The sequence below is a fragment of the Mustela nigripes genome, chromosome X (assembly GCF_022355385.1).
Source record: "Mustela nigripes isolate SB6536 chromosome X, MUSNIG.SB6536, whole genome shotgun sequence".
In the NCBI taxonomy this organism is placed as follows: Eukaryota; Metazoa; Chordata; class Mammalia; order Carnivora; family Mustelidae; genus Mustela; species Mustela nigripes.
In genome coordinates this window covers 16,226,826-16,359,474 of record NC_081575.1, presented here as the reverse complement: position 1 = coordinate 16,359,474, position 132,649 = coordinate 16,226,826, and the positions used below count along the sequence as shown (strand labels likewise).

The window sequence follows — 132,649 nt, the reverse complement described above, 5'->3', positions numbered from 1 at the left end:
CACACACACACACACACACACACACACACACACACACACTTTCCTTGTGATTAGCTTGCTGGGCTTCTGGGTGGGGGCCAGGGGAGAGTCCGGGAAGTGTGTGCGCACTAATGGGCCCTGCGACCTGACTGGGAGCACCGCCAATTCCCAACAGTATAACGGTGAGCTCCTCTACCCTTCTCCCTGACTGGGACTGGCGTAGGGAGAGGATAGGGCATCTCTAATCATACCTAGGCCCCCGAAGAAGCCAGTTGGGTCTCTGGGAAACAAGGCAGGGTGGGGAGGAGGGGGGACAGTCTACCCTACTCCTTCATCTGGTCCCCTTTGATTGGGCTTCAAATCAAATTAGTTCATTAGCTGAAGGCAGACGCTTACAGTCTTTGAATGAACTGATTTGGGAGTGAGCATGTATAAAGAGACAACTCAATAACATAAACAAGGAAAGGAGAGGGAGGCTGATACAATCATAGAAGGAGGAAAAGAATCTCTGGGGACTTACTGACTTCTCAGAACTGCTGGCTAGCCTCAGACCAGTGGACTGGACTTCCTTTCTAACCCTGAGAGCCATCGGGGCTTCTTGGCCACATCTTTGCGGGAAGAAATAAACATATAAAAAATATGAAGGGAAAATTTAAGCTGAGGGGGGTGCAAGTAGTGACAGCAAGACAGAGAGGGGTGAGAAAAAAGAAAATAAGAAAAGGGAAAGGTCAATTATTGTTGGAAGGTAGAGTGCTAACGGCAACATCTGCAGGCCCTTAGCTTCTAGAAGCACTGGAGCTCTGGGGTGCCTGAAGCTGGCTTCAGAGAGAAGTGCTTTCCCAGCACATGGTATGTGACTATTTGGAAGCCATCAGCGGTTCTCCTGATGACAAGACACAAGGCAGGCAATTCTCAGCAATTTTCTTCCCACAAATGCACCCATCCACGATTCCTGACATAACCACACTGTTCGTGGGGATTCCCAGGAAAAAATGGCTGTTTCCAAGCCAACCAGGCAAATGCCAGGTGTTCACCCACCCCTGCCCCTGCTCCCAGAACCTAGGTACCAAGAGAGAATGGCTTTTGTCTTCTCCTCCACTATCCCTGAGAAGTACAAACCACCCGGGGTGACCAGATAGCTCATGGAGCAAAGGCTCAAACGTTCTCTGGGAAAGTCCCACCCTAATCCCTTTCCCACTGACCTTTCCAAAATTCATTTGGCTTTGCTTTGGGCTCCACAAGTTATGAAAGTTAGCTTCCAGGGGAGCTAGAGATGAGGCATTCCCAACGTGGGATTTAGATCTCTGTTAATTTCCACCCAACTGCCAGAGTATAGTTTGGGGGCTGTTTCTCCCTCATATTTAGACAATGATGCAAAACCTGTTGATTTGTTTAGACACAATTGTCCCTTCACCGGACAGCTGGTATTCAGCAGAATGGAATAATTAGGAGATTCAAACGAAATAATTATGTGGGAAAATACGGTTGGAGTCAAACATGCCTGTAATCTATCTATACGGAGGATTCGTGTCTAAAATGTGCATAAAACTGTCATTCTAGATTCTGTTGCCTTGTTATCCTGAAGTAAAACAATACTTTATCGATGAGAGATGTTTCGTATCAAGCTGTTAAAGACAAACACGATTTTTTAAGAATCGTGGGAACAGTGACATGAAACATTCAGTTTATTTTCATCTCTTCCTGGGGAAACTGAAGTTCCTGGTGAAACGACTTTATGAGGCAATGGCTTCATTACACTAAATGCCTTTTAAAAAATAACACAGTGGGGTGGGAGTGGGGGGTGGTGGGAGCCACCTTGTTAAATTGCTTTTTTGAACTTTGAGCTGCCTTCAGCTTTCCCCATCGCTCAGAGTCCAAAAGATGGGACTCTGCTGCGATGTACACTTCTTGGAAGGAAAGTTGCACATGTAAGATTATTTACTAGGCACACATCAGTCCTCTGCCCACACAAGTGGTTTGCTTCTTGCCTCCCCCATGACTGGGGCCACTGAGCTCTCTTTCATTTGTGTGATCTGACAAAGGCAGTGTGGTGTGACTCCGGCCCAGCACCTGGATGGGGGACTAAGCCAGAATGACAAGCTGGAAAATTACTATCTGCCCAATTCAGAAGGTCTGGATCTGTGGGAAAGAGTGAACTTGGACTTGGGTGGATTTGGGATTATTTGGGTTTTATTTAAGTAAGGTATCTGGTCTTGATCTCAAAAACTCGACCCAGCTTTAAAAATGTTGTAACTCCTTGACACCATCCACCACAGCTGAACATAAGCATACAACCTAGGACTAATTCTGCTCCTGGTATACTCAACAGAAATGCATGCCTACATACTCCAAGACACAGGTACAGAAATATTCCTAATAGCCCACACTGATAGTAACTCAAAGTTCCATCAAACGTAGAATGTCTAGACTGTGACGAAGTCATCAGATGGAATGCCATCTGGCAATGAGAATGAATGGTCTACAGCTATAAGCACACATGTATATAAATCTCACATGGGTGACATTGAGCAAGAGAAGCCAGATACAAAAGAGCGCACTTGTATGATTTCATTTATGTGAAGTTCAAATGCAGGCCAAGCTAGTCAATGCTGGGAGAGGTCAGGACTGTGGTTAGCCTTGACAGGCAGTGGTTGGGAGAGATGAGAGGTGTGGCAAGTTGTACCGTGGCCCCCAAAAGACATATCCACATTCCAGAACTTGTGAATGTGAAATTCTTTGGGGGAAGAAGAGGGGTCTTTGCAGATGTAATCAAATGAAGGATCTTGAGATGAGATCATCCCAGATTATCTGGGTGAGCCCTCAGGGACCAGTATCCTTGTGAGAGATGGAAGAGGAGACACACAGAGGGATAAGAAGAAGGTCCTGTGAAGACAGAGGCAGAGATTCATAGTGACATGGCCTTGAACCAGGGAAGGTCTGGAATTGCCAGAGGTGGAGGAGGTGAAGAAGAACACTTCCCTAGAGCCCCCAGAAGGAGCAGGGCCCTGCTGCCATCTTGATTTCAGACCCCTGGCTTCTAGAGCTGGGAGAGAAACATTTCTGTTGTTGTAAGCCATTGCATTTGGGGTGATTTGTTACCGCAGCCCTAGGAAACTCATACAAGATAGGCGCTCTCTTTCTTGAATTGGGTACTGATTATGTGGATAAGTTCATTTTGTAAAAATTCATCAAGTCTTACACTAACCATCTGTGTACTTTCTTACGTGTATAGTATACTTCAATAAAACATTTGTTTAAAACAATCCATGATTTGATAACCCAGTTTCCAGCTGCCCACCATTTTGAGTAAAGACAGGCTGGCTTCCTGAGGTTCCACCAAATCAAAAAGTATGCCCCAAATGAATGTACACCCCTCGTCTTTCCTTCCACTGCAGCATGGTGAAGGGAACTTTGGAAGACAGGAGGTCAGAAGCAAGCAGCAAAACGTCCATTTTCATATTTCCCTCTTTGAAGTTGGCAGCATGAGAGTTAAGCGATAACAGATCTCCAGGAAAGCAACTGTCTAGAGGTTCTGGGTAATGATATAGTGACCAAGACCTTACTGTTGCTCAGAGTGGATCAGCTGTAAACCTTTTGTGATCAACAAGAAGCAGCAGGCAAACCATCACTCCACCTCACGAGATAATTTTGCAGTGTGTGGGAGGAGCATGGCAGAGGGTTCCTGCATTTTTACCAGCGACATTTAAAGATGGTTTCCTCTGTCTCGAAAAACAAACAGAAAACACGCTTGGCAGTGTACCCTTGATAAACCAGCCAGAGGTTGCAGATTTTTTTCCAAAAGAATAAGATGTCTCTAAAATGAGCATGTTTTCCATTTTCCACTCTCTCCAACCCCAGGCAGAGGATTCTGAACGTGCACTCCCCTCGCACTGGCTTTGAAGAAGTCAGTCCTTGCCAGGACTATGGACTCAAGACAAAAGCCAAGTGCAGATGGAAGGGACTGTGGAGAGTGGGCCCAAATCCCCTCAGCAGGGATTAGTGAGGAACAAAGCTGGCAGGGTGGGGATTTCAAACAGTCCCAGGTGCAGAGAGGCATGGGGCAGGGGATGGGGCACTGGGGAAGGGCCTTTTTCCATCCTCTTGGAAGTCAGCTCTCAGGCATGTCTGCTTAAAGGGGGCCACTGCTGCCTAAATCCAGCTATCAAACTCCAGTTCAAGGAGACCTTGTGACTGAAGGTGGCAGACAGGCCTCCTGTTTCCTCCATGATGGAGCAGCCTCTGCCCCATGAGCCCTGCCCAAGCACCGAGAACCCAAGACTGTGGCCCCATGGTCTGGGGCATGCGGAATGAAGTAAAGACAACAGTCGTCTTCCTCCAATTCCGAGAGGGGTTTTGGAGTCCATGGTAGTAGGGATAAGCAAAGTTTTGGCAGTGGTTTTGGTGCTAACTTCTTTAAAGTGCCAAATCAGGCTTAACTGATGACTTCTCAGGGAGCCTGGGCAGCTCAGTCTTGATTTCAGCTCAGGTCATGGTCTCAGGGTCGTGAGATCAAGCCCTTCATTGGGATCCACACTCAGCAGGGAATCTGCTTAAGATTCTCCCTCTCCCAGGGCACCTGGGTGGCTCAGTGGGTTAAGCCTCTTCCTTTGGCTCAGGTCATGATCCCAGGGTCCTGGGATCGAGCCCCACATCAGGCTCTCTGCTCAGCGGGGAGCCTCCTTCCCCCTCTCTCTCTGCCTGCCTCTCTGCCTACTTGTGATCTCTGTCTGTCAAATAAATAAAATCTTTATAAAATAAAAAGATTCTCCCTCTCCCTCTGTCCCTCCCCCTGCTTTCTCTCTCTCTCTCTCTCAAAATAAATAAATCTTTTTTTTTTTTTTTAAATGGATGACCTAAGTTCCCTCCTGCACTGGAATCCTCAAATGTGTGTGGTTTGTTCCGTGTGGAAGCTTTGTGTCTCGCCTTTTCAAGTGTGAGCTCCAAGGATGGCTAGCGCCAGGCCCTCTGTTTCTGTTGTCACCTTCGAGCTGCTGCCATTTCCATGCAGCTGTTAATGCAAAGAAAACAAGAGAAAGAGAGAACAAAGAAAAGTGAAGACAGAAGTGAATGCCACATGTTCCATACTAGGACACTATGGGATGGCCACAACAGTGACCTCTTCAGCAAGAAGAAAAACTTCACTCCAGTATGTGAGAGGAGAAAATGAGATCTTAGGGAGCTAAAAGAAGAAAACGCCCACCCAGAAGACATGAAACAAAAGGCAATGCTTATGAGACCAAATAATAAGTAACTGATTTGAAAAGAAGTCAAAACCAAAATCTAACACTGTAGGTTAACTATACAGGGATTAAAAAAAAGATTCTAGGGGCACTCAGGTGGCTCAGTCAGTTAAGCAGCCAACCCTTGATCTCAGTTCAGGTCTTGATCTCACAGTCATGAGTTCAAGCCCCACACTGGGCTCCAAAATATTTTTAATAAAAAAAATTAGGTAATGTGAAATTCTGAGCCTTGACTGTAACCTATATCCCGTGATTTTTTCCTAATTCAGTTTTGTCTGTATGGCATTCCAGCCAAATGTTCTAACCAAAAGCCCCTGAGGGAAGGCTGAACATGAGACAATAGTTCATAATTCAATTCCATCAGCATTTACTGAATGCTTACTACATGCTCAACATTCTGCTTGGTGCTGTGGGGAACATGTAGAAAGCAGACAACACGGGCGATGCCTGCAAGAAGTTTGTTTGCCATTTTGTTGGGAGAGAGAACTTCCAAACATGGAAAAATCCAAATGATTAAGTGGGAAAGTAGAGGCACAGAGAACCAAAAGAAGCATACTTCAGTGCAAAGAGGTAGGGTCCAGGTGAGAACGGGCAATTTAACACCACAAGAATGCCACAGATAGTAAGGAGAGGTCCACAGGATACAAATAAGGTAGACACCTGGGCTGCAGGGGTTCAGGGCCAGCCAATGGCACACACTGAAACTGACATGAGTGCAAAAAGTGTCCAGAGTTGGTGCTATGAAGACAACTGGTTCCAAATCAACAAGGGGCTGGGAATGGCTTCTAAACTCTCAACCACAAGGCATCAATTTGAAAGGCTAACTGATGTGAAATCGGTCATCTTGATGTGGTAGTGAGAAAAGTCTTTGGTAACTGAATGTGAATACTGCATAAGAAGACCTAGATGGGAAGAAGTTGTTGGTACGCGTGTGGCACTATTTACAGAAGCAGACCTAAGTTCTTTGGACCATCACAAAGGTGGATTTTGGATCAAAATAGAGGAGACCACCTAAGTGCTACTCTTCCCTCCTCCCTTGGTTATGAGTCCTTAAAAAGCAGTGGTTCCTTCAGAGTCTGCCCAGGGGACCCTGTGGTCCATGTGGCCTTGGGGACTTACCTCACTTCTCCGAGCCTCAGTTTCCTCAAATAGGAATAATCATAATAATATCTCCCCACACTGAATTCTGATGAGTAATCAATTGGGTGATACGTGTGGAGTGCTTAGCACAGAATCTGCCACACAGCACAAGCTCAGTAGAAGTTTGCTATTGGGATGCCTGGGTGGCTCAATCAGTTAAGCCTCTGCCTTTGGCTCAGGTCATGATCTCAGGGTCCTGGGATCGAGACCTGCATCGGGCTCTCCACTCAGCGAGGAGCCTGCTTCTCCCCCTACTTGTACTCTCTCTGTCAAACAAATAAAATCTTTAAAAAAAAGAGAGAGAGAGAGAGTTTGGGTTTTGGACTTAGATTAGAATCTAAATCCTGTGCTCTGCCATTTACTACATCACTTTAGGCAAATCAGACTGTTTATTGTTGTTGTTGTTAGCCATTGTGCCTATAGTTACTACTAACTTGGTTTCCCGGGTACCTTAATACTGGACAAGGAAGTTAGGGGACACAAGTACTCCAGGCAACAGAAAAGCCAACCTTCCATTGTCAATGAACAAATGGGTCTTCTGAGTTAGTCTCCTCTGAGTCTAGCTGGTGTGTATCAGTCCCCCAGCATCTCCATGGATGATCTGGGAGTTCCTGTCTCAGCGACCAGCCAGCCTCTCTTGTCACATCTGCGCCCCAGAATGAGAAAGGTTTTGGCTCCCAGGGCTGGAAGTCCAGAGCGAAGTGTGACTGCTGTGGCCGCAGCTCCTCCCCCGACCCCCTGGCCCCGGCCACTCTCCTCCCTGAGTTGCCTCTGTCCTCCAGCTCAAGTGAGACCCCACAGCACTTTCAGACCTCACACCCACCCATGACAGCAGCTTAGAGGGAGAGTGACCTCTTAGCACCAAGGAAACTCTCCTCAGAAGCCCACGGCAAATGTTCCTTCCTCTCTCGTTGATACGAACTGGGTCACGTGCCCATTCCCACAGAAATCCTCGTAGCCAGGTAGACCTGAGACATCCGGGGCACGGACTTAGCGAGACTGGCTTAGACTAATGAGGCTCTGCCCAGTGAAGCTGGAAGCAATCCCCCAAACTCCACTTGTGTTAAACAATGATGTTAAAAATTGATAATAGGATATCGACCCGCAATGGCCACCATCTTAAGCATAGGATATCCGTGCTCCCTAATGCTAGAGATAATGAAAAATAACCCTACCACCAGTAACTGGCCACTCCCTGAAAGCTAGCCGAAGTTAAGGTCTACCGCAGTGACCTCTTTGGAACTATAGTCATATCCGGAGTAACAGGAATGTCACTGCCTGGAAAAACAGGGTCCTTTTCTAAAATGGGCTTTCCCTTCTGGCCAGACTGCTTGGTCCATAATGACAGTTGATAGGATCTCTGGGAGAGGTTTCCTTGGCCTTTTGTTTGAATGTTGTGTCCCCTTTATGATTCTATACATGAAGAGGAAACCAGCCCTTTCCAGGTTTGTCAGGGCCCTGATTAATGCCTCAGTAGCAAGCACGACCCAAGCCACAGTGAGCCTGGTTCCTTCCTTTCCCAGAAGGAAGCTAACATGGCTTTCCCTTTGTTTGAAGGTGCTGGGTTAAAAAACACCAGAGGGAGGTAGGAGGCCCTAAAATCAGTTTCCCTCCTCACCTCTCTACTGTATATGTTTAATTTAAAATGAATCAGCCCAGGGACGCCTGGGTGGCTTAGTTGGTTAAGCATCTGCCTTCAGCTCCGGTCATGGTCCTGGGGCCTTGGGACCGAGTCCCGCATCAGGCTCCCTACTTCTCCCTCAGCCAGCTGCTCCCCCTGCTTGTGCTCTCTCGCCAAGTAAATAAATAAAATCTTTTTTAAAAATTTAAAAATAAAATGAATCAGCCTGTGAAACTACCATCCGTCCAAGCCAAGGCCAAAGACTCCCTACGCTGACACGGACGAGGCCAGACTACTTGCAGAGCTCGGCATGAGCCCCTGTCCTGGAAGGTATACAGCCGCAGGCCTGGGCCACAAACTCCCATCCCATCATCGGCCTCCTCCTTGACCCGGTTTGAATTTGTCAGAACTCCCACCCCTCTTGCAGAACGGTTTCGTTTGCTTGCCTGACCTCTGCCTGGTCTCCCCAGGGCAGGTTGCTTTGTTCTCCCTCAGCTGGCCAAGCTGGCTGGCTGCCTAATGGTCCCAAGAGATGGAAAGGCACCCTTTACCTCTCTCTGGTTTGGGGCCATTTTTACTGCCTCTCTGGAGTTACCATCAAGGACTTTAAAAACATCTTGGTAAATGCAGATGTAGAGGCTAGATAGGATTGTGGTCACCTTGGCCTTCATTTTCCTCGCTGCTTGCAGAGTAGGAAAATTCAGTGCTGTTTTTGGACTTGACCCAACACCTTTTCTGTCCAGAAAGTCAATAACTCACTCTTGGAGTGACTTGTTTGGCTCTGCTGGCTATGTCACGTATCATATATTATAGATGATCTATCAGAGTCATTGGCAAAGCTAAGCAATGCCCAAACTCCACTCCTAGATCCCAGCACCGACTGCCAGAGGTAACCATACAGTAACATTAGAGAGACGTGGTGGGCTGTTAAACCCATCTGCGTGATTTGAGGTGAAAGTGTAGACTTCCAAGTTTCTTGGATTAGTATCAGTAGAATTTCTTTTGGACTCTAAATACCTCAAAAGATCATATTTTCTACGTTACTTGGAATCTGTTTTCACCTCAAGTGAATATTGTATACAGAACACTGTGCTCAACGTTCAAGGGGCTACTACCCAGGTTTTAGGAAGGGATACACGGCATGTGCTGTGGAAAAATGATAAATAATCCAATGTAGTACAGGCTGAGTCAAAAGGAATGGTATAGAGCAGACCACAGACGCACACGGAGGACTTTATCCTTAGTTGATGTATAACCACTTAAACTCATTTCTAAGCACTGCCCTTAGGCCTTTTCAATCGGGACAATGACATACTCTGGGAGAGGTGGGGTGGAACACCGCTGACCACCTAGAGTTAAATGAAACCTCATTAACCCATTGCCAGCCTGCACCCAGAGGGTCCTGTGCAGTTGCTGGCTTCCTGTGGCTAACATTGGTCTCTCCAGGAGGCCAAAAAAGTGTCTGCCAGGTGGCGGGCACCTCACCTTGCATTCTACTGGGGAAGGGAAGATAAAGAAACGTGGAAGAAGCTGGGAAGACCGGTGACCTGACCTCCCTGGGAAATACCCCGCTATATTTCGAGCCGCCTGGTTACTCAGCTTAATGATTTTAAAAGAAGACATTATGTTGTTCAGTGGCCTGTAGTGAAGGTTGCACTCTGCCAGGGAAGAAAAAATAAATGTCTGTGGGAGTGGGGAAATAGTAGGGACCTCCTTAGGAAATTCTCTGCTGATCACTTAGCTTATTAATTTTTAAGAGACATTCTGAGAGTCTGCAGTCAGGAAATGTGCTGCAGGGGGGAAGAAGCTATTTAGCAGAGAAGGGAAGACCATCAGCCCCTGGGAACCCACCAGGAGCATTCACAAGGATGAAGACACAAGCGTCCCATTTTCTACCTCTTTACACTTTTCCAAGCACTTTCCCGTGTACTACCACAAAAGCATAGAATTTGCCCCACCTCAGAGTGGGACTTTAGGACTTATCCATGACTTTATGGAATTACCCAGTATGGCCTCCAGCCCCAGGCAAGTTGTCACCTACAAAATCCTTCTCGTAAGAAGCACTCCACGGAAGCCAGCTTAGCACCTTGCAGCAGCTCTATCTTGGAGAAAAACCAGCTGAGGGCCTAGAGAGTTCCAGAACAAGATGATACAGTCAATTCATGACAAAACTGGCCTTTGACAGGGGAGTCCCAGTTCTTTCCAAGCTATCACGTTTATCTTTATCTTTTATCTTTATATCTTATAAAGATATCTCTGTATAAAGATATATGTATATATGTATATGTATATGTATATACATATATATATGTATATATCTTTATACAGAGATATCTTTATAAGATATAAAGATATTTTATCTTTAAGGGGATAGATTCTAGTCAATCTTCTGGTCCTTACTATATAACTTGGTACCGAATTGTTCGCTCATTGCTTTAGAAGCTCCAGATCAGTTAACCCAACTAGAGCACAAGATCCCTGGAGATGAGACCATAACTCCTACTGCCTTTAAAGCTCTATCCTCTCCCCACCTCACCACTAATGTTAGGAGTCCCTGGAAGATATTTAACAAATGCCTAAAATGAGTGGATTAACATTTGACAATTTCTGAGTTACTCCTATTATATCTTAAAGGTATGTCAGATTCTATTTTCCACAGTTATTCCCTCATCTTTGGAAATTTTACTTGGTTATAGAGATTAAGGCTACTTAGGCAGGTTAAAATACTCTGGTATCAGGGCTTACATAGGGGGAATGTCTTGAGAAAGGCAGATCACCTTTCTCAATGGATTAAATAACTGACAATTACCTAGATCTGATATTGGCAAGTTGAGGATCCAAAATCTTTATTTCCCTTAAAAGCCCTGGCTTACTCTGTTCTAAAGAACAGAGTAATTGTATTGCCCTTTTCTGGCCAATGGAACATTTTAAATAAGACATGCTGTGCTCATATTATACCTTAATGTGAGAGAAAGAGTTCTAATCAGGGTTATTTGTCATGGGCTTTTGACATAAACTAGTGTCTTCCAAGAGTGTTAGACCATAGTAAAGATAAGAATCAAAGACAAAAATCAATTACACAGAAATATCCATAGGACTGACTACTTAGCCAAAACATGCACTTTTTTAACATGGAGGCTTAAGTGGGTAGAAGAATAAATGAAACAAGATGGGATTGGGAGGGAGACAAAACATAAGTGACTCTTAATCTCACAACAAACTGAGGGTTGCCGGGGGGAGGGGGTTTGGGAGAAGGGGGTGGGATTATGGACATTGGGGAGGGTATGTGATTTGGTGAGTGCTGTGAAGTGTGTAAACCTGGTGATTCACAGACCTGTACCCCTGGGGATAAAAATATATGTTTATAAAAAATAAAAAATTAAAAAAAAAAAATAAAAAAAATAAAAATAAAAAACGAAAAAAAAAAAAAAAAAAAATTTGGGGCTTGGTAAGATATTTCTATTTAAAAAACAACAACAACAACAACAACAAGATTTGGGGCACCTGGCTGGCTCAGTTGGTGGAGCATGCAACTCTTGATCTTGGCCTTGTAAATTCAAGCCCCACACTGGGTGTAGAGATTACATAATTTTTTTTTTTTAAATCTTTAAGGCCACCTGGGTGGCTCAGTGGGTTAATCCTCTGCCTTCAGCAGGGAGCCTGCTTCCTTTCCTCTCTCTGCCTGCCTCTCTGCCTACTTGTGATCTCTGTCTGTCAAATAAATAAATAAAATCTTTAAAAATAAAAAAAAATAAAAAAATAAAATAAAATAAATCTTTAAAAACAGCAAGATTTTAAACTGCTGTCTATACCTAGACTTAAGAAAAAAAAAAAAAAACCCTCTCTTTAGTTCGTAATTCTTTTGATATTGTTGACATACAGAAAAACCCTAGCTGGTCAGTTTCCATTCTTCTCTGCTCATTCTTTTAATTCTCCTTTCCCACAAACAGAATCTATATTGCAATAAGCATCTCCCGCTACTGCCACCCAAGGAATCTGGAAAGTGTGTTAGTTAAGTAGCTATGAGTTTTTACAGTGCTGTAATTTTTATAGCTATAGTGGAGCCTCCTGTCACCACCACTCCTATACCAGAGATGGGTTAGCTACCCCCAAAAGTCTTTTAAGAGGAGAACAAGGGACAGAATCTGGCAGATTTACCCTAATCAAACACCCCCTAGGCAGAAGGGGCCCAACCTGTCTGGTGAGATTCTTTCAAACACATTTTATACTGTCCAGGCTCAAATTCACCAGGGGAGAAAGAAACCAACACTGAAATTTACCAGGAAACTTTTAAGGTAGAGTAATAGAACTACTAAGATACACTTAAACATAACTTTCTAAGCTTAAACTGCATAATAATCTTTTCCAGATCCTTTTAGTTGACGTCTTAGTCCAAGAAAAACCTTATATGGACTTGCGCACATTTAGCCTGGTGCAAATTTGGCCCCTATCAAGCCCCTTAGACTTGGCCCCGCACAAATCCATGCTGTCAACAGCAGCCTGGCTCCACCATGGTCACGTTGGTCCTTACAACACCTTACCCTATGAACATTCCAGTCTTTCTCCTCAGGCCCCCAAGGCCTCTACCTCCCAACTCCCCATTCTTAATAGATGAGCTTGTCAAAGGTTGCTGAATGAACCTGAAGCTGAGGGTCTGAACTCTTTTAGTGACTGGAGGTGTGAGAGATCTCCCACTTCAGATGAAGACTCTTTTTTCCTCAAGACTCTCGAAGTTATCCCTCCCTCTCTGCTTTAGAGTTAGTTCATCCATTCCCACCTTCCTCCTTCCACATTTCTCCTCTCCCTCTACACTTGCACTGTCCTATCTGGCTAGGCTAGGACATGTGTACTAGAACATGTGGCTATTTGAATGTAAACGAATTAAAATTAAATAAAATTTAAAAGTCAACTTTACTATTGCCTCAGCCACATTTCAAGTGCTCAGCAGCCACTCGTGGCTAGTGGCCACTGTATGGGGCAGCAAAGATACAGAACATTTCCATCACTGCAGAAAGTTCTATGGGATAGCAATGATCAGTAGGATCCTCCGGTTCATTACCTAGCCTCAATGGTGACAACGACCTTACAAATGACCATCCTACCCTTGTAGCTAGCAGACTCTAAATGTCTCCACCATTTTTTTGGTCAGTCATCACCCTCTTAAAATGTCTTCTCTCTAACCTGTTCCTCCCACCTCGGGTCCCTGGCACAGCACCACTGCTGAGGTGCTGGTCAGATGAAACCATGAGCTTCCCTCCTTGATCATCCACTCCAGGGTCTTTGCTATGCCTCCCTCCTGTCCCCAAAGCCCCGTCCTCCATTCTTTCTGCCAGCCCTCCTCTAACAAGCTCGTCTCCCGTTGCTCACCTTTAACTAGCTGCTCTATGAAAACGGGATTCAATCTCATGGCTCAAGATGCTAATTTCTCACCTACATGCCTGGCATGAAGAGTCAGGGACTGAAGGGGCAGAAACAAAGACATGGGATGGCTCTGGCCAAAGGAATTTTGCCTATATAGTAATCCTGCTGTAGTCTTTCTTCTGGCTAGTTTCAAAGTCTCAAGAAGGCACAGTTCTTTTTCTTTTGGATTTCTTCTCCCTCCTTTAGGAGGGCGGGGACGCATTATTAGTACACTCCACACTGCCACTACATAGTGAACTACACAATAGTTGTAGATCAAAACGGAAAAGCAGGCACTCGTGCTAAGGTAACACAATGCGGCAAGCCTGAAGTCAAGGAAACAGACAGGACAACACCTCCATCCCTTCTGGAAAGGAATGCATAAAGTGCACTCTAACCTTTAACAGCATATGATATCTATAATTAACATGAAGGGATGTCAGAACTTGTTTTCTCCCTTTGGCTTTTGTTTTTTTTTTTTTTCCTTCTTCCAGCAGACACATTGCTCTGTTGATCAGAAAGCTAAGAAAGCAAGCAGGTAGAAATCTACAGCTCATTCAGCTAAAGGAAGATTAAAATAATAGACCACACAGGGCATGGTGCTGGAGTTGGTCACACTTAGGGACAACTACATCCTGACCAATGTTCCTCTCCAGCCCCCACAACTCAGCCTTATTGAGGTATATACAGTTGACCCTTGAACCACTGGATTTGAACTCTGTGCCTCTACTTATATGTGGATTTTTTTTTTACCGTACAGTACTGTAAATGTATTTTCTCTTCCTTATGATTTTTAAAAATACATTTTATTTTAAAAAATATTTTATTCACTTATTTTGACAGAGAGAGAGCATGCAAGCAGGGAGGGAGGAGAGAGAGAAGCAGGCTCCCTCCTGAGCTGGGAGTCTGATGCAGGGGCTCGATCCCAGACCTTGGGATCATGACCTGAGCTGGAGACAGACACTTAACGATTGAGCCACCCAAGCACTCCTTTCTTATGATTTTCCTTTTTTTTTTAAATTTATTTGACAGACAGAGATCACAAGTAGGCAGGGAGGCAGGCAGAGAGAGAAGGGGGGTAAAGCAGGCTCCCCGCCGAGTAGAGAGCCCTATGCAGGGCTTGATCCCAGGACCCTGGGACCATGACCTGAGCCAAAGGCAGAGGCTTTAACACACTGAGCCACCCAGGCGTCCCTCCTTATGATTTTCTTAATAGCGTTTTGTTTTCACTAGCTTACTTCATTGTAAGAATACAGCATATAAGACACACAGTGTACAAAATACGTGTTCATTGACTTTATGTTATCAGTAAGGCTTCTGGTTAACAGTAGGCTGTTAGTCTTTGAGTTTTGGGGAATCAAAAGTTATACATGGATATTTTTAAAGATTTATTTATTTATTTAGAGAGTGCATGTGCATGAAGTGGGGGGAGGGGCAGAAGGCAGTAGGAGAGAAGGAGACTCTCCACTGAGTGTGGAGCCCAAGCCGGGGCTGGATCTCACAACCCTGAGATCAAGACCTGAACGGAAACCAAGAGCCGGGCACTCAACTGACTGAACCACCCAAGCGCCCCTGTCAAAAGTTACACAAGGATTTTTGACTGCACGGGAGTAGGGGGTCAGTGTTCCTAACTCCCATGTTGTTCAAGGGCCAACTATAGCTAACAAATAAAATGGCAATGCATTTAAAGTGTACAACATGACGATTTGCTATATGTATACAATACACAAATATACAAATATACATTTGCTCTGTGTATAAAATCAAGTTAATAAGCGTATCCATTACCTTACCTAGTTACTTTTTAAAAAAATTAAATTTATTGATTTTCAGCATAACAGTATTCATTGTTTTTGCACCACACCCAGTGCTCATGCAATCTGTGCCCTCTCTAACACCCACCACCTGGTACCCCAACCTCCCACACCCAGTGCTCATGCAATCTGTGCCCTCTCTAATACCCACCACCTGGTACCCCAACCTCCCACCTCCCGCCCCTTCAAACCCCTCAGATTGTTTTTCAGGTTACTTTTTTTTTTTTTTTTGGTAAAAATGCTTAAGATCGACTCTCTCCGCAAATTTCAAGTACCCAACACAGTATTATTAACTATAGTCACCATACTGTATATTAGATCCTCAGAATCTATTCATCTTATGACTGGAAGTTTGTACCCTTCGACCAACATCTTCCCACTTCCCCCACCCTCCAGCCCCTGGCAACCGCCATTCTACTCTGTTTCTATGAGTTTGACTTTTTTTTTCAGATTCCACACATAAGTGATGCCATACAGTATCCGCCTTGCCCTGTCTCCTGACCAGTGTTCCTGAAATGTAAATTCAACACCCCAAATCCACGAGTGATGCTAAGGACCCACGGAAACCAAAGAAATTTACACCAGACGGATATGGATAGTCCCAAAACTCTGTGATCTTTGACAGCTACAAGGTCAAAGACGGTTTTTCACAGTGATGTGTACGAAGTTTGCTTATAAAAGAAAAACAAATTTAAAAGTGGGCATTCAGTTATATACAAGGTAATCAAAGTGGCAAAAGTAATCTCTAAAGTGAGCATTTACTAGACAATTTGGGTTAAAATTATATAAAAGGCAGATTGTTTGGGCCAGTATATCTGCTTTTCTTGCACTTGAAGAAAATTTATAGATGAAGAAACTGCTTTTTTAAAAAAAAAAAGAAAGAAAGAAAGAAAGAAAAAGGAAAGCCTCCTTTCCCACAGACTTCTGCCAAACAGATTCTGTTGCTAGGTAAACATAAGCTACCAACAATTTATGTACCAATATGTATAGCAAATTGTAGCTGAGAGGAAGCTCGCTGGCTTATGAAACAGATGGTAGATTTGTGTCATGGCCCAAGAAAGAACAGGGCTTTGCCACGATGAGCCATTGCAAGTCTCCCTGACAATTTCCTTGACTAATAAACACTCTGATTTTTTATGCTGTGAAGCTGGAGGAGCGTGGAATCATGTAGAAAAGAAGGGAGTAGGAAGGAATAGCAAAGATGATACTGAGAGTTGGAATTACTGGTTTTAAACTTTGTGTTTAAATATACAGTAACAGCAGTATAACCAACACAGCTCGTAATATATCCCTCAGACTTGCCGTGCAAGTTGAAGTCAAATTTCATTCGCCCAACTACCTCAACTCCTCTAGCACTGTAACAAATTTAAGAAAGCCTGGTCAGGCAATCAGGGGCAGAACAAGAGGCTATAATCTTCCGTGAGAGAATGCAGCCATGCTTATGAAGATTTTGCAAAAAGAAATTTCAGCAACTTAAGCCCTTGCTTGCAGCTCATTTTCTCATCCAAACTAAACTGGTGCTTGTGTAATAAGCAATTGGTTCACAACTGGACTTCAACTGTCCACCATATCCTGGAACAAACTGTTGAACCACACTCAGATCCACACTGACATCTGCAGGTAACTGACACAGGACTTCTGTGAATTGATTTCTAGACAAAGATTCTCAATCATTCATCGCAGTAGTGTGTAAACCCACAAAACCTAAATACCCTGGAAGACTGTTTCTTTTAAAAAAATACTCACAAAGTTTAAGCCTTTTCAGAGACTAAAGTATTGTAACTAGAGCCTGAACTCAATTACGCAGAGAAAACCCACGAACACAGAGCTATGTCTACCTGGTGTATTTAGGGTGACTTTTTATTTTCACTTTAGAATGTTCTATTTTCCAGTGCTTTTTATGTATTCTCCAACGACCATATAGCACTTTTATAGGAAGTTATCACTACCCCAATTTTTACCTCCAATGCTTCCTTGTCCCAATCTGTATTCACATTCATCAAAGCCTTAAAACAAAACAAGCCCGCAGAGCGCTGTTTTACTAAGCAGTGTGCTTATTTATAAAGGCTCTCAAAATTCCTAAATACACACAAAGAGATCTATAGCACACTCAAACTGCTCTGTTCTAATACAAGTGATTTTTTTTTCTACAGGACCTTTCAACTGAGCAAAATGTCCAAGTCGCATTTATTGGATCAATCTCTAATTATAATATTAGGGAAAACAGGATCAACTACCAAGAGGCTCCTTGTACAATAACTGTCTGGAGGAAAGCCTGTTTTTCTGGGCTTGAAAAAAAATCAAGTGACTCATTCAAAGTCTGAGGTAAAAATCAACATTTGAAGAAAGCCGTATTCTATGCGTTAAAAAATTAAGTGTAATAGAAAAACATACTTACAGTTGTGCTACAGAGCAAATGTTTATTGATGTATTTATTTTGGGGTGCCTGGGATGCATTTGCTTGAAGACCCGGAGCTATGGTTGTTAGAGTTCCCAAGTGAACTCACAAAAGGAAAGCTCAAATACTGTGGGTTTACAACAAAACCGTAGGAGGCGATTTCAGCAATGAGATCAAACAAATGTAAAAATCTTCTTAGCAATAAACTAGTCCTCAGTTTTCTTGTTTGGATGCGTGAGAAAATAATTCTAGAAAGATAAGCAAGCAGGACTTTTTCCAGCACTTTTCATTGTTGGTCCCTAATTCCCCTTTAAAACTCGCACTTCTACTTATTTTTTATTTTATGCTGATGGGCCTTGCCTAACCTTCTACTTTAGGTAAAAAATGGGTGAGAGTTGGAACTCGGGGAGAAAAATTAGGAGAGAGATTTTGCAATAAAATTCACATAGGCACCCAAAAAAGAGACTGGGGAGAGGGAACTAAAGGAACTGTGGATGTTGCCTCCACTTGACTCACCCAGTCATTCATTCAACTATGAAGTGGCAGGACCCAAGCAGTTCATTCATTCAACTATTCAGCCCTCTCCCCAAAGGCGCCACACGGTCAAGTTGACTGCATATTCTCAAAATCGTATGTGCATCTCTCCCTAATATGTGTGAAGTGGAGTATCTTTTCACATGTTTAAAGATCATTTGTTTATTCTGTGATTTGTGAATTCATGTTTCTACACATTTTCCTTTCGGTATTTTCAGCCTTGGACCCTCCTGTGGAATTCAAGAGCTTTTTATGTATTGGGGATATTAGCCTTTCATGTAGGATATGGTAGAAGTATTTTTCTCCAAGCTTTGTCATCTTGCTTTTGACTTTGCTTATGTTTCTTGCCGTGCAAAAGTTACTTTCATTTTTATGCAGTTGTCATTTTCCATCTTTTTTTATTACATCTGGATTTGGAGTCAAATGCAGAAAGCCTTTCCCCATACCCGGGTTTTCTTCAAGCACTTGCATGGCTTTATTTTTTACACTTAGATCCATTTGAAGTTTACTCCAGTGTACAGTATAAGGTGTGCAGCCAAATTATCTAATTTTTGTGGTTATCCAGTTATCCCAATAACATTTATTAAAATGTCCATCTTTGCCCCAGTGATTTGCTTATTATCGTATATTTAAAATAATTATATATTTATTTATATATAAGAATATAACAATATATAATATTTTATATTTATTATATATTATTATATAATATTTAAAATTTATTATATATTAAATTTTCATTTATACCTGGGTTTACTTCTGGACTTTCTGCTTTATTCCATTGACCTGTCTGTTCATGCACCAGTACAATAATGGTAACAAGTTATAACACACTGAATAATAATTTAACAAAGCAATTTGAAGTGATATGCAAAAAGAAAGGGGGCAGCTTTCTTTAACAGAATGGTAGCTAATAAATGACAGAATTAGGAAAACATCATTTTGCAGCCACCATTAAAAACTGATTCAGGAGGGCGCCTGGGTGGCTCAGTGGGTTAAAGCCTCTGCCTTCGGCTCAGGTCATGATCTCAGGGTCCTGGGATCGAGTCCCGCATCGGGCTCTCTTCTCAGCAGGGAGCCTGCTTCCCTTCCTCTCTCTCTGCCTGCCTCTCTGCCTACTTGTGATCTGCCAAATAAGTAAATCTTTTTAAAAAATTAATAAAAAATAAAAACAACTGATTCAGATAAGCATCACTAATGAGTGCTAAAACTATCCGGTGAAAGTATTTGGGGAATAGGACACATACAGAGTCACACCTAGTTTTTACTGTCAATTCATTAAGTACAAAGGGTAAAGAGTAACTTTCCAGTGGAAGAATCTGGAGAACACTACTTTCACCAAGTGATCAAACTTGGCATCACCAATGGGACAACTGATGTCACCTACCTCCCGATATGATACAACGGGAATCACCTACACGGTATTCTTGCCAAAAATGTTTAATGATTCACTGAATCTAATCATAAGGAAAGGAAACAATCTAAAAAATCCAAATTACAAGACATTATGTAAAATATTGGGCCCAGGCTCTTCAAAATAAATACTTCATGAAAGATGGAAAAAGTAGGGGACTGTTCTGTAAAAAAAGAAAACTAAAGGGGTGTCTGGCTGGCTCAGGCAGTACAGCATGTGGACTCTTGATCTCGGGGCTGTGAGTTTGAGCCCTACGTTGGGTATAGAGATTACTTCAAAAAAAAATTCAAAATCTTTAAAAATCAAAAAAGAAAACTAAAGAGATAGGACAAGTAGATAAATTTGCATGACCTTTGATCCTGAATTTTGGATGCTCTATTCAAAAAAGAAAAAAGCTCTGCGGCAGCACTTGGGTGGCTCAATAGGTTGGGCATCTGCCTTTGCCTCAGGTCATGATCCCAGAGTCCTGGGATCAAGCCCGGGATCAGGCTCTTTGCTCCGCAAGGGTGTCTGCTTCTCCCTCTCCCTCTGCAGCTCACCCTGCTTGTGCTCTCTCTCTGTCTCTCTCAAATATATAAATAAATTCTAAAAAAAGAAAAAAGAAAAGAAAAGCTCTATAGGAGATTATTGGGGCAATTTGAGAAATGTGAATATGGACTATGAATTAAATAAAACTATCTTATCGATGTTAAGTTTCTTGGGTGTGCTAATAAAATTGTGATTACATAGGCAAACACCTCTGTGTCTCTGTGAGACCATTCTAGACCCACTGATCGCCTCCCAGCTTGCCCATAAACTCATGAGAAAAAATGAACAACTATGGTTATAAGGCACTAAGCTTTGGGGGTGGTGGGGAGAAGGGGAGAACACACAGTCATAGCTCATACAATGATATCGTCTGTGTGAAACTTTGGGAAAATGAAAATACTGATGCATTTGTTTGCATAACTCTCTGTAAGGAAACACAGGAAACTGAAAATACGACCGTCTGGAGGAAGATTAACTAGGGTGGCTCCCATGAAAATGGGAGGGACACATTTCACTGTCTACTCTTCTGTACCTATGGAATTTTGAAATATGTGACTTTATTTCCAATAAATGAATAAATAAATGAATAAAATCCGTTTCTTTACTCAAATCTTTTTAGAACCCTTAAATCATCTCTAGTGGGTAATGGGAACTCTCATACCTTATAGGAGAAATTATAAATTGGTACAATCTTGGGGGGGGGTGGAGGTGTGGTTTTAAGCAGCTCCTATAAAATATGTAAATGCATATGCAATGCACAGACTGTCTCTGGGAAAAAAAACCACCGGAAGCTGGTAACACTGGATGCGTCTGAGGAAGGACCTTATGGAACTGGGGGTCAAGAGTAAAAGGAAGACGGACTTTTTTCTATATGCCCTTTTTACTACTTGAATTTTTTACACTTAACTTGTATTACCTTTTCAAAAGGAAAATAATGAGTAAAGTGCACATACCCTTTGACCCAACAATTTATCACTTCTAAAAATCTCTCCTGCAGAAATACTTACAGAAGCAAAAATTAATGTATATTACTACTTATGTATACTAATAAATTATAAAGAGCCTAAATGACCATCAAGTAAGGATTCGTTAAATAAATTATGGAATGTTTGTACAAGGAAGTAATATACAGTTGCTAAAAATGAACCCATAAACCATCACCCAGGTCAACATAGAACATTCCAGAACTCCCAAAGTACTCCCTAATGCCTACTTTGGCCATTCACCCCTATGAATTATCACAAACTGAATAAACCCAGCATAAAGGTCAGCATAGAACATTCAGAACTTTTGAAGCACCCCCTAATGCCAATTTCAGCCATTTAACACTCTATGAATTATCACAAACCAAACAAACCCATTTAATAAATCACCCAGGTCACAGAAAATTCCAGAACTCCTGAAGCGCCCCCTAATGTCCACTTCTAGCCATTCATGCTCTATGAATTACCACACACTGAATAAACACTTGTAACCATCACCAATGTCACAAAGAACATTCTAGCACATTCCACAGAACATCCAGTTTGTGCTAATTCATCAAGCAGTACACTCTTTTGTATATATGCTATAATTCAATAAAAATCTCTAAAATATGCCTGCATATCTATTATAAATATGTTTGCATATTATCTAAAGGCTAATTAAGTATACAAATCAAAGTACTACACTATAGATGAGAAAGCTGTGCAGGGAGGAGTTTATTTACTTTGATTCTAGAAGGTCTGAAATCTTTATAGTGAGCTTTTTTCTTCATAACTGATTATTTCAAGATGAAAAACTAATGAAGAAAAATACATACAAAAAAAAAGAAACTAATTTTAAGTACAGCTACGAGACATTAGTTTTGTCCTTGAGGACAAACCATACACCATCAGGATTATAAATCCTAGAATTCTTGACCCACCACCTGCAACAGCCAGCGTCCCCCTTCCCACCACCCCTAGCCCATAGATCCTGAGGGAATTAAATGCCTAAAGAACCGATTCAAAGAAACACTTTACCAGCCTAGGCTTTTACCTCAAACTTCGATGTAGTCACTAGATAACTAAAAATACAGACTAAAAATTTTATAGACCAAAAATTCCTTTTGCCTGAGACACCTGGGTGGCTCAGTTGGTTAAGCGTCTGCCTTCGGCTCAGGTCATGATCTCAGCATCTCGAGATCAAGTCCCACAACGGGCTCCTTGCTCGGCAAGGAGCCTGCTTCTCCCTCTGCCTGCCACTCCCCTGCATGTGCTCGCTTGTGTGCACTCTCTCTCTGACAAATAAATAAAATCATTCATAAATAAATAAAATCATTCATAAATAAATAAATAAATAAATGTTCCTTTTGCCCAAAGCAGACAGGCTTCAGTGACTCAGACTAGAAACTTCTTTCTTTGAGGCTGACCTTCTGACCTTAGCTTTAGAGCCCTAAACACTCTTTCAGTCAGAAGAGAGGTAAGGAAAGAAACTGAAGAAAAACCACATGTAGGGAAGGCAAGAAACCTTTTAGGGTAACTGAACAGTCCTAGTTTGCCCGGGACTTTCCTTGTTTTAGCACTGAAAGTCCCCCGGAAACACCTCAGTTCCAAGCAAACCAGATCTCAAGTCCTCTTTAGGCTCCTTTCCCCCTGAACCCCAACCAAGTTCCCCCTTGACCTTGAATGTGCCAGAGGGGTTTCTTCTCCTCAGAAGCTAAAGGAGAGGTACCAGACTTCTTTTACCACATTTCACAGGAGAAAAGCAGAATCAGAATCCCAGAGAGGATTCAGAAGACACCCAAGAAGAGCATTCCACACAGATTCAACAGCTTTTAACCTCGTCATACCATCAGCTCCACACACCATTGCGACCCAATGCTTTCCCTGGATCTAAATTCTGATTCAGATTTTACTTTGAAGAGAAGGGGCCATATCTAGGGATCACTCCTATCAACTCACTTTTTGTTATGTTCATTGCTTAAATACACATTATTTTAAAATATTGTTTGCTAAATCTATGCCCCCAGAAAACTTCACATCACTGTCATCAATGGAAAACCAGTCCCACATGCCACAAACAGAAAGTACATATTAGGTATAACTTAGAAATATTACCTAAAGGTGGTACTTCTTGACGCAGACTCCTCGAGCGAGTTTTCCTCAGCAATGTCTGGAAGAAGCCTGAAGCTCCTCCTAGAGGCCGGTGTGTGGTTAACACTTTCTCAGGGATTTCTTCCAGCTCCTTCTGCAGATGAGAGTGATTTTCTTTTAGCTCCCCCTATTGGTTAGAGTGTGGGGCTACTGTTCAACCAAATTTTATTGAGTGACTGCTATGTTTTGGATACAGTGCTAGCCGCCAAGGCTACAGAGCTTTGAGAAAATGGGGAGCGATTTGGGGTTATAATTGAGCAAGGGTTGGAAGAGAAGGGAAAGAGGAAACTAGGATATTTAAGCCCAAACTGTGCTGCTTGTCTAACCTTCCTCTGCGCCCCCCTCCCTTGATTTAAGCCACAGCAACTTGACTTTTATCCCTTCCACTTCACCAAAAGCACACTCACGAAAGTCTCTAGGAGACCTCATTGTCAGGCCCAATGGGAAGTTCTTGGTCCTCATCTTAAGTGACCGTGGAGACGACTCTCCTTAGCTCCACCGAGAATGTTGGCTTGTTTCTCCAGGTTTTTCTCCTACCTCTCTTGCCGCCCCATCTCTCCTTCAGCCTGTCTCTTAGCTGTTGTGCTTGTCAGGACTTTGTCCTTAATCCTCACCCCCATTAATCTTACAGCTTCCACCTCCTAAAAGACCACATGTGGCCCCCGTTTCTCTCTCCGGCCTCCTTTTCTTCTATTAGCAAATTACTTCTCTCTGGGTGATGAATTCACCTGTGTACCATTTCCTTCCACCAGACCCCCACCAGCACCCTGGGTTTGTTCTCCCAGATTCAGCTTCCGGGTTACCTCTTTGAGCAAGCATTCCAGAAGCACAGCCCGGGTTATGTCAGGTGCTCTCCTTCCGTGTTCCCCCGCTTCACCCAACACCAGAGTGTCGACTGCTTGGTCTAGTTCTGTTTATTGCACCAGGTTGGTCCACTTGAAGGCATGAACGTAATCTGCATTTAGTTCCCAGCACAGGGCTAAGTATTTGTCAAATTGATGAATACATGAAATCCCTGAGCTGTGAACCTTTCAACACAGAGGAAGAGGATCTGGAGAGGGGTGGGTAGACGGGATGGGTATGTGGCCCTTCTTCCCTTTCCCTTCTGCAGAGGCAGCCGGGGCTGGTGGGACTGGAAGGACATTGGGGGCGGCGCAAGGAGATGGATGCGGCCAAGGAGGCAGCCAGGGGGCCGGGTCAGAAATTGGTTACATCCAGGGGAGATGAGCAGTCATACTGAGGATAGAGGGGACCAGGGCTGTCCCTATCAGAGAATGGAGTTACAAATATGGATAGGGTGGGCACTGGAAGGAACCCTGTGGCATTGAACTGGAATTGGAGGTACCAGTTTAAACTCATTTGTAATAGATGAACAGGTGTGTGTGTGTGTGTGTGTGTGTGTGTGTGTGTACACATTTACATAGATTTTCTCTATGCTGAGAAAGCCTTTAAACCATGATGCCCTGGTAGGAATGATTATACTTGGTGTAGGTGTAGTGCCTATACCCTGGCTTTGAAACACCATTTTCCATTAAAGCAATCGGGGCTCCTTAGAGAAATGTCAGATCCCAAGGCTGGGGCAAGGAAAGTATGAATCTGGGACATCTTAAGCCAGGTTGTGAAACACTGCTCACCCCCCCCCCCCGAGGTTTGTCAAAAGGACACAGGAGCCAGCTTGGAGGGGCTCTCAACTGTCCAAATCTGAGATGTGAATATCAAAATAATGAAAATGATTTTTTTAAAGACTTTATTTAGAGAGAGAGAGTGCACACATGCGTGAGTGGGAAGAGACGGAGAATCTCAAGTGGACTGTGCAGACAGCAGAGCCCGAAACAGGGCTCCATCTCAAGACCCTGAGATCGTGACCTGAGCCAAAATCAAGAGTCAGACGTTTAACCATATGTACCACCCAGGTGCCCCAATAATGAAAATGATTTAAAACCCAAGGACTAAAATAGGAGTTCATGAGTCCACACTGATGCAAATAAATGGTGAAGGGAAATTCCTTTTTTACAGCAGAATGCCAACTAGTAAATGTAGAAAGAATAATAGAATGAGGGTCACAATTAGGTGGTCATCCTACTACTATCAGGCATGGAAGATCAATGGATCCTAAAACTAGCGAAAGTTTGAGGACACAGGATACTTAATACACTGTCAAAGTATCCCCGCACAAAGTATTTTATTAATTTCAAAGGAAAAACACTAACTGTACAGGTACTGGCAGACACCACCTTACCTGAAGGATCAGGGTTACCATCACCAGTAATTGGACAGTGGCATCACATGCCCCCCACGGTAATATACAGAATGCAGCATCGCTCCTGTGGCATTTCTGCCCAGAATACATAACCTGAATTTACTGACTAGGAAACATGAGTGAAACCTAAATTGAGGGACATTTTCAAAACTGGCCAGAACTTTTCAAAAAATATGAAAATCACAGAAGGAAAGGCTGGGAGACTTCCAGATTGTGGGAGATCAAAGACCCGCTGTAACAATGAAGTGTAACCCATAATCCGGGGTCAGATTTTTTTTTCTTTTTGCTAAAATAGCATTATTGGGACTACAAGCAACATCTGAATGGAATCTCTAAATTAGATGGGAGTTTTGTATCAAAGGTAATTTCCTGATTTTGACAGTTGTAATATGGTTGTGTAGAATGTCCTAAATAGTCTTGAGAGAATGTATTGAAGCAGGGAAGGGTAATCGGGTATCGTTTTGGTAACTTCTCCGATGGTTCAGAAGAAATATGTGAATATTTAAGGACTTACACATACGGCGGAGCGGGGGGAGAGAATGATAAAACAAATGTGGGGAAATGTTAACAATCAGGGAACCTGGTGTAGGATGCACAGGGACTCCTCGTGCATTCCTTGCCACCTTTCTGTAAGTGTGAAATATCCCAGTTCATGTTTCTAATATACTGAAAAGAAAACTGAGTGTTTAGAACCTGAGTCATGCAGAAAGGCTTTTATTTTTTAACCTGTCAACCCCCTACCTTATTCATAAGACTAAATTGTTTTGACACAATTTTTTTCTTTTTTAAAAAAAAAAAAAAAAAGAAAAAATACTTGAAAATAAGTAAGAAATATATGTGGCCTTGGCAAAAACTGTCTAAATTGTCCAATTCTACAAAATGCTCGTGAAAGTCTGACAGATTACGTGGAGAGGTTTCTTTTTGTTTTGGGAGACAGCCCAATCTTCAATGCGGCTATTCTTCTGAGCTCCTGGTATCATTTTACTCCAAACTTGACTGCAATTAGACACAGAGCGTGGGATACTGGGACACGGAGGCAGAAAATAATTATTAGTAAGGATAAAAGAGATAGACTTGAAAAACTTGTATCGAATTTTATGCATGTGTACACATTTTATTAAATTTGCATTCTAAGATATACACAAGGTCAGCATTTCACAAAACTTCCTATTATTTATTCCAAAAGCAGTTATCATGAAACAGAGTATGATTATATAAGTTAGTCAAGCAAAAAGAGCATCTGTAGGATTTTTTTATGATATCATCTCTTGTACTTGCTTTCAAATAGAAGCCTGAAATATGATATATTAGAATAGGAAGAGAAAATTTTACTTTATAATAATGACCACTTTTCAAATATTAGACTTCATATAAAAATAAAGGGGTACTGTCAACAAAGCTCATCTGAAGGCTAGCATCTCTCTTTTATTTTTTCCAAAACAATCCCTGCATAAACTTAACTTTCTAGTCAATTTGAACAATAAAAACGAACCCCGGGTTCAACGATGAAGTGACTCATCTCGTCTCCTAGTTCTCACACTACTGTTAATGACTACAATTTCCTGTCCCAATTCTCACCCACCACTGGATCTCAAGAAGAAATTGAAATACCATCACATTCCGAAGGTTGTTTCTTACGAGACCTAAATTAGAGCCAAAAAAAAATCATGGCCAAAAGTATCCCTTTAAGGCAAAGAAGACAGTAGTGCGAAAGTGGATGATTAGCCTGTAAAAGAGAAAACCATTTCTCGGCATTATATGGGCAGAAACATTTGAATGTGGTTCTTTCAGAAACAGGACAGACATACTGGATACCATCGAAGTAATTCTTTAAAAATGGCACGCTAGGGAACACGCTTCATAGTATGTACATTGATGTTGGGCTTGAAAGCTGAGGGACCTTGCACGGGTGAAAGCAATACGAGAAATCAAGCCGTTAATGGCCATTGGGGCGGTTAGTACAGTTTAGAATCAACGCCACCTCGGATGCCGGAGCAGAACTACTCACTGCAAAGCTAAGTGATGCTCTTCTTGTAAGTCAAAGCGGATCGCTTTCCCCTCAAGCCATACGGTAGGACTATTCTGTGAGCCCCCTCAAAGTGCATCATCTTCCTTCAAAATTCAAGAATCTTTGCCTTCAAAGGACACAGGGGCAGTAGTTTCCATTTCTTACATTCATTTCAAAAGTGGAATATTGTGATCCTAGCAGGCAAATTTGCATATTAAACACAGACAATCCAACCACGATGTCTGAACATTAAAAAGCAACCAAGCACAACAGACATTTTTACACAGTTTTAAATAATAAATAATACAACGATAGATTACACTCGGTTTGTTTTTTTTTAAATAGCTCTATCAGGATTTTCCTTTTAAAAATTAAATAACTTACGGTACCTCGGACTTACTATCATGTACACTGTTCACAGCTCAAACAGCTCCATTAAAAGCAGAATGCACAGTAACATCGACTTTTTTTCAGCTCCTAAAAGCTTCCTCACAGATATTAAATTGCCCTTACTAGGAGGCAGCATCGACAAGAACTGGATTTGGACTCTGGTGGCAACATGATTAACCCAGAGTCAGCGGCAGCACACACTCACCACGCGACAAAACCAACAAATCCAAGGACAGAAAAATAATCAGAAAAAAAAAAGCAGCAATCAAAACAGTATGTGGCAATCAGACACATTAAAGCCCCCTTTTTACCCTACCTTAAGACATCCATCTTTACAGCACAACACTGTACCCCAAGGCACCTCAGGCCTCGTAATACCACCCGAGACAAGCTGTCACGCCCCATGCATGCTTTTCTACACAGTGCTTTGGGTGTAAATAACATTATTCATTCATTTGTAGATGCTCCACACATCTGGTCAAGGCAGGGATTTCTTCTCCTTGATAACACCACCTAGAAACATCAACAATATTTTATATATTCCTTCGGGCAACAGGTTTGGGGAGAAAAATATCAACTGTGGTGGCTAAGGCATAAGAACCTGTGGAGAGTCATCCAGGCATCCTGTCAAGTCCATTTACATTCTCAGCACTAAAATCAATCCTCACGTCATACACTCCACCAGCAAAGAAGCGATATGGGTAGTAATGAGAGCGACTACGGGTTTCTTCCCCTCTGTGAGAAATGGCAGGTAAGCAGCTCAAACAGGAAAAGGAAACAAAATGATGTACTTAGAGCTGATGCAGAAAAATAAAAATTTAATATAATCGAAAGCAGTCCATCTATTATTGTGAAATAAAGAGATCTGAATCTATGTAGTCAACAGAACAAAACAAAACAGGAACCAAAAAAAAACAAAAACAAAAAAACAAACCCAAATCTCTCAAGCAAGAGAATTTCTGATCAACTTTAGCTGTCGTGTTGCTGCTGGGAAAAAGAACCACTGTTGAAAATACACATCAGTGCTTTCCTTAAACGTATAGGCTCTATATTAGGTGCGCTTTGAGGCACCGAGGAATATGTATATATACACATATATATGTATATATATACTGGGCAATCAAAAATGAGTATTGGAGATTTAGTTACTAGATCCAAAATGAGATCAGCAAAAAAGGACATACGTAAGGTCACTACACTCGTAAAATTGAACTTTTAGAGAAGAGAGATGCCACACAGAATGGCATCGGAATGGTTTTTTTTTGTGGTTTTTTTTTTTTTTTTAGCCTGTCACACTTTAATCCTCATTATGGATCAAAGTTCTCTGTCTTCCTCACTGCAAGTTTTACGTAAGGAACGGCAGTTAAGAATGCTGAATCAGAAATGGGTAAGTCACTTGGGTGAGAGATCATCTGTGAAGATGAATGGAGAGCATGGATTGGAGCATGCTACTGGAAACTCTGTGGTTGTTCTGCCTTTAGCCAATGAGTCTGAGGATAAGCCACTGCTGCTACTACTGCCATCCAAAATATCTGAACTGAGGACAAAGCAAAAATAATTATAAGCAGATGCATCTATCAGGATAAAGGTAAACATAACATGCAACGACATAGTTCCAAGAACTCACACATCGGTAAGAGCATTTTTAAATAATAAAAAGCATAAGCGACAGCAATGACCTACACAAGGTGCTACATTCAGATACCTGCAAAAACAAGGTCACAGATATCCAGAGGGCATTCTGTACCACTTTGGTGCTCTCTTGGAGGCACCAGAATGTCCAACACAGAGTAAGCATTCCTTGACGTGTCAAGATTTTGGTGAGGGAGTTCCCTTACCTTCAGCTCAAAAGATCGCTATCCTTAGATTTCTCTTCTTCCCTTCCCATCAGCCTTCGAGTAAGAGGACTGGTTACTCACTGAGGCACCCTGGACCATCTGAAGTACTCTAGTACGTTCCCTGCTTCGTGGCTCCTCTACCCCAGAACACAGTCCTTCAACCACTCTAGATCCGACTGCTTCCCCCTTCGCACCCCCTTCCCAAGATGCCTTCAAGTGAAACACTTCTCTTTTCTGATTTCTCCCTCCACCATTTGTCTTTTATATTCCTCTCATCTGATGAACTTCTGACACTGTTTCCTTTTCTCTTGCTGTTAGAATCTACAAGTATCTCTACAAGCCTCCTTCAGTTACTATCCAGTTAGACTGCTAGAAGGAATGTTCTAGAGCCACGGGCCCAATACCCTCACCCTCCACTTGCCTCTACTCCCATCCTTTCATGAAAACTCCCGATCTGGGCACCAGAGCCTCTAGGATCCAGCCCAGGGACTCCTTACCCACCCAGCCTAGGCTCTCATGGCTGCCAACCATCCATCTGGCCCGCTTCGTCATAAACCCAGCTTAATGCTTCAGTAGTCACCATTTCACACCAGGCTGCCTTTCTGGCTCTGAGTCCCATCAGTCCAACATGTAAGTCCTATGCTCTATATATCTGGCCTGAATGCACTCCCTCACTTATTCTAATATTTACCGAGTATCTGCCAAGGGCAGGAAGTATGCTAGATCTTAGAAATATGACGGCGTCTAAGACAGACATGGTCCTGGCCCTCATGGAACTTACGAAGTACAGTCCGGAAGACAGACATTTAAGGAACCATGCTGATACGTGTGTAATTTGGGATCAAAGCAGCACAGGCAAGATACAAAGGGCTCTGCGAATGTGTGGCATGAGTAATCTGATCCAACGTGGAGGGACTGGGAGGAACATGTTCCCCAAAAGTGATACTTGAGCTGCTCATCTGAAAGCTGAGTAGGTATTAACTAGGTCTGGTTTGGGAGGAAGCAAGGGTGGTTTTAGGAGCCGAAAGAGGGCTAGTGCGGTTGTTAAGTAGAGAGAGCGAGGACACGGTGAGAGACAAAGCCGAAGAGGTCGTCGGGTGGTTTTAGGATTTACAGAGACACACTTTTTAATTTTGAAAAGGGAAGCAAGCACAGAATTGGAAAAGGAATCATGAATCAGGAAATATGGGTTCTAGCTGAAGTCTGGTCACTAGCTCTTCTACAAAAGCCGACCCTGGTCTAATATGCTCTGAGGCTAAATATTAGCTTCACTTTTAATATGATCAACTTTTATAGATCTCCAGGTTAATACATTCCTGGTGTTAAGCAACCCACGGCACAAAGTTTCTGGGCCCTGTACCCTCCCCCCAACCTCAAAGACATGTAATGCTTTCCCCCAACGTCTCTGTTATTTTTTCTATTGCCTGTGGATTGTTTTTAGGCAGAGACAGAAAACAAATAAACTCTGGAAAAGTAAACATAAAAAGGGAAACAGTATGGTCCACGGTACTCCCATTTACGCTCACTGCTGTGAAATGCATCATTAATAACAGCACTTTTAAGTAAGAAGTTCGGAAAATTTAGCTGGCACTGCTGTTTTTCAACCCACTGGTAAAATAGGTCTAAAATATGAATTATTCAAACTACTGAAAGAAAGTTACACAGATAATCTAAGGCATTGGAAAATCAAAAGACCTTTATATTTGCCTTTGGAACATATGTGATTTTTCCTCCTGCAGCACTTTGCCTAGACTAATATTAAAATGAATTTACTTTCCTAAAGCACATATTGGCTAGGCAGCCGAAGGACACGCTCTGTGCTACTTGGCAAGAAGAAACAGGCCTTGATTAAAATTTGGCCACCGAGCAGATAATATGAATATAAATAAAGACTTTCTTATTCCAACCACCAGCCTTATGGTGAGCCCTGGGTTAAAAGATTCCGTTTGTAACAAGACCTGCTTGCTTAGGTGAATCCTGTATTCACTCAAAAACACAAACATGGCTCATGAGGAGAAACCTCTCATCCAGCACAGTTGATTACCTTAAGAGAAATAAGCTAACAGGGAAATTCCAAGACGTTACTGGGAAAAAAAGAATACAAATCTGAACATTTCGTTTCATATATTCCTTTTCAGGGATTTTTTCTCTATTATTAAATATGAACATATGAAAAATTATGTTCATTAATAGTAAAATAGCATACTTAAATTTAGCCTCCAGCATAATTTAGATTCAGAACTTGGTAAACCGTTAACCAGGTATTTTCTCTGAACTAAGGTCTAGTTTCTATTCTAATAAATCTGACACTACTACACTTGATCATGGAAGCAGAGACTACAGGTCACAGATTACCCACTGTCAGTAAATCTGTGCAGAGCAAGACTTCTGTGATTTTTTTTAATTCGCAGAGAGATGCCTGAATAAAAGTGACTTTCACAGCGTTCATTACTAAACCTTCTGTCAGGCCTTCTAAAAGCAACAAAGAATGGTCCAATTCAAGTTTATCTTTTTCCTTTCCTAGCTGAAACTCTGATGGAGGTATTAATGGACCTCAGACTAATGACTGAAAGCCAGACAATGCAATGAAAGCAAAGGACCTAGACAGTTCAAGCTGGACACAGGAGTACAAGCATCAAAAAATGAACTAATTCAGGGCACTGGGGTGGTTCAGTGGGTTAAGCCTCTGCCTTCAGCTCAGGTCATGATCCCAGGGTCCATATTGGACTGTCTGCTCAGCAGGGAGCCTGCTTCCCTCTCTCTCTGCCTGCTACTCTGCCTACTTATAACCTCTCTCTCTGTCAAATAAATAAGTAAAATCTTTAAAAATAATAAAATAAATAAAATTAAATTTAAAAAAAAGGTGATTTTAACACCTAACTCACATCAATGGAGAAAATCATCTAAGCAGAAGTTCAGCAAGGAAACATTGGCTTTGAATGACAGTGGACTAGATGGACTTAACAGATATATTCAGAGAATTTCATCCTAAAGCAGAAGAATACACATTCTTTTCAAGTGCATGTAGAGGAAAAAAAAATAAAAATAAAAAATAAAAAAATATATTTTTTTAAATAAACTAATTCTAATTCATTCTGGCTTCTGAGTATACATAATGATACAATATCTGAACCACACAACCAAAAATACTTATGACTATTAAGGTAGTGTCCTCGGTCTAAAAAAAGTAAGAGGGAAAGTATAAGAGAATTATTAAAACCTTCAAATGATAAACAACAAAATCAGGATGTCCAGTGTAACTGATGCTATTACTCATTTGGCGGAGTCACTTTGTGCCTTGTGCAGTCAATAAACTGAGTTCTATCCGACTAAGGACAGGCAGGAAAATGTACTCCCAATTCATCATAGCCCTATCAACCCCCACATAGATTCTGGTACTACCCCTTGCTGTGGGTTAAAGTGGTTCACAGGGTAGGTTTTCTGGTCTCTACGATCTTATCTTAGAAAGATCCAACATTATATTTCTGCATAACTTCTAAGTTTTTAAGATCACATATTTAAATATAATCACTTCCATAGTCACCTTGGGGATAGTTTCTCTGTTTTTAAAGATTTTGTTTATTTGGCAGGTAGAGATCTCAAGTAGGCAGAGAGAGAGAGAGAGAGGGAGGAGGAAGCAGGCTCCCCGCTGAGCAGAGAGCTCCATGCGGGGCTCGATCCCAGTAACCCAGGATCATGACCTGAGCGGAAGGCAGAGGCCCCAACCCACTGAGCCACCCAGGCACCCCGGGGATAGGAGTTTTAAGTACCAGCACAGATGTCTAAGCTGCTCACTTAAACACAATCAAGAGATTAAATAAATCATGATTAAATCTCATTCTTTGTACACCTCACATATTCCTGATTAAGTTTTCTTGCCGTGACACATATACCACTAAAAATAATGTGAAAATCACTAAGTGAAACCCAGTGAAAAATTTTAAAATATAAAGGTTAAGTCAGCAGTCACACTAACACTGACGCACTGGGCAAGAATCTCATGGGAGAACTTTTCCTTTCCTGTCTGATTAACAGACTATCACTGAATCTTCCCTATGTGGCTAGTGGCCCTAAAAACAGATAATCTTGTTCCCATAAGAACGAGGAACAGAACAAGAGTCCCCAGCACACAAAAGGAATCAAAGCACCACGGACTAGTGAACTACCAAGCTACAATCAAATTCTTGAGGTTCGGAAGAACTAAATGCAGAATGACATAATTCCTGCCTTGTGGTTGACAACGTTCCCTGGATTTGCTTGGCAAAGATTTCAGAGATTTCATCTAGTAAAAAAATATGGTATCAAGAGCGGGCCTACTATTCCTTTGGGCAGCAGTCACCACATTGGACACAAACCCTACATAGGTCTCTACTCAAACTTCACACTTATTTTACACTTCAAAGATGTCAGATATTATTTTTTAAAAGATTTCATTTATTTGATAGAGAGAGAGCATGCACAAGCAGGGGGAGCAGTAGGTAGAGGGGGGGAGGAGAGAGAACCAGGCTTCCTTCTGAGCGAGGAGCCCAATGTGGGGCTCAATCCCAGGACCCTGGGATCATGACCTGAGCCAAAGGCAGATGCTTAACCCACTGAGCCACCCAGGAGGCCCAAGATGTCAGATTTTAATGACTGTTATCTAACATATGAAGTTTAACTTCAAGTTTTAAAAACCCATCTTTCCTTTGTGGGGTGGGAAAGGGGGCCAAACGAAGACAACTGAAATGATGAGATGAGATGCCATCTAGTAATGATCAACCCGGTACCTTTTCTGCTCCCTAAAATGTATAAAAATGGTTTCCTTCGTTATCACATAGATTGGCTATCCTTGACAACAGAAACCAGAACACAGGTAGTATCTGTCTCTCTCCCCATTTCTAACAATACTGATCAATGAAAGAAAGTCTGATCAATGGAACTGCATTATAGAGATAGGAAAAAAAGGTTTTGCAAAAGCAGCATCCAATTTTTACAAATAACGAATAACTCCTGTTCAAAATCTCTTCACTGCAAACATAAAGGTCAGCAATATTAGGATACAAGGTGCCCCAAAAGTCAGAGCAATCTTGAGCTTTAATATCCTCAGGAGTCCAAATGCTACAAACTTACTGAAAATACCTTTTAAAGTTCAATTGCTTAAATATCTTTTACACTTAGTTTTGTGAATTTGGACAATAAACTTCAACCTATTACTTGAGCCACACGTTGGCTTGTTACTGCTCTGACTAGCCATGAAAGAAGTGAATCTTTCCAGTGTGAGGCAATGCTTTTTGTCTTTATGGATCAAAAATGCCCTTAATCACCAATGTCGATGTCTCCAGTGCTCTCATAGTTAGTGACGGTTCTAAGGAGAAAGAATGGGAGGGGTGGCAACAGAAACAGGACCCTCACCATAGCCACCATCGTTGACAACTTAGGTTTTGCTATTCAGAGGAATAAACATCTGGACAAGGGGTGAGGACCCTTGGTAAGTCCCAAACCCTTTGCTTTCCTTCCTTCTTTATTGTTTTATGGCATCCTGTACAGTCTATGAGAATATTTTTTCTTAAATCGCCTCACCCTCTGTGTTTTCAGCTTGGCGAAATGCTTCCTTATCTTCTCCCTAACTTGGTTACTTGGTTAGCAACTGGGTAAGCAAAGCTATTTATACTGTCATGTGCCTATATTAAAACACACTTTACCATAAAAGTGATAGACAGTTTCCACTAAGTGTAGAGTTTCATCCAATAGTCCTCTTGACAAGCTTCAGAAGTTTTCTCTTTGCAATCATCTACATACCTGGAAAGGCTCTCTATCCCAAAATTAGCACACTGAGCTACCAAGGACAGACATAGATGACAGAGGAGGGACTGTGGGGCTGAAAATAGCTAGAACAATCTAAAAGGCATCTGTTCCAAGGTTAGAACAGTACTGATCAACGAGTCTAATAAACTAGAAGAATCTGTGACTTCTTGGTCAACTACAAGTGCAAGTTATCTTACACAAAACAATAGATATGTGATCTGGAAAGGAAGAAACACTAATCCTTATACCTTGTAAGTGGCGTGCACAATTCCTCTATTTAGAGGACACCATCCTTACATTTCCAAAGTGAATGCACTTTGGGGCTCTTAAAAAAGATCCTCAGCTATAAAACTCAGGCAACAAAAAGTACCGAAAGGCACTACACAGTTGTGTCTAGAACACACACGCTCAGTGAATTGATTGGAAACAGGTGCCGAGGGGCACGAGGGTGGCTTGGTTGGTTAAGTATCTGCCTTCGGCTCAGGTCATGATCCCAGGGTCCTGGGATCGAGCCCCACCTCGGGCTCCCTGCCTCTCCCTCTGCCACCCACCCCCACCCAGCTTGTGTTCTCTCACTCGCGCTCTCTCAAATAAATAAATGAAATCTTTAAAAAAATTTTCTTAAAAAGAAGTAAATACTGAAAGAATTCAAAGTATTACCTGGCCACTGCCACTATCCCTTCCCCTTCCTTCCAATGTATGTCAGCATTCAAGTACTCGACTTCAGGTACATGAAAAGATATTAACTTCTGCACCGAAACATTGAAGGGCCTTAAGTTAGATGAGTATGGCTGAAAAAAATATTATGTGACTAGACCACAGGAATCAGGAAGTGTTTTTATACTAACACTTCTTTTTATACTAAAAGACAAAACCTGGGTAGGACTGTGACAGAACACCCCCCAAATTTCAAAAACACTTTATAACGCTATAGAAAACGCCATGCTTCAGAGGATGCTGGTGTTCCCTGCTAAGTCAAAGGATATAATACAAAATGCAGGCAGAGCAGCTACAATCAATGCACATTATCCACACCAACCCGGACACTCTTTCTCGCGCCATCCAGCTGTTGCCACGCTCCCACACCATTACCACCTACTGAGAGAGGCTGACCTAACAGCAGCTAGGGAGGAAAGGGAAGGTGCCAGAAACATACACACACTTCTGAAGGAGTACTCAATGACTTTCAAATGATCTGCTTTGTTTCACATTCTCTGTACCTCCCTGGAGCTTTCCCCTCTATAGAGCATGAATAAAAAGCCAAATGTTATTCCAAATGATCCCAACATACTTCGGATGTGGCTCTTTTTTAATAGATCATCCCCTAACATCCTTCGGATTTGATTTCATTTTTTACCATGAACTGAGATCAGACAGTTGTGCAGCCTCTGGAGACAGCATGCTGGTAGTGCCTTGGAAGAGCCTCTTGGGCTGGCTTTCTGTCTCCATTTCACCTACAACAGAAGAGATGAATACTACCGTAAAACAACTTTACAAATACAGGCACGGGGCAAAAATGGGATGATCTTTGTTCAACTAAAGCTCAGAACGCTTCGTCAAGCCATTACTTCGAAGCTGTTTTTCCACAGGCTTTAAAGTGGAAGAAATAATACTTCCATATAACCTCAACCAAAAAGTAAGCGGCCCTTTAAAAAAAAAACACACACCCCTTATTTAGCATGGTATGGATATAGTCCTGTTCTTTAACCGAAGAGCAGAACCAGAACACGGACTGTATCAGGCAAAATGAATCAAGGCTTACCCCAGCAGAAATAAAGAACCATCCCCAAACAGCTGAAGCTCACAGTGAATAATGATTTATCCCAGGCAACTAGCAAAGACTACTGATTTTATATTATTTTAATATATTGGAGTATTTCCTGAGTCAAAGTCAAATGGATTAAAAAGTATGTAGTCTAACGGTGTATAAATTAAAGGTTGCTTTAGACTACTTAGGGAAAATGAACACTTTAAAAAGTGACTTTGAATGCCCATCTGTAATTGAAAGCAATCATTAATCCTTTCAGGAAATTGGTGTTGTACTGGCAACACCTCACTCTAACAGACTATCTCAAAATATCTTCAAGGTAGCAGAAAAACTTTGCATTAATCGGAATAACATTTTGCTACCAGGAGTGCAAAGACTAAAAACCCTCAGTTAAGACAAAAAAAGCCCCTTTTCAAATAAGCTATGATTTAAAACACACAAATACCTTAGTTTTGAGGCTCTTTATCTGAGCTTTAAAATGAATATTAAATAAAACTTAATTCTTGGGCCTAACTATATGTTCCAATGGGAAATTAGTAACTGTGAATTTACAGCCATACAAGATTCTTCTCATGGAAAAAGATCAAGCAAGAACAAATGTAACATTTATTTTTTTCCCTCATATTATCAATTAATTCATATTATCTTTCTTCTGGAGCTACTTTGGAAATTACCAACTCCGGAAAAGTTGTATTTTTATTTGCTTCTGCCATGCTTTAATATGGAGCTTTTAAAAGCTACTGCCAGACTTTCGACACCCCATTAGCAAAAGACTTTAGCCCCTTTTATCAAAGAATTCCCCCATCTGCTGGTATATTTTGGAATAGCTTTGAAACTAAATAACCATACTAATTCCAACTTCCTGCAATGAATCAAAAATTAATAATAACAATAATAATGGCTTTACTTGTAAATAATTGTAAATTATTTAAATAATTTGTTGTAAATAATTCCTTGCAGCATTAAGGTAAAAGACTACCAGGTTATAAAAAAATTTATTCACTAAATGCAAACATCATCACCATATCAAAACCTACTTTCCAGAAAAAGTGTGATATCTGAAATATCACACTTTTTGACTCTGTGCATGGTGCTATTGGTGGAAAGTTTCCACCAAAGCTCCAAGTACCTGTTTACCCAGTATTAGGAGTGGGACTGTTTTCCTGGCCCCAAAGGTGATCTGCACAAAGAAACTACTTGCTGAGTTGCTTTTTCAAAATTATGGTTAAAACTCTTCTTTAAAATGACACCCAACACTTGGAATCATACGGGTATAGCCCCAGGAAGGATGACTCAACCTTTCCTTATTTTTTGCGCCTTTTTAAAACAGACTCCATAAGGGACCCTCAAATGTATCTGAAACTAGCATCGAGTGAGAGTGCCCTGTGGTTTAAAATAAGGTAATTAAGAGCACGCCATCGTATCAAAAACCCTATGGACTAGAATATGAGGCAGTTTCTCTCTGTGAGGCATAATTTGGTGATGGCTTTATATCTGAATATGCAGCGTGTTCAGAGACCTATTTACCAGGACATAAGCATGTACTTCTGCAATGTATTAACTTGCATCTACTTTCTATTCAGATCACTGAGAGGCAAAAATTTCTGGAATATATATTGGTAATATGAATATATGAATAAGATTCAGTTATAAGTACAAAAAACATAGACAGTATCAGATAACTCATTTACAAAATTTAGAATTCATAAAGCATATGTTGGGAAGAATATTTCCCATTTCTTTAGAAAAAAGGACTCATGCCTTGAGCTAACTTCAGACAAATTCTAGTTTGTCATTCAAGCTCAACTAGGTTTAGTATCAGAAGTGTGACACTTGCCTTTTCTTTTCAGAGGACCAAGAACACTGGGCCTGATGCACTTGACTGGACTCTGACTCCTCCTGCTTCAAAGAATAAACAAACAGGATGTGAAGTGCTTCTAAGATGCAAGATAAATGTTAGCGCCCACCAAATAAATCAATGAAATTGACAGTCATCTAGAAAACGGTGGAAAATGCCCGTGTTGAAAGTTGACGAACTGAAATGCCAAAACGTGATCTGAGCTGGCCTACAGCAATCGGAGACAACGTGGCATTTCAAGCTATTTTAAAAAATCATTCTATAAGACAAGGTATCTACAACAGTTTTTTTTTTTTTTAAAGATAAACCTTATTAAAAAGGTATTTTGAGGGGCGCTTGGGTGGCTCAGTGGTTTAAGCCTCTGCTTTCAGCTCGGGTCATGGTTCCAGGGTCCTGGGATCAAGCCCCGCCATTGGGCTCTCTGCTCAGGCAGGAGCCTGCTTCCCCCTCTCTCTGCCTACTTGTGATCTCTCTCTCTCTCTCTCTGTCAAATAAATAAATAAAATCTTTAAAAAATATATATATATATATTTTTAAAAAGGTATTTTGATTTTACTGGTCTACAATCTTATATTTTTTTCCTTATCCTTATAAAGGATATGTTATTGGGTGTGTGTGGGTGGGTGTTTGTGTGGGTGGGTGTGTGCCTGGAAAAATGTCACTGGTAGAATATAGGTGACAGGTAGTATGCGGATGCTCATTTGGTTCCATTTTGTTGTCTGTTCGATAATTTCCATAAGAAAACGTTGGGGAAAAAGTGCATCAGGAGAGACAAGCTTTTGCAAAGCAGGTTCACTTACCTGGTGAAGCGTCTTGGACTAGGAACAGGGCTCGGGGGCAGCCCGCTGCTGCTCACAAACATTTGTAAGGATGGTGAAAAACATTGCTAGAAAAAACACATTTCATATTAACATAGCTTTAGTGCTCCAGCTTTCAAAAGGTTCTCAAGATAACAGAAACAACATCCTTAGAATTACTTAGCTGTCTGTCTATATGCACACGAGCGCGCACACACACACACACACACACACACACGAGAGAGAGAGAGACAGAGAGAATATACACATGTATTGACAGACCATTTTTTTTTTCCAAATTACTATCGCAGACTTTCAATCATTTTCCTTCTCATCATCGGATTCTTTACACATGAGGTGGGGTGTGTGTGTATGCATGCATGTGTGTGTGTTTGTGTGTGTGTGTGTTTTAGAGAGTTAACAGCTTAGTGTGTGAAAGAGAGTTAACATCTTCTCAACGAGCCGACCTTTCCAAATCCTCTAGTGGGCGATGGTGCTGGAGACACCGGGGTGAAGTCAATTCTTTTAGGAGAATATAGTTTCTCCGGCTTCTCAAAATCGCTGTCACTCTGTAAACACACAAGTGTTACTTCCTCATAATTCACAATCCAGCACATCACAGCTCTTTACTACTCAAACACACCTACGTTTTTAGAATAGAAATGTACAGATTCTAAAAGTCGCACTCTCATGTTCTGGTGGAAATGGAGAGATCAGAAATGAACACAAATTTGGAAACAGGGTGGGGGGAACAGAAGGGTACCAAAAAAATGAATGAAGCCAATGAACAACATAAAGGTTTCCAGGAAAAACAACAACAACAACAACAAGCAAACATGGGATTAACTTTACCAGGCTCAAGCTCTCATCCCATGACTGGCTTATCTGCATTGCTGTCTGCACTTCCCTAAAACAAACAGAAATGAAAGGCCATTCAGTGCTCAGACATATATACAAGACATACATCAAGCTAGACCATGTTCTCATGGAGCACTAACCGTTCGTGTGCAGTTTCCCTGTTCATCATATCCATGCCTTCCTCCTGCGAAGACAAACACATGCTGAAAACACAGTATTTATGCACATCCACATGGTTCTCCACCTCGAAGAAAATCTTAAAAGACTTTTCTGCCTTCTTTGCCATCATCACAGCGCAGCAGAACATTCTAAGATTGTCTCCCCTGCCGCATCTCTGTTTCACCTGCACACTCAGAAGAATTTCCAGCTGCCTGTGGCTATTCATGTTTAATGGCCCAATCTTCAGAATGAAAATAAAAGCGAAGTGGACAATTCAGACTACTGTAGCTCTGAGCTAGGAAGGAAAATTTACCCTTTTGATCTGATGCAGCCTGCTGCTAGGAACACGGTTAGGCGAGGACGACAGCAACTGGAAGGGAAAAGTAAACATTTACTATTTTCTGAAGCACAGAGCAGCAGTCTGCTGTCAGTCCTGGTGTCCAACCTCCTCCCAGATAAGATTTCATACTCTTCTCAGAGATGTAGCTCTTTAGATCACTGAACATTAGCACACTAGAGGCAGGACATTCAGTCTTTGGGAAGTACACCAGGTGTCCAACCTCAAAGCACCATCTGTCACTAGACAGGCACTGACTTTAACACTTTTCCCAAATGAATGCAGGGCTGTGTACATTTATGTGAGAAAAAAAAAAAAAGATTCCAGGCCTTGGAAATATCCATTACCCCACTTATCTAAAATAAGGAACTAGGTAAGAAGGGAAAGGAAAAAAAACCTGATTTTAGTCATTTTAACACCAAAGTACCAATGGTACATGTCTTCACAGGCTCAGAAGCCCAGTATAATATTCTGTCTATGATTAGGGTCGATCGAAAACATTTTAAAGCTGCCATAAGATTTTGCTTGTGTGATCTAAATCAATCCTAAAATTTGGTCATCACCGCTATCACCGCAAACCCTACTTACTAGTTAAGAAAAATCAGTGTGGAAGGCAATGTGTATTTTTCAGATATCTTCTGCTTTCCCTTAGATCATTGCTTTTTTGACAACACAAAACTAAAATGATTTGGGGGAGGGGGCCCAAATTATGGTCCCGCAAAATAATCACAATCTAATCACAAGATGAAAGGTACAATTCCTCTCAACAGCTTTTACAGGGCTCTAACAGCCATAATGTAAACAACTGCTACTTAGCCCCTAATTAAATCCAAATAAACCTGTAGTGCCGTAAAACCAAATAAGACACCAGCCCTGTTACAAGAGGCCCTATCCGATTAAAACGCCTAAAAATCCTAAAGTGGTGAGTCGTACAAAATGGTGATAAACTGCTCCAAGTTTTTTAAGCAAAAGCGAAGTCAGGTGAAAAAAAAAGTTTTTTTAAAGGTATACACTGAAACAGGATTTTACCTCAAAGGATATCTCTTCAGTACCCTCCCCTTCCTCTTACTTTTTCCTCTCCTAGGCTCTGAAAATAAAAAAAAAACTTTACGAATAAAGTCCTCTTAAATAAAAGGGTTTTTTTTCCCCCACTAGAAAACAAATATATGTTTACAGGTAAGTTCTTAATGAAGGCCATTTGAGAAACACGAAGCAGGGCGCCCGGGGGCGCAGGCAGTGACGCAGCTGACTCTTGATTTCAGCTCAGGTCATTATCTTGGGGTCCTGGGATGGAGCCCTGAGTTAGGCTCCGTGCTCAGCCGGGCATCTGCTTGTGATTCTCTCTCTCCCTCTGCCCCGACCCCTCCCCCGACTGGTGCCCACTCTCCCTCGCTCTCACAAATAAATAAATCTTTCCCCCCAAAAAAAGGAAAGAAAGAAAAACACTAAGCTACTAGGCAAGTAAATAAGAGAGGAAAGACTAAGAGAATACCACAGAAGAGAGCACAGATGTTTCTGTCAGAGAACAAAAGAAACCCCGAAGGCCGCGAAATCTGCAGGAAAGCCAAAGATTGCAAAAAGCTGATGGCAGATAAAGTCAGAAGTAGAGATGCTGCATCTATATGACGTCCAACTTGTCAACGTACACAGAACTGGAAAGAAGACCCAAAGGGGAAGAACAATGCTGTGGCTAGTACTAGAAACAAGTGTTAATGCACAGGCTGAGAAAAAAGCCAAGTGCTTCAAGGATAGGATGCTGGTTAATGGCATTAAGTACAGCAAAGAGCTTAAGTGGGGTGATAAAGGAGGCCCCTGCCACCAGCATCACGTGGGCACTGGTGACTTTCGTAAGAACAGGGTTTGTTGTTTTTTTCTTTTTTTAAGATTTTATTTAGAGAGAACGAGAGCAGGAGGAGGAGCAGAGGGAGAGGGACAAGCCAACTCTGCATTGAGCACAGAGCCCAACATGGGGCTCGATCCCAGGCCCCTAAGATCATGACCTGAGCTAAAATCAAGAGTCGGACACTTAACTGACTGAGCCGTAGGCACCCTACAAGAACAGGTTCTTTAAAAAATATTTTACTTATTTGTGATAGAGCGAGAGCAAGAGAGGGAGCTGAGTGGGCGGGGGGTGAGCATAGGGAGAGGGAGAAACGGGCTCTTCACTGTGCAGGGAGCCTGATGTGGGGCTCGACCCCAGGACCCTGAGATCGTGACCTGAGCCAAAGGCAGAGGCTTAACCCACTGAGCCACCCAGGAGCCCCTGAGAACAGTTTTTTAATAGTGTGGTGATAGAGGTAGTGCAATCACAAATTGGCTGAGTGGTTGGCAAGAAACTAAGAGACGAGGAATGAGAGGAAGTGTGCTGTGGATTAAGCTCTGGGAAAGCTCAGAGGGGTGGAAGGAAAACAGGGAAAGAGAGACCTATGAAGGAAGACAACTTGTGTTCCAGATACTAGATATGTGAGTCAGAAGAAAGTGGGAGCAAAAAAGCCAGGGAGGAAGGGACTAGAGGGTAGACAAGAGCCTGAGCAAAGTGACAGGAGACTCAGAAAATCTAGGAACCATTAGGAAAAAGTGCCCCATGTGAAGGTAAAGACGTTTTCAGGAGAAGAAAGCTGACATGTATACGAGATGGCCATCTGCACACTCTGTAAACAGGGAAGGGTCATCTGCCCAAAGTGAAAGGTGTAGGAAGCTTGCAGAATTTTGTTCAAAGTTTGAATATTGCTTTGGAGAACAGCATGGAGCAAGTGGCACCTGGAACCCAAAATGCCCAGGAAGAATTTATCTCCTGGCCCTTCAAATGACCAATTCCTTGAAATTTCCCTACTCGTCGTATACAGGCAACACCTTTCCCCTGGTCACTAAGAAGTAAAGGTTCAGTCCCCTGGAGTTCTCCTTCTCCCTGCATTTATACGTAATCCGTTGTCAAATCATGAAGAAACGATCTCTGCACATCTTCATGTACCAGTCCCCTCCCTTCCACTTCGCTCCACACCTTGCTTTTGGCAGGTTAATACAAGACACAGGGAAGTGTATTAAGATTTATAGAGGGGGGGCCCGGGTGGCTCAGTGGGTTAAGTGTCTGCCTTCAGCTCAGGCCATGATCTCAGGGTCACGGGATCAAGTCCCAAGTCGGGCTCCCTGCTCAGCAGGGCGCTGGCTTCTCCCTCTCTCCCCTCTGCCTGCCACTCCCCTTCCTCATGTGCTCTCTGTCAAATAAATAAATAAAATATTTTTTAAAAGATTTATAGAGGACACTCTGATATAACATGTAAGGTGTAATCAGTGACAACAGAAGTACCCAGAAGGTGCTGCGGAAGGCTTCCTGAAACAGGAAGCTCAAAAGGAAAAGGGGATGGAGGGAAAAGCACGTAAGCATCACCACAGAGCAGTGAATCAACATGGCTCCTCCAGCAAACCTAGGGACTGTAGTGCCGCCCAAGAAAAAGATATTTGTTGCGGGGGGAAAAATGAGCCTAGACAGAGTGGATAAGAATCTTTGCGTTTTAGAAAAGAGAAAAAGTCAAGTATAAAGAGGCAAATTCATTTTCCCTTCTTTGCTCTACTACTGAGATCAGGAACACAGCTGGGTAACAAGTAGAAACATTTTTCATAAACATAGCAAAATTAAATTCTATTTTCCAGCATCCTCAGGGAAGGTGACATGAATCAAACCTCCAGATCGCTAACATTTTCCCCTTTAAGTATGTTTAGCCACTTCGGCTGGAAATCTTTCTGGAAAGCATTGTAATCCCCCCCCCTTTCTTAAACAGATTTTGCCAAACAGAATGGCCCTGGCGTGTCTCTATTCTAATCCCGGCCCTGCCGCTTCCCAATTATGTGATTCTAAGCAAGTCGCTTCTATCGGCTGAGTCTTAGCTGCTGCCTCTTTGAACTGGGAAAAACATCTTTTGTCCTGCCTACTTCATGTGGGTTGCTATGAGAATGACAAGTGTGTAAGGACTCTGTAACATGTAGAATACCACATAAGCATAGGTGGTACTACTATAATTTAAGCAAAGGTTAATGACCTGGGTATCTTTAAGAACATCAAGTATTTTACAGTTCTATGCCGGCGAGGTCCTCAGGGTCTATTAACGGGCTCTCAGCCCTTGTACTAAGCCACGGACTAATTTTTTAAAAGCCTCTCTCTGCTTTTCAGTTTTTCCCTCTCCTCCCCTGCTAGCAGCTATTAGTATACCTTAAACCCGAATGTACCTCTTCTGATTTGCTGCTTCTCCACACTACCGAGTTGGAAGCTTATTATAATTGTGCATAAATTTTAGATGATTCAGAGGTCAGAGAGGCTCCCTATAAATGACGAACCTTTGTGCACAGACTATGGAAATCAAGCACAGCCATTCACAGGTCTGTTTGCTTACATCTCAGATGTCTTCCAGAGCGCTGCAGCTACTGGCTAAGTGGGGTCCGCATGTGAAGTGCTACTACATAAAAAACCTCATCATAATTTCTCCCAATGCGACCGGCTAATAAGATGATCCCTGACAGCTCTGGCTATATAAAACAGTCACTATTAGCAACTCTACCGGGAATATAAATACAGGCATTATAAAGGAGCGCTTACTTTGGGTAAATAACATTGTCCAACAGCTATGTGCCAGAAATAAACACTCTGCTACTGTCTAAATGATTTTACTTCCTAGGACAAATAAAGACCACTTTTTCAGCTATATTTAGAAGTCAATCCTGATTTACCTCATAACCATGATGCAAGCAGTGACAAAAAAAAAAAAAAAAATGAATAGTTTTTTTTTTTTTTTTTTTTTAAATACAAAGTCCCACAGCCAGGAAAAAACTTTAACCAGATCTCTTTTTGGCACCGAAAGCTGACAATGGCCACTCATGAGCGAAGGAGGTAAGATAATTTTTTTTTTCTTTTGTGAACAATGGTGCATAGCGCATCGTCTTGAGAACGAGAGACTACATTGGAAAGTGTTTTCCCCAACCCATACCACGAAAAATACTTACTTCTATACTTACCAGGCTATGACGGCTCATGATCGTTGTACTATTCCTCCGAGTTCTAAAGGTATAAGGTTGAAAAACCTGGGAAAGGTCACTAAAAAAATAAAAATTAAATTAATAAGGTCTTCTCGTTTAAGGGAACTGCCAAGCCTCTAGTCAACAATGAAATCTTCCATGCTCCTCATTGCGTAGTGAATAAATACCTCACCAGCCTCTTCAGAGCTTCGGTGGTGGTGTGCTGTGGAGGACAGGTTTGCCCAGATACTGATCTCCTCAGTGGTTGGGGGGCAGCTGAGAGGTATGGGGCGGAGCTCCAGACTGGTTGCCTCCAGCTGCTTCTGGTCAGAACACACGCCCCCAAACCGGTTCCCACCAGACAGGGGCAGCCTCATCTGTTTACCCCAGAAGACCTAAACATATTACTGCTTTCTGTGCGTGCCATGAGGGCGAGAAGGGCTGAAGAGCCCTGTTCCACAGCACATCTCCCACTGTTGCCCTAAATATGTGCTCTGCCCGTGAGCCTGCTGTGCCATTAGATAAATATGCCTGGAGTTTTGCTCCCGTTGCCTCTTCTGCCTCCAGTGTCCTCCCTCCCACCACCATCCGTCCAAATCCTTCCTCTCCTCGAGCCCTCATTTCAACGCAACCCGCTCCATGAGGCCTCTCTTCAATCCACAAACTGAATGCAAGCATTCCCTCCTTTGAGTCCAAAGAGCACAATGGGAAATGAGATGCTTCTTGAGACACTCACTTTACCTTTTATTAAAGAAAAGCGTGCCTGTGTCTTAAACTCTGTGGTGGAGGCCTTTTGTTCCTCTTTGTATAACGTCCCTGCAGTGCCTAGCAGAGTGCCATGCCCGTGATAAGAGGTCAAAAAAGATTTTCAGGACTGAACTGAATTGGACTTCAAGGGCCCACTGAGATCACCTAATTCAGTTCTCCTAAGTTTCAAATGAGAAAACACTCAGAAAGGCTAAGTGAGTCACTCCTGATCACAGGGAGAAATATTGGGACTAGGTCTAGTCTCCTCACCCCTTCTTCTGTCACATCATGCTACCCTGCAAGTAATTATTTGATTTCTGATTCAAAAAAATAGTGTGTTATTTCTACAACAGTCTAAGCGCAGGTCAGCAGGATCACCCTAGTCCCTAGCAATTGCTTGCTTACCAGATTTTTAAAAAACGCCCAAAGACCGATTTATGCCTACAGAATCAAAAATAAATGCAGAGCTGAAGACAGCATTAGGAAAGCAGTCACTCCATCATTCCCTCAGTTTCAAAATTTAATAAAAGAAAATGAGTTCATTCCATTTCCCCCCAAAATACAGATATTATAATCAGTTTGATAGACAAGAATTACCTATTTCTTTGCTTTCACTGTGCTTAAGTAATGATTTTGGCTAATTCTACTCCCATCCCCTTTTTTGGACTAATTCCATTTCTACAGGGTCTCGCAAATTAGCTCTCTACTAAGATGAATTATCTACTTATAAGAGGGAAATGTAATAGGCTCAGGAGGTTTTCCAACCTAACCTTCACTATCCTAAGATTCTACCTTAAAATAGACCCTCTGGTGACTTAAAACAAAAATATAAGACCTTACCACTAAAATTCAAGGGGTAATTCTTTCCATTGTTTTCTAAAACCTGTTATTTTCACTGACCTAAGCTACACAACACCCTTCCTTTTTTTAATTCACTGGAATGCATTTCTGGCAGTTTTAGAATCTGAAAACATTATGACAAATGCAAATCACTTAATGTGCCATGAACACACTACTTGATTACAAGTTATTAGATAAATTGTGATTTATTAAAGTAAATGCTCTGTTAATGCCAGGGTTCCTAAACTAAGCTTAGAAATAGCAGCTCTTAGAGACAGGTGTCAAGTTGCAAGTCTAGTTCCAGGGGCTTCAGTCTGACATTCAGTGGTGTAAATTAGGCAGGGCAAGCAACCTGTTAGAACAGCCAGAAGCTTCTTGTAGATCCTTTCAGAGTGGGCCAACAGAGCTCCAGGTAAAGAGGGCCCCATTTTTCCCACAGTTCCCAGAGTTTGGGGTCAAACTTTCACTCCACCTTGGGACCCAAGTGGCTGTCAAGCAAACAAGTCCCCACCCCCTCAGTTTAGAAAGCCCAAACGAGCGCCAACTCTCACTTTAGGCAAGGAAGCTTGCTTGCACGAGGTCGAGGAGCCCCTGAACCCAGTACTTCACCGTCCCCAACCCGCCTCACCTGAGCCCATGGATCAGGGGAGCGCTGCTGGATCTCCTCAGGGTGCCCCCATCAGATGTATCGGGCTCAAAGTCCAGCTCCATTTTCTCCTGAGCCATGTCGGAGACTTGCAGGCAGGCACAGCGGACAGGGCTCAGCTCCTGGTGCTTAGCTATGGACTCCCAAGACTCTCACTGCAGGACTGAGCTGCTGGGGACTGGCAGCTGGGGGCGGGGGCTAAGGGGCGGAGGCTTGGGGGCGGGGGCTGGGGCGGAGAAAAGCAGGAGAGGAGGAGGAGGGAACGAGGATGAGGATGAGGAAGGGAGGATGATAGTGAGTGAGGGGCGGAGGAAGGGGAGGTGGTAGTGGTGGTGGTGGACGATGACAGATTAAAGGAAGAGGATGGAGGAAAGAGAGGGATGGAAGGAAAAGAACAAGAGGCAGGAAAAGCGGATAGATGGAAAACAGAGAGGGTAAAAGGAGGGCAGGATCGGGAAAGGAATAAGATGGGGGTAAGGAGGAGGACCGAGGGGGAGGAGGAGGGCAGGGTGGAGGGAAAAGAGGAACACGAGGGAGGGAAAGAAAAAGACGGGGTGCGGGGAAGAGGAGAGAGGAAGGAGAAGGAAGCGGACAGAGGGAGAAGAGGAGGGGGAGGAAACTAGGCAGCGGCGGAACTCATGTTGCTATCTTTCGGCCGACGACCTCAAGCGGGGCCGGGCTACAAACACCGCGGCTGCCCGGGCAGCCCTAGCACCGAAAAGCTGACAGTCGGGCAGGGCCCGGCCGGGTGGCCTCGACGGCTCCAGCTCCCCATGCTCGGGGACCCGGTCCAGCCCCCCATGCTCTGGGACCCGGTCCCGGAGGCTCCTTAGCCCTGTGAGGGGTGCTTCTCCCCTCCCTACCCCCCCTCCCCGCCTGGAGGACAGGTGGGGGGTTCGGCCCCTCAGCCGCCGCCGCGGTGCCTCCTCTTCCTCTCTTGGGTTCTAATGGCCCGGAGGAACCCCTTGGGGCCAAGACCAAAATCTACAACCTGCCGCCTCTTCCGCCTCCCACGCTTCAGAAGCGGGAACCTCCGCGGGGCCAGGTCTTCCGCGTCCGGGCACCCATCGGGTCCTGCGCACGCGCCCGGCGGCCGCGCCAATGAGCCCGCGGGCACGGAGCATGCGTGGGAGCCCCGCCCAGCAAACCTCCTCCAAAGGGGAGGAGCGTTTCCAGGGGGCCCGGCGCCTTCCTCTCTGGCATTGGCCGGGGGACCCTGGCGCCCGATTTTGAAAAGAACCAATAGTTTGGAGACCTGGAGCATCTTCTTTCAGAGGAGTTTGGGCCGATATTCACGGGAAATAGAAACTTGTGGTATCCAGGAGGTTTTTTTCAGTGCCAATTTGTTTGCTCTGAACTCTGATCTCCGCCCGTTTCTTAAATCCCTTGATTTTGTTGGTCTTTAGAGGTGCTGATTTCTTTTTCAGATAATCCATTTGGATGCACTAGACCAAAGGAAATGAAAAAACAAAAGCAATGGTGTAAAAATAAAGAGACTCTAATGAGAGTTCATATAACGAGTGGCAAGCACTCATCTCCAGTTTACAAGCACTGTTAGCTTCAACAATATTAGGAAACGTCCTGAAGAACAAGGAACAGAGCCATTTTTTTTTTCCTTTCCAGGATTTACGGAGACCCTAACAATAGCCATTCAGTATGTGTGAGGCCTGGAATTAAATTTATTTTATTTAACAAACACCCACATAGCAGTTACTGTGTGCTAGGCTCCATTCTAAGAGCTTTAGAAATATAATCTTCACTACTTGAATGGCCCTGGGATAAAGATGGTATTATATTGTGTTAATCATACATACGGAGAAATGTAGAAAATTTAATAGTTATAGAATTGGTTTCAAAATTTAACAAAAAGAGTTTTTCCTGCCTCTTCAACTTAGTTGTCCCGTATTAAACTTGCCAAGCCTAATCATTTTATTCTTCGGTGTTAATATTTGCTGCCTATAATACAGAGTTTTTAAGAGTTTTTGGATCGTTTCCTTTAGATTGCCTATATTTTTCTGTCAACTGAATTAGAAAAGCAAGCGGTGTTTTGATCAATCTATGTAGCTCTTTTTATCTCAAGATCTCAGCAACCTCCTCATCTGCTCAAAAAAATGTAGTACATTCTATTGTTCACAATAGCTAGTAAATAATCATCTGTTGCCCACATGCAGAGTTCCTAACTCTGAAGAGTCAAACAATTTAGTAGAATCCCTAACTTACAGGAGTGCCTAGGTAGCTCAGTTGGTTAAGCACCTGCCTTTGGCTCAGGTCCTGATCCCAGGGTCCTGAAATCAAGCCCTGCATCGCATCAGGCTCCCTGCTCATCTGGGAGTCTTCTTCCCCCTCTCTCTCTGCCCCTCTCCCCTACTCATGCTCTCTCTCATGTATGTTCTCTCTCAAATAAATAAATTAAATCTTTAAAAAAATAATCCCTAACTCTTGGGAAGCTTAACAATTAGGAGAAACTCAAGGACATGTGAGAAGATGGATGCTATTTTGGCCATTATTTCCAGATTCTATTCATATCATTCTTGCCTACCTAGTTTCTTTTACCCTTCATGTAAATCATTGGGAGGTTTGGGGTATTTGTGTTTTGTGGGCTTGGGTTCAACTTGTCTTTGACTTGCTCTTATGATAACTAAAGGTTAACCAGTTGCTTAAAAGTTGCCATGACCACTGACAAACTAAACAACAGATTATGACATATTTGTGGGACACCTTTCATAAGTAAGAGGCCTGGTGCAAATGTCAGCAGACTGGGACAAGCAAAGACAGGAGCAGCATAAGCAGCAAAGTATAGATCTAAGTAAACCAGCCACCTAAGATCATGGAATATTGCTATGGAACAGCAGGAAATGATCATGACACAGAGCTCGGTTAGTATAATAATGCATGAAGAGAGAGGGGGAGAAGTAAAAATAATTTCTTTAAATGTTGTTTGCCACTGTAGTATATAGAATTGTTTTTCCAGTACTTGTTCCTTTAGACATTCTAATTTGTATACATACTACGGATTCCTGGCATTCGGCTACACTTTAGTTAGAGAATTCCTCCTCTTTGATAATAGCTGAATACTTCTTGCCATCTCAAGCATGTAGGCATTTCATATTATGACCTCTTTTCTTGAAAGTCTCTCCGTTGCTATTTCCTTGTCATTTTATTATCTATTTTCTTAGTGTTCTTGTACTTAGATTTTTAAAAATTAATATTTGTGATGCATAGGCATGATGAGATTGTCTATCCGTTCAAAATATATCCATTAAACCTTATTACTTGCCACGAATATTAACAAACTCTTTGAAAAGTAAAATGAGCAGTAGAATGGAGGGAAGATTTACTTGTTTTCTGGTGGACCCACCATTTTTCTGCTATTCAGTTTGGCTTTGACCTCTGTTCTGTATTTTACCACAGCCTTCTACCTTCACCCTGCCTTTACTCAGCTTTAACTGTCATCTTTTGTAACTTTTCCAGGTACCCTGGGAACTTTAACAGATCAGATCTTTGTATCAGCTCAGATTCTACTGCTACCTAATTACATGCCATTAATCTCTCTAGAATTTTATCAGCTGTGAAACAGAAATGACTTGCCTGCTTTACACAATAGCTGTGAATGTCAGGTTATTTAAACCTGCGTTTATTCATAAATTAATCTAATAAATATTTATCAAAGTGTTTATGAGTACAGAAATAGTATCCAGAGAAATATCCAGAGGCACCTCATCTGTTTTTTCACTTAAACAGGAGGGCAGGGGAAACTTGGCTTTGCTGCTTAGCAGTTATAACTTGGGTAACCCTTCTGGGCTTCAGTTTCCTCCTTTGCAAAACAGGCATTGTGATGGTGACCACCTCACAGAGTTACTGTAAGAATTAAATGTAATCACATATTTAAAGTGCTTAGGACAGTGCCTGGCATATAATTAAGTGTATGAAAAATGGTAGCTATTGTTAACCTGTCTTACATCAGGAAAGGAGACTCCAAATCGTCCTCATGTCTAGAATTTAGATAACCCAATTCTGCCTAATATAATTAAGCTTTTCTTATCCTATTCTCAGAATGAATGAGGAATGATTATGATCATTCATGTCATAACTTGTCTTGAACTGTTTCAAGATAATCCCATTATTTTAAGTTCACCACTGATTAGCTGAGCAGGGTTCATGATTGAACCAATTGAGATAAATATGTGAAGACATTTTTTAAACTGCAAAGTGCTATACCACGTAATGATTACTTTAATTAATAACTCTCATTTCAGTAGTTACACTTGCCTTCTGTGCCAGTCTTCCAAATGGTTCCTTTTTAAAAGGTATGGTTTTACAAAATTATTAGCATGCAGTTCAGATTTCAGTACTCATTGTGGCTCACTAACTGGTGGTGAAAAATTCTAAAAGAGCAATTCTTACAATGTTTGAGCCATGACAGCATTATTAAATGGAAACCCTGATTTGGACGGTACTAAATTCTGAGTTATTTGTTTTAAGTAAATAAGCTTCTCTAACTCAAAGCATGTTCTTAGATGAATAGCTTTGAGAAGCTAAATTTTAGTTAGTGTAAAAATACACTTACGATTATGGTTTAAAACCAGACAATGAGATCACATGTAAAACAATGATTCGTCCGCACAATTGGTTCAATCGGGTTGGCGCCCTACCGGGGCACTTTAGGAGCAGGTGGCAGGGCTTGGGTTGGATTGCTTTTTCTCCCCAGACGTAGAGCATTTTTAAAATGACAATTGTGTAGTGTTGGCTATAACAGAATGGAAAAATTCGTCATGGGAGTTCACAAGCTTATCGGCCTCAGTTACAAGAGGATAATGGGCCAATCAAAACTGGGTAGACTGAGTATTAGACATAGCGCAGGAAGGACAGCGCTCCCATACAGCTTACTCCTCCCCACCCTTTCTTCCCTGAATAACGGTCAGTGAAATGATCCCAGGATTCACACTGCAGCAGAGGAACAACCACGGTGAATCTCCACTAGGAATAAAGAGAAGACTGGGCTTGGGGTAAAAAGGCGGCGCCTAAGACTGCGCGTGCGCCCCGGGTGAGGCCGACAAAGGCGCCCTCATTGACTCTCATTGCTTGCGTAATAAGCATGCGTCAGCGGACCGGGCACGGGGCGCAGGCGCAGTGGGGCGGCACCCGACGGATTCTCTAAGGCGACAGGTTGTAGTTTTTGTTTTGGCCAGAAAGCCTTACTTGGGGTTTCCTCTGCTGAGAGAAATAAAGAACGATTCGCGGGGGTGACTAAGATAAATTCCTCATTTTCATTATGGACTTTGAGGTGGAGGATCTTCTCAGCGTTAGGGACCCCGAGGTTGGGGGGTAGGAGGTTCTGAGCCAGTCCTGCCCCCTACTTTGTGCCCACTGGTATTAGGGATGGTAGGTAGGACTGCAAAAATGAGCGCCTCACACGTCTAAGAGGTTCCTCCTTTCTTCTCTTTTCCGCCCTTTCCTGTCTGTCCACAACTCCTCACCCAGCTGACTTGTCCTTGTGTGAATGGGAGCCAGAAAACCTTGAGAACTTCCAACCAAGCAGTGGTTTCTTCCTCGACGCGGACATGGCACAAGAGAAAATGGAACTAGACTTGGAGCTGCTGTCGAGTTCAGCCACCAAAGATGACATGCTGAGAAGATCCAACAGCGCCCCTTTGATCAGTGGGCTTGGGTGAGCAAGCAGGGGGTGGGTGGCAGGAGGTGGGGAAAGAGACTTCAGATAAAGCATTCCCATGCGTTTCTCCCTCGGGGTTCTACAGGTATCTCTCTTGTTCCTGCTCGCCGGAGATCTCACCCTCAGCTTTGGGGGGAGTGGGATGGGCTGGCTGAAGGGAGAGCGCACACCTACCCTGAGGCTGACACACATGTGAACCTGGACGTCCTCTTCTGACAGTCCACCAGGACCCAAAAGCAGCAACCTATTGGTGTGGAGCACCACTTTTCTAACTTCACCCCACCTCTTACCCACTCCTTTGAAGAAGCTGAGCATTCCCTACCCTCGCCTCGAGATCTTCTGTGATGACTGTAATTTTCTGTCATTCTCTCAGCTGCTTTGTCACCTCTGACCTTCACCTCCAGCAAATGAAAATGGTTGACAAGCGAAAAAGCTTGGACTTTTTTTTTTAGCTTGGACCTGTTTTACACCCAGTTTTTATTTGAACAAAAAGTTTAGGTACCACAGAAACTTGATCTCCTAAATTTTGCATTCTCAATGGCCAATACTGCCCCCAACTTGGTTCTTGGGGATATGTGAAAAAAAAAATCTTGCTCTTTTTATGTATGAGCCACAGCTATAAATACAAAAATATCGTGAAAATTTTCAAGAGGGAGTAATGGGGCGGGGGTGGTGTCAAAAACAGCTCCTTAGAATGCTGATAATGAAAAGCGTAAGATTTAGAAACACCATTCTAACTGATGGTTAACGATTTCCTGCACATACCCAAAAGTCTGGCATGACATGTGCTTATAATTTCTTAAAACAGAATTTGAAAGTAAGATTTTGGATCACACATCGCAGTATCATAAAGTTTTATCAGTATTGTAAAAGTGTTTGAAAAATTCACTCAATCCCTGTGTTAGTAACTTTGCTCCTCCCTTTTCTAGCATCTTTCTAATTGATAGGTACAAATCACAACTGTCAGAAGTGAACTTGGATACCAGACCTACCCTCCTTATTTAACATATGAGGAAACTGAGGCCCATAAGTCTCTAAAATGACAAGTAACAGAGTCAGTACAAGGAACCTGTACCTCCTGATTCCTAAGCTAGTGATTTGTCCACTACTAATCAGCTTCTAAGCTTTTTAAAAAAGATTTGTTTATTTTAGAGAGAGTGCAAGTTTGGGGGGAGGAGCAGAGGGAGAAGGAGAGAGAAACTCAAGCAGATTCTGTGCTGAGCATGGAGCCCAACACAGGGCTTGATCCCATGACCTGAGCCGAAACCAAGAGTCAGACGCTTAACAAACGGCCACCCAGGTGCTTGTCAGCTTCTAAGCTTACTAACTAACCAAATGCAGCTTTCTGGTCATTTGAGATAAAGAAGAATATACTGTATAAAAGGAAAAGCAAAGTAAGATTAAGCAAAAAAAAAAAAATACATGATATTTTAAAATAGAGAAATAAAGGGGCCACAGCTGTGCATGTTGGGCTGAAAACAAGAACATTCTATAAATCCAGGATTGACTCTAATCCTGTTGTATGAAAACATGAATTGTTATGAACCTGCTCTGCTAGAAGAAAGTACTTGGGGGAGAATGTTGGTTTTATTGGAAGCCTTTATGAAATGAAAAAAAAAAAAAGCTGCAAACAAGAAACAGAATGATGGCAGTTATCCCTTCATGCTTTGTTTTGTTCTGCAAAGGACTTAAATTTTTAAAAATCATATTAGAGCATAGTTACAGTGTCAAATTATGTAGCTTCCGCTCCTGATGGATGAAGCAAAATTGGCACAGAAAGGTAAGAGGCAATTGCATATATACCTAGTTAGTAGGAGTTCAAGGTCAAGAAACTGCAAGGTGGACCAGTTGTCAAAAGGAGGTAGCATAAAGATGATACATGACATGCCTGAGGTCAGGGAACTTGGCCAAATGATCTCCTGAGGGCAGATTTTGTGCGGTTGTGGCCAGTTTAGGGTGTGGTCAGGGAAGCAAGAACAATCTAGAGTAGAATCACACACTGTCTCATCTCGGTTGAATTCATGTTCACCGCCATTCCTTCCGGTTACTTAGGCACATTGCTCACTTCCCTCACTTTCACTTAACAGAGCCTCCGGTACTTGTTGCTTTGTTTCTTTCACTGCTCACTAAATAATTGTTGCACTTCTTTCAAGTAATTTTCCAGTTTTGCTTCATGCTTCCTGTATATACATACAATCTCTCGTGCCAGAATTTGGAGAATTTGTTCCTTAAATATTAACTCTTTAATACAAGTATTGCTGTTTTTAAAGAAGTTCTTGCACTGTTTTGTGTACATCTTGTATTAATAAAAATAACCAATGTCAAAAGTTTTGAACCTCTTGGTTCTTTATCCTCTTTAGCCCTCTACTTACCTGACTTCACTACTGGTGTCAATAACTTTGTTTAAAGGTAGTAGGTTTGTTTTTTGTCTCGTTTCTCTGGCTCTTAGGAGGATTAGAGCAAGTTCTAGGATTTCTGCCAGTGTCTTCCTCCCTCCATAAATACCTCTAGCCTGACCCTGCATTTACTGTTTGAAAGTGAAACAACTACGTGTGGGTCGAATCCATCCTGCAACTTGATTTTGTAAATAAAGTTTTACTGGAACATGGCCTTGCCCATTTGCTTCTTATTGTCCAGGGCCACTTTCCCACTATAGTGACAGACTTTAGTAGTTGGCACAGAGACTGGATATCCAACAAAGCCTCAAATATTTACTATCTGGCCCTTTGCAGAAGTTTGCTGACCATCTGTTTTATTAAATTCTTACAAACCTGGAAAGAGAATAGTGGCCATAGAGAATGGTTGCTTTGTCAATATAACTGACATAAACATATTACAGTTTAGATATTTAGAGCTGCTTATTGATCATTTGATGTGGAGCCTTGAACATGTGTCTAGTTATAGTGCCTTCACTTTTTCTAAGCTGTAGCACTTAACTCAGTTGTAGATATCACTAGGATTTTAGGAATTCATGTTGAATGACACCTACCAATTGAAATATATACTTCATCAATGATTTTTTTCAGTTATAGTCCTGTTAAAATCGACAGACAAAATTTTAGTGGAGAATATAATTGTGCCAGCCTTAAGAATTCCCCCCACAACATACAAAAAAATGGAAATATGTAACTCATTAGTGTCCCTCCAGCTTTCTTATAAATGACTGCTAGAATCCATTCCTGTTCTTATAGGAGAAAATGACTGGAAAATGAAGTAAAACTTAGACCCATATATACACCTATGTGCTCATAAAATACTGAATAACTGCCTGTTACATACAAATGACCGTGCTGCAAAGTTGTATCTCGACTCAGTAAGCTTTTAACTTAGTAGGGCAAATAAGTAATCAAAGGACTTAAATATATGATAGAGTAAGATCTAGGCTTAGGGACAGAAAGAAAGTGCTAGGGAGATTCGAAGAACGGAGTGAGAAATGACAGCAGGATTGGTGAGAAATAAGGAGAATGTTCTTGGAGAAGAAGCATGAGATGGGTGCTGAAGGATTGATAGGAGGCAGATGGGGAGAAGGGAGCTAGATAGCTCAGACAGCATTCCGAGTGTATGGAATAAGCTTGCAGACAGAAAAACAGATGTATTCCAGAGAGCTGGTCAACTCTGCCTGGATCACTAGCTCCCAGACATTCATCTGCTGACCAGTGCTGACCCCGAGTGAATTTTTCACCACCTATATTTTTTTTTTAAAGTTAAGAGCAGAGTACTTAAATATGTTGTGATATAATTGGCCAATTGTCCTTTCCTGGGCAGGACTGTACTTTATCCTGAGATTGTCAGTTATAATTTTTTTAATACCAAATTGTCCTTTCATAAATGAAACAATGGTGTTGGTAGATGGTAGGATTTTTGTTTTAATGACCTTACTGGCAAAAGAAAGATAGTTAGCAACTCTATGTTTGTGCCAAGATTTTGTTTTGAAATTTTTCTAGTCCACGAAATCCAAAAGTCTAGAGCTAAATGGTGGTGGGCTTTGGATGTTGTAGTAAAGAATGGAACTCAGCTCATGATAAAGATTTACTGAAAGTTGTGAGCAGGTAGATTGCCATAGGGACAAAACCGAGATGAAGGGACAAATCAGACTATTGCAGAGTCTGTAGGAAAGTAAAAAGGCTTGGAATTGGTTTTTGGCAAGGAGCCTGTAAAGGATAAGATGGCTGTAAGAGGGGCACCTGGGTGGCTCAGTCATTAATCGTCTGCCTTCCACTCAGGTCATGATCCCAGGGTCCTGAGATGAGCCCTGAGTTGGGCTCCCTGCTCAGCGGGAAACCTGCTTTTCCCTCTCCCACTCCCGCTGCTTGTGTTCCCTCTCTGGCTGTCTCTCTGTGTCAAATAAATAAAATCTAATAAATAATAAAAATATGAATAATAAATAAATATATTAAAAATAAAATAAATAAAAAGATAGCTATAAGAGAGACCTAGCACCTGATTGGATATGGCAAAAAAAAAAAAAAAAAAGGAAGTGTTAACACTGTCTTCTTACCGTCATCAGGGAAACCTGGATGAAAACTACATGGGAACTCTGTATTTTTGCAATGTCTTGTGTATCTTAAACTCCTTCAAAATAAAAAGTTAAAACAAAAACAAGACATAAAAAGGAAAAGACTTCTTCAGGGTCCCAAACTCAAATAGGGCCGAGGCACCATCAGAAGCTGAGGAAGACCAGACTCTGCTTCAGCAGGCGACAGTTGCTTAGCTCCCGTCTGTTGTTGCCATGTGGGAATGTGGCCCAGTGTGGACACAGCTTGCAAATTCTCAACAGAAGCTAGAAATCTGGAATCTGGATTATCTGTGGGAAACCTCTCAGCATTTCGAGTGTGTGCAATGAACTTAAAAACATTTTAATACCGAAGAGATCAAACAAAACATATCTGTAAAAATCTCCGTTCTGGTGACCCCTGCTGCTGATTATCCCTCTTGTTCATATGAAAACTTCAGAGTTGAGAGGGAATTGGGACTGCACATTGTAGCTTCAATCATAAATTTAAATCAGTTACAGGTTTATACAGAAAATGATGCATTTCCAAGGTTACGATAAATTATACTTCTTCTTGGTAGCATGATTAGCGGTAAAGTGGCATGCTTGAGAATTCCTTTCCTTACACGGAGATTTGTTTAGGCTCAGCCAACTAAGGCTTTGTGTGTGCACGTGTGTGCATGCATGCGCGTTCTAATTTCTCCATCTGCACAGCTGTCTCCACAAAGAATCCATTTACATTAACGGCATTGCTGTTTAAGTATTTGAAATCTTATTTCTTAAAAAAAATTTTTTTGTAATGGATTTCAAATGCTTTCTTTTTCTTTGTAGTGATAACTCACAGGTGTTCCAAGCTGACATGGTAACTCCAAGAAATGACCCAACGCTTATGACACAACATTGTCTGGTAAGAAAATGCTTGTAGCAGCTTCACTGGCCAAGACTTGTGCTACTGGTCTTAACTAGTGGTCCTCATACTTGAGGATGCACCTGGAAGGCTTGTTAAAACAGACTGCTGGCCCTCGACCCCAGAGTTTCTGGTTCTGGGGGTCTGGGGCGGGGCCTGAGAATTTGCATTTCCAACAAGTTCCCAGTTTGAGCAACAGGGATCTAAACGTCACTGAAAGAAAAATAAATATGTTAACTACAGTTATGATTACTTTGCTGCAGCTGTGGCAGAATTAACTTTTAAATCCCATCTGGATTTAACATTGAGATTTGTTATTATGTATAAGACCATCTGGCTTCCAATTTTTAAAAGAACATTCTAATTTTGAGAGGAAAATTTGCAAGCTCTCCTAAGAGTAGTTTTTAGGCTTTTACTTCAACTTTTATCTCTCATTTATCTTGAATTGAAAATAAGGTTTGTTTTTCATGGTGTTATAATGTAATCTCTAAATTATAGCTCTTATCTACTAATTATCTTGTAAACATACGAAATATGCTTGTAGATCAGTAAACCAAAACGAACAAATGATTCACTATGTGAATCTTCTTATTAATGTGAAATTCATTTAAGATACAGCTAAGTATTTTGAAGTGTACGATTCAGGGGCATTTAGCGCATTTACAATGTTCAGTGACCACCCCTCTTTTCTTTCAAAAAGCAGACATCCTGGAGTGCCTGGGTGGCTTGGTCTGTTGAGCATCCGATCCTTGATTTTGGCTCAGGTCATGATCTCAGGGTCGTGAGATCCAGCCCCATGTCGCTCTGTGCTGGGCATGGAGCCTGCTTGAACTTCTCTCTCTGTCCTTCCCTCATCCTCCCCTCAAAAAAAGAAAAAAAAAAAAAGAACACATCCTTGTCTTGTTCCCTAGGTGGAAAGATTTCAGTCTTTTAACTTTGCGTATGATATTAGCTATAGGTTTTGTCAAATGCCCTTTATTGTGTTAGGGAAATACCTTTCCATTCCTACTTACTATTTTTATCATGAAAGCTTGTTGAATTGTTTCAAATACTTTCTGCATCTGTCGAGATGATAATGTGTTATTTTCCCCTCTGCTCTGTTAATATGATGCATTACATTGATTTTCTTATTTTGAACCACCTTTGCATTCCTGAGATCAATCCCACTTGGTTCTGTTGTATAATCCTTTTAATATACTGTTAGATTGGGCTTGCCATTATTTTGTTGAGAATTTTTCCATATGTATTCATAAGGGACATTTGTCCATAGTTTTCTTTTCTTATAATATCTTTGCTGGCTTTGGTATCAGGGTAATGCTGATCTCATAGAATGTGTTAGGAAATGTTCCTCTTCTGTTTTTGGAAGAGTTTGAGTAGGATTGGTATTGATTCTTCTTCAAATGTTTGGTGAAATTCACCAGTGAAGCCATATACGGCCCTAGACTTTTCTTTGTTGGGGGCATTTTGAAACAAATTCTATCTCTGTACTTGTTTACAGATCTGTTGAAAAATCTCCTTTCTCTTAAGTCATTTTGGTAATTTGTGTGTTTTTTTAGGAGTTTGTCCATTTCTTCTAAATTATCTAATTTGTTGACATATAATTGTTCATAGATTTCTCTTACATGAATTTTTAGTGAAATATTATAGCTTGACCCATTTTAAAATATTGCCTCCTAATCTCGAAACTGGATATTTTCCAGGGTGCCTGGGTGGTGTAGTCAGTTAAGCATCTGACTCGGTTTCAGCTCATGTTGCGATCTTATGGATGGTGAGATTGAGCCCCACGCTAGGCTCTGTGCTCAGCATGGAGTCAGCTTGAAACTTTCTCTGCCTCTCTCTCTGCCCCTCCTCCACACTCACACATGCCCTCCTTCTCTCTCTAAAATAAATAAACCTTTTAAAATTTTATTTAAAAAAGAAACTGGATATTTTCTTCTTTGTAGAATGGTATCCAATATTATTTCCACAAAGGCAATATTATTCTGGGAAAAAGTTAGAATTGTTCATTAAACAGATTTTCCTTCTATTTACTTATTCATTTACTCATTCATTTAATGGTATTTATTGAGCACTTGCTTGTCTATCAAAGACCTCCATACCTAGTCATTCTTCTTTTCTACTCAGCCAATTCAACAATTTTTTTAAAGCAATCTCCTATGTATTGGGCCCTAATCTAGTTGCCAGAGAGATCTAACCTAGTATGAGAGGCATAGGTAGGAAATGACCTCCCTTAGTTGAGATCTTACTGATATGTAGGAGTTCACTAGCTTGGGATGTGGGTCATAGGGACAGACAAGATATTTTTAAAAAGTTGGCATGTGTGAAGGCCTAGAAACAGAAGAGAGTATAGTACATTGAGAATAGAGTGTGTAGAGAATTTCAAAGAAGTGCATTCTAGCCAGTGTGGAAGTAGAGATGAAGTGGTGAGAGATGAGACTGGAGATGGGGATTAGTATAAGATCTTGTAGGGCCTTCCAAGTCATGCTAAAGATTTTTCGCTTTGTCCTCCTAAGGTCAATACAATGCCATTGAAGAGTTCCAAGTCTGTGATTGACATGACCGCATTTTCATCTTCAAAAGATTATTCTGGCTGCAAAGGGGTAAGTAGATTGGAACTGGGCAAAAGGAGATAGGAGATGATCGCAGAGGAGGCAAGTACAGTGACCCAGGCTATTGTTATGGCCGTGGACATGGAGAAGAGTGGGAGATTCATGAGATATTTGAAAGGTAGAATCAATTGCTGGTAGACTGGATGGAGGGTGGGCCGTGGTGGTGGCGAAGATGACTACTAGGCCTCTGACTTGGGCAACTGATGGGTCTGGCGAGGCCACAGAAGAGGGGTAACTTTGCCAAAAGAGTGGATTTAGAGGGGAAGATAAATTTAGTGTTGGACATGTTCAGTTTGAAGTTCTCTGAGATCTCTAGGTAGACATGTTAGTTATACTAGTTTGAAGTTCAGAATAACGGTCTGGGCTAGAGACATACATTTAGGCATCATCAGTAGATCCTTATTTAAAGCTATGGGAATGAATAATATGATTTATGGAGAGAGTAAAAAAGGAAAAAAAAAGAGGCTACAGGAAATGGCTTTAGAGATCACTAGTAATACCATGAAAATACAAGGAAAATGTTAAGTCGTATGCTATCAAGTGGTCAAACATGATAAAAACCGAAATATGTCCCTTGAGTTACCCAAATGGAGATTACTAATGAATTTCTTATATTCAAAAACAAGTTCTTTGGAGAGAGGGGTGGGGTGAGATGAAGCCGGATTGGATTGGGCTGAAGAATGCCTGAGAAGTGGGGGCCTCTAAGTGGCGTCATACAGACCAGCTTGGTTATTCACTTGCACATTACCCTTTCTATGCCTTAATTTCCTCTTCTGCAAGATGGGAATGTGAGTACATTAATCAGTGCAAAATATCTCAAAAAAACTGGAAGAAAAAGAGAAAATATGAAGAGCACATAGCACAACAGTGTGAATATACTTGACACCACTGCACTGGTGCATTTAAACATGGTTAACATGGTACATTTTATGTTATGTGTATCTTACGATAGTCTAGAGAAAAAAAAAATGCAGGACGCCTGGGTGGCTCAGTTGGTTGAGCATCTGCCTTCAACTCGGGTCGTAATGCCGGGGTCCTGGGATCAAGCCCAGCATTGAGCTCCCTCCTTATCAGAGTGCCTCCTTCTCCCTCTCCCTCTTCCTGCTCATATGCTCTCGCTCTTACAAAAAAAAATTTAAAAATGCTTACAGCATATAAAAAATCAGCATAAGGCACTCAGCACTGTATTGACACATACTAAGTACTCAATAAGTACTAGATGTTTAATTAGCAATAGTACATATAGAGCGCAAACATGTACCTGACAATTTTTTAAATGCATAATTTTCCTTAGGAATTCTAGGCTCTTAATTGGCATAAGGTTCAATTTAATATAAGACATGTTTCAAAAAAACCATCTTGCAGAACGGTTGTGTTTGGCAGAACTGATGTCATTCACACTGACTTGATGATGGGAGTTTCAAGATTTAATGGTTTAGCTTGCTGTAACAGTGTAATGCATAAGCTTTTTTTTCTTTTAAAGATTTCATTTATTTATTTCACAGTGAGAGACACAGCAAGTGAGGGACACAAACAGGGAGAGTGGGAGAGGGAGAGCAGGCTTCTCGCCTAGCAGGGAGCCTGATGCAGGGCTCGATCCCAGGACCCTGGGATCACAACCTGAGCCAAAGGCAGAAGCTTAATTACTGAGCCACCCAGGCACCCCTTAGGCTTTTATTTTGTTTGAAATATCACTTCGTTATTATTCTAAGACTTACGTAGGTTGTTACTTGCTTTCGGGATAAATAAGTTGAATTGTCTGTGAGAATGACATGGTAATTAGAGTGCTTTCAGCAGAAGTAACAAAATCCCGATATATCCCATTACAAAATAGAAATTGTTTTGGAAAAAATGCACATACGGTTGAGTAATAACATGAATCCTAAGTGTAAGGGTGCTTTCCCCATACTAGACTGTCCTTAAAATTGGTGCCGCAGGAACCCAGAGTTCATAGAGACAGCAAGTAGAATGGTGGTTGCCAGAGGCTGGGACTGGGGGTGGTATGAGAGTGATTTAATGGGTATAGGATTTTGGTTTTGCAAGATGAAAAGAGTTCTGGAGATTGGTTGCACGGCAGTATGAATATACTTAACACTACTGAACTGTACACTTAAGATGGTTAATATGGCAAATTTTATGTGTATTTTATCACAATTTTTCTTAAAAATCAGGACTGCTTTTCGTGTATTTCAATATGGGTAAAAGTGTTTTAGAAAAAAAAAATGCAGTGGTAGAGGTCATTGAAGAACCACGGGAGCCATTTAACATGCAGATAAAGATGCACATTTCCAGTCCTTGTAAAAATCTGCTCTCTCACAATTATTTTCTTAATTAAGCTCCAGTAGTTCCCTCCACACTCTCAAAAAATCACTCCACCTCACTTCTGATGAGCAGAAACCCAAAGTCCTCTTCTGACCGTAGGGACCGTGCCTTCCCCTGACTATCCCTTCTCTGTGTTTCCTAAGAACTCCAGGGTTGGTGTGCCTGTTCCCCACTCTTCCACTAGGAGTTCTCTTCCTGGCACCTCTGTTGAATTTGGGGCAGCCACATCTCTTCTCCATCTCCACCCCCTCCTACTCCAAGAAAAGCAGGAGAAATGTTTCTTCTTCCTAGCAGAAATGATTGTGCTCTTCTTGAACACTTTATCCCTTTTAATTTTATGGCTACCGATATTTATCTGATTAGGTTTTGCTTTTCATGTGGCAACTACAAACTAAACTTAATTTACAGCCCACCCAGTAGTAAGTGTGTGATACATTCCTGGCCCTGCTTTATGCTCCATCCCGCTGGCCTACATTCAGTTCATGTTCAGGGTCAGTCATTGCAGGAACTAGACAGAGGCATTGAGAAACATAGCGTACAGCTCCTGTTCTGGATTTGCTAAGTGCTTTAGCTCTAGTAAGTACAGAAGGAATGGGTTAAAAATAGCAAACATAGTAAAGTTAAACTTGTTTTCAAAGAATTTAAGGTCTTTACAGTATTAGTTTTCTGTGGTTTCTCCTTTAAATGGAACTAAGCTTGATCTTTCCCTTCTTAATTCCTTCGGTGAGGATAATGCTTGGGAATCTGCTTCACCCAGCGCACTCCCCAATGCCCCCCACTCCTCCCTAGCCCCATGCCCTCCTTCCTTGGTGCGGTTTCTCTTGCTTCCTCCCAAGAACTCCTCTCCGCTCCTAGAGTGTGATAAACAGGCGCAATGAGAATTTTACATAAAAGACACCAGTGAGGTTTATTGATGTCTCAGAAGTGCTTTCTTTCTATTTTAATACTTGATTTCATGTAGAAAAACTATCTAGGGATGCCTCAGTCAGTTAAGCGTCTGCCTTTGGCTCAGGTCGTGACTCCAGGGTCTTGGGATCAAGTTCTGCATCCGGCCTCTTGCTCAGCCGGGAGCCTGCTTCTCTCTCTGCCTCTGCCTGCTGCTCCTCCTGCTTGTGCGGTCTCTGTCTCTCTGACAAATAAAGAAATAAAATCTTCAAAAAATATATTTTAAAAAGTTATCTAAGGTAATTCCCTTGCAAACACCACCTGTAGTGCTTAACCTGTGGGAGATTGTCTTCCAGAAACCTTCTTTTCTCCAACGAATTTTCCATGTTATTCCTAAAAAATCAGCCAAGTTCAATATTTAATCTACATTTTATGGCTTATGAGTCTATAGCTCAAGTTCAAATCCTACCCTCCCCAGACATTTCACACTACATTCCTGTTGATCTCATCAATTTTAGTCAGGCAGTCCTCTCAGGATTTCCTAGATAACATTTTTTAAAAATAATTTTTAAAAATTTTTTATAAACATATAATGTATTATTAGCCCCAGGGGTACAGGTCTGTGAATCGCCAGGTTTACAGACTTCACAGCACTCATCATAGCACATACCCTCCCCCATGTCCGTAACCCCACCACCCTCTCCCTACCCCCCTCCCCCTGGCCACCCTCAGTTTGTTTTGTGAGATTAAGAGTCTCTTATGGTTTGTCTCCCTCCAGATCCCATCTTGCTTCATTTATTCTTTTCCTACCCCACAACCCCCCCATGTTGCATCTGCACTTCCTCATATCAGGGAGATCATATGATAGTTGTCTTTCTCCGATTGACTTATTTCGCTAAGCATAATACCCTTTAGTTCCATCCACGTTGTCACAAATGACAAGATTTCATTTCTTTTGATGGCTGCATAGTATTTCATTTTATGTATGTGTGTGTGTGTATGTATATATATATACCACTTCTTCTTTATCCATTCATCTGTTGATGGACATCTAGGTTCTTTCCATAGTTTGGTTATTGTGGACATTGCTGCTATAAACATTAGGGTGCATGTGCCCCTTTGGATCACTACATTTGTATCTTTAGGGTAAATACCCAATAGTGCAATTGCTGGGTCATAGGGTAGTTCTATTTTCAACTTTTTGAGGAGCCTCCATGCTGTTTTCCAGAGTGGTTGCACCAGCTTGCATTCCCACCAACAGTGTAGGAGGGGTCCCCTTTCTCTGAATCCTTGCCATCATCTGTCATTTCCTGACTTGTTAATTTTAGCCATTCTGACTGGTGTGAGGTGGTATCTCATTGTGGTTTTGATTTGTATTTCCCTGATGCCGAGTGATGTGGAGCACTTTTTCATGTGTCTGTTGGCCATCTGGATGTCTTCTTTGCAGAAATGTCTGTTCATGTCCTCTGCTTCTTTCTTGATTGGATTATTTGTTCTTTGGGTGTTGAGTTTGCTAAGCTATTTATAGATTTTGGATACTAGCCCTTTATCTGATATGTCATTTGCAAATATCTTCTCCCATTCTGTCATTTGTCTTTTGGTTTTGTTTACTGTTTCCTTTGCTGTGCAAAAGCTTTTGATCTTGATGAATTCCCAGTAGTTCATTTTTGCCCTTGCTTCCCTTGCCTTTGGTGATGTTCCTAGGAAGAAGTTGCTATGGCTTAGGTCAAAGAGGTTGCTGCATGTGGTCTCCTCAAGGATTTTGATGGATTCCTGTCTCACATTGAGGTCCTTTGTCCATTTTGAGTCTGTTTTTGTGTGTGGTGTAAGGAAATGGTCCAGTTTCATTTTTCTGCATGTGGCTGTCCAATTTTCCCAACACCATTTGTTGAAGAAGCTGTCTTTTTTCCATTGGACATTCTTTCCTGCTTTGTCGAAGATTAGTTGACCATAGAGTTGAGGGTCTATTTCTGGGTTCTCTATTCTGTTCCATTGATCTATGTGTCTGTTTTTGTGCCAGTACCATACTGTCTTGATGATGACAGCTTTGTAATAGACCTTGAAGTCCAGAATTGTGATGCCACCAACTTTGGCTTTCTTTTTCAATATTCTTTTGGCTATTCGAGGTCTTTTCTGGTTCCATATAAATTTTAAGATTATTTGTTCCATTTCTTTGAAAAAAAATGGATGGGATTTTGATAGGGATTTCATTAAATGTGTAGATGGCTTTTGGTAGCATAGACATTTTCACAATATTTGTTCTTCCAATCCATGAGCATGGAACATTTTTCCATTTCTTTGTGTCTTCCTCAATTTCCTTTGTGAGTACTTTATAGTTTTCTGGGTATAGATTCTATGCCTCTTTGGTTAGGTTTATTCTAGGTATCCTATGGGTTTGGGTGTTATTGTAAATGGGATTGACTCCTTAATTTCTCCTTCTTCTGTCTTGTTGTTGGTGTAAAGAAATGCAACTGATTTCTGTGCATTGATTTTATATCCTGACACTTTACTGAATTCCTATACAAGTTCTAGCAGATTTGGAGTGGAGTCAAGATAACGTTTTCCAATAGGAAATTCTAAAACTTTACCTAAAACTAACCAGTTCCTTCCCATCCCTTAGATTTCAATTAAAGATAATCTCTTCCAGGAAGTCTTTCATAGTTAGTTTGGGACAGTTTGCCACACCATGCAATTCTCTTCTTTTGTTTTTTATAACATGTCATCATGATATAGCTAAAGTACCATCATTTCTTTTTATAGAGCATATGTATATATTGAAGTTCAGGTTAGCATGTCTTTGCAATTAGAATGTTTCACATTTTATATGGTGAACTTCTGGGTTTGAATGATAACATCATGAGCATCAGTAGCATGACTTAGATTTATTAAAATTCTGTGTGTTTGAAAGATGTGAGTGTGTGTGTGTGTGTGTGTGTGTATTTGATTTTTTTTTTCCAGGGAAAACCTATATTTTTCAGATTTGGTGCATGTCACTGTATAACAGCTTCTCAGTGATCAATGCTAATAAAGGGAAGCATTGGGGGAAATATCCCAAACTGTGGATAAATCACAATATTTTCTACTTGCTTTGGAAAATAGATTATTTTTATTAGCATGCTTTAAGAATGGCTGTACAATTTTTTTTAATTAGTAATAATATCTAATGTTGGAGAGGTAGAAGAAAATTGATATTCTCATACACTGCTAGAAAGTAGATTTGTGGGGCACCTGGGTGGCTCAGTGGGTTAAACCTCTGCCTTCGGCTCAGGTCATGATCCCAGCGTCCTGGGATTGAGCCCCGCATCGATTGGGCTCTCTGCTCAGTGGGGAGCCTGCTTCTGCCTCTCTCTCTGCCTGCCTCTCTGCCTCCTTGTGACCTCTCTCTCTCTCTCTCTGTCAAATAAATAAATGAATAAATCTTTAAAAAAAAAAGGAAAGAAAGTAAATTTGTATAAGCTTTCTGGAATGCGATTTGGCAATGCATATCAATAGCACTGTGACTCAGAAATTCCATCTCTGTGAATTTCTCCTAAAGAACTCATTAAGGATATGTGCAAAGATTAGCTTTAAAGTTGTTATCATAGTGGGTGCCTGGGTGGCTCAGTGGGTTAAGCCGCTGCCTTCGGCTCAGGTCATGATCTCAGGTTCCTGGGATCGAGTCCCACATCGGGCTCTCTGCTCAGCAGGGAGCCTGCTTCCCTCTCTCTCTCTCTCTCTCTCTCTGCCTGCCTCTCCGACTACTTGTGATTTCTCTCTGTCAAATAAATAAATAAATAAATCTTAAAAAAAAAAGTTGTTATCATAGTATTATGAGTGAGCAAAAAAATGTGGCAACAATATGAATGGTTAGGGATAGATGAAGTGAATGAGCTTTCATTATCCGTGTTTGAATCCAGTTCTGGTAACTACTAGCTCTATGCACTTGAATAAGTTGCCTAATTTCTCTGGCCCCCAGTTTTCTAATCTTTAAAGTGGGGATAATAGGGACGCCTGAGTGGCTCAGTCGGTTAAGCTGCTGAAGTTGGTTCAGGCCATGATCCCAGGGTCCTGGGATCGAGTTCTGCATTGGGCTCCCTACTCAGCAGGGAACCTGCTTCTCCTTCTCCCTCTGCCTGCCACTCTGCCTGCTGTGTGTGCGCACTCTCTCTCTCTCTCTGACAAATAAATAAATAAATAAAATCTTTTTTAAAAATAAAATAAAATGGGGACAATAATAATGGCTACATCATGGGGTTGTGAGAATTGAGTGAGATAAGATATGCTGGGCACATAATTAATGCATGCTTCTTACTATGGTACATTCAGATGATATAATATTCAGCCTTGAAAAATGATGTTGCAGGTGGGGTGCCTGGCTGACTCAGTCGATAGAGCATGTGACTCTTAATCTCAGGGTCATGAGTTCAAGCCCCACATTTGGTGTAGAGCTTACTTATAATAAAATATAAAAAAATCAAAATAAAAATGGTGTTGCAGGTAAATTTTAACATGGAGCGATATGTGGAATGTATGAAGTTATTTTTGTTTTGTTTCTACAGTAAAAATTCAGTTTATTTATCTGCTTATAACACAATACACAGGAAGCAAAGTGTTTCACATCATAGATTTCACTTTTAACTCCTTGAACTGTCATTTCTTTTGCTAAAAGGAGAGACTAGTGGGGAAAGCCAGGCAATGCCTAGGCAAGTAAAATAAAGTTGGGTTGAGGGGCAATGCTGATGCCATCCTCACAGGGATGGACACAAGGGGCTGTTTGTAGCAAGCTGATTTTCTAGAACTGGTGGCTGGAGGCACAGAAGCACCACTCGGACACTCACACTTTGTTCCGCTCTGCCCCCAGGCACAGCCACACCTGGTCGTTGCCCTTACTGTCTTCCTGGATGTGATAGTGCAGGGACATGCCATACTTTCTCTTGAATTCAGACCTAATTTTCAACATGTCCCCTTCCTTCTCTGTGGGTGACCGTGATTCTAATCAGGACCTTATCATGACCCCTCTTACCCTTCTTGGAATCACACATTCAGTCATCAAAATAGAACAGCTTGTTCTGAATACACTGGACCAGGTTCAGAAAAGCATTTTCCAGGTCTCTTTGACCTCTTCCTTGATCATAAGGGCTGTAGCTCTTGTACTTTTCAGATTCTTTCTGGATGTGATGCATACTCGCTTGGTCAAGATGCCGATTGCCTTGGGAACATCAGTTCTTTCCTCTTCACTCCAGCATTAGAGATCATAGGCATCTAGGGTCAAATAGTTTATAATCAAAGACAGAGCCATCCTCTGCTCTTCTGCTCTTCGCAAGGATAACCATCAGCTTGCAGAAGTCACCAGATGTGTTGGAAACAGTGTCCTTCTCCAGATCAGTCTTGTACATTTCCTTATAAACTGTTAATTTCCTCTAGCATCTAATTGGCCCTGGAGCAGATGATCTCAGTAAGGGAACTCTCCTCAGTCCTCAGCATGTTCATCAGCGAGGCTTTCAGCTTGGAAGCTGCATACTGAGCAGGTGTTTTTTTCAGTAGGCCCCAAATCACCTTCTCCATGTGGCCAGGCATCTAGGCAAGGCTGAGTTCAATGCTGATGCAGATTCCTTTTTGATCCTTGTCTGGTAGGTGAAGGCAATATCCTGTTTATCCTCATTACTGTGGTTGGTCAGTATGTTGATGACAGTTACCTCATCCACACTTTTAGCATTGATACCATTTCAGTGTTCAAAGCATTACACTTGATTTCAAAGTTGGTGTATGTTTTGACTGACCTGTATGTATTTGGGGGTATAGAGTGGTCACCCTGTCAGCGGAGTGTGAACAGTGGACATTTTGGAAGATGCTGGCCCATAAGTTGAAAGCTGCTAGCATCCCAAGATGCAGAGCCAGAATGTATTAAAATATAAAGGAAAAAAAAATACCCAAACTGCAGGATAGAATGTGTGGGAGGATCCAGGTCTGGAAAAGGAAACACTGAAATATTTACTATGGCCATCTCTGGATGGTGGGTGCTGCTGTTTTTTTCCCCATTCATTATGTTCTATACTGGGCGTGTATTGCTTTATAATGAGAAAAAAGTAAGTCAGTTTCCATTGGGAAAAAAGATCAGGATGAATAGGTGGGACTCAGAGGGTTCTTAGGGCAGTGGCACTATTCAGTATGATACTGTAATGATGGATATGGGTCATTATACATATGTCCAGACCTAAAGAATGTATAACATGAAGAGTGAACTCCAGTGTAAACTATGAACTTTGGGTAGTAATGATGTATCAATGTAGGTTCATCTATCATAATAATTTACCACTTTTGTTCAGCTTTTAATAGTGGGAGAGGCTCTGCTTATGTGGGAGTTGAAGAAATCTTTGTACCTGCCACTCAATTTTGCTGTGAACATAAAACTGATCTAAAAAATAGAGTCTGTTAAAAGTAAATTAGTTAAAAGATTGGATGGGAAAAAGAATAAAGAATGCTGGCTAGCAAGGAGTAGATATCTAAGTCTTGTAAAGCTACCATATATAATTCTAGTTGTTGTTTATATGTCGTTAAACATTGAATTCTAGAAATATTTGATGATGGTGGTGATAATGGTGGTAGCCATAGTAATAGTTACCATTAGTTACCAATAGTTACCATTGACTGAGCATGTACTCTGTGCCAGGTGCTGTGTGAAGCATATTACATGCATTATCACCATTATCATATTTCATACAAGGCAACGCTTGAAAGAGAAACTTTTTACATCGTTCATAGCACTGTTCCATAGAGCAACAAATCATATGTCCAATATAAACCTTTTATGCAAGTTTTATGGAGGAGTTTGCTGACTTTTCTGATAAAGGTCAACTAGTAGCCTTATTGATTTGAATTAGGAATTTTCTTTTTTTAAACTGTATTTTTTTTTTGAAAGAGAGAGAGAGAGAGCAAGCAGGGAGAGCTGCAGTGGCAGAGGGAGAGAGAATCCTAAGCAGGCTCCCCACTCAGCACAAAGCTTGATGTGGAAACCGATCTCACAACCCTAAGATCGTGACCTGAGCCAAAATCAATAGTTTGATTCTTAACCAGCTGGACCACCCAGGTGCTCCAAATTAGGAATTTTCTTGAAATGTCAACCCTGGGACATGATTAGTACAGGCTAGTCTGAATGTCTGGCCAGTTAGCAGTCATTAGCTGTCTGATGACCTCCTTCTTCATACCCGTCCTCTGGATAGAGCCTGAACCAGGCTCAGGGCTTATGAGTATGTGTGTCTCTTCCAAAGTTAAATAGACCATGCTGTTAGGTGTAATCTGCTTATCTGTGTCTACCAAAGTAGATCATTTTGCCACAATTCAGTTGTTTGGCTTTTTTTTTTTTTTAGTGTGGCATTCAAGGGTGAAGACCCTGTTGGCCTCAGAATCTTCTGTCCCTCTAGAAACACCTCGCATTGCACTCACACAGGACTAACAACCTTTCCTAAAACATGTTTCCTAGAACATGCCTAGCACTTTCCCTTTTCTCTTGCTTATGCTGTCAAACTCTTTGCCCTATGAGGCCCAACTCACACCACCACCTTGTGCCTTACCTGTCTCCCATCTCCCATTCCCTTCATCATTAACTCTCATGTCTGGACTGTAAGATGTCTATGGGTAATAACTATGGCTTACTTTTCTTTTAATTTCTCCTTCCCCTCTGAGTAGAAAAACAGTTTCTTAAATATAATAAGAGCCCAATAAATATTGAAATACTTAAGAGTTAGCCCTTTGTTATGATAAAGTAATTATGGCTCATTGTCTAATATAGTTTAAATGTAGTGAATTTTCAGTGACCCTTATATGAATTTTCCATTATTACTTCTATAACCTTGGCTGTTTCCCCCACCTTATAGCAAATGATTAGAAAAAACAAACTGGTTTTAATACTGTCTTAAGCAAAATGTAACTAGTGAAAGATTTAAAATCTAATAAAAATTCACACTAGCTAGTTCATAAAAATACTTAATTTTATGTAAAAAATACATAAAAATATATCCAACACACCTTTTTGAACACTCATCTTCTCCCCACACACAACCTCATTCTTCTTTTTTTTTTTAAAAGATTTTATTTATTTATTTGACAGAGAGAGATCACAAGTAGATGGAGAGGCAGGCAGAGAGAGAGAGAGAGGGAAGCAGGCTCCCTGCTGAGCAGAGAGCCCGATGTGGGACTCGATCCCAGGACCCTGAGATCATGACCTGAGCCGAAGGTAGCGGCTTAACCCACTGAGCCACCCAGGCGCCCCCAAACTCATTCTTCTTACTGCCTTTCCAGTCTACCTCAGACCAATCGTGAGCTCTTTTCACTCTTTCATTCATTTTTTTAAAGATTTTATTTATCTATTTTTTTATGTTTTAGAGAGAGAGCATGTGTGAGTGCAGTGTGGGAGGGGCAGAGGGAGAGAGAGAATCTTAAGCAGGCTCCGTGCTCAGCTAGGAGCCCCCCTCAGGGCTCAATCCCACGACCTGAGATCATGACCGGAGCCAAAATCAAGAGTTGAACACTCAACTGACTGAGCCACCCAGGCGCCCCTAAGGATTTTATTTTTAAGTAATCTCTACTCCCAACATGGGGCTTGAACTCACAACCCAGAGATTAAGGGTCATGTGCTCTACTGACTGAGCCAGCCAGGCACCCCTCTTTACACTTTCTCATCATTTCTCCTGTCTACCTCCTCTTTATCCTGCTCTTTTTCATTCTGACTCTCATTATCTCTTCCCTGGCCTTTGACCCTGCTTCTAGTCCCTCTTCCCTCCATCCTCAGTTTGTTCTGTATATGTTGCTAGGGTTGCCTTTCTAAATCAGATTTGATCTTGTTTAAAATACTTTTGAATTGGGGCGCCCGGGTGGCTCAGTCATTAAGTGCCTGCCTTTGGCTCAGGTCATGATCCTGGGATCCTGGGATTGAGCCCTGCATGGGGGTTCCTGCTCAGTGCAGAGCCTATTTCTCCCTCTTCCACTCCCCCTGCTTGTGTTCCCTGTTTCGCTGATGTCTCTCTCTCTCTCTCTGTCAAATAAGTAAATAAAATTTTTAAAAATAAAATAGTTCTGAGTTTTAAGAACTCAGAAGGATCTATGCTTTATGTTTCCTATTGGGCTCAAAAGGCTAAAATCCAAAATCCATAATCTGGTTTCAGCTGAATTTCCCCAAATTTGCCCTATCCTTTCATGCCCTATCATGTACCAAATTTCAGCCACCCTGAATCTCTCTGTTCCCCAAACATGCCTCTACCTGAGCATCTCTTCCCACTCCCTGAAATAACCTGCTACCTCTTCCCTGTCTGTCGAATTCCTACCCTCCTTTGTGAAGCCTTCCCCAGGAACCCCAGATGGAGATACAGCCTCTGTTCCTTGACTTCACACAAATCATAACTAGTTCTAACACTGACCTATGGTCTAATTTGCCCTACCTACACTTTAAATTTCTCAAGGACAGGAAAATGTTTTATTTCTCTTTAGATCTTCAAGGTCTAGCACAGTGGTTTGCCTCATTAAATATTTCTGAATGCACAACTCATTGTGTTCTTAAGATATAATGTAAAAGTAAGATATGCTAGATTCATTATCTGGCATTTCAAGAACTAACCAGGATACAGGTAGAATGGATAAATGAATTCTAAAGGTACTTTTCAAGACTCATTTTCACACTTAGCTTTAAATCTGTCCATTCTTTCATTCCCCTCTTGCGTGGGTCCTCATAAGCTTTGCGATAAGACGGAACAGGAGAAAGTAATCTAGATGACAAGTATCTGAACAAGCAAGAGAAAATGTACTGAGCTACTTGGAAGTGACCGCCTTAAGTCATTTTATATTATGAAAGTATGGTTTCTTCAGCTAGGTTCTAAGATATGTGATGGGGTTGCTTTGTTTGTTTGTTGCAAGGTAAATCTGGCAAGAAAAAAATGAAGTGGTTTTAAGATCCAGTGCCTTGAGAAAGGGAAAAGTAGAGATAAACAAAATGTTCTGTTGATGTTCTGCCCAGTACCTTTTATGTTAACAGTTATTTTGTTCTGTACACACACACACACATATATACACACACATACACACATACATCTACATACCTACATATATGTATATATATACACACACATACTTTTGGCTAGTATAATTTTCAGTCAAGAGTCAATTGGATCTTTTAATATTTAATTTTAAACCTAACTTATACTGTTGCTAACGTGCATTAGACATTCAGACATTTTAGGTGGTGATTCAACATTGACTTAATTAATGTTTAGAAATAATTAATCAGAAACATTAGAGCCAGCTCAACTTCTATTTATTCTTCTATTGATGTATGATTAACATTCAGTGTTATGTTAGCTTCAGGTATTGACTTTTATATTTTAAATTTCAGCTTTTACCACCTTCTCCCATCCCCATCCATGCTTCCTTTGGTCGCCTTCATCAAATCAAACAGGTAAGAAGACTTTCAAAACTGATAGCTGTTCAGTAAAAAGAAAACTATTTTTCCTTAAAAAAATACCTATGGGAAAAAATACTTATGGTTCCGTAATTCTAAATGAGGTCACAAATGATTCTAATTCCAGGAACGGTTCCTCTAAAATAAAAACAACTAAGAAGTCCTGTATTTCTTTGGGTTATTACCTATTTTAATAAACTGATAGTTTCCAGAAAGATGATATATTCTTCTGCCTCAGATCTGGCCTCTTTCAGAGATCACAAAGAAAAAAAGATTATTAATTTTTAGGTTCATAATGACCATAATTATCATTTTTTCTAAAAACCATCAGGTGAAATTTTTTTGATGGATGAAATGGCCTTTATGTTACCATTTTGTGTAATTGCTTAGTGATCTGAGTTCAGGGACACATTGTACCTTACTGGCTTATGTTTTGTGCAGGCCTGTATGTGTGCGTGCGTGCGTGTGTGTGTGTGTGTTTAAAAGCAAATGCCTAATACACAGTTAAACCTTTTAATTATCCAAAGATTAGCCACAGAACTCAAAAGATCGAATCGCCACTCTGCCACAGGTGGTAGGATTTTTCTGACCCAACTACAAACAGACTTTTGTTCAAGGGGGGCTTAACTGTTACGAAGCACTTATTGTTCACTTAGCGCTAAAATACGTATTTTACATCTGTGCTCTCATTTTATCTCACAACGTAAGATCAGAAATTAACAACAGGAGAAATTTCATAAATTACCCAATGTTTAGAGTTAGTGAATGTCAGAGCCAGATTTAGCCCTAAATTACTGGATTCCTTTCCAGCTACCCTTTCCCTACTTCAGTGGCACAAAAGCCATAGTATCTCATGAGCCTGGGGCTTAGGACTCCAGCTCCTGCTTTCTTTCCCTCTTTCCCTTTCCCACCATGGCTTCCCTAAATTCTAGCCTGTCATCCAGGAGCAAACAAGTATGGTAAAAAGATCCTTTTGCTTTTTAGTAGATAAACGTTCTTTAACTGTCTTTGAGAATAGGAAGCTCTTTTAGATGTTCTTAATGAAAGAACCTTAAGTTAGTAGGTAGGATGACCTCTGGTTTATCTGTGCAATTTGTTTTGTTGCTTCCCCTAAATGAGATCAATACTTAAAAATTGATTGCATGTTGGTATTTGATTATAAAGCTTGAAATCAAGATAAATTTTTGAAAATTGGTTACATGTTGCCATTTGGTTATGAAGCTTGAAACCAAGAAAATTTTAACTGGTCAGTAAATTATAAAGCAATCTATCTCCATAGTGACATAATATATGTTACAAACATTTTATTTATTTTTTTTAAGATTTTATTTATTTATTTGACAGAGAGAAATCACAAGTAGATGGAGAGGCAGGCAGAGAGAGAGAGAGAGAGGGAAGCAGGCTCCCTGCTGAGCAGAGAGCCCGATGCGGGACTCGATCCCAGGACCCTGAGATCATGACCTGAGCCGAAGGCAGCGGCTTAACCCACTGAGCCACCCAGGCGCCCTGTTACAAACATTTTAAATGAAACACAAGTAGAATGTGAATTAAATGGGAAAACAGAAATAATATTGGCTTTCAATCTGGGTACTGATTGAATGGAAAACCAAAACTTATTTTTAGCAGCTTAATGGTCTGATAGATATCTTAAATTGCGTATTTCTTTATATGCATTCTTTTTTTTTTTTTTTTTTTTTTTTTGAGATTGAGAGAGGGAGCACATGAACACAGGGGTGAGGGGCAGAGGAAGAAGGAGAACAAGAGTCCCAAGTAGGCCCCATGAGGCCCCATGCCCAGGGCAGAGCCCAACATAGGGCTCAATTTCATGACCCTGAGATCATGACCCGAGCTGAAATCAAGAGACAGACACTTAACAGACTGAGCCACGCAGGCGCCCCCTCTTTATATGCATTCTTTAACCGTGATTTCTTTTTAGCTATTGAACTTATTAACCTTTTGGGGAAGAGGATGCCTGAAAGTAAATCCCTGATCTCTTTTTACCCACAAACACTCAGTATGAATCTCTGAGAAGGACTTTTTTCCTTACATAATCACCATGCCATCCTTATAGCTAGCAAAATTAAGTTATTCTTTAATGTCGTCTAATAAGCAGTCCATGTTAAAATTCTCACTATTCTTTAAAATGTCTTTTTTACTGATTGAAACATGTTCCAACCATGATCTCTCAGATCTCTGGTTTTTTTTTTTTTTTAAGATTTTGTTTATTTATTAGAGAGAGAGAGAGAGAGAGCACAAGGCAGGAAAGGGCCAGAGGGAGAAACCAACTCCCCACTAAGTGGGGAACCTAATGTGGGGCTCAATCCCAGGACCCTGAGATCATGACCTGAGCTATATGCAGATGCTTAACTCACTGAGCCACCCAGGAGCTCTCTTTTACTTAAAACATTCCTTTCCCCTCCTGTTTTTTGTTCTGCGCCACTTACTTATTGAAGAAGCGAGGCCATTTGTCCTGTAGACTGCCCCACATTCTGATTCTGCTTCCATGTGGTGTTTAATAGGCTCTTTTGTTCCCTGCATTTGCTATAAACTGAGTTGATTACATTTTCTTTTACTTTTAAATAAACACACATGCAAGTCAGTATTAGGTTTTGGGTTAGCATTTAAGTCAGTGTATGATTTAGGTTGCCCCTTTCCTAGCAGGCAGTTAGTGGATAATTTCTTCTCAACTGGGGCTGGTAGCTGTTTTTAGGTTTTAGGGAGCTTGAGAAAATGAAGTTGGAAGTTATTTTTGCCCCCCCCAACTTTATTGATATGTAATTGACATATAACATTGTCTAAGTGTAAGGTGCACAACATGATGATTTATGTATATATTGTGAGGTAGTGACCATGGAAATTAATTCTCTAAACACATAGTACTTTGCTAAGTGTTCAGGAACTGTTCTTTTTATGTAATTTTCCTTTCCTAGTAATAATCAAGTTTATGTTTCAAGAGGTTTGGAAGCACTCAGCTTTTAGTTCCCTACCCTGAAACACTAAAGATAAGTTAACCACCCTGCTGAAGTAGTTTGTGTATTAGTTTGCTAGGACTGCCACAACAAAATACCACAAACAGGGGTGCTCAAACAACAGAAATTTAGTTGAGCACAGGTCTGGAGACTGGAAGTGTGAAATCGAGGTGTTGGCAGGATTGGTTTCTTAGAGCTGTGAGAGAAGCGCCTATGTGTTCCAGGCCTCTGTCCTTGGCTTGTAAATAGCCATCTTCATGTTCAGATGGTGTTTTCACATATGTCTGTCTCCTTTTTTATGAAGATGTACTGGATTAGGGCCCATCCTCATCACCTTGCTCTAACTTGATTACCTCTGCAAATACCCTATCTCCAAATGAAGTCATATTCTGAGGCCCTGGGGGTTAGTACTTCAGCATACTAGATTTTAGGGGGACACAATTCCACCCACAACAGTTTGTTCACAGTATATGGTTCTAAAACTTTGCCTTATTTCCTGCCTTGTTCAGGAGGATATAAAATCACCAATACCCAGTAAGAATGTGACTTTTTTCTGCAGTGCCTTAAGTGATCAGGCAAATCATCTACTTCCATATTTACCGCTGCATTTCTAGCATCTCTTGCTTTTACACCTTCACAAATGTAAACTTTAGCAACACATACTACAGTCTTTGTTTTATCTTACCTGGTTTGGATAAATTAAACTGGGTTTCGACACAAATGTAAGGGAACTTTATGAAACAAAGCTTTGGAAACAGATGACGCTAGGAGCGCCAGGCATGATTTTGATAGGGACCATTCAGATACCACAGTTTAGTTTCCACAGTCTAGGAAAGCAGAGGCATTAGATTTCAGTGATACGTTTTTTTCAGTCTTCCTTGAAACCTACCAAGTACCTAGTCTTTTTTAGGAAGAAATGTTTAATTTGGTCTTAGTTTACAAATCGTTTCATTCTTCCAGCAAGCATTTGTTAAGCACTGTGCCGGCACTGGGCAACTCAAATCTCTCAGGCATACTCACCTTCCGAGAGCACTAGTGGCTAACTTACTGTTTCCATTTTTACCTTGGAGCCTAAAAACCTGAAAGCTAAGCTTAGCGCTCAAGTGTAGCAATTCTCCTTAAGCTGGGTTTCTAGCATACAGTACTCTTTGCCCTTGACAGTTACATGGCTCTTGACCTTAAAATATAAACAATAAAAGAGTCAGCCTACCTTTACTAACAACCATCAAAATAGCTGATGTTGGCTAATGCTCCCAACTTTCCATGGGAGGAACAATGGGCAAAATCTTGTCCTACTTTGGGAAAGATTGCTCTTGTTGATTAAGTAAATTACAAAATACTTTGAGCTTCTCACTACAGGAAAACACCTACATAAGTCTTAAATGGAAAGACTATACTAACCTTACATTTTGTTGGAAAGATTTACTGTTATTCTGTTGTTTTAAAAGACTAACTTCTTAAACTTCCTTTCCTGATTTCCCTCATTTTCAGTAATGACATCAAAATAACTGGAAGCTCCGGGTTCACCTTCAGTTCTTCCTTATTTTTCTCCTGTATCTAATTAGGCATCTAATCCTATTAATTCTTCCTTGACAACATCCTCTCTGTTCCCACTTCCTTCTGTCCCTTGGGTCCAGATTACCCTAATAATATTCTAGGAGATTTCCTATCTCTGCCAGTATAATCCAACTTCCACAACCAACACCAAGATAATTTCTCGAAGACATCATTTTCACCTTTTCTCCCCTGTGCAAAAAGTTATAATGGCTTCCCATTACCTATCGAATAGGAGTAAGATTAAGAATAGCTAGGCTGTAGTGAGTGCTTGCTTACACAGGTTGCCAGGCACTGTGGAAAAGAACGGTATACCCATGTCATTATCCTCAGTTCTTTTCATCATCTTCATGTGGACAAGGAGACCGAGGCTCAAGTTCCATCGCTTGCCTAGGGTTGCACAGGTAATAAGTTACAGAGTTGAGATTCAGCCTAGTTCTATTGGGCTCCAAATCCTGTGGTCCTAACAACTATCCTATTCTGCCCAAACTCTTTAAGCTCAAACCCTTCAGTTACTTAAGATCCTAGAAATTTGGCCAGTTTTATCTCTCATTACTTCGTAACACACTCCGTTTCAGTCAACCTAGTCTCACTACCCTGAAACCTGCCATGTTCTTTCCCTCTAAGCTTTTGTTCACATGGTTCCTTCTGCTTGGAATACCTTCCCCTTCTCCCTGGGTTTGTCCATGTTTTAAACCACTTTCAAGGCCTAGGTCACATTTTATTTATATTTTTTAAGATTTTATTTATTTATTTATTTATTTATTTGTCAGAGAGGGAGAGAGAAAGACCACAAGCAGGGGGAGCCTGGCCAGCGGAGGGAGAAGCAGGCTCCCCACTGAGCAAGGAACCCAATGTGGGGCTCGATCCCAGAACCCTAGGATCATGACCTGAGCCAAAGGCAGACGCTTAACCAACTGAGCCACCCAGGCATCCCCTAGATCACATTTTAATTCACACAACTCAAGCCACTTTTCTCTTCCAGACTACCCATAACATATCGCTTATATTTTTTTTAAATATATATATATATTTTTTTTTAATTTATTTGACAGGCAGAGATCACAAGTAGGCAGAGAGGCCGGCAGAGAGAGAGGAAGGAAAGCAGGCTCCCTGCTGAACAGAGAGCCCGATGTGGGGCTCGATCCCAGGACCCTGGGACCATGACCTGAGCCAAAAGCAGAGGCTTTAACCCACTGAGCCACCCAGGCGCCCCACGTATCGCTTATATTGACAAGAATATTTAAATTCTTTTGATCATATACTGCAACAGTACAAAATATTTTAACACATCCTTCCAATATATGTAAATAATATATCCTTCCAAAACATGATGGACATATACTACTAAGCTAGTATATCATGTGAATCATTGAATATATGCAAAATACAAATGTAAAAAGGATGAACTAAAGATGAAATGATATTTTTGGAACATTTTAAATTGTATTTTATTAACTACAGTTCATCATTGAGAGTCAATATGAGTTCATATTTCCAGTAGTCTTCATGATTTAAAATTATTTTAGCCTGTGCCTCAATAGAGATTAGCTCAGCATTGTGTTTTTAGAGGAAGGTGGCAGATGATGTGCACTGTGCTAGGTAGGAGCTTCACCTTTGTCATTTCCTTGTCATTCGCTTAGACTTGTATTACATATCTTCTGTCCAACATTTCTTTATAGAAATCTTGTTAAGATACTTGTCTGTTTTGTGAAACTTGGTTTAATTAAAACTGGGTAATATATCCATATGGCCACCTAACTTGCAATTAGTTATAATTAGCTAAAGACCAAAAACATGCTGGTGTTTTGCAAGATCTTGGAACCCTCTGGGCTGAGTGAGGGCACCTATGTCAAACTGTAGACTATTAGCAAACCTGAATTCCTTACTATCCTAGATTTTAAAATATATAAATTGAATTTCTGTGTTTTGCTTTTTGCTTTTCAGTGGATCACCTTGTATACTTCCTGGACTATGATCATGCTTACTTTGGAGAGCACCAACTTAATGCGTATAAAACTTAGCTCTCAAACGTGATTCTAGGCCATTTTAGGAAAAGCTCATCCTCTTATTTTCTGTTCCCCATAATATTTAGCACCCTATTTGCCCAGCACTATCCTAGATACTTTATTATATGTGAATTATGTTTTTAAAAATACTAGGATGAATTTGGACTGTGCAATTTCTTAAAGCCATTTCAACCATTTTTAAGGGTACAATTCAGTGTTATTAAGTACATTCACAATGTTGAGCAACCATCACCACTTTTCGTTTCCAGAAATTTTTCATCATGCCAAACAGACACTCCATACCCATTCAGCTATAATTTCCTATTGAACCTCAGTGTCCTGTAACCTCTGTTCTACTTTCTGTCTCTATGAAGATTCGGCTATTCTGGGTACCCTCATCAAATTGGCATCATACAATACTCATTCTTTTGTGTTTGTTATTTCACTTAAAATAATTCTTGCAGTGTTCATCCATGTTGTAGCATGTGTCAGAACTTCATTCCTTTTCATGGCTAAATGATAAGTCCATTGTATATATCACATTTTTAAATCCATTCATCTGGTCTCAGGTCATGATCCCCAGAGTCCTGGGATCAAGCCCCACATCGGGCTCTCTGCTCAGCAGGGAGCCTGCTTTCTCCTCTCTCTCTGCCTACCTCTCTGCCTACTTGTGATTTCTGTCTGTCAAATAAATAAATAAAATCTTTTAAAAAAAAGGGGGGGGCGCCTGGGTGGCTCAGTGGGTTAAATCCATTCATCTGGTGATGAACACTTGGGTTGTTTCCACCTTTTGGCTATTGTGAATAGTGCTCCTAATGAACATTGGTGTGTAAGGACCTGTTTGAGTCCCTTTTTTAATACCCTTGGATATATGCATAGGAACAGGATTGGCGGACCGTAGGGTAATACAATATTGAACTTTTTGAGAGACCATCAAATTGTCTTCCAGAGTCTGCCCCACTTTACATTCCCACCAGCAATGTATAAGAGTTCCAATTTCTCCCCATTCTCGCCAACACTTGTTACTTTCTACATTTTAAAATAATAGCTATCTTAGGGGGACCTGGGTGGCTCAGTTGGTTAAGCGTCTGCATTCATTCAGGTCATGATCCTGGAGTCCCAGGATCAAGTCCCACATCGGGCTCCCTGCTCAGCAGGGAGTCTTCTTCTCCCTCTCCCTCTGCCCTTGACCATGTTTGTGCTCTCTCTCTCACCCAAATAAATAAATAAAATCTTTATTTTTTAAAAGATTTTATTTATTTATCTAACAGAGACACAGTGAGAGAGGAAACACAACCAGGGGGATTGGGAGAGGGAAAAGCAGGCTTCCTCCTGAGCAAGGAGCCTGACATGGGGCTTGATCCCAGGACCCTGGGATCATGACCTGAGCCAAAGGCAGACACTTAATGACTGAGCCACGCAGGTGTCCCAAATAAAATCTTTAAAATAAAATAAAAAATAATATCTATCCGGGGCTGCCTGGGTGGCTCAATGGGTTAAGCCTCTGCCTTCGGCTGAGGTCATGATTTCAGGGTCCTGGGATCAAGTCCTGCTTCGGGCTCTCTGCTAGGCAGGGAGCCTGCTTCCTCCTCCCTCTCTCTCTCTCTCTGCTTGCTTCTCTGCCTACTTGTGATCTCTCTCTGTCAAATAAATAAAATCTTTAAAAGAATAATATCTATCCTAGTAAGTGTGAAGTGTTAGCTCATTGCAGTTTTGAATTGCATTTCCTTAATGACGAATGTTGACCATCTTTTCACGGGCTTATTAACCATTTGTATATCTTCTTCAGAAAAATGTCCATTCAAGTCCTTTGCCCCTATTGTAATTAGGTTGTTTATCTTGTTTTTGTTTTGAATTATAAGAGTTCTTTATATATTCTGGATATATAAAATATAAGATTTGCAAATAACTTCTCCAACTCTTTTTTCAAAAGATTTTAAAAATTAATTATATTTTAAAAGAGTCTATTTATTTATTTATTTATTTGAGAGAGAGAGAGAGAGAGAGAGAAAGTGCTCTAGAGAGCACAAGCAGGGAGACTGGCAGAGTGAGAGGGCCAAGCGGGCTCCCTGCTCAGTAGTGAGCCCAATGCAGGGGTTTATCTCCGGACCCCAGGATCATGACCTGAGCCAAAGGCTGACACTCAACCAACTGAGCCACCCAGGCACCCAGTTAGTTTATCTATGTATAAAGAGAGAGCATCAGCATGGTGGGGAGGGGCCGAGGGAGAGGGAGAGAATGTTCAAGTGACTCCACACTGAGTGCAGAGCCAGACGTGGGGATTGATCCCACATCCCTAAGATTGTGATGTGAGCCAAGATCAAGAGTCAGACGCTTTTAACTGACGGAGCCCCCCCCCCACCAGGCACCCTATCTTCTCCAATTTTGTAATTGTCTTTCACTCTCTTGATATAGTATCTTTTGATGCATGAAAATTTTAAATTTTATGAAGTCCAATTTATCTATTTTTTTCTCATGTTACCTGTGCTTTTTTATTGTATCTGAGAAATCATTACCAAATCCAATTCACGAGGCCTTTGCCCTATGTTTCCTTATAAGAGTCTTATAATTTTAGGTCTTATGTTTGGGTCTTTCATCCATCTCAACTTAATTTTTATACATGGTGTAAGGAAAGGATGCAACTTCATTCTTTTGCATGTGGATGTTGTTTTCCCAGCCCCATTTGTTGGAAAGATCATCCTTTCCCCCATTGAATGGTTTGGCACCCTTATGGAAAATCAATTGACAGTGTACGTAGGTGTTCATTTCTGGGCTCTCTGTTCTATTCCATTGATCTATATGTCTGTACTTATGCCAGTACCACACAATTTTGATTACTGAAGCTCTATAGTAAGTTTTGAAATCAGAAAGTATGAGTCCTCCAAATATATGCCTTTTCTTTTTCAAGATTGTTTTGGTTATTCAGGGATCCTTGAGATTCCGTGTGAATTTTATTTTTTCTTCTATGTGAATTTCAGTATGGGTTTTTCTATTTCTACAAAAAATGCCACTTGGATTTTGATAAGCATTGCATTGCATCTGTTAATCATGTTGGGTAGCATTGCTGTCTTAAAAATTACTTTTTCCAATTCACCAACACAGGATATCTTTCTATATGTAGGTTATTTTTAAAATAACAATTTATGTGAGAAATGGCACTTGTGTTTATTTTTTAAAAAGAAGGTCAACAATATGGTAAAGTACAAAGAAAGAACAAATTGCTCTAAATCTCACTACTCTGATAAGTACTGTGAACTTTTTGGTGACCATCCTTCTGAACATCTCTTGTTTATAATTTTACATAAATAGCATCTGAGGTTTTTTCCTACTTGCTATGTAATACATGTTCTTCAATGTGAATGACTAGATTTAAATCATGTTTGCACATAGGGGAGCCTGGGCAGCTCATTTGGTTAAGTGTCTGCCTTTAGCTCAGGTCATGATCCCAGGGTCCTGGGATCGAGCCCTGCATTGGGCTTCTTGCTCTGCAGAGAGTCTGCTTCTCCCTCTCCCTCTGCCCCATCCCCTTCTCATGCATGCTCTCTCACACACAAATAAATAAATGAAATCTTTTCAAAAAAATAAATCGTGTTTTACCATCATTTAGTTAAACAAACCAATGTTGATAGACATTTAGTTTGCTTTGGACTGTGAGTAATATTTATTAATATCATAGTATTAATGGTAGGAAAAATAGTATAATAATGAATGTTTGATGTTTGCTTTTTTGAATGAAGAATGCTACAGAGTTATTCATTTAGAAAGTTTCTCCATATTTGATGTACTGTAATGCATTACTAATAGATCTTTGGTGTAGTAGGTGCGACGATTAAAAGTAGAGAACTAGACACTTGTTTAGAGATTTGTTTATCCTTTAGCTCTTGTATGTCCCAGTAAATAATAATAAAGGTACAACCAAATCAAATAATTTTGTAAAACCATAGGATCTGGTATTCATTTAGTCTCATGTTCTGCCTTTCAGGAGGAAGGCATGAACTTAATGACTAGAGAAGCAATGCATGAATGGTGAGTAGTGTACTTTGAATTACTATTCTGATCATCTCTGTGTTCAGTCACTTCTTTTCTTTTTGTTAGGCAAATGCCAGTACTGATACCTCTTCTTTTGCAGGGAGGTACAAACTGCACTACGGATAAGTCGGTCTTGGGAAGAGAGTTTGAACCTGGTATGGTATTAACACTTCAATTTTATAGACAGTTTGAAATTTTTGCTGCTTTTCAGTATTGGCACTACTTAGTTTTGCTATAATTTCTAGAAATTCAAGCTCTCATTTGAAACTGAAATCTATATGCTGCATAAATAATTTTTTATTGTTCCTGAGAAATAGTTGATGACTTACTCATAAAAATAACTGACATCATTTGAAAGTGGGGTTCATAGTAAATAGTTATCTGATACAAAACCAATGTTGTGGACCAGCCTCCTCTCTGTCCTACTGAGTCTAAGAAAAGTTCAGTTCCGCTGGTCAAATTGCTTAGTTGACAAAACAATGAATGATTTCACTCCTTCCTATGTAATTTATTAACTAGGTATTAGAGTTTCAAACCACAGACAGTGAGTTTCTGCATAAATACTACATTTCTGTGCCTGTAGCACATACATTCCCACTAACATTTTTAACATGCAGCCTTTAATTTGAATATATTTGGAATTGAGTTACATCCCCAGCTAACATTTTTTAATGTTTCTTTACACATTATGGTTACTTAGTTGTAGAAGTTGAGCAATGTTTAGGGTTCTTTTCCATGGACGTTTCAAATAATGACAGAGAATTGAGCTGAAATTTGGGTAGAACAGATTCTGGCTAGATCTTAGTGTCCAGATTTGGGAGTCACTAGATTTGGAAATGGGTCATCAACAGAAACAGTAACATCTTATTTTCCTTTGAGTCCTGAGTGCCTTATATGGACATCTATCCCTGATTTAGGAGTAGGTACTAAAGATTGAGTAGATAGCCTCTGAAGCCTGCCCCTTTTCATGTTAGTGCTAATACAATGTATAGACACTGTTGGACTCCATTAACCCAATTATAATTGCTTTACATGTTGGCACGAGTGAGTGAATCTGTGAATATGTTAGGAAGAGGAAGGGAATATATAACATAACGTACTGTGTCTTAGAAAAGAAAAGAGCACATTATAAAGGCCTGAATTATGCAGTACTGATTTTGTCCACATAAAACCTATAAACATCTTTTATAGCTGTAGTTACGTTTGCGGTCCCATTTGTATCTTAGTTCTAACCAAATCCTTTTTGACTGTTCCCTGAGCATAATATTGCAATTTTCAACAACAAAGCACAGGTCAGACACCAAGAGAAAAATTTTAATTGAGGATTTGTGTATATACTGGTAAGTATTACTCGTTATCAAGTGCTCACATTCTAGGCCTTTCGGGGACACTAGGGAAGCCCCTCAACTTGCCATGAGCGTTCTTTCCCAAAAGGAGAAAGTGAAGTGAATCTTGGGTTCCCTTCTTGCTTTAGGATGATAGGAGCTCCTCACCATAGTACACACTGACTCAGTAAGGATTCCCTTCCCCAGGCAGCAGCTATCTCCCTGAGTACGTGATAGGTAAGCAATTGGTGCTACAATGGTACACTGCTTTCTGCTTATACAGAGTGACAGTAATTTAGAGAAACCATCTTCAGAGAGCATCGATTTACTTCCAGTATCCCCAGCAGCTCCTCCCACCCAGGAGATTGGGAAGGTAAGAAAGGAGAACCTAAGAATCTGTGTCCCTTGAAACTTTTATAAAATGTGAATGTTTCACCACCTACATTTTGGGGGGATATATTTTACCATAGGACATCTGATTCTAAATGATATTTTCCCCTCCCTTTTCATCTATTGAACTATTATTAACATATAACAAAAGTCACCGACTTTTAAGTATATGATTTGATTAACTTTTGTAACTGTGCACCATCCTGTAACCATAACCACAGTCAAGATATAGAGCAGTTCCCCACTCCAAACAATGGCCCCGTGATCTTTTGCCCTTGATATCCTCTCCTCACCCCCCACCCACCCCAGGAAACCACTGATCTGCTTTCTGAGAAGAGTGGTGGTTTTAAAACCTCTGTTCTAATTTGATTTTAGCAATGTTTTCCTCCATCGTTACAAACTTGTGTGAATTACACCACTTTGCCTTCAAGTCCCGTTCCTAGTCCCACGCCACGATTTCCAATGTAAGTTTTTGTTGTATGAAAATATACCAAATTGCTTATGAAATAAGAATTTAAGAAATGTACAAGAACTGATAGCTCCAGGTTCGGTGACAACCAAGGAAGCTGTGTGTTTTTAGCTAAATTAAAATGCGATTGTTTTGATTTATTATTTTGTGGGTTGAAAAGAATCAAGTGAATAAGAACATGTGAAAACATGCGAACCCATGAAGGATCAGTAATTCATTAGCCCTGTTCGAACATAGTCTTCCTCTCCAAGCTTGATGATAAGGATCAGAGCTAATTCTTAAATTGTAAACATCTGTACCTGCTCATTTACCCATGATTTTCACCTTGATTCAAGGCAAGTCACAACCAGAACTGTAGGTCTTTCTAGCCTCCCCCCAACCACAAATTCAAAGAAGACTGAATCCTTAAAAATTACGAGATAGTTTGCTATCCTGAGGCATTCCTGTTTTTAACCCAGATTTACAGAAGAGCAATAAAATGATGTGATACTACAACAGTCCTTTTTTAGTGTATACCCTTCTATTATAATGAAATAGACATAGCTGATTTTGTTCAAATTTTTCTTGTAATGATTATATAATTTTATTTTAGAGGAAGTCAGAACCCCACCAACATTATTAGACCAAGTATCTCTGGATCATTAAAAAGAAAAGGTACTTTTATCTACCAGCAAAAATAAATATAACTTTGAATTATTTTTATAAAATAGCATATAAAATCAAGTGTTATGTGAAATTAATTTTAAAGGATTTAGTTTAAATATATTTGATAAGTTACAAGAGGCCTTTTGTTTTACTCAAACAAAAACTATGTAGAGACAATATTAAAAGCTGTAAAATGCCATATTAATGTGAATTGAGAAGTTTAATTCCAGTTTAGTCAACTATTATGATTTTTATTATATAATTTGCCAAGCTAGCTGCCTTAAATACTTTCTGAAACAAGGTGGGGAATGAATGAATGAACAATGAATCAGTCCTAGTAGTCCACTGAATCTTGACCCTGCGCTGCTTGCTGCCACATCTACTTGTTGACATCATGTGAATAAGTTGACACAAATCAGATTCACTTACTACACTAAAACTATATTCTGAGGTGTGTGTTCTCTGATGTTTCACTTCTTAATGGGGGTTAATTTTGGTTAAATATATGGAAAGTGACCCATCTTCCCAGTAATAAAAGGACAGTGGGGAAAAAAAAAAAAACAGCTTGTTTTTTTGTTTTTGTTTTGTTTGTTTTTCCTTTTTGTTTTTGTTTTTGTTTTTAACTCCCACAGCCGGATCCCAACCCTGCCTCACTAGGTTTGTTCTTCCTTTCTTGTTAATACCACTACTGACTTTAACTGTAGCAGGGAGGGGAAATGGATAAATAGGAAAGGAGGTTAAACTTTTAAAATGTGTATTTGTGAAAAATCCATTAAGATAGGAAAGAAGAAGAAGAAAAAAGCAGAGGAAAGGAAAAAGGGAAGGAGAGCAAAACTATAGGGAAAGAAATTGAAATTTAAATGTACTTCAGTGTTGCGTGTATTCTGGATTAATTAATGGCAGTTGTCCTAACAACACATCTAACTCAGCATGTCCTTATTATATTCTAAGACTAAGACTAGATCAATTCTGGAAAACACTCTTTCAGACTAAGCACTTTGTTTTATGATGATGGACCAATGACCTAGCTTAGGGATCTTTTGCGTGTGCTGTGAAGTTAGGGGCTAGTGTTGACAAAACATTTAAATATATTAAGTTTAAGAGCTGTTACAATGTTGGGGGTCATTTGAGTATTTAAAATAAAATATGCATAAGGGCACCTGGCTGGCTCAGTTGGTGGAGCGTGTGACTGACTGTTGATCTCAGGGTTGTGAATTCAAGCCCCATGTTGGGTGTGCAGATTACTTAAAAATAAAATCTTTAAAAAATAAAACAATAAAATAAAATTTGTGTAAATGAAAGACAGTATTTTAATAAATTAAAATAATTCTCCTTTTAGGAAGCCTGGGTGACTCAGTCAGTTGAGCATCTGACTCTTGATTTTGGCTCAGGTCATGATCTCAGGTTCATGAGATCAAACACCTCATTGGATTCCACACTCAGCACAGTCTGCTTCTCTCTCTCTTTCCCTCTCTATTTGCCCCTCCCCCATTTGCATAATTTCTCTCTCTAAAATAAATAAATCTTGGACACCCGGGTGGCTCACTCAGTTAGGTGTCTGCCTTCGGCTCAGGTCGTGATCCCCAGGTCTTGCGATCAAGTCCCACATCCAGCTCCTTGCCTGGCGGGGAGCCTGTTTCTCCCTTTCCCTTTGCCTACCACTCCCCCTGCTTGTGCTCTCTCTGACAAATAAATAGATAATATCTTTAAAATAAATAAATAAATATTTTAAAAAATAAATAAAAATAATTGTTCTTCTAAGACACACATAAAATGTCCTATGCCATTGAAAATTCCTGGAATTTTCTTAGAATTTATGATTTAAAAAATTGTTTTATATTATAATTTTTACACAATACACTTGGTTTCTGTGCAGTATCTTGGTGGATGTGGCATGTCTCACACAAGCCTCTTATACCCGGTTTTCAGTTGCTCTGGAGGATGACTGCCTCCTTTCTTTGTGATATCCCTAAGAATTATATGTACTACATGGTCTGTATTTTAAGTCAGACCTTTCCAAACACAGCCTGTATAAGTTTGGTCAAAATTCATGTGGAATTTTAGATACAGTAACAGATTAAACAGAAACTTAATTTTATTTATTTAGGAATATGAATCCATTTGGGGAACAACAAATGATGTCTTATTTGGAGCGTATTAATACGAAGGAAATGTGGGGAAAGAAGATATAAAAAAATCCAAAGAGGTCTTGGGTGGGGGAGAAAAAACAATGAGGACTCTATAAAATGGGAGAGAGGTATGAGATAGCAGTTAGAATCTGCAAGCATATGAAAGCAGATTGTATGGTGATAAGGTACACTTCCACTAGAATAAGTAAGAGCAAATGAGGCTTCAGGGGGGAATTCTGAGAAATCTGTAGAAATCACACAGCTATAAAAAGTGTTTTATAAGTAATAATGATTTCAGCAAAGAAAATTTCAATTTTTTTATATGATGAATTTGTCTTGATATGTCTGGCTTTTAAACCCAAAAGGAAAGGTGAGTAGTTTTTCTATAATGATGTGATTATAATCTGGCAGGGGATAGGATACCCAGGATATGCTCTTTGGAGCTTTATGAGCCACGATTATACTCCTGAGAAGGTCTGTGGGATCTCTATTTCTAGCGAGATATATATAGATATAGATATATATGTAGTGATATACATAACGATATATACATAGCGATATATATATACCACTATATTTATATATATATTTTAAATATATATATATATCGCTAGAAATAGGGATTATATATATATATTTTTTAATTTATTTAAATTTATTTGAGACAGAGAGTTTGTGAGCAGGGGAAGAGCAAAGGGAGAGGGGAGACAATCTCCAGCAGACTCTGTGCTGAGCGCAGAGCCCCTCGCAGGGCTTAATCCCAGGACCCCAAAGTCACAACCTGAGCCAAAACCAAAAGTCCAGTGCCTAACTGACTGAGCCGCCCCGGTGCCCCAGGATGTATATATTTTTTTAATCTTTAAAAAAAATTTATTTATTTGAGAGAGATAGAGAGCATCAGAGACAGAGGGAAAAGCAGTCATGGAGCCAGACTTGGGGCCTTATTTCAGGACCCTGGGATCATGACCTGAGCTGAAGGCAGATGCTTGACCAACTGACCTACCCGGGTCCCCCTATTTTATTTTATTTATTGTTTTAAAGATTTTGTTTGAGAGAGGGAAAGAGAGAGAGAGCAAGCTCAAGCAGGAGGAGGGGCAGAGGGAGAAGGCTCCCCGCTAAGTAGGGAGCCTGACGTGGGGCTCAATTCCAGGAACCCTGAGATCATGACCTGAGCTGAAGGCAGACGCTTAATCGACTAAGCTGCTCAGGCGCCCCTATTTTACTTTATTTTTAAGTAAACTCTACACCTAACATTGGACTTGAACTCACGACCAAGAGTCACATGCTCTACCAAGTGAGCTAGCCAGGTGCCCCTATATCTAGGGATATTTTTTTTAATGAGTAGGTGGCCTTAGTGTTTTATCATTCAAATTTCACCCTATGAGTTATGGACTTGAACATCAGTTTTCTCTCATCCAGACATGGTTACTGCATGATGGCAAATAATGTGTAGATTTTAGCATTTACTTTGAGGTAAAGATTACAGCAATGCAATTTTTTGAGATTAGATGTGTCTCCTTAATCTTTAAAAATATATGTATTTTGTTTATTGTAATGCTGTAAAAGAATTAGTCTATTTATTTCATTGTATATATTTGGCAAAATAAAGATAACAACAAACTAAACATTTAAAATAAGGAATGAGATTAAATTATGGTATGACCATACCACATAGCTCTATATAATCACATTGTAGAATTTAGTTAATACAATACAGAAAATTGTAATCATTAAAAACAAAAACTAGGTTCCATATTGGTATTGTATATGATACAAATGAAATTTTGTTTAAAAACAGTCACGTGTACACATACATTTTAGGAATTCCCAGAAAGTGGTTATCTCTGGGTAATGGGGATATAAAACTTTTTGCTTTGTTTTTATGTATCTTATAAATTATTTCCAATAAACAAGTTTTACTTTGCATTTAAAAGCAAAAGCATGTTAGATAAAACATATATCCTTTGATCTGCTTTTTTGTTATAGGTGAAATGCTATTTGAAGATCAGCCAAAGAAACTTTTCCAAGGCACTACCAGCATGATTTCTTCCGATACTACTCAACAGTCTGATATGAATGAGTAGTGAGTATTAACATGAGGTTTTAAACATTCATTGGTGTTTTTCACTTGCCTTTTAAACCTATTCTTACAGTAGTATATATTCAGAAGTATTATTAAATATTTTTAGAAGTTATAAAACTGATATCCCAAATGAATGCTATTAACTTTAGTTCTTCTCCCTCACATTTATTTATGTGTGACATTAATATATGCTGGATACGTTTTTAGAAGTGGAGTTTTGGCATTTGATTAAGAGGTATTAGAGAAGGGGCGCCTGGAAGGCTCAGTCAGTTAGGCATCTGACTCTTGGTTTCAGCTCAGGACATGCTCTCAGGGTCATGATCTCAGGGTTGTGAAGGCAAGCCCCTTGTTGCAGTGGAGGAGGGGGTTGCTCTGAGCTCGGCACAGAGTCTGCTTGAGATTTCCCCGCTCCCCTTTTGCTCCTCATCTCCCCCATCAAATAAATAAAATCTCAAAAAAAAAAAAAAAGAGGTGTTAGAGAAATATATAAAAATCCAAGCTTGGAGAAGAGCATCTTAGGCCCATCTTTTCTTCCTTGGATTTTTGTGTGCTTTGTTAGGCTGAGCATATTATTGGAAAGCGTGCCAAGAAAGCATGTTTTAGTAATCAAGATGGGAAATACAGTGAATGGATTTTTATTTAATGTTACCGTTGGCTTTGTTTTACTGCTCTTGTGAAATTGCTCTTGTAACTAGTGCCAGTTCTTGGCTTCACATATTTTGTGTTTATTTGTAGACAAAGCAGAATGCACAGAGATCTTTTGAATTCTGTTATTGATGAATAGCATTTTCTTGTCCTAGTCTATCTCTAGATATTCTTGATGTAAACAGTAGTGGTGCAGGCTCTTCTTGTAACTGACCAGTTAGAATCAGCACTGTTGGGTGCCTGGGTGGCTCAGTGGGATAAGCCTCTGCCTTTGGCTTAGGTCTTGATCTCTATGTAGTGGGATCAAGGCCCACATGGGGCTCTCTGCTCAGCAGGGAGCCTGGTTCCCTCTCTCTCTCTGCCTGCCTCTCTGCCTACTTGTGATCTCCCACTCTCTGTCAAATAAATACATAAAATCTTTTTTAGAAAAAAGAATCAGCGCTGTCACATTCTCCCATATCAACTTTTGATTCTCGTTCTTCATGTATTGTAGTGGATGAACTTTTAACTAAATGATTCCCCCATCCCAGGATTTTCTCACCAGTGGAGAAAAATGTTTGCTTCTCTGTTCTCTCTCTCTCACACACATACACAAGTTAGAGTAACTATTTCTTATTACCTTATTTTCTCAATGTCCTAAAATTCTGTTTATGTACAGAATTTGCATATCTAATTGCTGTATATGCCCTTAAAACCAATGTAGTGATACTTTCAAAGATGTTTTCCAGCAGTGGCTCAGTCATTAAGTGTCTGCCTTCGGCTAGGTTCATGGTCGCAGGGTCCTGGGATCGAGCCCTGCTTGGCGGGGCTGGGGGACCTGCTTCTCCCTCTCCCCCTCCCCGTGCCTGTGTTCCTCTCTCACTGTGTCTCTGTTAAATAAATAAATAAACTCTTTTTTAAAAAAAAGATGTTTTCCAAATAAGAACCATATCAAAGATACAATCATGTCTTCAAGCTGCTAATGTGTAGAAACATGCTACACTTTGATTTTTTTTTTAATTTATTTATTTGTCACAGACAGAGAGCGAACACAGGCAGACAGAGTGGCAGGCAGAGGCAGAGCGAGAAGCAGGCTCCCCGCTGAGAAAGGAGCCAGATGTGGGACTCAATCCCAGGACACTGGATCATGACCTTAGTTGAAGGCAGCAGCTTAACTAACTGAGCCACCCAGGCGTCTCTGCACTTCGATTTTTTTAAAAACAAAATTGAGAGCACTATTTGTTTATATGAATAAGTAGATACAGCTGTAAGTCCTGATGAAATATTATTGTTCCATTAATCAACAAGTAAAATAATTTTTTAGGTTAGGTCCTGAATGCCCATGCTAGTTTGTTCATTTGTTCTTTCTTTTTCTTTCTTTCTTGACAGAGAGCAGCAAAGCGAGAAAGGGAACACAAGCAGGGAGAGTGGGACAGGGAGAGGCAAGCTTCCTACTGAGCAGGGAGCCTGATGCAGGCTGGATCCCAGGGTCCTGGGATCATGGCCTGAGCCAAAAGCAGACGCCCAATGACTGAGCCACCCAGGTGCTCCAGCCCATGCTAGTTCTTAATATTTTCAATAATTGCTAGTTCCTCTTGGTAAGGAAAAATCACCTATCTTAACAGTTTTTAAAACTAAGCTAGTGGGTGCCTGGGTGGCTCAGTCATTAAGCCTCCACCTTCCACTCAGGTCATGATCCCAGAGTCCTGGGATCAAAGCCCACATGGGACTCCCCACTCAGCAGGAAGCCTGCTTCTCCCTCCCCCACTCCCCCTACTTACTTGTGTTCCCTCTCTCACTGTGTCTCTCTCTGTCAAATAAATAAATAGAATCTTTAAAAAATAAAAAAAATAAAAATAAGCCAGTCATACTATGCTGATATAAGGATTGCACCTGAATCCTTCGATATTTAATTGGCTGGGAAGAAATAGGTAGGGGAAACGATGATAAAAGGTAATTGAATAGCAGGAAAATAATATGTAATTGGGCTTTACTCAATTTGTACTTAACCTGATTATCCCTGATCAATTTTGTATTCTAATTAAGTGTGGAAAAAAGACAATGTTGATAAATTGTGGTCTTTTACATTTCTATGAATTACTTTTTATTCATCATCATGACTACTGATTGGATTAAATAAGGCTTAATATGTTAGAGTTTTTCTGCAGGAATCATATACTTCCAGTTGTCCCCTAAGGACTACAAATGTTTGTTTAAACCTCAATTTTCTATTCAAAAGTCTTAAAGGCTTTCCGAATAAGAAAAATTAAAAATTTAAAATCTAAAGTCAGTGCTTTAAGTAATTGAGGATAGCATTAGCATTTTGAAAAATAGAAATGCATCCTCATTAAGTTCAGAATTAGTTTAAATTTCCTTAGCTAATGAAATAGGAATTGTTATCTAAAATATTTATAAAAAGTTTTTCCTTGTCATTAGAAATAATCAGAATGAGGAAAATTGGATGTAAGTATACCGCACATGAGAAAAGACCGTTGTGTCGAGAATTGTTTGACATGGGTGCCTGGGTGGCTCAGTGGGTTAAGCCTCTGCCTTCAGCTCAGGTCATGATCTCAGGGTCCTGGGATGGAGCCCAAGCAGGGAGCCTGCTTTTCCCTCTCCCTCTGCTGGTGCTCCAGCAGTCTCTCTTGCTCACTCATGCTCCCTCTCTCTCAAATAAATAAATACATAAAATCTTAAAAAAGAGAGAGAGAATTGTTTGACAGTGACCCCAGTGGAAATGATTAGCATAACTAGATATGTGGGGGGAGATTTTGTTCACCTACGAATAAATGAATATTTATGAGATGACTGGGACCATGATAGTCTCTGAAAGTCGGACAGGATTCTACAACTTGGCCAAGGACAAGAGAACTATCAGTATTGCCTTTGTAACTCGGCTTCTATACTGGCCAGAGCCTTACTGGACCAACTATGAACATCTCCGGGGGCTCTCATGGGATGAGGTGGGACCGCAGCGATGCTCCTTGCTGGGACTGTAGATCAGTGGCAGCCAGTGTCCTCCTGTGTCATTGATACTTGGGCAAAATGGAAAAAAAAAAAAAAAGATTTGCAAAATATTCAGGTAACAAAGACCAAGGGTGGAGAAAGTGAACAGCATGAGTGGGACTACTAATCAGTTGTACAAAGAGCTTTTTTTTTTATTTATTTTTTAAAGATTTTATTCATTTGTCAGAAAGAGAGAGTGCATGCACAAGTGGGGGAGCAGCAGGCAGAGGGAGAAGCAGACTCCCTGCTGAGCAAGGAGCCTGATGCGGGAGTCGATCCCGGGACCCTGGGATCATGACCTGAGCTGAAGGCAGACGCTTAACCAACTGAGCCAGCCAGGCATCCCATAAAGAGTTTTAATCAATAAATCTTGGTAATCTTGACAATCTGAATGCATCTCTTTCAACTCAGACAATTCCTTTCACCCTATTTGATTAATTTTTGTTGTTTTAGTTGTATTCCAGGATGCCACAACTTACTATAATATGCTCAGAATCAAGGATTTTGTAGTTGGTTTTCCTATCTGTTGCCTTTTGAGCTTTTGTTTTAGGAGGATCCGTTTCTTAAATGATTTTTCATTTCTTAAGTGGTTTTCAGACCAAAGTAGTTCTAACCTTTACATGATATTTTTTGTGGTTGATTTTTTTTTCTCTTCTGTTGTTGTTTCAAGTTTTTGTTTGAATTAGTTGATGTACAGTGTAACATTAATTTCAGGAGTAGAATTTAGTGACTCATCACTTACATACAACACCCAGTGCTCATCACAGCATGTGCCCCTCTTAATGCCCATTGTCCGTTTAGCCCATCCCCTGCCCACCTCCTCTCCACCAACCCTCAGTTTGTTCTCTGTAGTTAGTTAAGTGTCTGTTTTATGGTTTGTCTCTCTCTTTCATTTCCCCTTAGTGTTCAGCTGTTTTGTTTCTTAAATTCTACATGTAAGCGACATTGTATGGTATTTGTCTTTCTCTGATTAACTTATTTTACTTAGCATAATATACCCTAATATACCCATGTCATCGCAAATGGTTGAATAATATTTCATTACATATATGTGCTACATTTTCTTTATCCATTCCTCAGTTGATGGACATTTTGGCTCTTCCTACAGTTTGGCTATTGTTGATAATGCTGCTGTAAACATCAGGGTGCACATGCCCCTTCAAATCAGTATTTTTGTATCCTCTGGGTGAATACCTAGTAGTACAGTTGCTGGGCAGGGAAACAGAAATCAAAACGAGGTATCACCTCTCACTTGTCAGGGTGGCTGATTACTTTCAGTTATGGTAAGACTGTATTTTGTCATCCTAATCTTGCCAAGGAGCCATCATGTCAGTTTTCACAGAAAAAGACAAGTATTAGTTTCCCAGGACTGCCATAACGAAGTACCACAAACTGGGTAGCCTAAACAAAGTAGATAATCTCACAGTTCTGGAGGCTACAATTCCAAGATTAAGGTATCATCAGAGTTGGTTCCTTCTGGAGGTTCTGAGGCAGAATTTGTTCATTTCTCTCCCGTAGCTTCTGGCAGGTGCCAGACATCCTTGCCTTGCAGGCCTATCACTCCAGTCTCTGTCTCTGTCATCGTATAGGCTTTTCCCTGTGTTCCTGTTTTCTCATGTGGTTATTACAAAGACACTGGTCACTGGATTAAGGGCCCAGGCTACTCCAGTATGACTTCATGTTAACTTGATTACATCTGCGAAGACCCCATTTCCATCTAAGGTCACATTTGCAGATACTGGGGGTTAAGACTTCAACATCAATTTAACCCACAATTTAATAAAAAATTTAACCCACAGCAGAATACTTCGGGGATTTTTATTTTACTTGTTCCATTTTTCTTAAGTTAGTTTTTCAAATCATCTATCTTATAACCCATTTAAAAATATATGAGAACAAGAGGTGACCATATTGAACATAGCTTTGGTATATCTTCTTATATATTATAAAAATATGCTTATTTCTAAATATAAATTTATATTTATAGACAGATAAGCTAGTTTTCACATTATCAATAAAAGGATAAATGAAAATGGAAGTATATTTTTAAAATATTTTCAAAGCATCCTTTTTAAGCCTTAATATGTATTCATGTTCAATCAAATATTCCTATTTTACTTACAATTTTATAAAAGAGCAGCACTCCATGGGACACCTGGGTGGCTAGTCAGTCAAGTGTCTGCTTTGGCTCAGGTTATGATCCCAGGGTCCTGGGATCAAGTCCTGCATTGGGCTCTCTGCTCAGCAGGGAGTCTGCTTCTCCCTCTGCCTTTCTCTCCCCCTGCTTGTGTTCTCTCTCACTCTCTCTCTGAAAAATAAATAAATAAAATCTTTTTTAAAAAAGAGAGCAGCACTGCAGATTTATCCTAACACGAAGACTCACTGTAGTAATAAGATTCTCAGGTCAGGGGAAAAAATATGGTTCTGAAGATTTATAATAAGTAAATCAACCAATCCGGCTTCTAATTTCAATTATATTCAATTAAGTGTCTAATGAATACTTTCTATGTACAGGAAGCTATACTTAAAATTGTAAAATACAGGAAGATGAGGAAAATACCATCCCTCTCTTCAAGCAGGATAAGTACAAAAATAATAGTGGGACCAGGCAGTCTAAGATAAGATGACTAGAGATACACATGTGGAAGGACCCTTGCACTAGGAAAGTAGGAGATAAGGACAGTATTGGAATGATAGGATTTTAGAAGCCATTTAGGCTACCTCTCAATGCAGAAATCCTTTTAAGAATTCCAGACAAATGATCTTTTAGCCTTAGTTTGAAATTTTCAGTAGTAATGAACGAACTTTGCTCACACAACTGTTCATTCTGCTGTTGGTCAGCTCTCACTATCAGAAAGCTCTTATGTTAAAAGGGGGGGATGGAGTGGGAATTTGTATCTAGGTGGCCTGTTTCACTGGATCTTTAGAACCAAGGCAAATCAAATGAGCTATTAAAAGCAGATGAGTTAAGATTCTAATTTGGCATTAATCTTTGTCCCGCTCCTTGAATTATTACTACCCCCACTACAGGATATATTTAATCTCATCTCCTAAATGAATTTTTAAAATTCACCTAGAAGCAACTATATATAAATATCCGTGATGAAAATGCATGTATGGTACTTTGGATATCTATGGAGAAAACTAATTACAGTTTGCCTCAAGTGTTTTTAAATATTTTAGATCTTAAAAGTTGAGCTTGAAAAATCCATCATATAGGTAGGCTTCCCTGTCAGATAGTTGAAACTATGCATTTAGAAGAGGCAAAAGAACAATAAATACTCTGACCAAAAAAGGTAACCTTGTTTCCCTTAAGTTCCATGATATCTCACAGATTTGATGAGGTTCTTAACCCAAGAGTCAATGAGATTGCTTTTTAAAAATGTCTATAATAGGGGCGCCTGGGTGGCTCAGTGGGTTAAAGCCTCTGCCTTTGGCTCTGGTCGTGATCCCAGGGTCCTGGGATCGAGCCCCACATCAGGCTCTCTGCTCCACGGGGAGCCTGCTTCCTCCTCTCTCTCCCTCTGCCTGCCTCTCTGCCTACTTGTGATCTCTGTCTGTCAAATAAATAAATTTTAAAAATCTTTTTTAAAATGTCTATAACGTATGGCTGGAAAGAGTCATCTGTCATATTGGAATCTTGGAAACTTGCTCAACTTTCTTAATAGTGGGAGACTTAATGACCATGGCCTCTCAGAAGAAATGTGCTAAATTAATAATAAAATTAATACATTAATTGAATTCTCTAAACTGACCAATAAGATATAGATATAGATATAGATATAGATATATGATTGGAGATCTCTGTGGCATCAGTGACAGCAAAGTAAACTGGTGACACAGCTACTTATGTCAGCCTTTTAAGGGAATGTCCAGACAACATTATGAGTGCAAGAGTCAGGAGACCTGACCCATGGCTCCAGCTCTGGTCACTCACTCTCTGTGACTTTCGACAGGTCGCTGCACCAATCTGGACTTCAGATTTCCAATAAGTAAAATAGAGTCGAACTAGGTATTTTACAAGCTCCTTTCTGCCTCTTAAAATTTTATTGATTCTGTAAAAGCATCTGCCTTCATCTTTGCTACTGTAACAGTGAAAGTCATGATGGCATTAAGCTTCAGAAAGCTTTAAGAAAATATTTAGGAAATTAGAGAGCTTTATGCCTAATATTTTTATTCTTTCTGGCAACAAGAAACTCATTTTGATCGGCCTCATCAATAGTTTCCTCTCTTCTATGAATTATGCATGCTTTATGATGAAATGTGGAAAGCTAATTTCCCCCTGGTTTCTTGTTTTGTGTGGATAAATGATCCTCTCAGGATTTCCATATTAATAACAAGTTCCCACTGACAAAGCACTCACCATAAAATTTTCTTTCTAATAACTACAGCTTGAGACAAAACAAAATAAAGATACACTTGGTATGTCTGTTTCAGAGAAGCAAAAGAGACAGGGCAAAAAAAAGCTACATCAGTTGTAAAAACTCAGGCACAATTCACATTCAGAAGTGCTCAACTAGTATGAAAACAGACTACCAGCAAAATCGTTTTTCTTTTTCCATGATAGTCTTTATATGGCTCTAAGAAAAACCCTCTAACTTCAGTTTAGTTGGTTTCATGTCCTTGCTCTTGTGCTTGGTAACTCTCCCCTGAACACAAACAAAAAAAAAAAAGGACACACTTGAAAGTTGCAAACAGCTGGTTTGTGACTTTGTGCTGAGGAAGGAAATATTTTGAAATTACATTATCCCGTGGAGGAACCTAATTATACTTTCCATTTCTAACCCCACTCTTACGAGAGGGGAGGTTTAGTTTTCTTGCTTAACTAGACTTATATTAAACTCTGCAGTGGTTTACATCGAGTCCTATTCTTAGATAATCTTTTCATAAGTGTGAAGCCTTTGGAAAGGAAGGTGCTGAGGCTAGCATGTTAGGGCTGTTAAGGCAAGTTCAGCTAAAACTCTCTTAAACTTTAATTAGAATACATTCCCATGCCACAATGATTAGCAGAGATTTAAAATTTGTTTGTAGTACACATGGCTGTTGAGAGTTTGGTGAAACTGGTGTTTGAATTCCCTGTGGTGTGTTCTTAATGTCCTTTCTGGAGGGAGTTTAGTAGGATGTATCACAGGCCTTCAAAATGTGCATATCTTTTGATATAGCAATTCTTCTAGAATTTTTTCTTAGGGAAAATATGGAACAGGTTGAAAAGGATGTTTACTGTAATGTTATTTGTAGGTGTGAAAAATGTAATGTTTTTAACAGATGGTGCTGGAGCGACTGAATATCCACATGCCAGATAATGAAGTTGGACTCCTACCTCACACCATATACAAAAAATTAACTCAGAATAGATCGACAACCTAAACATTAAGAGTTAAAACCATTAAGTTCTTAGGAAGAAAACGGGTAAATCTTTATGACCTTGGATTTGGCAGTGAATTCTTAGCTATGTCACTAAAAACATGAGCAACAAAAGAAAATAGATAAGTGGAACTTTATCAAAATTAAGAACTTGTGTGCATGAAAGGACATTAACAAGACAGTGAAAAAGATGTCCTATAGAGTGACAAAAAGTATTCGTAAATCGTATCTGAAGAGTTTAATCTTGAGTATAGAAAGAAGTCTTACAACTCAGTCACAAAAAGACAAAGAACCCAACTAAAATAATGGGCAAACAACTTTATGAATAGACATGTCTCCAAAGAAGATATACATATGGCCAATAAGCCCATGAAAAGATGTTCCACTTCTTAAATCATTAGGGACATGCAGATCAAAACCACAGAGAGAGATCCCTTCATACCCACCAGGTTGGCTAGAATAAAAAGAGAGTAACAAGTATTCATGCAGATGTGGAGAAATAGAGGACCCTTATACATTGCTGTTTGGAATGTAAAATAATGCAGTGACAATGGAAAACACTTGGCAGTTCCTCAAAATACTAAACACATAAAATATATTAAACATCCACAAAATATTAAACTCTGTGATAACAAACAGTCGTCATAAGACCCAGCAATTCTACTTGAAAACTAGGCCTCAGACACTGGTATGCTAGTGTTCCTTGTGGCATTATTCACAATAGCCAAAAGGTGGCAACAACCCAAGTGTCCATCACAAGATAAATGGATGAAAATGTGTTCGATACATACAATGGGATGTTGTTTAGCTATAAAAAGGAATGACGTTCTGGTACATACTACCACATGGATGAAACTTGAAAACATTATGCTAAGTGAAATAAGCCAGATGCAAAAGGACAAATATTGCATGACTCCACTTATATGAGCTATTTAAAATAGACAAATTTGTAGAGATAGAACAGATTACAGGTTACTAGGGGCTGGTGGGAGGAGGAATGGAGAATAATTCTTTTTTTTAATTTTTAAAAAGATTTTATTTATTTATTTGACAGACAGAGATCACAAATAGGCAGAGAGGCAGGTAGAGAGAGAGGAAGTGAAGCAGGCTCCCTGCCAATCAGAGAGCCCGATGCGGGGCTCGATCCCAGCATCCTGAGATCATGACCTGAGCCGTAAGGCAGAGGCTTTAACCCACTGAGCCACCCAGGGGCCCCTGGAGAGTTATTCATAATGTTTAAAATTTCTGCTTGGGATGATGAAAAAGTTTTGGAATTAGATAGTGGGAATGGTGGCACATTGTTAATGTAATCAATGCCACAGAATTGCATACTTAAAAGTGTTTAAAATGGCAAGTTCTGTGTAAAAGAACAAAACCCTAGTATTTAACACTAAAGGATGCGTTAAGCCATCATTCCTCAGGGTGTTTTATCAAATGTGAATAAGTAAGTGTCCTGAAGAATGAAAGAAGGGGAAGACCATGAGGAGTCTATGGTCAAGTAGGTTTAGGAAAATCATTTAAAATCATTTCTTTCGCATTGTGAAAGCCCCAAAAAAGAGATAAAGAGATACGGTGTGAAGCATTTTTAAACTGTTCAAGTTAAGTTCTTGTTTTTGAGGGTCATCTTGTAAGATTTATGCTATGTAGACCCTTTGGAAAACACTGGGTTAAACAAATTACAGTACATTCATTCCATGGAAATCTGTGTACCCATTAAGAGTGATGACATGGTCATATATCACTTGACATGGAAGGATGTTTATACTATATTGTAAAGTAAAAAAGCAGTGTGATTAATGGGATTTCATTTTTGTTTTAAAAAAGTATATGTATGTATTTTATATGGATATATAACAGAAAAAGGTTTGTGAGGCTGTATGCCAAAATGCTTAAGTCTCTGGGTGGTGAGAAGATGGATGATTTTGTTTTCATTTATTTTTCTCTTTGCTTGTCTGTATTTTCATATTTTTCCACATGGAATATTGGTTACTTGTATGATCAAGAAATAATAAAAGTTAAAATAAGTATATTTTAGAAACCTATCTGCAGCTATTAATTATACGAGGGAGGGGATGAGAGGCTCAGGACTCCTCACCACTCTTACTGGACTCTTCGCTTACTTCTGTTTGAACTTTCACTGAAGGAGAGTCAAAGGGCCTTTCCACTATCAGAAAGTTCTGCTCATTCAAAAATGTTTCCTGATAATGAACTGAAATCTACTTTCCATCATTTGGTCCCAATTTGTCACAGGGAATGCCGCAAAATAAACAAAATCCAGCCCCTAGTAACAAGTATTGGTGAGGATGTGGAGAAATAGGACCCTTGTACATCGCTGGTCGGAATGTCAAATCATGCAGTGACTGGGGAAAACAATTTGGCAGTTCCTCGAAATATTAAACATAGAATTATTATATGATCCAAGATTTCCACTCCTTGAAAACCAGAACTCAAACAGATTCTTGTATGCTAATGGTCCTTGCAGCATTATTCACAATAGCCAAAAGGTGGCAACAACCCAAATGTCCATCACCAGGTATTTGGCAAGAGCCAAATACCATCTTTCTCCTCTAGGTTTCCATTCTAATCTTTATGAGATGGTTTCTAGACCTTGTACTATCCTCACCATTGGCTTCTGAACGTTTTCCAGTTTGTCAATATCCTTCAAGTGTGGTACCCAGAAATGACCATAACACTCCACGCGTTTCTTTTCCCATCTCATGATCGGTTCCTTAAAAACTGTGATATTCGATTTCTCTAATTAAAAAAGTAATTTCCGAATACTTCCCAGTTCAGTGTGACTGTACTTGGAATCCTATCATAAGATTATATATGAGAGATACTGAATTAGCTATTTTCCCATCTTTTAATTTCTAAGCTATATAGATGAATAAAATATTCCAGATCAGTTCCTTACCCAGTGTTCGGCATTTATTAAAAAGTTTAGGAGAACTTTTTATCAGGCACTGAAAGGAGTATGAGAAGCGATTTCATGCTGATGGAGACAGCAAGAGAATCCCTGCAGTGTGGCCAAGGAGTTGAAGAACCTCTTGTCCTATACCATTTTCTACTCTTTTCACCAATCGTTGGTTCCAGTTTTTGGACAAGGTCAAGCTGCATCCTCTCTCTTGAGAGTCCCCTAACAAGATGACAGTGACAAGCCAGGATTCGTGGTGATGTGGAACATCATTTCTTGGCCTTGATCTGATCCCAGGTCCCTGACCAACCTAGTCTGTACATTGATCTTCTTTCCAGCCTAATGAATCCTTTGCCTTTTAACCCTGGTGGCATGCCTCCCACGTGGCAGGCACTGTTGAATAGATCCTGGCAAACTGTATATACCAGCCCCAAACAGCATCAGCCCAGTGCCTTCCACCATGCACCTGTGCCTGTATGCTTGGTTGTTTTGTTTGTTGGCTGGTTTGTTTCACTGCACCAGGCAATGGAAGTCAAGCTTTATTGAGGACACAGGGCCTTGAGCTTGGGCAAGAGGCTGGCCTGCAGGCAAACTAAGCCAGTGGAGGGGCCTTATTTGACCTTCATGCAGTGCAGGTCGTTGGTGTGGCCTCACTTTTTCTTGGCGGCTGTTGACAGCACTGGGGTGCAGATGAGAATAACACTCACGGCAGATCACCTTGTCACAGTTGTTGCTTCTGAGCCAGCTGGTGGAGGGAAGGCCAGGTGATGCCACTCCACAGGTGAAGCACCAAGTGCAGGGCGAACTCTTTCCGGATATTACAGCCCAAGAGAGTGTGGCCATCCTCCAGCTGTTTGCCCGCAAAAGTCAGATGCTGCTGGTCAGGCGGGATGCCCTTCTTGTCTTGGATTTTGGCTTTGACATTCTTAATGATGTCCCTGGGCGGGGCACCTCGGTGGCTCAGTTGGTTGAGCATCTGCCTTCAGCTCGGGTCATGATCCAGGGATCCTGGGATCGAGTCCCGCATCAGTCTCCTTGCTCAGCAGGGAACCTGCTTCTTCTTCTGCCTGCCACTCCCCCCAGCTTGTGTATGCGCGCTCTCTCTGACAAATAAATCTTTTTAAAGAAATGATGTCACTGGGCTCAGCCTCAAGGGTGACCATCTTGCCCATCAGGGTCTTCACAAAGATCTGCATCGCAGATCCACAAAGCTACTGCCGCTGCCGCACTCAGCCACTTCATGCTGTGTGTTCCTTTTTTTTTTTTTTTTTTTACTGTGTTATGTTATTTATCATACAGTACATCATTAGTTTTTGATGTGGTGTTCCATGATTCATTGTTTGTGTATAACATCCAGTGCTCCGTGCAATCTGTGCCGTCCTTAATACCCATCACCGTACTCACCCACACCCCCCAAAACCCCCAGTTTGTTTCCCAAAGTCCACAGTCTCTCATGGTTTGTCTTCCCTTCCAATATCCTCCCCCATCACTTTTTTTTCCTTCTCCTATTGTCCTCCATGCTATTCCTTATGTTCCATAAATAAGTGAGACCAGGGGCGCCTGGGTGGCTCAGTGGGTTAAAGCCTCTGCCTTTGGCTCAGGTCATGGTCCTGGAATTGAGCCCCGCATCAGGCTCTTTGCCCGGCAGGGAGCCTGCTTCCTCCTCTCTCTCTGCCTAATCTCCTCTGCCTACTTGTAATCTCTGTCAAATACATAAATAAAAATCTTTAAAAAAAAAATAAGTGAGACCATATGATAATAGACTTTATCTGCTTGACTTATTTCACTCATCATAATCCCTTCCAGTCCCGTCCATGTTGATGCAAAAGTTGGGTATTCATCCTTTCTGACAGCTGAGTAATACTCCATAGTGTATATGGACCATATCTTCTTTATCCATTCATCTGTTGAAAGACATCTTGGCTCTTTCCACAGTTTGACTATTGTGGACATTGCTTCTATGAACATTCTTTTCACTACATCTCTATCTTTAGGGTAAATACCCAGGAGTGCAACTGCTGGGTCATAGAGTCGCTCTATTTTTAATTTTTTGAGGAATCTCCACACTGTTTTCCAAAGTGGCTGTACCACCTTCCATTCCCACCAACAGTATAAGAGGGTTGTCCTTTGTCCACATCCTTTCCAACACATGTTGTTTACTGTCTTGTTGATTTTGGCCATTCTAACTGGTATAAGGTGGTATCTCAATGTGGTTTTGATTTCAATCTCCCTGATGGCTAATGAGGATGAACATTTTTTCAGGTGTCTGTTAGCCATTAGTATGTCTTCTTCAGAGAAGTGTCTGTTCATGTCTTTGCCCATTTTTTGACATGATTATCTGTTTTGTGTGTGTTGAGTTTGAGGTGTTCTTTATAGATCTTGGATATCACCCCTTTGTCCATAGTGTCATTTGCAAATATCTTCTCCTATTCTGTGGGTTGCATCTTTGTTTTGTTGACTGTTTCCTTTGCTGTGCAGAAGCCTTTGATCTTGATGAGGTCCCAAAAATTCATTTTCGCTTTTGTTTCCTTTGCCTTTGGAGACATGTCTTGAAAGAAGTTGTGGTGGCTGATGTTGAAGAGATTACTGCCTATGTTCTCCTCTATGATTCTGATGGATTCCTGCCTCACATTGAGCTCTTTTATCCATTTCAATTTTACCTTTGTGTATGGTGTAAGAGAATAGTTGAGTTTCATTCTTCTACACATAGCTGTCCAATTTTCCCAGCACCAAAAGACACTATTTTTAATTTTTTGAGGAGCCTCCACACTGTTTTTTTTTTTAAGAGAATAGTTTCCCCCATTGTAGGGACTATGTCTTGGTACATAGTTTACACAGGATGTTTAATACATATACTTGCTAAAAGTAACTTTAAATCTTCAACTTTTGGGGGTACCTTGCTGGCTCAGTTCGGTAGAGATGTGACTCTCTCTCTCTATCGTTTTTTTAAAAGATTTTATTTATTTGACACAGAGAGAGAGAGATCACAAGTAGGCAGAGAGGCAGGTGGAGAGAGAGAGGGAAGCAGGCTCCTTGCTGAGCAGAGAGCTTGATGCGGAGTTCGATCCCAGGACCTTGGGATCATGACCTGAGCCGAAGGCAGAGGCTTTAACCCACTGAGCCACCAGGTGCCCCAAGATGTGACTCTCTATCTTGTTGTGAGTTTGAGCCCCACATTGGGCATAGAAATTATTTAAAGAACATAAAAAATAAATTAAAAATCAGAAAAATATTTTTTAAAGTCTTCAACTTTTTTAAAAAAAAAGATTTTATTTATTTATTTGACAGACAGAGATCACAAGTGGGCAGAGAGGCAGGCAGAGAGTGAGAGGGAAGCAGGGTCCCCGCCGAGCAGAGAGCTCAATGAGGGGCTTTGATCCCAGGACTCTGGGATCATAACCTGAAATGAAGGCAGAGGTTTTTAACCCACTGAGCCACCAGGTGCCCCAAAAGTCTTCAACTTTTTAAGAGTTTTTCATTTACAGTAATTCATAAAATCAACTTTATTGAGATATAGTTTACATATTTATCACAGATTGCACCCATTTTAAGCTTGCAATCCAGGTATAGACCCCTTCCATTGCTGTGGCAAATGCCCCTTTGTAGTTACCGTCCACCCCCGCTGCTGGCTTCAGGTCATCACTGACCCCCTTTTATCACTATAGATTAGATTCTCTTTTATAAAATTTCATGTGCATATTTAATCATGTAGTATGTAGTCTTTTGTGTCTGGCTGGTTTTGCTTAGAATGTCCTTAGACCATCCATGCTACTTCCCATATCAGTAGTTCTTTACGTTTTATTGCTGAGTCATATTTCATTGTTATGTATAAGGCATAATTTGTTCACCTTTTGATGCCCATATGGGTTGTTTCCAATTGGGGGCCATTATGAATAAAGCTGCTATAAATATTTGAGTTTTAACTTCTGTGTGGATGTATATTTTAATTTCTCTTGAGTAAATACCTAGTAGAATTGGTATATTATAATGGTGAGTGCATGTGTAACCTTACTAAGATTTTCCCAGCTGTTTTCCAACATGATTTCACCATTTTATATTCCCACCAGCAGTGCATATTCATTTAAGTAGTTCATGTGTGTGATTCATTTAAAATGTTTTCATTTTGAGATCCTGCTTTCTAAAGGATTTGTTGTGTTAACAGTTACTTAAGATAGGAAACCATCAGTGAAAGTAAGGAAATATGGTTAAATATGTTTATTTTCTTTTTAAAAATATTCATTGAAAAAATAAAAAATAGAAAGTTTTCATCAGATTATATTTGTTTTCAAAAAATTTACCTTGTAGATCTTGGGTTTTGTTATTTGGCCAAATGCAATTATTCATTACCATTTAAAATGATCAGCTAAAGGGCATACTTCCTTCAAAAGATAATCCCAGTTGATTTAGAAAATAAACTGACCTTTCTTTTTTTTTCTTTTTTAAAGATTTTATTTATTTATTTGACAGACAGAGATCACAAGTAGGCAGAGAGGCAGGCAGAGAGAGAGGAGGAAGCAGGCTCCCTGCTGAGCAGAGAGCCCGATGTGCAGCTCAATCCCAAAACCCTGAGATCATGACCTGAGCTGAAGGCAGAGGCTTAACCCACTGAGCCACCCAGGCACCCCTAAACTGACCTTTCTCCAGAGTCTTCTAAAACTCTTAGGAATAACTTCATATGACTCCCACTTCTTTTAGTTAATTTTGAGATAAATTCATAGATAAATCATACTCAAAGAGAAGCTGTGGCCTACTAAGCTCCCAGTGACATAGTAAACATGTATGTGGCCTCCCAACCTCCCTCACTTAACGGCAAGAGAAGAGTCTGACTTCAGAGATATTTGCCAGTGTCCCATTGGTTAGGGGCTGTGGGTATCTGGAAAACTGTGAAGCATGGAATCAGCCTTTGGATCTTGGTGACGAGAAAGGAATTATTTAAAAAGCCAAACAAAACACTCGATGTACTTGGTCTGTTTCACCTTATCCAAGATCCAAGGGTTTATAGAGTACATGTTACCAAGCAACAAGCTTTGCTAATCTCACTTGAGCCAGGGTTGTTTGAGTCTTGTCTGGGACTCCTCGAATGCTGGGCAGGAAAAGGAAGCCATTCGTGTACTAGAAAATGTGGTGCCCCATTCACCAGACCGTCGACTAAAGCACTTTGATCTCTTCTTTTCTACATTGCGAAATCAGGAGTAGTGTGCTTAACGCTAGGGATCTCTATCCGATCATAGACAGTCTGCACAAAACAGACTTAGTACCGTTTACCTCTGTGATCTAGGACCCGCATTAACACATCACATTTGGGGGCTATTTGGGGTCATTTGCCAATGCCTGCCATGCACCAGAAAACCAACCCCTTCTGCGCCTCGCTTTTTTGTTTCCGTGAGAAGCTTTTCTTTAATCTCCCATTTTCTCTAAGACATTTAAATATACTATTTATTCTACACCAAATGTTGAAGGGCTGCCCCAATGCCCATGTCCTGGAATTACTGTATTATATTGACCTTTCCTTGGTTGTATGCCTGTTACAGAACCTGGATTCTTCTGTGTGACTTTGTGGAACTATTAGTCAGTGGTCACTGAAAACAGGGAAAAACATACCTCTGGTTCAGATTCTTCGATTGAGTGGTTCAGAGTCCCCTGTTGTTTCCTGTGAACGGAATGGCTTTGTTTTTTAGAAACAGAGCACCCTCCGCAGGAAGTTCAACAGCAGGAGTCTGCTTTGAGAGACCAAGCAGGTTAAGAGAACCCGGGCACTGTGTCTGTACTGATGAATCGTTTAGTGTGTTTATATTCTGCTTCTTTCCCCCAAAGGACGTAAAGTGGAGGAAATTGAAGTTGACATAGTTTGTCCCCGTTTCTGCCCACCTTGCTTTCTGCTGCCTGTTTCCCTCCAGCTGCCCTGGTGCTGGCCTCCCTTCCCCCACTGATGTCTGCCCACATTTGCCCTCTGCCAAAAGGGGCTGGGGCCAATGTTCCAGGGGCTCATCTTCTTCCCTCTTCTAATCAAAACTCCTATCCCATGTGAAGAAAAGGAACCCTCATACACTATGGGTGGGAATGCCAACTCATACATTCAGTGTGGAAAACAGTATGGAGGTTCCTCAGAAAGTTAAAAATAGAACTACCCGGGTGTCTGAGTGGCTCAGTGGGTTAAGCATCTGCCTGTGGCTCAGGTCATGATCCCAGCGTCCTGTGGTCAAGCCCCATGTCGGGCTCTCTGCTCAGTGGGGAGTCTGTTTCTCTGCCCCTCCCCTGGCTCATGCTCTCTCTTTCTCTCTCTCTCTTAAATAAGTAAATAAATAATCTTAAAAAAAAAAATAGAACCACCCTATGATCCAGTACTTCCACTACTGGGTATTTACCCAAAGAATACAAAAACACTAATTTGAAGGGATACGTGCACCCCTATGTTTATAGCAGCATTATCTACAATAGCCAAAATGTGGGAACAACCCAAGTGTCCATCGATAGATGAATGGATAAAGATGTGGTGTGAATACACACACCCACAAACGCAGGCACGCACACGCGCAATGGGATATTACTCAGTCATAAAAAAGAATGAGATTTCGCCATTTGCAATGACATGGATAGAGCTAGAGGGTATAATGAAGTAAGTCAGTCAGAGAAAGACAGATACCATAGGATTTCACTCAGATGTGGAATTTAAGAAGCAAAATAAGCAAACAGAACACCAAAGAGACAAACCAAAAGACTTAACTATAAAGAACATGCTGCTCCTTACCAGGGCGGAAGTGGACGGGAGCCTGGGGGAAACGGGGTGGGGATTGAGAAGAGCATTTGTCGTGAGGAGCCCCGGGAGATGTATGGAAGTGTTGGGTCCCCGTCTTGTACATCTGAAACTAATACAACACTGTACATTAACTACACGGAAATGAGAAAGGAAACCTTCCATCCCGGCAAGTCTGAAATCAATGGGGACATTCAGATTAAAGTTCTCCACAGAAAATTTAAGGTGACCAGTGAATTTAACCCCAGGGAGGGTTGTTTGTATTTTAAAGCATTAGTTTAGTTCTAACATTAGTCGTTTGAATTTGGTGGGGGGGGGCAGTAGTCAGGGGATGATGTAGCTGAGAGCTTCTGTCCCTTTCCTGCCCCCTCTCCAGTGCTCCCGCAGCACCACAAAGAGTGGACAGAAGCCATGGGCCTTCTCTCCTTTATCCCCATTATTGTCGCCATTTGTTTAGGAGCAAGCGGAGACTTGGGAGGGTTATGTGGTGTCCAAGTTTCACCCTGGGGATGATAGTGGCACCTGTAGCATGGAGTTATTGTGAAGACAGACTTCACAATATTGCTGTGTGCAATTCGGCTCAGCTACCTAGCAAGTCCAAAGCACACAATTTTAATCTTTTTTAAGATTTTATTTATTTTTTAAGATTTTATTTATTTATTTGAGAGAGAGAGAGACACAGCGAGAGAAGGAACACAAGCAGGGGGAGTGTTAGAGGGAGAAGCAGACTCCCCGCTGAGCAGGGAACCCAATGCGGGACTCCATCCTAGGACCCTGGGATCAGGACTCGAGCCAAAGGCAGACGCTTGATAACCGACAGACTGAATGACCGTGGCATTGGCCATCCTTTATAATCTGGTCCTGCTCTGTTTTCCAGCCTTGCCTCTTGTCTTTCTCTCTGTATGTCACCGATGCCAGCAGTGTCCTGAGCGCTACCATTTGCTCCCCCATCTCTGTGCATTTACTTATGCTCTTGCCTCCACCCTGAATAAATGATCATGGATCTATGCAAAGATCTGGTTATAAGAATGTTTGTCACAGTCTGAGTTTGTATCCGTGAAAAATTTGAGACACCCTCGATATCCATCAATCAGAGTTAAGTTCGAGAAATCACAGCAACTCCCACGTGCTGGAGGGCAATTTGGCACCATCTATCAGAATTATAGATGCGCGTAGCCTTTGAATGAGTAATTCTGCTTGTCGGAGTTTATCCGACAGATACACTTGCTCATATGCCAAATGAGTGTGTGTTGGTGACTCATTGTGGTGCTTTCTTCACTCCTATTAGACACAGCACTGACAGAAGTCATTAAATTATTATGTGACGCTGTGTTTATTGATGTGGGATGACCGTCATAGCTAGCATTAATTCAGGCACTGTGATAACTGTTTTGTGAATTTACTTATCCAGGGTCAGACAGCTAATAAGTAGCAAAGTTGAGATGTCTGAAATGTATTATGACAAACAATGTGTACACTATGATCCACTTTTGTAAGGAAAAATACATATGGGGGCGCCTGGGTGGCTCAGTCGGTTAAGCATCTGCCTTTGGCTCAGATCATGACCCTGGAGTCCTGGGATGAGTCCCACACTGGGCTCCTTGCTCAGCGGAGAGCCTGCTTCTCCCTCTGTCCCTCCCCTCTGCTCGTGCTTGCTTTCTCTCTCTCTCTCTCTCTGAAAAATAAATCTTTAAAAAGTACATATAGATATATAAATGTATAGTCTACGGCCATACCACCCTGAACGCGCCCGATCTCGTCTGATCTCGGAAGCTAAGCAGGGTCGGGCCTGGTTAGTACTTGGATGGGAGATATATAAATGTATAGATATAGATGTATAGATATCTTTAAAAAGTACATATAGATATATAAATGTATAGATATATGTATAAAAAGCTTGGAAAGAAATATATTAAAATAGTAACAGTAAGCTGATGCAATTGTGGGTGGCTTTTCTTTTCTTTCTTCTTATAATTTTCTGATTTTTGTGTTAAATTTGGGGGCTGACTCAGAAGGAGGAAGTGCCGCCGGGAGGCAGGAATTACTTGTGTAATTTTAAAGATGACTACATTTTGCAAGTTTGGGGGTAGTGTAGAGCAGCGACACAGATTTGTGGGAAGTGTTTCTAGACTGAGAGGAGGAACACCAGTGGGGAGGGGGAGCTTGCCCCAAGGGAAAGAGAATGGCTCCTGGAACCAAGTGCAGGAGAGAGCAGGAGAACCTAGGGTCAAGGGCACCAGTGGAAGAGGCAACCTTGAGGAGGAAGCCTCTCATCCCCATGAGGCTCAGGGGTGGAAGAAAGGCAGAGAACAGGGGAAGGGTGAGGGGAAGAGGGAGAAGGGAGGGAGTTCCTGCCCCATGATCTGAGTCCTGCCGCTGAAATCCAAAGCGGGCCCCCTACTGAGGGGCCAGGTGGAGGGGGATGGGTATGGGGATCTGAGGAGAGGGAGAGGATTTGGAACAATCCCTGGGAGAAATTTGATACAGATATATAAAAGGATTGCCTTACAGCCCTTGGGGCCCCGCTGAGGCTGGCTGGCCTGGCTTTGTAGCGGAGCCAACTTTATGACCTTCTCCAGCACAAGCTAGCAGCCGGGGAGTGGGGGTTGGAGAGCATAGATGGTGGGGTTTTCACAGGGCTGGGGATTGGCAGAGCAGGTGCTGCAGAAGGTCACTGGGAGAGTGAGTCCAGCGGTCAATGCTAGCATGGCTAAGTTCCTGCTCACGGGCCCGACTTGGAAGGAGGAAGAGATGCCAGCAGGCTCCCGATGGCATCTGGGAAAGGAGAAGGGAGGAAGGACAGCCCGGTGGCCGTGGGGGCCCGACGGGGTAGGGGGAGACCAGTAGGAGGCCGAGGTCAGGGGGCTGTTTCTGAGTCTGAGATGCTGAAACCTCTCCCACGGAGCCCTGGGAGGAAGCGGGAAGCGTGGCGGGAAAGCGTGCGGATAACATGGTGAAGAGAGCTTTCGCGTAAGCCTGGCTGATGGAGGACAGCTTGGCAATATCCATCGAAATTGCAAATGTCCGTCACCTCTCAGCCGGCAGATCAGCTTTGAGGGGTTTCTCATCCACATACACTTACTTGCTTTGCTGCGAGACGATTGTGGCCCCCGTTGAACCAAGACAGCATTGTCTGGGATGGCCGCGGGTCAGAAGCAGCCCGAAGTCGAGCCAGCATGCATTCGTTGAATAAACTGCGCCTCATACAATGGGAATGCCGGGTAGCTGGGAAAAGGGGGACGTTTCTCTTATTCAGTAGAAGAAGCCAGGTACAGAGATCAGTGGGAATAGTTCGCGGTCTCTTTGCTAACGCATACATAAGACACCTCCCGAAGGACACAGAAAAAAACTGTTCATATAGTCTGCCTCTGAGGAGGGAGAACTCTTGGCTGGGTGACAGGATCTGTTTGGAAAGCAACTTTTCACTTGTCCTTTTATTATAGCTTGTTTTCTTTCTTTCTTTCTTTCTTTCTTTCTTTCTTTCTTTCTTTCTTTTTGCTTTATGGAAGTATAATTGACAAACAAGAATTGTATATATTCAAGGTGTACAATGTGACGTGCCTTTTGCATTTTGAGCCATGTGAGTCTATTACTTACTGAGGGAATAAAGTAATTAACTAAAAACATTATATACAGGTATACACATATCTATGTGTAATTTGGAGCTCTTTTTTAAGATAGTAAATCATTCGAATAAAAGCACAACAAAAACTCCCCACCAGAGAGGTTTTACTTCAAACCAGTGAGCTTGCCAGGGTCATGGGTGGGAATTTGGCTGCGGTGAAATTGACCATATATTGAAATAATTGCTGAGCCTGGGTGCTGGGTATATGGAGGTTCATTTTCACCTGAAACATGAATGAGCCCCTTTAGCAAGGCAAAAATGGTCACATCGCAACCCTTTCGTGCAGTTTAAGCTAATAGTGTTCTCATTATTTTTGTAAATTTTCCCTAATATAAAGGTTTTCCAAAGAAAGGAAGACAAATGAGCTCCCACCAGGCTCTTGCTAGGGATATCCGCGTTCTTTCTCATCCCAGCCCTTGTGTCTTGTAATTGAGTGGAAATTCCCATTCCCCATCACCTTCTGAAAGAGCACTGCTGCCTCCCTCATTCCCTTTGTCTAGGACCCTGTACTGTCCTGGGGAGTTTTCCTGTTAACAACAACCTCTCCCCATCTGGTTGCGTGTTAATTGGGTACCACCTTATCCTTATTGCTGGGGAAGCTCATCGTGTTCTCAAAAAAAGCACTTCTTTAGTTTCTTACGATCACTTGACATTCTCTTCCTGCCTCGCGGTCTATTATTAGGCCTCCTAACTAATTTGGGGCCATGCCCTTATCCCGGTTACGTATAGTTATCAATCTGGGGGCTGATGTCTCGGGGGCATTCAGTATATGGCCCCGCCAAGTTCACCCTATGCCATCAGTAAGCACACTTGTGTTCAGCCTTTCAGCTTGAAATTGTTTTGCTTATGTCGGCATTCCTTCTGTTACCTCAGAAGCTATGGTGACTTTGGCCTGGCCCCCAACACCTGCCAACCCATGCCTTGTTGTCTGTCCTCAGCGGGCAGGTGGCTTCCTCTTGCTGCCTGCAGACACGGGCATCTTCCCGGTGTCCCACAGTCTGTCATTCAGCCCTGCTTGCATAGCCCACCAGCACCCCAGACTGAATTAGTTCTCCCCACTTGAAGCCTCCCCTTTACCCCTCTGGACACAGCCCATTCTGGCCCCATTGCCCAGGCAGCCGGGGTTTAGCAAGCCTTCCCTGCGCTCTCACAGCTTCCTTTAGCACACCAGAACGTGCTTCCATCCCAGACGATGAGCTCCTGGGTTAAGGATCAAGACTGTGTCTCACGATCCCTTGAATACCTCACACTCAGCACAGCATCAGGCGCGTGGTTAAATGTTCAAAATGTGTCGTTTTTACAATTTTAAGACTTTTAACATATAGAAAATTGTATGCAAAAATAGTAACAAAAACCTTCATGTGGCGTTTATCAAGATTCATCTGTTGTTAGCATCCTGTTAAAATGACCACACACACATGCACACACACACATTTTCGTGTGAAGCGCTTTAGACTGGGTTGCAGAATCATATTCCTTTGCCCCCAATACTTCAATATGTATTTCCTAAGAACAAGACATTCTGTTAGACAAACATGTATAGGTTGGCAAATTCAAGAAATATAATGTGGATACACCACAGGCCATATTCCAGTTGTGCTAATTTTCCCGAGAATGTCCTTCCTAGCTACTTCTCTTCTGGTCCATGGTGCAGTCGAGGATCACACATTGTAGTTGGTTGTCATGTCTCTTGATTCTCTCAAGCGTCCTTCAATCTAGAACAGCCCCCCGCCTTTCTTTGTCTTTCATGACATCCAGCTTTTAGAAGAATACAGGCCAGTTACTTTGTAGAATGTCCCCCAGTTGGTTTGCCTGATGTGTCCTCATGATGAGAGGTTGCACATTTCTGGCATGAGCAAAACATAAAAAAGCATCTATGATGGTTGGTGATGTTAACTTGGATTAACTGGTTAAATGCCCGCCATGTTTTTCCGCTGTAAAGGTATGATTTTTCATGGGGCGCCTGGGTGGCTCGTCACTTAAGAGTCCAACTCTTGATTTTGGCTCAGGTCATGATCTCAGGGTCGTGATCAAGCCCTGCATTGGGCTCCATGCTGGGTGTGGAATCTGCTTGATTCTCTCTCTCCCTCTCCCTCTGCTCCTCCACCCCTTCCCTCTCTAAAAAAAGTGACTTTTCTTTTTGTACTTAATAACTAACGTATGAAGAGATAATTTGTGACTACATAAATAACATGTTTCTCATAAAACTTTCACTCTCCAGTTTTAGGATCCATTAATGACTCTTGCCTGAATTCATGCTCACTATGGTGGTTGCCAGATAGTAATTTTCAAAATAACACCTATGCATTGATTAAATGAGTTGTTCATTTGTCCTACGGAAGGGATGCCTCCTTTGCTAGGACACCAGCCTCTGATTGGCTGCAAGAGTGAAGTCTAGGTGAAGACAGGCTTGCAGTGCTTGGAAACCTTAAATGAGGTCAGTTCTCCTCTAAGCCTACTGGCCTTTATCAGGACCCAGAATGGACTCCATGGCCTTCCCAAGGTGGTCTCCATGCTGAGGGCCCGCAGCAGCGGCCTGCTTAGTCAGCTCCATGCCTATAGGACCCATGCCTGCCTAGTCTTAACTATTTTTCATCCAACTTAGGAGCAGAGAAGCTAAAGGTGGAGGGCATTCTTGCTTCCCATTCTGACTTGTTTGAAAAACATCGGATCCGCCATTCTGGAGATCCACATTTTTAGGCACTGGGATCAAGGCATCATTTTTACGTGGGTTCTTGTACAGAAAAGGAGAGTCACCATGACTAGATTGGAGGGCCGAGGGAAGTCCACCGTGGAGCTGTTTCTGTTTGGGGACTGTGTTTGTTCCCTAGGGCTTCCGTAACAAATGACCACAAATGGGGTGACTTAACACATTAGGAATTCGTTCTCTCAGTTCCAGAAGCTAGAGTTTGAAATCAAGGTGTGGCAGGGGCATGCTCCCTCGGAAGCCTCTAGGGCGGGATCCTTCCTTGCCTCTTCCAGCTTCTGGTAGCCCCCGGGCTTTCCTGGCTGGTTGCTGCACGGCTGTATGTAATCTCTGCCTCCATCTTTCTCTAGCCATCTTCCCTCTGTGTCTGTGTGTGTCTTCACATGACATTCTCTCTGTGTCTGCGTCTGTTCAAATTCCTCTCTTCTAAGGACATCAGTCATATTGGAGTGGGGGCCCACCCTAATGACTACATCTGCAAAGACCCTGTTTCCATAAGGTCACACTCACAGGTACCTAGGGTTAGGGCTTCAACATATCTTGGGGGGGGGGGGCGGGGGATGAGTGGTGAGGGGACCTGAACCCATCACAAGAACCATGTGTGAAATCCGACCCATTAGAGAACAGGAAGTGGAGTGCTATTCACTATAATGCTTCAGCCCAGTATCGTAGATCTCTCTGTCCCTCCTGCTCACTCTGGGCTTGGTTGGCTTGGCAACATGTAAGGAAGGAAAATGAGATAGGCAGAACATACTCAGTTTGGACATAATTTTCAAATGATTGCAAGCTATTCTCGTGGCCATTACATAGAGGACAGCAGCAGAGAACAATAACAGTCTGCAAGGCTCTCGCCCCTGCACTTCTTTCTAGAATTCTTATAATTGCAATAGAAATGGATTTGTTACTATTTGATAGATGGGGAACATGAGACCCGAGAAATGAAGTGACTGACAGTAAATTTCACACAGGGCAGGATCGTGTCTGTGAAGCATAGAGCCTAGCCCCATGGCAGGCGCTCCGTAAATTTTGTTGCCTGCAGGAGTGAATGAATGACTTAATCTGAGATGGTGCCCCTGGTGTTCATGTTTGGATCCATTCCTCTTTCCATGGTCCCTCACAAGTAACTGCAGACCGAGGTGTTGTCCTGAGACAATGGAGTTTAGGTGCATCAACAATGAATTCTGTTACACTGAAAAGAAATTAGATTAAATTTGAAAAATAAATAAAAAAGAAGTGACTGTGTCAATTTCAGATTCTTTTGCTATCTTTAAGAACCTTCTGAATTCTGTGGTAATGAGTATGTCAGTCTAGTTGATTTCTTTTCCTGCTCCACTCCTGATAAACCGATCAAGATGCCATTTTGTCAAGATACTTAGGCATTGGCTTTAATTTTACTTGAGCTATGTAATTGTCTGAAAATCGTAAATTTTTTTATATTTTAAAATATAAATTATAAAATTACATTCGCACTTAAGGCAGGCCTTAGCACATAGACTGTTATACTGTAACAATGTATCAAGGAAGTAAAGAATTCAGGATATTACCTTCATATCTTTGAAACAGAATACTGATAATTCCCTTATACCCATTTCTGGATCTCCATCAGCATCACTGAGGTAGCCAGGAAAGGTCCATTCAGCCTAGCCAATAAGGACTCATTGACAGTGTGCTGTGCGCCCAACCATATGCTGGGTGGGGGGCGGGGGGGGCGGGGAAGAGAAGGAAGCTCTCTCCAGGAGCCTCCAGTCTGGTGAACGATGTGGCATCCCCATGGGAAACAGTGAACAAAGAGAAGTTGACCCTTGCTAAGCACCTAGTAGGTGCCAGACCCTGGACAAACCGTGTAAGGCGTGTATTCCCCCTATGCAACAGATGAGCAAACCGAAGAGCCGAGAGATTAAGACAGCTTGCCCAAGATCACATAGCTAGTAAGTGGTAGAACTAGCGTTTGAACCCAGCAGGCCCAGGACCCAACGTTAAGAGAATAAGATGAGACAGCAGACAGTCAAGCATTTGGTTGCTTGGGCAAAGTTTCGGGGAGATGCATGGAATCTAAGAAGGCCAAGATGGGGCCTCTGGGAGCCAGCGTGTGTCGGGAAGCTGAGAGCATGAGGCAGGCGCTCCCACGCCACATTCCTGTAGAACCTGCCCATTACAACCACCTTTTTCCCACTGAAGGGCCCGGGCTTGGTCCATCTCCTCCTCTGGTGTGCTTGGGAAGGTGGGGAGGAGAAGCTGGGTCACGTTTCCCCCGTCGACTCATACTGCCCCTCTCTGAGGCTGGCTGAGCTATTTCTCTTCCCGGTGCCTGACCTCATGGGGCAGTTTCTCAGCCCAGAAGCACAGCTCCCTTTGAGCTGGGAAGAACCTCTCATTCGAGAACCACAAGACCCCCAGCTGCCCTGCCCTCTCCCTCCTTTCCTACCCTTATGTTTCTGTTCACGTAGAAGGCATGAAAGGAATTTAATGTGTTTCTGCTTTTTTTTTTTTTTTTCCCCCACGGCAGGGAGAAGAATGGGCCTAGTCAGATATAGAATCTTCCCAGTCTGCTCAAGGCTTCGCCAACCAAAGAGCCTCCATCTGACACATCAGATCTGTAAAATAAAAAAGAGGGTACCTTCATTCTCTGACATTGTTTCCCGCCAGTGATGAAAAGGAAAAGTTTCTCCTTAAGTCTATAGTTCTAATTCTCAACAGTTACGGTGTTTCGGGGCGGGGACATGTGGGGAGGGTTCTCTGAAAAATGGGATAAATTAAAAGCTTTGTGGTCACTTTAAAGAAATGTCTGAGGGACGCCTGGGTGGCTCAGTGGGTTAAGCGGTTAAGCGTCTGCCTTCAGCTCAGGTCACAATCCTGGGGTCCTGGGATGGAGCCCCACATTGGGCTCCCTGCTCATGGGGAGCCTGCTTCTCCTTCTGCCTGCTGCTCTCCCTACTTGTTCTCTCTCTCTGACAAATAAATTTTTAAAAAAATTTTAGGGGCACCTGGGTGGCTCAGTCGTTAAGCATCTGCCTTCGGCTCAGGTCATGATCCCCGGGTCATGGGATCGAGCCCCACATCGGGCTCCCTGCTTGGTGGGAAGGCTGCTTTCCCTCTCCCACTCCCCCTGCTTGTATTCCTGTTCTCGCTGTCTCTCTCTCTCTCTCTCTCTCTCTGTAAAATAAATAAATAAAATCTTTTAAAAACTAAAAATAAATTTAAAAATTAAAAAATAAAAGAAATGCAGAACTGTGCCTGGATTTTTTAGACTTTTTTAATTTGAAATAAGGATAGATTCACAGGGGGAAAAAAGGATAGATTCACAGGAAGTTGCCCTGAACCTAATCTCCCACACTGATTACATCACAAGTAATTGTAGTACCATAGAAAGCCCAGAAAACAGACATAGGTACAATGTGTGTGTACAGTCATATTTTTAATTACATATATAGATTTGTGTGACCACCACCACAATCAAGGTAAAAAAAAAAAAACTATTCTGTCACTGCAAAGATCTCCCTGGTGTATCCCACTGTAGTCAAGCCCACTCTGCCCCCCACCCCCACTGCCATCCCTAACCTCTGGCAACTGTTAATTTGTTCTCCAATCTCTATAATCCTGTACTTTAAAAACTACGTACGGTTCCTGGGATGCCTGGGTGGCTCAGTTGGTTGGGCGGCTGCCTTTGGCTCAGGTCATGATCCTGGTGTCCTGGGATCCAGTCCCACATCGGGCTCCTTGCTCAGCGGGGAGCCTGCTTCTCCCTCTGCCTCTGCCTGGCACTCTGTCTGCCTGTGCTCACTCTCTCTAACAAATAAATAAATAAAATATTTAGGAAAAAAAAAAAAAACAGTTCCCTTATCAAAATGAATTGGCACCTCCAGCTTTCATAGAATCACGGGCTCAAAGGAGTAACTTCTCCAGCCCAGTTTCTCACCCTGTGCCCAAATTCCCTCTGTAGTCCTTCCAAGTGTCCATCCAGCCACTACAACGTGGAAACCAGAACCTTCTCCAGGATCCTGAGGTATGTCATACATTTAGAGCAAGGACATCGTTTCCTCCTACAAACGTATAATTATCAAAACTCTTACCCTTAGATTAAATATCACAAAAGCCGCGCTCATGAGCTGATTTTCCCACACACTATTCTATCCCAAATGAGCATCTCCTTTTTCCATTATTTTACCCAGCGAGAGGGATGAGATGCAGGAGGCCTGGAAGGCTCACAGAAAATTCCAAAAATCCCTACCTTACAGATAGGTTAAACAGTCTGGCCTCCGGCAGTTGGAGCCTTTCAAATGTAAGTGGGCGCATGTGTGGAATTTATTTCCCATGGGACTGTGACTGTGTTATCTCCATCACATCTACTAGTCATGGAGGGGTTGGGGGGGTAACTCCCCAGGACTCACACTCATGGTGGGTGAGAGCTTTGAGGGACGCTCCATAGCCTGGGTGCGTCAGAAATTCATGCTAAGCCCAGGAAGGGCTAGCAAAAGTCAAGTCATGGGGGTTCAGTGGGCTAGGATTAATTTGGATCTCCCGCCCCCTTCCCCTCTCCCAGGACTGTTTTGCAATCTTTCCACTTTGCACAAACTGAACTTGCTCTTCACAAAGAGCACCTTGTGCTCCTTCCCCGCCCCACCCCACCCCCCACCGCCAGAGCTGCACTTGCGCAAATCCAGATTGAAACCCCTTAGGATGTGCCCTTTAGAAGAGATGACTTCAAAAGGTAGAGGTGGGGAGGGCACCTGATTTGGGGCCCAGGAAACACTGCGAGCCAATGCATACCTCCTCCTCCTCCTTGAAGTATGGCCAACAGTACCCTCGCTCCCCACTTTCTGAGTGGGGACTCCTGCCTTCCAGAACACTCTGCACTTCACCTTAGGAAAGGAGAGGATGAGCAGCGAGGGAGAGAAGGCGAGAGGACAGCAAGCTGTGTGCCCCACCCCAAGTGCCATGGCTCTGGGGCCCCATTGTGGCAGCTTTCAGCCTGAAGGCTGGCGGCCCACAGTATGACTGGTGAATACAGCTGCTTACGGCCCAGTGATTTCCCCTTCTCTAAAGAACCTATGAGTGTGCTTGGTAATGTCCAAAGTGAAAACATATGTCCAGCTGCTTTAGGAATCTGGACAAGTGCTGAGCTGCTTTGGTTTCCTAGGGGGTAATTTCTGTGGCTCCTCTTGGGCTATTTCTTTAACCTGCGGTAGCTGGATAGACCACGGGGCCAGTTTATGGTTGGGAGGCTGCGTGGGGCTCTTCCCCTTGCTCGCTGGGAGGCAAATAACTTCAACCCTCCTGGCCTCAGTTTCCTCTTCTGCGATAGAGGGATAACTAACAACTGCCCTCCTAACCTGACAAAGGAGGTCGTTGAGATAAACATGGTAGCAGCATCTTCGTACAAGTTTCAGAAGGAAAATGTAGTGATCAAATCATTCAAATACAGTATTTAAAATATTGCTTTAGGGACGCCTGGGTGGCTCAGTGAGTTAAAGCCTCTGCCTTCAGCTCAGGTCATGATCCCAGGGATCTGGGATCTCGCCCCACATCAGGGTCTCTGCCTGGCGGGGAGCCTGCCTCCTCCTCTCTCTCTGCCTGCCTCTGCCTGCTTGTGATCTCTGTCTGTCAAATAAATAAATAAAATCTTTAAAAAATTTATTGTTTTAGGGCTCCCGGGTGGCTCAGTGGGTTAAGCATCTGCTTTCAGCTGGGATCATGATCTCAGGGTGCTGGGATCAGGCCCCACGTCAGGCTCCCTGCTCAGTGGGGAGCCTGCTTCCCCCTCTCCCACTCCTCCTGCTTGTATACCCTCTCTCAACTGTCTCTCTCTAATAAATAAATAAAATCTTTAAAGACATAAAAAATAAAATGTTCTTCAATGTTTAGAAAATCATGCTTTTTTGTAACTCAAATGGTTACTTTTATTTTTTATGAAGTTTTATTTTCATTCCAGTAGAGTTAACATACAGCGTTGTGTGAGTTTCAGGCATGCAGTATAGTGACTCAATAAGTCAATACATGACTCCGTGCACATCATGGTAAGCACACGCTTTAGTCCCCATCACCTAGTCCGCCCAGCCCCCCACCCACTGCCCCACTGGTAACCATCAGTTTGTTCTCCGTAGTTAAGAGTCTGTTTCTTGCTTTGTCTCTCTCTCTTTTCCCCTTTGCTCATTTGTTTTCTTTCTTTCTTTCTTTTTGCTCATTTGTTGTCTAAAGTCCACATATGAGTGAAATCCCATGGTATTTGTCTTTCTCTGACTTATCTCACATAGCATTACACTCTCTAGCTCCACCCATGTGGTTACAAGTGGCAAGCTTTCATTCTTTTTATGGCTCAGTAATATTCCATTGTATATATCTACCCCTTCTTTGTTATCCATTTGTCTCTCGATGGGCATTTGGGGCGCTTCCATAATGTAGCTATTGTAAATAATGCTGCCATAAACACAAGAGTGCACAGATCCCCTTAATGAGTGTTTTTGTATTTTTTGGGGGGGGGGGAATATCCAGAAGTACAACTACTATATTATAGGGTAGTTCTATTTTTAATTTTGTGAGGAACCTCCATACTGTTTTCCAGAGTGGCTGCACCAAGTTTGCATTCCCACCAACAGTGCACGAGCGTTCCTTTTTTTTTTCTTTTCTTAAAAAAGATTTTGTTTGTTTATTTGAGAGAGAGAGACAGCGAGAGAGGGAACACAAGCAGGGGGAATGGGAGAAGGAGAAGCAGGCTTCCCACAGAGCCAGGAACCAGATGCGGATGCAGGACTCGATTCCAGGACCCTGGGGATCATGATTTGAGCTGAAGGCAGATGCTTAATGACTGAGCCACCCAGGCACCCCAGGGGTTCCTTTTTCTCCACATCCTCACCAACATTGTTTCTTGTGTTTTTGATTTTAGCCAATCTGACCTGTGTGATCTCTTTGTAGCTATGACTTGCATTTCCCTGATGATCAGTGATGTTGAGGATCTTTTCATGTGTCTGTTGGCCATTGGGATGTCTTCTTCAGAGAAATATCTGTTCATGTCTTCTGCCCATTTCTTAATTGGATTCTTTCTTGGGGATGTTAAGTTGTATAAGTTCTTTAGATATTCTGAATACTAACCCTTTATCAGAGATGTCATTTGCAAATATCTTCTCCCATTCAGTAGGTTGTCTTGTAGTTTTGTGGATTGTTTCCTCCCTTGTACAAAAGCTTTTTATTTTGAAGTAGTCCCAATATTTTATTTTTGTTTTGGTTTCCCTTACCTCGGGAGACCTATCTAGAAGGATGTTGCTACAACCAATGTCAGAGAAATGACTGCTCTTGCTCTCGTCTAGGATTTTTCTGGTTTTGTGTGTCACATTCAGGTCCTTAATCTACTTTGAGTTGGTTTTGAGTATGGTGTAAGACAGGAGTTCGATTTCATTCTTTTGCATGTAGCTGTCCAGTTTTCCCAACACCATTTGTTGAAGAGACTCTCTTTTCCCCACTGCATATTCTTTCCTCCCTTCTTGAAGATTAATTGACCATATAATTATGGGCTTATTTCTGGGTTTTCTATTCTACTCCATTGAACTATGTGTCTGCTTTTTGTGCCAGTACCATACTGTTTCGATTACTACAGCTTTGTAATATAACTTGAAGTCTGGAATTTTGATACCTCCAGATTTTTTTCCTTTTCAAGATTGTTTTGGCTTTTGGGGATCTTCTGTGGGAGCTTTTCCCCTATGTTCAGGAGCAAGACAAGGATGTCCACTCTCACCACTTTTATTCAGCATAGTACTAGAAGTCCTAGTCACAGCAATCAAGCAACAAAAAGAAATAAAAGGCATCCAAATTGGTAAGGAAGAAGTAAAGCTTTCACTATTTGCAGATGACACATTATATCCAGAAAACCCTAGAGAGTTCACCAAACAAGTACTAGAACTGATAAACGAATTCAGTAAAGTCACAGGATACAAAACCAATGTACAGAAATCTGTTGCATTTCTATACACTAATAGTGAACAACAGAAAGAAAAACAATCCCATTTACAATTGCACCAAAAACAATCCCATTTACAATTGCACCAAAAATAATAAAATACCCAGGGATAAGCTTAACCAAAGAGGTGAGAGAACTATGCCCTGAAAATTATAAAACACCGAGGAAAGAAATTGAAGACGACACAAAGAAGTGGAAAGACATTCCATGCTCATGGACTGGAAGAACAAATATTGTTAAAATGTCTCTATCACCCAAAGCCTCCTACAGATATAATGCAGTCCCTATCGAAATGCCAATATTTCCCACAAAGCTAGAACAAACAATCCTAAATTTTTTATGGAACCACAAAAGACCCCAAATAGCCAAAGCAATCTTGAAATAGAAAAACATTCTTAAGGGGTGCCTGAGTGTCTCAGATGGTTGAGGGTCTGCCTTCAGCTCAGGTCACAATCTCGGGGTCCTGGGATCGAGTCTGGCATCAGGCTCCCTGGGAGCCTGCTTCTCCCTCTTTCTGTCTGCCGCTCCTCCTGGTTGTGCTTGCTGTCTCTGACAAATAAAATCTTAAAACAAGAAAAACATTCTTAAAATAACTCTTAGTCTTGGGGCATCTGGGTGGCTCAGTGGGTTAAAGCCTTTGCCTTCGGCTTAGGTCATTATCCCAGCGTCCTGGGATTGAGCCCCGCATCGGGCTCTCTGCTGGATGGTGAGCCTGCTTCCCCCTCTCTCTGCCTCTGCCTGCCTCTATGCCTACTTGTAATCTCTGTCTGTCAAATAAATTAATTAAATATTTTTAAAAAACTCTTAGTCTTATCTATTTTAACAGGCCAGGTTTTTTGGCCTATTTGGACTCAATTCTTTCTATTCATTATATTTTTTAGCGTGAGGGTGAGGTTGGCCATAAAATCTTATGAAATTGTAAAAAAAAATAAATAAATAAAAAGGAGTGTGGGATAAAGTGATCCGAGTACTAGGAATTTGATCTCATGCATAAAGACAGCTCACTTCGTTAAGCCGGTGCGCTTACCACTTTCCAGTAGGATTGACTGTTGCACAACAGTAAGCTGTGCCCAGGTCACTGGGTTGTAAAGTGCAAAGTCAATCAGAATCACCCCTGTGGCGTCCATCAGCAGGCCGTGTTGCATGCCTTTTCACCTGGCCTGTGTGTGTGTGTGTGTGTGTGTGTGTGTGTGTGTGGACAGATTGCCCTGAACTGGATCCCTGGGGTTTTGAGCTGAGAACTTCATCAGGTCCCACTACCAGCTAATTAATCATCGAATCCACTCATTGCAAAACCAAGTAGCCATGCTGATCCATTAGTGCAGGTCCCCAGAGTCCTAAGGACAGCGGACAGAGGAGGAAATGGCCTGATCTCCTCCCGGGATTACCAGGGAGAAGCTCCCGAGATCTGATGAGTCCCTGCCAAGCTGGGGGTATGATCCAGGAATGATGCTTTTTCTACCTTTTCCTGTAACAGTCCTTTGAGAAAGCTGCGCAGCCAACCAAAGGGTCTGTGGCCTTGCCCAGCAGCGCCCAGCCGCTGTGAGGTCCCCCATCCGTCCGGGTAAGCCACGCTCTTGGGCGGAGCTAAAGACTCAGACCACCCAGCGGGTTGGAAAGTAAAAACGGCCCTGCGAGGTCACACCAGTCAGGCAGATTTTTTTTTTTAAACTGCGTGGCCCAGCTGTTCGGGTCTGTAACCTCCCTTCCCTTCATTCTGGGACAGCCTGTGATTGCAGTTTGGTTCATATCTGGGTCAAAGGTAACTGTCAAGAGGGAGGAACTTTGATAACTGCTCCAGGTTTGGGCTTTTTTTTTTCCTGAAATATTGAGCCATCTACATGATGCCATAATAATGGATGGAAAAGTGAAAAGGTCTTTTGGGGGAGTAAGCGATCGCTTTTGAGATAGCAGATGGTTTGGTTTTCTCTTGCTCTTGTTGTTGCCAAGATGGCTGGTTGGTGTGTGCTGTGCAAACACATACTGTCTCCTTGTTTTGTTTTGTTTTTTACCGATTTGCCCTAACAGTGAAGTCCCTAGTGGGGAGGCTGCATGGTCTAAGTGGTAAAATCATCAACTGTAAAGCCAGGCACATTGAAATGTATTTGCTGTGAGATCTTGGGAACCCCAAATAATATCTCTCAGTCTCAGTTATCTCATCCATAAATTGGGCAAGATAGTATCTGCCTCGAAGTGTTGTTGTGTTGCAGGATGGTTACGAGGCTATTTTAAGTGTGTGCCTTGGGTCAGGCAGTCAGTATTTCTTAACTTTAAATGCACATACAGATCACGTGGGGATCTTGTTGAACTGCTGACTCTGACCTAGTAGGTTAGGGGTGGAGCGGGAGGGTCTTCATGGCCAGTAAACTCCCAGCTGATCCCCGTGACCATACTTGGAGTAGCAAGTAGGTCATTTGCAAAGTGCCAAGGACAGTTAGTGCTTAACACATGATCACCCCACAATAATTCAACCAACTCACTGACAAATTACTGAGAAGAAATTTCCTGTAGGTTTTCTTTTTCCTGGGGTGCCTGGGTGGCTCAGTCGGTGAAGCATCTGCCTTCAGCTCAGGTCATGATCCCAGGGTGCGTGGATCAAGCTCCGCATCTAGGCTGTCTGCTCAACAGGGGAGCCTGCTTCTCCCTCTCCCTCTGCTGCTCCCTCTATGCACATGCACTTTCTCTCTCTCTTTCTCTGTCTGTCTCAAATAAATCAGTAAAAAATTTTTAAAAATTCCCTTTTCCTCAAATGTAATACTGGTCTGCTTATAGCTATGTTCCCATAGCCTTTTGCAAAATGGCCCTTTGAGATTGGCCACAGCTGGTAATTTCTGAAAGCAGGTAATGGGTACGTGGGCGGGGATCATTATACTATTCTCTCTTCCTTTGTACATGTTTAACATTTTCTGAAATACATGTATTAAATTTAAAAAAGACAACCCCAACAGAAGATTTGTAGGGCAGTAATAGTCCATGACACTGAAAGGGGGGGGGGGGGGTGGCATGTCACTATACATCTGTCCAGACCTGCAGAAAATACACCGAGTGAACCCTGATATAAACAATGGGCTTTGGGTGATAATGACGGTCGGTCGGTATAGCTTCATTCACTGTAACAAATGCACAGCGGGGGGACATGGATAGCAGAGAGGCTATGCCTGTGTTTTGGGGGGGCGGGGGCCATGTGGGAACTCTCTGTACTTTCTATTTGAGTTTGCTGTGCACCCAGGACTGTTCTAAACAATAAAGTCTATTAAGAAAAACCACACAAACAAATAAAAAACACCTGTTTCCTAACAGCCTGAGAACAGCAGGAGATACAGGTTACCTAGTACACTGATTACCTCCAAAAACATGTTCATTACGAGAGAGAAAGCTTTCATTTCGATTCTGCAAATAAATCCATTCCTAACCTGGCCTTCTGGGACCCATGATTATATAAAAGTAATTGACCCATCTGCCCCAGGGTTTAGCACATTTTTTTCCCAGTACCATTAGCACAGTTCACACTTCACTTTATCACAGCGCACTGTGCATTTTTTTTCCCTCTGCCGTGGTGGGCTAAAAAATCCATCCACATCCGCATAAAATCATTTATTCTTTTCACATTGTTGAATCGGGGCTTTCCTCCACCTGCCTGGATCACGTCCGGAGCCGCCCAGCTTGGGCGTTCATTAAGACAGTGATTCACAAAGCAAGGACCAAGCTAATTGGAAAATGTATGTAGTGAGCTGGACATTCTCCATCATCATCACCTTCCTTGAACTGGGCCCATTTTTTATGAGGTTCTGAGCTGCCATTGCTCAGGATAGGCGTCGTTAAATCTTTCGACATTTGATTAACGAAAGTGACATTTCAGAAAGAAATCCTCTCTAAACCAGGGGCTTAATTGATTCCTCTCTTTTCTGCCTATGACTTACTTAGAGGGTCTTTGATGTGGTAACTGGACCAGGCCTCATCCCAGTGGCCTGTGGGTGGGTCAACTCTTTGTTCCTCTGTCTGGTATTTAATCCTGGAGAGTAATGTTCTGCTCTGGTATGTTGTTTATCACTTCCAGATTATAGGTGTAGCAAATATTTTCCTAATGAAATAATCACTAACTTGGCATTCTCCTGCAGGCAGAACACAGCCAGGCTCTGCGGGCCTCTCCATCTGAATCTTCTAGTGGAACTGCGTGGTTCCCACTGCACCCCACGCCCTGCAATGCCCTTTGGGTCCGTTTTATACCATTCCCTTTGTGTTCTCGCAAAATGTCAGGGCTTTAGGTGCTGCTGGCAATCTTCAGTCTTCTTCCTAATAACAAAGTTGTGAAATGTCAGGGTTCTGTTTCCGTGCGCCTGTTGAAACTTGTAGGTGTCTCCCAGGTGGCTGCCCTGTCGCCTCTCCGCCTCTCCAGGAGAGACGCTTGACCCCAGAATCCCTTGTAGAAACCTGAAACTTTACAAGCTGCCTTTGTACAGTTCTTTCTGAAGTTAACTTGGGTGGCAGAACTGTGCGGATCTAACGATTTCCAGGTGACAGAAACACCTGCAGCGACAGATAATCAAGGCGCTGGCCCGGCCTCTTGTGCATTTCCTGTTTGCCGGCTGCTTTGGGGATGAATCACATTTGCTTGCACGGTGACGGTGACGATTAAACTTAGCCCTGCCTGGGACCCCTTGGGAAGGCTGGTTCTTCCTTCGGGAGCCCACGTTGGGCCCGGGAGTCACGGCCGGGAAAAGGCTTTCTTGGTGGTACACAGGAAGTAATAGCCTCGGAGTCTGAATGTCTCCCTGGAAATTGCTTTAAAACAACTGGCCGCAGCTCGCAGTCCCCTCACCCTTGTCAATTTACTTGTAAGCCCACCCCGGAAGGGCCAGCTCCCACCCTTCCCACCGCAGCAGCACGCGAGGGGCAGAGCCATCGCACTCAAATGTGGAGCGCCAGTCCGCCCAGTGCCAACGCGCAGTGGACCTATGATCCCTTGCCAGTCACCTGAGGATGACAGCCTGTCCAGGTTTCAGATTAAATGGAAGGGCTTCAGTGAGTTGAATTAAGTAATCTCTAATAGGGGAGATCCAACCGCCTGATGATTCTGGGAATCTACTTTAGAAACTCACTTGGGAGGGGGGGTCCTTTTACAAAACAGCGAAATTACACACTTCAGAGAGGAGGAAATCTGCCTAGGAGAGACACTGGTTACAAATTTAGTCTTTGATAGGAAATACTGTTACTGAGTCATCGAGAATAAACCCCTTCCAAGATTATAAAGGAATAAATTCTCCCATACTGTATCTAGCACCCTTATGGGTTCTTTTTTTTTTTTTTTTTACATTTAAATTGTTGATCCATCTAGAGTTTATCCTGGTAGCATCCATCAGTCCAACTTCAATTAATTGACCAGTATATTGTTTATCTATTCTGAGAGGACACTTCTAGCATATACTAAATTCCCAGATGCTTTTGAGTCTATCTCTGTACATTCAGTTCTTTTCCATTGGTCTATTCATGGGCCAGTGCCACAGTTAGAATTGTTGGGATTATATAAATGTTTTAGGGTGCCTGGGTGGCTCAGTGGGTTGGGCCGCTGCCTTCAGCTCGGGTCATGGTCCGGGAGTCCTGGGATCGAGTCCCGCATCGGGATCTCTGCTCCGCGGGGAGCCTGCTTCCCCTCTCTCTCTCTGCCTGTCTCTCTGCCTGCTTGTGATTTCTCTCTCTGTCAAATAAATAAATAAAATCTTTTAAAAAATCATTATATAAATGTTTTAATTTCTAGAAGAATTTCTCCCATTAATTTTCTGAAGAGTTTCCCTGGCTGTGCCTACTTCTCCATGACTCTAGAATCAACCTGTCTAGATTAAGAAGAGATACCAAAACCTCTTGGTATTCTTATTGGAAGCATATTAAATTTATGTAACAAACAGTGGAGGGGCACTTAGAGGGCTCAGTCAGTTGAGGGTCTGACTCCTGATATCCGCTCAGGTTTGTTTTTTGTTTTTTGTTTTTTCCAAGACTGTATTCATCAAAGAGAGAAAGCACAAGCAAGCAGAGGGAGTGGCAGGCAGAGGAGGCAGAGGGAGAAGCACATTCCCTGCTGAGCAAGGAGCCTGATGGGGGACTCGACCCCAAGACCCTGGGATCACGACATGAGCCCAAAGCAGACGTTTTAACCAACTGAGCCACCCCTGTGTCCCTCAGCTCAGGTCTTGATCTCAGCGCCCTGAATTCAAGCCCCATGTTGGGTTCCAGACTGGGTGTGGAGCCTATCTTATTAAAATATATATATATATATATATATATATATATATATATATATACACACACACACACAAG

General features: G+C 41.5%; 2 protein-coding genes and 2 pseudogenes across 8 annotated transcripts; 1 reads left to right on the top strand and 3 right to left on the bottom strand.

The window, feature by feature from the left end:
• Positions 1-27,724: 27,724 nt before the first annotated feature.
• On the bottom strand, positions 27,725-49,575 carry PABIR2 (PABIR family member 2). Of its 4 annotated transcripts, XM_059384627.1 has the most exons (11): positions 49,473-49,575; positions 48,464-48,707; positions 46,249-46,327; positions 41,218-41,274; positions 40,886-40,929; positions 40,740-40,794; positions 40,355-40,456; positions 39,891-39,976; positions 39,070-39,134; positions 36,822-36,918; positions 27,725-28,355 (listed from the first exon to the last, which is right to left on the bottom strand). In XM_059384627.1, exons 2-11 carry the CDS (start codon positions 48,559-48,561, stop codon positions 28,286-28,288), a joined length of 753 nt encoding a protein of 250 aa, XP_059240610.1. In that variant the 5' UTR covers positions 48,562-48,707; positions 49,473-49,575; the 3' UTR covers positions 27,725-28,285. The 4 variants fall into 4 exon arrangements, with proteins under 4 accessions (XP_059240610.1, XP_059240611.1, XP_059240612.1 ...); XM_059384629.1 differs by lacking the exon at positions 27,725-28,355 and adding an exon at positions 28,362-29,379 and having other exon boundaries at positions 48,464-49,575; XM_059384628.1 differs by lacking the exon at positions 41,218-41,274 and having other exon boundaries at positions 48,464-49,575.
• Positions 49,576-53,585: 4,010 nt separating this feature from the next.
• Positions 53,586-121,596, top strand: LOC132007317 (P2R1A-PPP2R2A-interacting phosphatase regulator 1-like). 4 transcript variants are annotated; one of them, XM_059385446.1, is made up of 12 exons: positions 53,586-53,647; positions 53,963-54,149; positions 59,476-59,551; positions 62,065-62,151; positions 75,728-75,790; positions 86,308-86,351; positions 86,455-86,509; positions 87,963-88,052; positions 88,445-88,533; positions 89,131-89,192; positions 93,299-93,395; positions 120,896-121,596. In XM_059385446.1, coding segments are annotated over exons 2-12 (771 nt in total). In that variant the 5' UTR covers positions 53,586-53,647; positions 53,963-54,042; the 3' UTR covers positions 120,897-121,596. The 4 variants fall into 4 exon arrangements, with proteins under 4 accessions (XP_059241429.1, XP_059241431.1, XP_059241430.1 ...); XM_059385448.1 differs by lacking the exons at positions 88,445-88,533; positions 89,131-89,192; XM_059385447.1 differs by lacking the exons at positions 89,131-89,192; positions 120,896-121,596 and having other exon boundaries at positions 93,299-93,387.
• LOC132007625 (annexin A2-like) lies at positions 70,181-72,944 on the bottom strand (annotated as a pseudogene).
• Positions 105,814-106,499, bottom strand: LOC132007624 (ubiquitin-ribosomal protein eL40 fusion protein-like; annotated as a pseudogene).
• Positions 121,597-132,649: the final 11,053 nt, after the last annotated feature.

What these genes read in the sequence shown, in the direction of transcription:
- PABIR2 (XM_059384629.1), bottom strand. Translation starts at nt 48,561, where the DNA reads ATGGCTCAGGAGAAAATGGAGCTGGACTTTGAGCCCGATACATCTGAT. An exon ending in TCATGAGCCGTCATAGCCTG is followed by an intron (nt 41,275 to 46,248) that starts GTAAGTATAGAA and finishes TTTCCCTTCCAG; the next exon opens with TTGCTGTCGTCCTCGCCTAA. An exon ending in CCACTAGAGGATTTGGAAAG is followed by an intron (nt 39,977 to 40,354) that starts GTCGGCTCGTTG and finishes TGTTTTTTCTAG; the next exon opens with CAATGTTTTTCACCATCCTT.
- LOC132007317 (XM_059385446.1), top strand. Translation starts at nt 54,043, where the DNA reads ATGGCACAAGAGAAAATGGAACTAGACTTGGAGCTGCTGTCGAGTTCA. An exon ending in CCACCCAGGAGATTGGGAAG is followed by an intron (nt 88,053 to 88,444) that starts GTAAGAAAGGAG and finishes ATTTGATTTTAG; the next exon opens with CAATGTTTTCCTCCATCGTT. An exon ending in CCCACGCCACGATTTCCAAT is followed by an intron (nt 88,534 to 89,130) that starts GTAAGTTTTTGT and finishes ATTTTATTTTAG; the next exon opens with AGGAAGTCAGAACCCCACCA.